Source organism: Panicum hallii, chromosome 8 (assembly GCF_002211085.1).
Source record: "Panicum hallii strain FIL2 chromosome 8, PHallii_v3.1, whole genome shotgun sequence".
Taxonomy (NCBI): domain Eukaryota; kingdom Viridiplantae; phylum Streptophyta; class Magnoliopsida; order Poales; family Poaceae; genus Panicum; species Panicum hallii.
This window is the reverse complement of record NC_038049.1, coordinates 43,960,646-44,068,490: the sequence shown is the minus strand read 5'-3', so window position 1 is coordinate 44,068,490 and position 107,845 is coordinate 43,960,646. Positions and strand designations below refer to the sequence as shown.

General features: G+C 47.2%; 5 protein-coding genes, 2 long non-coding RNA genes and 3 pseudogenes across 17 annotated transcripts; 1 reads left to right on the top strand and 9 right to left on the bottom strand.

The window, feature by feature from the left end:
• Positions 1 to 5,826: 5,826 nt before the first annotated feature.
• LOC112872406 lies at positions 5,827 to 7,844 on the top strand. Its single transcript, XM_025935482.1, has 5 exons — positions 5,827 to 6,185; positions 6,272 to 6,568; positions 6,790 to 6,864; positions 6,964 to 7,027; positions 7,554 to 7,844. The coding sequence occupies exons 1-5, from the start codon at positions 5,839 to 5,841 to the stop codon at positions 7,842 to 7,844; spliced, it is 1,074 nt and encodes a 357-aa protein (XP_025791267.1). The 5' UTR covers positions 5,827 to 5,838.
• Positions 7,845 to 14,136: 6,292 nt separating this feature from the next.
• On the bottom strand, positions 14,137 to 14,855 carry LOC112903392. Of its 2 annotated transcripts, none has more exons than XR_003230799.1 (2): positions 14,717 to 14,855; positions 14,137 to 14,356 (listed from the first exon to the last, which is right to left on the bottom strand). It is a non-coding gene; the product is annotated as an uncharacterized LOC112903392 (long non-coding RNA). The 2 variants fall into 2 exon arrangements; XR_003230798.1 differs by having other exon boundaries at positions 14,629 to 14,747.
• Positions 14,856 to 36,294: 21,439 nt separating this feature from the next.
• Positions 36,295 to 37,270, bottom strand: LOC112872405 (annotated as a pseudogene).
• Positions 37,262 to 42,854, bottom strand: LOC112902363 (annotated as a pseudogene).
• Positions 42,855 to 42,962: 108 nt separating this feature from the next.
• On the bottom strand, positions 42,963 to 48,968 carry LOC112902362 (putative disease resistance protein RGA3). Of its 4 annotated transcripts, XM_025971407.1 has the most exons (7): positions 48,190 to 48,968; positions 47,965 to 48,090; positions 47,591 to 47,765; positions 47,410 to 47,447; positions 47,043 to 47,274; positions 43,282 to 46,427; positions 42,963 to 43,168 (listed from the first exon to the last, which is right to left on the bottom strand). In XM_025971407.1, the coding sequence occupies exon 6, from the start codon at positions 46,383 to 46,385 to the stop codon at positions 43,317 to 43,319; it is 3,069 nt and encodes a 1,022-aa protein (XP_025827192.1). In that variant the 5' UTR covers positions 46,386 to 46,427; positions 47,043 to 47,274; positions 47,410 to 47,447; positions 47,591 to 47,765; positions 47,965 to 48,090; positions 48,190 to 48,968; the 3' UTR covers positions 42,963 to 43,168; positions 43,282 to 43,316. The 4 variants fall into 4 exon arrangements, with proteins under 4 accessions (XP_025827192.1, XP_025827191.1, XP_025827193.1 ...); XM_025971406.1 differs by having other exon boundaries at positions 47,410 to 47,765; positions 47,965 to 48,107; XM_025971408.1 differs by lacking the exon at positions 47,591 to 47,765.
• Positions 48,969 to 53,241: 4,273 nt separating this feature from the next.
• LOC112902090 lies at positions 53,242 to 65,478 on the bottom strand (annotated as a pseudogene).
• On the bottom strand, positions 53,242 to 71,864 carry LOC112902132. 2 transcript variants are annotated; one of them, XR_003230488.1, is made up of 5 exons: positions 71,719 to 71,864; positions 71,574 to 71,634; positions 71,239 to 71,437; positions 69,864 to 70,082; positions 53,242 to 53,595 (listed from the first exon to the last, which is right to left on the bottom strand). It is a non-coding gene; the product is annotated as an uncharacterized LOC112902132 (long non-coding RNA). The 2 variants fall into 2 exon arrangements; XR_003230487.1 differs by having other exon boundaries at positions 53,242 to 53,567.
• Positions 71,865 to 75,379: 3,515 nt separating this feature from the next.
• On the bottom strand, positions 75,380 to 83,165 carry LOC112872404 ((S)-beta-bisabolene synthase-like). Its single transcript, XM_025935481.1, has 11 exons — positions 83,033 to 83,165; positions 82,667 to 82,940; positions 82,156 to 82,528; positions 81,846 to 82,064; positions 81,398 to 81,533; positions 80,995 to 81,243; positions 79,970 to 80,117; positions 79,514 to 79,632; positions 79,286 to 79,431; positions 75,488 to 75,623; positions 75,380 to 75,394 (listed from the first exon to the last, which is right to left on the bottom strand). Exons 1-11 carry the CDS (start codon positions 83,132 to 83,134, stop codon positions 75,380 to 75,382), a joined length of 1,917 nt encoding a protein of 638 aa, XP_025791266.1. The 5' UTR covers positions 83,135 to 83,165.
• Positions 83,166 to 86,823: 3,658 nt separating this feature from the next.
• Positions 86,824 to 93,264, bottom strand: LOC112902105. Of its 4 annotated transcripts, none has more exons than XR_003230483.1 (5): positions 91,730 to 91,971; positions 91,461 to 91,528; positions 89,600 to 91,305; positions 88,788 to 88,949; positions 86,824 to 87,247 (listed from the first exon to the last, which is right to left on the bottom strand). XR_003230483.1 is itself a non-coding variant. In XM_025971028.1 (5 exons), the coding sequence occupies exons 1-5, from the start codon at positions 91,830 to 91,832 to the stop codon at positions 87,241 to 87,243; spliced, it is 1,758 nt and encodes a 585-aa protein (XP_025826813.1). In that variant the 5' UTR covers positions 91,833 to 91,971; the 3' UTR covers positions 86,824 to 87,240. The 4 variants fall into 4 exon arrangements, 3 of the variants coding, with proteins under 3 accessions (XP_025826813.1, XP_025826814.1, XP_025826812.1); XM_025971028.1 differs by lacking the exon at positions 88,788 to 88,949 and having other exon boundaries at positions 89,600 to 90,542; positions 90,669 to 91,305; XM_025971029.1 differs by lacking the exons at positions 88,788 to 88,949; positions 91,461 to 91,528 and adding an exon at positions 93,247 to 93,264.
• A 4,753-nt stretch (positions 93,265 to 98,017) lies between these two features.
• On the bottom strand, positions 98,018 to 99,615 carry LOC112902129 (DNA-directed RNA polymerases II, IV and V subunit 9B-like). 3 transcript variants are annotated; one of them, XR_003230486.1, is made up of 6 exons: positions 99,545 to 99,615; positions 99,375 to 99,449; positions 99,173 to 99,248; positions 98,826 to 98,987; positions 98,596 to 98,735; positions 98,018 to 98,515 (listed from the first exon to the last, which is right to left on the bottom strand). XR_003230486.1 is itself a non-coding variant. In XM_025971061.1 (5 exons), exons 2-5 carry the CDS (start codon positions 99,401 to 99,403, stop codon positions 98,655 to 98,657), a joined length of 348 nt encoding a protein of 115 aa, XP_025826846.1. In that variant the 5' UTR covers positions 99,404 to 99,449; positions 99,545 to 99,615; the 3' UTR covers positions 98,018 to 98,654. The 3 variants fall into 3 exon arrangements, 1 of the variants encoding a protein (XP_025826846.1); XR_003230485.1 differs by having other exon boundaries at positions 98,018 to 98,463; XM_025971061.1 differs by having other exon boundaries at positions 98,018 to 98,735.
• Positions 99,616 to 107,845: the final 8,230 nt, after the last annotated feature.

Here is a 107,845-nt window from a genome sequence, read left to right as displayed (position 1 = left end):
ATCTCGTAAGTACGATGTGGTATGTATGAAGGATGGCTGTCCATGGCGGGTGCATGCCTACAAGAGTAAATGAAAAGATTATTGGGAATGCTCCATTGTCACTCAGCACACTTGTCATTTGCCTGGGGTGCAGAAGAGCCATCGCAACCTCACGTCGCAATACATCGCAAATGAGATGTACGGGACGATAGTACAGAACTTGTCATATGAACCAAAGTCTATTATCAGGTACATTCAGGAAAAGTACAAGTATACCATCTCATACAGTAAGGCGTGGAGTGCAAAACAAAAGGTGTTGGAGATGAGGTTTGGTACGTTCGAGGCTGCATATGATAATGTTCCTCGAATGCTGGCCGTCCTATGTCAGAGAAATCCTGGAAGCTACTATGACCTGAAAACTCTAGACAGAGGAGAAGGTCCGCCCCACATATTGCAGCGGGTCTTTTTCAGCTTGGGTCCATGCATTAACGCATTCCATCACTGCCGGCCTATCCTGTGCATCGACGGGACCTTTCTCACAGGAAAGTATAGATTGCAAATGCTGACAGCTATTGGAGTGGATGGAAACAATCAATTGCTGCCTGTTGCTTTTGCTTTTGTTGAGAGTGAGAACACAGACAGTTGGTACTGGTTTCTGGAACGGATTAAGCTTGCAGTCGTTCGGGATAGGGAAGATGTCTGCCTGATTCATGATCGTCACGCCGGCATACTGAGGGCAATTCTAGATTTGCAGCAGGGGTGTGTGGAGACCGGAGAGCCACCCAAGTGGCATGATGTTCGCAGTAGGTGGTGCATGAGACATATCGGTGCAAACTTTTTCAGGCAATTCAAGAACAAGCAGCTTATGGATATGTTCAAGAGGCTATGCAAGGAAACGAATCAGCAAAAATTTAACAAGCAGTGGCAGAAACTTGATGAACTGACCGGGAAGAAAAGAGCCGAGGACGCATCAAAAAATATAACTGCACAGGATGAAGCAGAGGCTTTGTGCTCTTTGCCAACAGATACTGCACATACTCGCAGAAGGTCTGGGTCAGCGGTGAAAAAATTTTCTGAATGGATTGAGAATGAACCTAAGGAGAAGTGGGCGTTACTTTATGATACCGATGGTGCAAGATACAGTATAATGACCACCAACTTCGCCGAAGTTTACAATTGGGTGCTGCGAGGTGTTCGTGGGCTTCCACTGGTTGCAATTGTTGAATTCATTGTCCGCGGGTGTACCGATTACTTTCGGGAGCGGTTCAATAAAAATCAGGTATTCATGCGAGATCCAGACAGAAATTTTGGATTCAAGGTAACAGAATACATGACTAAGAAGGCAGAAAGCGCCCGGCTACACCATGTACGGCAATGTGGAACACAGGAGCTCAAGTTTGAGGTATCTCCTAAAGATAGGGCGCGACATGGCATGAGACGTCAAACTCCTGTAAAGGAGTGCATTCTCAAGTTCGATGGAACTTGTTGTTGCTCATGCATGAGGCCCAAGTTGCTGCACTTACCTTGTTCTCATGTAATGGCTGCTTGTGCAGATATTGGACATCCTGTCGATATATATGTTTCACATTACTTCAAAAAGGAGACAATTGCTAGCACCTGGCAGTATGAGATCTATGGGTTCCGTTTGGTTGGATCGTTCACTGAGACAGCGAATCCTGTTATCTATATTCCAGACCCAAGATCATCACGGGTTAAGAGAGGACGCCGTCAGTCACGGCGTATTCGTAATGATATGGATGAGTCAGAGCTCCGTCCGAGGATACAACGCTGCAGTGCATGTAATCAGATTGGACACACGTATAAACGTTGTCCAACCAATGATGCTGGCCCCAGTTGTGCTGAAGCTGGCCCTACAGGTGATGCTACAGATGGAAGACCTCCGGTTGCATCAAGAAGTGGGAGACGTCGCCGATCGAGTGCTAGTACGTCATCAGGCATCATTTAGTTGTAATTTTATTTAAACGTTGTTTGCTCATATGTAATATTTGCTGCGTTGAGATTCTATCAGACCTAGATATGTATTTGTAATATTTGCCGCATTGACTGAAGACACAATATTTGGATTCATGTATTTGTAATATTTGTAATGTTCATTATCATATTATTTTATTTTAAATGGCTTCATGTATTGTACTATCGTAATATTTAGATTCTACGTTGCAAACGTTATCGTTTAACTATCTTCGTACGAGTTTTAGATACCGTAATCTTCTTTGGAAAATTGAATTAAAATTTTATGTGCATACATAAGAGTATGGCGAATGAATCTTATATTTGAAAAAATTCTGAATTTCAAATAGTTTCTGAAACAAATAATCTAAGAAAAAATATAACAAAAATGGACCAGGAGCATAAGATTATAGGTTTTAGAACTTTATAGGTTTTAGAACTTTGACTATATATTAGATATTAAATAATATCACATTAGAGAATAACAATAGATTTTAATTAGAAAAGGGTTATAATTAGGTTTAGTTAACATTTCAAATTTGAAAAATTCAAGACAAAAGAAGTTAAATTTACATCAAATTTGAGTTTGAAACTTTGCACAAAGGTACCTAGAGTTTATAGAATAGTCATACCAAACTTCATAAACAACAAAGCATGAAATCCTAAAGTTATGCATAAACTTTTCTTAATCTTAGTTTTAAAATAGGAGTAAAAGTATTTTGTTTTAAACTAAACTCCATTAACAAAAGTTATAGAGTTTGAAATCTACTTTCTAACAAAACTAGTTTTGCTATTTTTGGATTTTTCTGTGAATTGTTACGAATTTTGGAAGCCAGAAAACACATACACATGAAATAACAATGCACCAGGAGGCATCCCGCCCAGTGGCCGGGCGGGAGGCCTCCTTCAGGGACCACTTCGCGAATGAAAAAAGTTTTCTTATTCGCGAAGAGGTCCCTGGAAATTTTTTTTGAGCATCCCGCCCTATGGTTGGGCGGGATGCTCCTTTCCGCCCTCCCAGCGGGCGGGAGGCACCCATTTCCCTAAATTTCTCCAACTGGCACCCCTTTTTCGAATTTTGTTTTTTTTTATCCCTTTTTAAAAAAAACTCGGCATGGCCTGCTCCATCGTGCCGGGCCGTCCCGGGCACGAATGCCATGGTGCCAGGCTTTTTTCAGGCCGGGCTTCGTCCCGCGAATGTGTGGGCTCCCTTAGCGCCTCCGCTGCTGCCTTGCCTGCGCGGTTGCTAGCTAGATGGCCGGCCGGACGAGTTCCCTACGTGCCATACATGTTCGCGGCATTGACGCCTCCAGGTGAGCAGAGCACCGCGCGTCGAGGGAATTAGTCGCCGGCCAGGGCCAGCACATCGGCGACCTTCCCGAGTCCTGAGCTGCTGGCTGGGGTTCCCTAGCCGATCGAGCGGACGACGTGCGCCAAGCTAACACGAGCGGGCGCGGAGCAGTGGGTGCCGGGATGCCGATCCTTCTCAATCGTGACGTCTGAATCACGGGTTCACAACTATGGAGCTGCTGCTCTCGGTGAAGCACGGACAAAACAAATAAGGATATGGAGGCGAGTAATCAGAAAGCCTAACCAGTGGGCCATAATAAAGTAAAATGATGTGTTGGAATCTGTGAAGAGTTGTATGTATGATCTCTATTGTTCGTGTATACTAGATGATATGGCTTGTCAAAGCTTACTGGACTTGCGTAGAGGGCTGCTGCCGCACGTCCTCGATCTGCAACAATCCCAAATTTCTCTTTTTTTTTTGGATTTTTTTCCTCTCGGTAGTTTACCATCCCTACAAAGTTCTAACTTTAACAAATTTTACATATAACTTCTCGTGACAACTTCTCAAGAGGACATTTTCAGAGTAATACGCATTGGCATAACTTTTTAGTACAGCTTCTAAAGTAGAAAACTTTTCTGGTGATCTCTTCGAACAAAGTTGTCCAAAGAATTTTAAATACAACTTTTACAAAAACAAGATTTCTAGAAAATCTTTTGAAGCATATATAATTTATATACACCTCGATATAACGCTTCATGAAGATCTCACAACTTATTATATAAACAAGTTTTTGAGAAAACTTACCAAAGCACAAATTATATCAGCATGTTTTCTCGATGCTTCTTCGAATTAGTTTTCCTAGTGACTTATTCTAAAAAAACCAGGAAAATAAAACTGAAGGGAAAAAAATGAATGAAAGAGCGGAGCAGGGCCCCTACGCAATAACCAAAACCAAACACGAATTCTGACTTATCTTGCAATTTCGTGCCCATGCGCAAACTCGTACCTTGTCATAGCTTTAACTTGCCCTTTTCTTTCACATGCGTTCTCAGAGTACACACTAGGTACACACATGAATGGACCGGCCATCGAAAAACTAACTTTAACTAGTTTAAGACCTTGCCTTGACCCCTTTCGTGGCCCAGCCAGGTCCATCTATAATCCACTCACTAAGCCAGCCTCTTCTATTGTTTACTTATATCGATTCTCCCCTATTATTCCTAAAGTTTTAAATAGCCGGCTGTAGCTACAGCTAAACCTAGCTATAATTGCTAGGAATAGCAGCCGCTATGGCATTTAACCCGCTAAAGACCGGCTATAGCCCACTAAACGTTATAATGGCAGCCCTGCCGCTGAAAGCCTTAACCAGTAATTTCAAACCATGATTATTCCTGGTCGATCAGCTCCTGACCACTTGCTTTCGCCTCTTCTGTTGTTTACTTATATAAATCAACTTTTTGCCTACGCGAACTGCACTCAAGATCAGGAAACCGCGGATCTGCCTGCTCCAACTCGTTTCTTCATCACTTTGTTTTTTTCTCGCTGGATGCATGCATCATCCTCAACCTCTTTTCTTTTGTCTTGCAGCTTCGTGCGCACCAGTTTGTTCTTCTTTCCCCAGTTTCTTAAGGTACACGACGTGCGTTCAAATGCACTTAAAGCTAGCTAGTAGCACTTGGGAACGAGCCTTATCATCCAGGTTATAAATTTTTTTTTATGACCACACCTTTTCACACTTGGGTCCATGGATCGTGCAGTCCGTCAAATTTAATATGAAAGGCATTGCATTATTAGCTGGCGAATAGTCGCCCCTAGAGCCTGACGTCCTCTCCGGCCTCTCTGGTCTACTCCAATTTATTTGCCGCGCAATTTGGTTGGTCACGAAGGAAGCTAATAAAAGAGCTAGCGAATTAGAGAAGAGATGAAAGGTGTGGAAAGGTGGATCGGAAGAAGATAACTCCTCATATAAAAAAATGAATGATTTTCTTTCCTGTGTATTCTTGAGGCCCGTTAATTGCCAACGACAGTTTAGCTAGACAACTATGTATCCTGGTCTCTAAATATAAAAATGTCTCTTTATTTGGTCCGCCAACCCACATCAGGCCCTCCTATTTAAGGTTGCTGGTGCTGTCTTGCTAAGAACCGTACCAGCTCTCCAGTCCAAAGGGTGTGTGGTGTTTTCCTGTCTCTCTACAGAATTTGTCATCACTCTACTAGACCAAGCAAGCTGAGTCATTCTTCAGTCGATGTAAGTACCAGATATCATATCGTATTTAGTTAATTGCTTCCATAAATCTGTGCCAAAACTGTAGCATTATTCAAATATCATAATTATACTGTTCACAGATAGGAATACAAGTGGCAAATTAAGAGAGTTATTGGAGGAAAATTGGATAGTAGACACAGTTATACGTCGGTTCTATATTTTTCTACTCACTCTTGTCTTATTTTTCCATCTTAGTCTACCGTACCTCTCAAGATCCATTCACATCAACGATCAAATTATTAAGTGCATACATTAGGGCCGGTGAGAAGCAAGACAACTAACGGTTGTTCTAGTCCGGTGAAGCCACCCAAGGACAAGTCAACAAAAGCAGATGGCAGTATACAAATACAAGTATAGGCAGCCGATGCTCGTGGGGCAAAATTTGAATGATGCTGAAGGTTATGTTCTTAAACTCCACAAATGGTACTTGGACGAGTCAAAACGGAAAGAGGAGAACGAGTTCAATGTCACCTTCTATTACAGGAGGAAAACTGGTCAATCTAATCTCCACTCCACAACTACTGTTAAGGACAATAAGCTCCGTTTCGTCGTCAATTATTGGGATAAATTGTTCTATTCTCAAGATGGCCTCACATCCATTACAGTGGTGCCCGATGAAATGTCTCGTCTTTTCAACTTTGGTGAAATGGGTTTCAACCTGCTAAGGAGTTATGAACTGTAAGTGCATTCTGTATCATACCTTTCACACATCATTATTGGTACTGCTAAACATAACTTGTGACTCGATCTGTGTTGCATTATAGGTTCTTGATTAATGAATGCGAGAATTCTGGAAAAAATCATGTTGCTTTTCTGGAGCCATTTTTTATTATGGATGGTAAGAAGAATGAGTTAAAATCTATTCCTGATGAAGATGCTGAAGGCTACATAACAGCGGCTATACGAAAATTCAAGGACAATAAGGCCTTCATCATGATACCCTTTTACGAACGTGCACACTGGATTTTGATAGTTATTGTACCTGAATATCGATTCGTCTGGTACCTTAATTCGAAAAGAGACTTTAATACCTCTGCAACAATGTTTGATCTGATCGCGAGGTACATTCATTCTAAGACTGTTTTGTGTAAAAAGTTTCATCTTTTGCACTTGCTTAGACTATGTTTTGGCAACCATGTAGAGCGTATAAGAATGTGGCTGGTATAAAACTGACTCGCATAAACAAAAAGGTATCCCCTAGCACCCTACATTGTTACTGTTTGCCTCTCAGTACATACATTGACTGTCTCCCTAACAAAATTATTTGACTCTATTGTCTCAGTGCCATCTACAGACTGGAAATGAAGAATGTGGCTTTTATGTTTGCTATCATATGTGGTTGCTTTCGGAGCTTCAGGTATATATGCTGTCTATCTGGCACACGGTTCGTTCCTTGAAAAGAAAAAAAGTAAACATGTTTATATGTGCTCTTGACTCTGAATATTCGTTGCGGCAGGAGGCCATTATCGATGATGTTCCGCTTACAAAGGACCGAATGGATACAGTGCGAGCTGGAATCTGTCAAATGATCTATGATGCAGCGAACGTGAAAGCCAAGAAGTGATTGCTACTCTTGTTCATGCTGGTGACTGCCTGTAGTGTGTCTGTGTGGTACGTTACACCAGCAGTTAACAGTACTACAAGCCGGTTTTGGGGTAGTGGCTATTTGTTCATCACAGTTAACTTACATCTCTAGTTATATTATATGTTTGCGTTGTGTGTGGGTTGCCAATATATAATGTATTGTAAGTTTGCTATTAATATATGAAAAAAAATTTAAAAGATCATCATCACTGTCACGATCCAGGCTTCAATTTGGTGGCAACAAGTACAACAATCATGACGATTTTATATGTATCACGTACTATAACTCGTCACTGCATATGCATCGGTTAGCTCAGCTCTAAAATGTCATTCAAACTTATTCCATCTTTTCAGCTGCTCAACATTTTGGTGCCAGGCAACAAAAACCATCAAAGGTTAATAATTAATAATAAAGTGCTCCTAGTGGCTAATGTTAAGCGGTCATGTGCCGACACTGACCAGGCATTCACGGTGCGCGCGCCGGCCTCAATGAGCCAGGCCTCCCCGATCGTTCCCAGCGCCGCCGGCGTCAGGGACCGGGACGGCAAGGCACCTTTCTGGCCGCGCGCGGTCCTTCCGTCGGCAGCACGAGAGCCCATGATCGACGGCGCCGGACATGCCAGAGAAACGGAGCGGCCGGGCGAGTTCACTTCGTGCTCGCGGCATCGACGCCTCCAGGTGAGCACCGTACCGTCGAGGGAATTAGTCGCCGGCCAGCAGGGCCAGCGCGTCGGCGACCTTCCCGACTCCTGATGATGAGCTGCCGGCCGGGGTCCCCTAGCCGCCGATCGAGCGGACGACGTGCGCCTGGGATGGGCTGTGGCGGCGGTCCGGCACACGCCGGGACGCGCCTGGCTCTCCGCCCCGTCGTCCGTCGTCTCCCTTCCCTTGCCTCCACCTCTGGCGGCCTGCCTGCCGCTTCGCAGGTCACCACCCGAGCGGCCAGCGTATTGCTGCGCGAGAGGCGAGACCCGTACCGGACCACCAACCCGGCCGGCACGCCAGCTCGCCCCCGTCGTACTGACGTTCGTGGAGGCGCGGGCGCCGTCGCGAACACGCTGTCCAGGCGTAGGGGTATCGAGCACGCGCCGCGTCACCCGCCCGCCCCGGCCGATGAGTGATCGATGATGACGGTGGCGCATCAGAGAACCACCGCCCAGCAGAGGATCGTTTAGCCATGCCTCTACCGCAACAACAAAAGAAAAAAAAGCCTTGCACTTGCTCGCCGCCGCTGGAGGCGCTGCCGGCCAGGAGATTTGAAAATGGAAACCGCCAGGATGCCTTTTGGGGGGAGGAAGCCTAGGCGCACGGCCTGCTGGGCTGACGGGTCGCGCTACCGAATTTTTTTTAAAAATGGGTTAAAAAGAAATTAAAATTTGAAAAAGGGGTGCCGGTTTGGAATATTTCGAAAAATGGGGGCCTCCCGCCCAATGAATGGGCGGGATGTGGGTTGCCGCCTACCCAACGGGCGGGGGGCCGGCGTGGGGAGGAAAACCCTCTTCGCAGGGGCCTCTTCGCGAAAGTAGCCAGCATCCCGCCGTTCCAACGGGCGGGGGGTCTTCCGAGGGACCTCCCGCCCGCCCAACGGGCGGGACGTTCTGGGCGTCCAGCCGTTCCAACGGGCGGGAGGTCGCCCGACGTTCTAGCGAGGGGCATCCCGCCCGTTCTGGGCGTCCAGCCGTTCCAACGGGCGGGAGGTCGCCCGGCGGGCGGGACGTTCTGGCGAGGGGCATCCCGCCCTCCCAACGGGCGGGAGGTCGCCGGGAGGGGCAACCCGCCCTTCCAACGGGCGGGATGTCTCCCCACCACCTATTTAAGCCTCCCCCACCCCCTAATTCTCATAAAATTCCTCAAAAATCAACAAAAAAGAAAAGGAGGAGAGGAGAGGAGAGGAGAGGAGAGGAGGAGAGAGGAGAGGAAGCGGCAAAGCCCTGTCCACACGTCGGTTTGGAGGTATTATAATCGTATAATTATTAATTATTTTTTACGAATATTTGTTAGAGTAGTTATACGTAGAATTCAGTATTTTCAATATCTTTTAGAAATATTTCTTAGGATAGTTCTGTTATAAATAGTTTTTAGTATTTTCAATTATTTTTAGATATATTTCTTAGGGTAGTTATATTTTGAATAGTTTTTATAATTGCAGTAGTTTTTAGATATATTTCTTAGAGTAGTTATATTTTGAATAGTTTTTATAATTGCAGTAGTTTTTAGATATATTTCTTAGGGTAGTTATATTTCGAATAGATTTCAGTATTTTGAATAGTTTTTATTTTGAATAGTTTTTAGAAATATTTCGTAGGGTAGTTCTGTTATAGTTTTTAGTATCTTCAATTATTTTTAGATATATTTCTTAGGGTAGTTATATTTTGAATAGTTTTTATAATTGCAGTAGTTTTTAGATATATTTCTTAGGGTAGTTATATTTCGAATAGGTTTCAGTATTTTGAATAGTTTTTAGAAATATTTCGTAGTGTAGTTCTGTTATAAATAGTTTTTAGTATCTTCAATTGTTTTTAGATATATTTTTTAGGGTAGTTATATTTCGAATAGGTTTCAGTATTTTGAATAGCTTTTACAAATATTTGTTAGGTTAGTTCTATTATAAATAGTTTATAGTATTTTCAATTGTTTGTAGGAATATGTCTTATGGTACTTATATTTTTCATGTAGATATGGTGCAGACACCAGAGCTTCTTGACGCGCACATCGACGAACAGCACAGGTCGTACCTGGCTGCGGTGGAGGGGCAGGAGCTTCACGAGTTGCGCCCTCGTGTAGCAAAGGAGTTGTTGCACCTGGACGACCGTTGGCTTGACAGGTGATACTTTATATTTTTTTACGAAACTAACGTATAGCGTGTAAGATAATTGTAACCACAATGCAAAATATACAGGTTACGTGAGGCTGGTTTGCTGCCACTCGCACGTATGCTTCAGGCCGGCGACGGCCAAGACGGTGGCGCGAAGAAGCGGATGCAGCTGGACCGCTCTCTACTTGCAGCGTTGGCGGACAGGTGGCGTCCGGAGACGCATACGTTCCACTTGCCGTGCGGGGAGATGGCCCCCACGTTGCAGGACGTGTCGTACCTGCTCGGGCTTCCCATTGAGGGTGAAGCTGTTGGTCCGGTTGCCGTGCCACCTTTCTGGAGGGCGGAGCTGCAGGAGCGGTTTGCTCCAGCGAACCCGCCACTTGTTGTGAACGTACCTGATTTGCCCGGCCCCGCCAAGAGTTGGGTAATACAATTTAGGGTACGTCCAGTTATTTTTTATTTAATTTAATTGAATCATATGTGAGTATCTCTAAGTTTTGAACAAATGTATTACAGGCTCAGGATCTGCATCCTCTGGCTGGGCAGTACGAGGTGTCACGATACCTGGAGGCGTATCTGTTATGGTTGTTCGGCTGGACTCTTTTCTGCAACTCTACCGGCAATTACGTGGACAAGGTGCTCATGCAATACGCGCGCGCGATTGCGGATGCGGTGCCGGGCCAGGTACCTGGGTGGAGCTGGGGATCGGCAGTGCTTGCTGCGACGTACCGAGGTCTTTGCCAGGCCTGTTTGAAGACGGAGAGGACTGCCGTCATCACAGGCTGCCCACTTCTGCTGCAGCTATGGTCGTACGAGCGATTCGCCATAGCACGTCCCCTAATCAGCGAGGAGCCTTATCCACCCGAGATGTACGGGATGTGGGACGAGGATAGCCCCACGATGGGTTCGCTTTGGACCGATCGACGGGTAAGTTCTTTTAAGCTCTTTAATTTACTGTTGTACGTTTCGGTACCGATGCAGTTGTGTAATTTTTTCAGATGAGCTGGGCACATCGGCAGGTCCGAAAAGCATACCCTCAGTTCGTGTCCGAATTTGATCGGATGCGGCCATAGGATGTCATCTGGACACCGTACACCGCTGCGGCTATCCAGACACGTGCGCCGCATGGGTTGTCTTCCCTCTGCACGCGTGACGAGGAGTACTGGCTGACAAAGGCGAACCTAGTGTTCGATATTCTCGTCGAGCCGTACTGCGTCGAGCGTGTGATGAGGCAGTTCGGGCGACGACAGCAGTTTAATCTCCTACCTCGAGCGTTCCAGGCCGTGCCGCGCAACGTACACGAGTAAGTTTGTGATAACTCATTTTGTATTACTTATATATTCGTTATCATAAAGCAATGTTGAATTTCAAATGTTCGCAACAGATATTCGCGCAGGGGATATCATGCCAACGAGGTCAACTGGGTCGTCAAGATGCAGGAGTACGTGCAAGGGTGGCTTCACGCACGTGACGATGTGTTGGACGAGGGGCACCCACACACGGACGCGTCATACGGCGCATACCTCCGCTGGTACCTCCTTCGCACGCGTCCGTACGTCACTCTTTCACGTATTCATGACGCGGAGGATCAGCACCAGCCGACCATTTCGGACACGTATCCCTCGTACCGTGATCAGGACCAGCGTGGCGCGGTACGTGTTTCGCAACTTGAATTATTAAATCTTTTTTCTAAAAGATCGATACCAATAGTAATCTGCATCCCATTACGTATGCAGATCGATCTGATCAACTTCGCGGAGGTCGAAGCTACATCTCAGATCACGTTGATTGAACGTGGAGTGCGTGTACCGGAGGCACAGTACAAGGACAGCTTCCGTAAGATTCAAGACAGCTTGTCGCGAGCGTTACGTGCACTGACGTGTCGCGGCAGAGACGACGTGGGGACCTCCAGTTCATCTCATGCGTCCGCCCACGTGTACACAGCTGGCCCGTCGACCTCTGCAGCACCGCACGCAGCGTCCAGCGGTACTGACGCTAGTTCAAGCTGTAAGTCCTTCATAATTGCCATTTCGATCACCTTTGATTTACACGACTAATTTCGTTTCTTTTTGTAGTCATGCACTCGACGGCAATGGGACCTCCTCCTGCAAGAATGAAGCCTCAGACGTTTGGCGCCTATGCTCCAGGAACGTCTCTCCCGTCAGGCTCGAGGCCAGCTGCACCGTACTCTCATGGCTATGCTCAGCATGCATGGTCGACGGGAGCTCCTGCATACGGTGGTCCATTCGGTACGCCAGACTGGGACGACTGGGAGGGCGGCTCCGCCACTTGGTCGGAGCTGGTGGGCGGCGGCGCCGGCCCTGACATCATTGGTCCATCCCAGATGTATGACGCTCCAGCTGCACAGTCCCAGGATGACCCGTTCACGCCAGCACCTCCTCCGCCTCGTCCTCACCGTGCTCCAGATGCATTTACGTACTCGGAGGACCACATACGCCGACGGCCTAGGACTAGGGGGGGAAGGGCCAAGAGAGCGCGAGGTCCGGGACATGCGGAGTAGATACTCCTGATTTGGTGAACTTGAACTGTTTTTGTATGATACTATTTTCTTTTTAATCGGTTGATCTATCGTACTGTCGTAATATTCGGATTCTACGTTGCAAAACGTTATCGTTTAACCATCTTCATACGAATTTTAGATAGAGCAATCTTCTTCGTAAAATTAAATTAAAATTTTATATTTATACAAAAGAGTATGGCGAATCAATATTGCATTTGAAAACAGTGTGAATTTCAAATACATTGTAAATCATACATTCCAAAGGAAAATATCAAAAAAAAAAAGGCTCTCAAGATCCTGCCCACTGGCCGGGCGGGATGCTTCCCGCCCTCTGGCCGGGCGGGATGCTTCCTCAGGGACCCCTTCACGAATAAGAAAGTTTCTTATTCACGAAGGGGCCCTCGGGAGGGGCCTGCAAAAAACTTTTGGAGCATCCCGCCCTCTGGTTGGGCGGGATGTCCCCGGCCCCACGCCTCCCGCCCGGTGATCGGGCGGGAGGCACCCATTTTTCAAATTTTTCCCAACTGCAACCCCTTTTCCGAATTTTAATTTTTTTAAACCTTTTTTTAAAAAAAACTCTCGCGCTACCCGTCGTTATCTAGATTGACGGCCTGCCTGGGTGCAAGAGAGAGGGAAAAATGTCGTCTACATGGGCCTCTTGTACCTAACCAAGGCCCGCCCAGCCCCAAGCAATTGGCTGAGATTCTTCTTCCTCCTTGCTCTACTGCTGCTTCTCCCGGATCTTATGTATCTACCAACTGCTAACTACATCCAGGCTCGACTCGTTCAGTACAGTATCTTCTTTCGTGGGCACTGATGGGAGCGACGCCAGCGGCTCTGAGAAACAAAGGCCATGACGACATTTATGCATGCAGGTTACATACTGCTACACGTATATGTAACAACAATAGGGAACTAGCACATTGTCACGTACATTCCATGGAGATCATCCTTACAAACATGACAGAACAACATGCCCCAGCCACAGAGAAGCAGCTGAGCTCAGAAGGCACCCGGCCACAGCCCCTCGAGTGCATCTGATCTTTTCTAAGAGTATAGATTCTTGGCAACATCTGATTGATATTAGATGTTTATTTGTCCAGTGAAAAGAAGCCTCCCAGATGCAAGTCAACAAGGAGCGTAAATAAAAACAATTATACATGGACATCACCGTAAACCCAGAAAAAATTCTGGGTGGAAGATGGTATCACTACTTTAACACATTGCATCAATATGTACAGCTCACATAAACCCACACAAAGCCCTCCATTCACCCTGATCTTGCATTCAGTTCAGTGCAGAACAATAAGCAGCCAAAGGAACAGCCAACAAGCATAGATCACAAATCGCTTTATTAAATTGAACCTTACAATACCATAGAACATCTGAGGCACTACATCACTCTACTTTCCAAAATTAACAGAGACTTCATACAAGTTAAATTGCACCTCACAACTTTCCTGCTGCTGAGTCAGCTCTGTACATAATTAACAAGCAGTGTAACTAAAAACAATTATATATGGACATCACTGTAAACCCAGCAAAAATTCTGGGTGGAAGACATGGTATCACTACTTAACACCTTATTAACAAAATGCATTGGCATCAATATGTACAGCTCACATAAACCCCCCACAAAGCCCTCCATTAACCCTGATCTTACATTTAGCTCAGCGCAGAACTATAAGCAACCAAAGGAACAGCCAACAACCATAGATCACATATCGCTTTATTAAATTAAACCTTGCAACACCATAGGACATTTGAGGCGCTACATCATTCTACTTCCAAAATAAACAGAGAGTTTCTACAAGTCCCTAACAACTTCCCCCCTATGGAGTCAGTCAGCTCCGTACATAAGGAATGAACAGAAGGAATGAGGCAGGTATAGACACGACCCATGGTGTAAGGTCTATCGCTCCGCGATGCCTGGAGGTTAAAGAATGAAACAATAGTTAGAGCATAACGATGTATAACGATGCCTGGATCTATTTTCTCATAATCCTAATCCTAACCCTAGACCTAACACCATGTGCAGCAGCTGCAGAAGAGCAAGAACATTGACAATTTCAGTGGAATCGAAGTCTAGTAAACGCCAAAGGCCAACAAAATTAATAAACTTTCTGAAGATAAGACAGCAGGTGGTTGATTAACATAGCCGACCGGTAACGTAGATCAACAGGCCGCACGAGTAGACCTACTATTCCTGGCCCCAATCGAGGGTCAGCTCGCCACTTCGCGCACCTTGACATGCCCTAACCAGTCGAGACCCCAGAGGGGACTGATTACCTCGGTGGGCACGGAGCTGCTGAGGAGGCGCGTGCTTAGGCTCAGGTCCTCGACGATGGCACCCCGGCTGCTCCAGGGGCTGCCGGAGGCGGAGCAGGCGGGCGACGGATCGGAGAATCGCCGCCGACGCCATGACCGGAGGAGACGAATCGATCGAGGTGGAGAAGGGGAACCGCAGCCCAGGTGCAACTGACCCGTGGGTATAAATCAGCCAGCCCAGCGGGCCGGCCTTGTGCGCCTGTAGGGGCCTAAATATATTGGGCTTTTACTGGGTCGTGGACCGAGCCAAGCCAGCGAGTCAGTTTGCCTGCGGACATGCCAAGCTCGAATTGGACAACGTGGAATGGTGGGTTGATCTTTTTGAAATATTAAACACATCCGCTCCCCCCCCCCCTTCAAAATTAGGTAAGGATGGTACTTCTCATAATTACTGCAACGAAAACAATATCATACAGGAATAATATATCTTATTTAAAAATATATAGAAATAAAGTATTAAAATATATAGAAATAAAGTATTGTATTTTGGAGCCTGCTCCACAGAACAATATTGGAGCAATACTGGTATTGTATTTTAGAGATCAAGACATCTCTGATCCCTCCTATATCGGACTTCGATGTGATGTACGCAGGCAGTGCACGCAGTGACCGCGCCGCTCGAGATTGCCGCTACCACTTTCGCCTTCTAAGATCGGCGCCCGCTGTTGCGATGCCACCATCGAAGAATCAAGAACATCATGGTAGCAAACTTGAAGCAATTATTGATACTCGATGGCCAAGCCAAAAGCACCAGCTTGGGGGCTTGGGGCATCAACATTCAGACCAGATCAACAGATTGCACAGGACGAAACCTGTGACTTTTGGGTGACTTCAAAAGAGTAAGCTGCAAAGTGCAAACTGCTTCCAATAAAAGTAGGTCAAACTTTCTTTTTCTTTGAAACAAAACAGTAACTAGCAAACTTATAAACAAAAATAAGTGTTGTTTAGCTAGAATTCCGGGACTCTATTGATACATGAACGGCAGAACTACAAGTTCTTCAACAAAATGGACATCCTTTGGGTGCAACTTGTTTGGGAAAAACATTATAGAAATGGCAAGCTGCCAAATCATGTCAAAAAGGGCTTCTGTTAAGCCTTCAAAGGAATTGCGAAGGTAGACCTGAAAAGTGGTTGTTCTTCTTCTGGTCTGACATGTGGAACGATCACATCCCTAGTTTAACTTACCCTGAGTTGTTCTCCTTCTCCAAGAATAAGGCCATCACATTTCAAAAAGCTCCTTCTCCAAGAATAAGGCCATCATATTTCAAAAGGTAGCCTCTTCAGTTCCTTTACATCAACTATTTCATTTGCCGCCGTCTGAAATAGCCTTTGCTCATCTCTTAAGCCTGGAACAAGTCATTCAAGGTGTGGCTTTAACACATGAGCCTGAAAGTAGGACCTACATTTGGAGCAGTAACTTTTACTCTTCAACAGGGCTTATAAGCAAAGGGCCGCGGGGCGGAGGGGCGCGGGGCGGAGGGCGCGGCGGGCAAAGGGCCGCGGGCGGAGGCGATGGGGCGGAGGAGGGCGGGGCGGAGGGCTGAGGGCGGCGGGGCGGAGGAGGAGGGGCGGAGGGCGGCGGGGCACGGGGGGCAGGGGCGCGCGGGGCGGCGGGGCGCGTGGGGCAGGGGCGGCGGAGGGGCGCGGAGGAGGGGCGCGAGGCGGTGTGCGGAGGAGCGGCGGCGGGGCGGAGGAGGGGCGGAGGAGGGGCGCGCTGCGCGGCGCTGCGGGGCGCGAGGCAGGGGCGGCGGGGCGCGCGGGGCAGGGGCGGCGGGGCGCGGGGCAGGGGCGGAGGAGGAGGGGGCGGCGTGAGGAAAGGGTAGTTGGAAGATAGTATAGAAAATTGAGATTGTGGGGTACAGAGGATGGAAATAGAGGATGTTGTTGGAGTTAAATTTGGTATAGAGAATGAATTTGATATGGAGGATGGATATAGAGGATAAAATTTGGAGAATACCGCTGGAGATAGCCTTATAAGCAACTCACAGGTCATAGTCAAGTCCATCCAGCATTCAAGTGGCTCTGGAATTCTAGTTACCAAAATAAGCACAAGGTCTTTTGTTGGCTCTTACTAAAAGACAGATTGAGCACAAGGAATGTCCTAAGAAGAAAATCAATGATATTGGACACTATGCAAGAAACAAACAAAGAAGACACACTCATAGGTCTCCTTTGATATATAGGAGACGCAAGTTGACAAACCACGTCTCCTATGAGTGCGCTCCCAGCACCAAAGGATGACCCGCTCTCCTACGTGCCCACATAGGAGACGTGGATGGATAACCCGCGTCTTTTATAATGGGGCGGCGGTTATAGGAGACGCGGTGAACAAAACGCGTCTCCAATCAATTCTCTCGGTCCCGATAAATTTACAAAGTTCAGTTAACCGTGACACTCTCGCATCCACCATCCTCCATCTCCGGTATCTCCACCCTGCTGTCCATATGACTCTACCTCGCCTCTCCCCCTCGTCGGCGGCGACTTCACCTCCCTCCTCCCTGCCGTCCCTGCATCACCCACCTCACATCTCGCTCCTCCCATTCTTAATTCCTTCCACTCAACCCCATGTCCCCACCTCACCCTAAGCAGGGGAAGCGTCACGAGCCCTACCCCTACTCCTAGCCATACGTCCTCCAAGTTGTCGACGCCCGGGCTCTCCTCATCGTCCTCGGTACAGGGCGACAAGAGTGGGGACACGTTGCCGTAGCGCCGCCCCGCATGCCGGCTTCTCCGAATCGTGCCAAGTGAGCACCTCCTCTCCTTCCGCATCGTGGATTTGCAGATCCAGGTGCTGCAGGACCCGGACCCTCTCCCACGTCGTGGATACAGGCGGTGTGAGGTGCTCCTCCTCCCTCTCTTAATCAAGCTGCACGACAAGCCTAGGGCAGCGTTCCATCTCAACTCTCCCCTCCGGCCCTCCCACGAGGCAAGGATGGAGGCTGCCGTCTTCAGATGCAGCGCTCCTTTTTAGCTTGAAGAATGTGTGCGCATGTCCTTGGAGATGCGATACCCTTCTTCAGATCAAAATACCCACTCCCCCTTTTTATCTCAAGTAACCAAATCCGCCCTCTCACCACTCAACCGACAAAATTTACTGATGGGGCAAAGAGCAGAACAAAATCCATTATTGTGTCAACTACAAGTTGCTAGCTTAATTTCTGTGTCAACTACTCAATTTTTGATAGGTCCCTTTAGAATTGTTCTGTTCTATTTGAATTGTTCTTGAGGTAATCAGAACTTTCTTATACTTGCAAATATTAAAGTGGTAGTCATTGGTTCTCTTCCCCTTATGTTGCTCATATCTCGATCTCTCCAGGATAATTGAAACTCTTTATTTTAACTGAAAACATCTTGATTTGGTAAAACGATTGTACTAGTTACTTGACCTGTCTAGCAATATTTCTGTGCTTATCCTTTGTACATTGGAGCTCATTCCTTGTAGTTAAATATGACCATATATAAAATACCTATTTGCAAGCTTGAAGCACCTTTTTAATGGGTAGAAGCTACTCCCTCCTTCAGCGAGGTAAATCTCTCCCCCCCCTCTGCCTCTCCCTCCCCCTCTCCCTCTGCCTCTGCCTCTCCCTCTCTCTCCTTTGCAGGGAAATATCACTCACTATTTTTTCCTCTATTTGATTTAGATCCGGATCTATGTTTTGGGCCATGTGAGCTGCTGGCCTCGCTGTCTATCCATTTCACCCTATGCGGCACACTCTTTCACATATAAGTGCTCTAACCTCAAGTGCCAAATTCCTCTGATTCTACATCACAACTGTTTCTTGGGGTCCGTTGATGATAGTTCACTGAAATTGGGACTCATATACTTGAAAATTGGCATGTAAGGCAACTATTCTAGCTAGCTGCGTACTTTTTGGAGCTCAGAAATATGTTTGCTACTCCCTCCGGTGGAGTAAAACATGACGTTTTGGGCATCATTGTGCTTAGCAAGGACTAAGTAATGGGAGGTATATTTTCCAATTTTGCCCATAATAAATACCATCTAATGCCATTACTCACCAGCAATACTTGACGTCTTGAGTGACTAGTGGCGTTGGCGCTGCTTCCTAAACTTGTGCACGCGAGTTCGATGCCTGGCCTGGGTAGGATTATTTTTACCTGAGTACGTACATGCGCAGCCTCCCCGTTTTGCATGGCGCTGTGGATGTGGATTAGCTTACGCGCGCATAATTTTTTTGCTGAGCATGCGCGCGCCTGGCCAGTTTTGCATGGCGTGGTGCGGGTGTTTTTTTTTTTGCCTGAGTATACACGCGCGTATACGGATATTAGCTTATGCGCGCCTTTTTTTTCAATCCCCCGGCGAAGATTTGCTAAAGCGCACCTTGGGCAGCCGCCTCGTCTTCTCGGTTGCTGGTTATTTAACCGTCACTTATCACTCACTGAGCACCAAACATACTCACTTAGCATCTTGCGACGCTGGTTGAAGGTATATGGAGTGAAGCAAAATACTCCTGCTGAAAGTAGCAATTGACTTAAATCTTGAGCCACCGGTTGAAGGTATAGGTACGTGCTACAGTATATTGGTTCTTCTTCACTTTCTAATGCATCTTTTAAAACTTGTTGCATGACGCGGTTACATACATTCTGTCTTGCTTGAACGCATTGCATGCCATGGTTTCTAGTGCACTTTCTAATCATTTCTGTAATAGGTTTGAACTTGAACCAAGATCCACACGTAGAAGATATTGTTCACTTGTTTGACTTGAACCAAGAGCCGCATGTAGAAGATGTTGCTCACTTGCTTGACTTGAATGTGGAGCTGCCATTAGTAGATGATGATGTGATAGTGTAACGCCCTGAAAATTTCTAAATTTAAACTACGCGTCAGAGTGTTCCAACCAAAAACTTATCCGTCGTAAAACCCCGTTTTCCCGCCACACTGACAGCCGACGCGAGCCTGACTGCCGTCCCATCCTGCATCGCTCACGCGCGACCGTTTTTTTTTCCGCGATCAGCGCCGGCGCGATTCTTTTCGTTTCGCGTAGCGCGCGATCGCCGCACGCGCGTGGCCGACCAGCCGCGGTCGCCGCCGCGAATTACGCCGCGCGGTCGCCGCCGCGAATGCCGCCGGCGCGCGATAAATTTTTCCTTTTTCTTTTTCACATCATTTCTTTCCTCTTTTCTTTTCCTTTTTCCTTTTCTTTTTCCCCTCTCTTTTCCTACCCTTCCCTTTTCTTTTCTTTTCCCTTTTTCTTCCTTCCCTCCCTTTTCTTTTCTCCTTCCTTCCTTCCTGCTTCCCCTCCTTTCCCTGCTCCGAGCTCCCGAGCCGCGCCGCCCTGCCTCGCCCCGGCCGCGCCACGACGCGCGCACGCGCCGCGCGTGGCCGCGCGCCGCGCCGCGCCGTCCTCCGCTGCCGCGCCGTCCTCCACTGCCGCGCCCCGCGACGTCGCGCCGCGCGCCGCGCCGCGCGCGCACGCGCGCGCTCGGTCCCGCGACGCCGCGCCGCCCGGCCTCTGGCCCCAGCCACGTCGCCCCGGCCGTGCACGCCGCGTCGTGACCCCGGGCGCCATTAATGGCCGTCCCGGAGCCGCTCCGCCGGCCACCGTCCGCCCGCTCGCTCGGCCGCCTATAAATAGGCCCCGTGCAACCGCCACCTCCCCCACAACCTCGACCACCGCCCCTGCCCTTTCCCCCAGGCCGCTCTCGCCGCCCCACCTGTGCCGCACCGCCCGCCGCCGCCCGCCCCGCCGGCCGGCCGCCTCGCGCCGCCCCCGCCCGAGGTGAGGCTAGGAATGGGCTTCCCTCCTTCCCCTCTCCCTTTTCCCCCAAGCCCTAGCCGCGATTAGGCCCTAGGCCGCCGGATTAGGCCGGCGCCGAGCTCCCCATCCCCTTCTCTGTTCTGAGGAGGGGGAAGGAAGGAGAAGGGGCTTTTTGCCCAAAAGCCCCCCCCCCTTCCCTGTTGTTCCAAGAAGACCCCCCCCTCTCTCTCTAACACCCCTATTCACTCCTTTTTACAAAAGAAACCCCGCTCTTTTTATTATTTCAAACCGAACCCTTCGTCACGTAAACCTAGATACACCCGACACCCTTTAGCATGCCCTGAATGTTTTTAGGGTTCGCAAATAGGTCCCTACCCTTTTCATATAATCTCGAATAAGCCCCTGAACCCCGTTTAACCCATGAAACCATCTTTAACTCGTCATTTTATGTGCGAAATGATCTCCGATCGACCCGAAACTTTACCACGCCCTTTCTAGTATAGTTCTAGCCATGCCATTAAGAAACCACCCAAAAATATTACCCCTACCTCCGTAACTAAATTATTTCCGATTCAAGCTCAACGATAAAAGCTTTTAGTTCTTGTGCTTGATCGTGTGTCTGTTTGTTTGCGTCGTAGGACACGGAGTGAACGAGGAAGGTCCCGACTGTGACCAAGCGAACGAGGACCAGTACTACGACCCCGAACCCGAGGGACAGTGCTTCGATCAGGACCTCCCGCAAGGGTTTGATGATGGCAAGTTCAATTCCGCCCTTTGATGCATGTTTCTGTCCTAGTTTTTATAAACACAACCCAGTGGCCTGTTTTATAAATTGCATGGTTTTGCGTGTTGAAAACATGGTAGGATAGCCACCCCTGTTTGGGATATCCATACTTGACCTCCTGATTTTATAAAGAAAACGTGTGTGTGTGGGAAGGGATAAAATATGGTTTTGAAAGACGCGCCAGACGGGGTGGATGGCATTTCTGTGTGAATTGCCGTCGGTGTGCTCGTACCTGTGTGGTAGGGCAAGGAAGGGAGATATCCATCCTGTCACCCCTAAGGACCGAGTTGATGTGACATCTCACCTAGCTTCTTGTCGTGCGAACCACTTGACCGTTGTATGGGCAACGGCTTAGCCTAACCCCACTAGTTAGCCTGATAGCCATCAGGAGAGCTGGGAGCAACGGGTGATCAAGGAGACGGGATAAGCTCTGTGTGACTTATGCCCCGGTTAAACCTCGGAGATAGGTCGAATGACCCCTTGATGGATCCCGTGGTGGCTAGTTAGGCCTAGCTAAGGTGGGTAATGGCTTTGTTGGGATCTGCACCGGCACTAAGGTGTTCGTGCTGTGGTACCCACCCGTGGGTAAAGTTGCACACCTCTGCAGAGTTAAAATCTATTCGAATAGCTGTGCCCACGGTATTGGGCAAGTTACGGTGTGGTCACATAACTAGTGTTCTCTCTCTGGGAATGGTTGGTCTGGTGTGAGTGGTTTGGAAAGTGTCCGGCAGTTGTGCCTTGAGCTACGGCGGACGGGGAGTCCGGTAGCGGTTTAAAACTTGGATCCTGCATGGATCAACATCATATGCTCTTTGGTACTTGAAAACTTGTTTTGAAAATGTTTTAAACGAACCCTTGCATGCAACCGAGTTTTCCGCAAATAAACCCTAACATCATCCTTGGATTATCCTGTGCATTTAATACTGTTATACCCCCCCTCCGTGGGTGAGATTGGACTTGCTGAGTACATTTGTACTCACCCCATTCTTACTTTTACAGTGGAAGACCCAGACTACGTCCCCGAAGACAACGAGTAGGGTTTCGTCCTGCACCCAGTCTTGCCTGTGGTTAGGGCCACCGTTGGAGTTCCGCATGGCGCAAGACTCTGATGATCCTCTTTTCGTAGTTAGTGTAGCAGTGTGGGTTCTAGTTGTAATCCTTGCGATAGTGGCGCTTCACTGCCCACTACCGCGTAGAGTTGTACGGTGATGTACCATCTGATGTAATAAAAGTGTTATCAGCCTCCTGGGACTGATAAAGCAACACTTTTAAGTCTTCCCTGATGGGGGGACGCTTCAGGTGGTATCAGAGCCGTAAGCTGGCCGTAGGACGTGACCCTAGGAGCAAAACCCCTTTTCAAGCCCTAGGACTTGTTCTGACTTAGATAATTTTCTACACAAACACTCACCACTGGTTTCTACCCTGTTCCAGATGGCTGACAACGGATGGGTCAACGGAATCTGCCACGCAGAGCCTGGCCTTCCTAAGTTATTGTTGCTCAGCCTGGAACGCGTTGGGGTTATGGAGCCACCAGAGTATGCCTACCGAGAATACATCTCCGGAGGCACCCTTCGGTGCGACATGATGGTTTTTGTGGAGAGAAGCACCCGCTACCCTGATATGGACCCTTGGTTCATCTCCACAACTGGCTTCCGTTTCCCCGACACCTACTGAAAGGCCGCCCGTAAAGCCCTGCGACGACTGCGTGTGCTCTACAGGCACCACCTTCAGCGGACTCCTATGGGATTTTTCCCACCCGCTGAAGGAAGAGGACGCACTTGGATTGCCCGTATGAGAGGACTTGGACGAGAAGAAGAAGACCTAGAAGATACGGTCTCCCACCTATCCATCTACCTTACTGGCTTGGATGCACTCTACCGCGAGCAGGCGGCACAACTGAAGAAGCTAATCCATGGGATTGAAAAGATAACCCAGGAGCTGGAGGAGCAACGGACTAGAGCCGCAAACGCCGAGTATTCCTTAGCCGCCCTCCAAGCCCAAATGCAAGAATACGAGAACCGCAACGGAATAGGTGGATGGATAGAGGAAGAAGAAGAAGAAGAACCCATGGAAACCCATTGGGATAAGGGTACTCAGACCGAAGATGAGATGGATCGGTTCCTTCCAATAAAGAAACGCCATATCAGGACCGAGGAGGAATCCCCATGATAGGATTAGCACCCCGAACTAGAACCCTACCCTAATAACCACGTATCCATGAAAACTGTACCACCCTTGTTGTAATAATAAATATCATCTACTCCCTTTTGCACCTGTACCAGATTGTTTACCCTGTTACTGTTTCAGATGGCTGAGGAAGGATGGACCCAGGGCGATTGCCAAGCTGCACCTGGTTTTCCCGGCCTTTTAATCAACACCTTGGAGGACCTTGGCGTTACGGAGCGTCCAAGGTACTACAGCCGAGAGTACGAGCACCATGGTACCCTCCGCTGCAGGGTGATCCTGGTCATCGCCAGGAGCAACCGTCACCCCGACATCCAGCCATGGCGAGTGACTGCCACAGGGTTTAGACACCAGGACACCTACCCCTTGGCCATCAGAAAAGCACTCCGTTATTTGTGCCGAATTTTTGAAGAACACCTCGCCCCCACACCAGCAAAGTTCTTTCCGCCGGCCATCAGAACCCCAGTCTGGTAAGCACGCATGAGAAACCTGGAACGACGTCGCCACGAAGAAGGCCCCCTGTACCAAGTGGCCACTTACCTAGCTGCCCTGGACCAACTCTTTGACGAGCAAGCCAACCTTCTGAGGGAGCAGACCCATCGAGCCGAGCAAGCAGAGCTCGCAGTGAGATTACAGCAGATCCGAGCCGCCCACGCCGAGGCAAGAGCCGCAGCCGCGGTCAGTAGCGAAGCAGTCGCCCAAGAGAGCCTCAGGCAAGCCCGAGACCGGCGTATACAAGATTGGACCCGAAGTGGAACACCGGTCCCGGCAGTTGGAGAGGACCATGTTTTACTCGGGACGCCCATCATAGGATGGGGGACACTCTTCAGAAACACACAAGCCCCACCCGAGAACCCTGAAAGTTCCGCTGCCGCTGCCGAAGGGGATGCTACAGCGCAACCTTTGATCAATGGAAATCCAGAGGACGGCGAGCAAGGATCACTCACGCTTCCCGCCCCAGAAGAAGGCACGCCCCGCGAGTAGAATGACCAACGCCACCCTAGCGATGTACACCCCAGCCCCTTTTGGCTTAAGTCGTGCCCTTAGGCATGACCTTGGACGAGTAGTACGAGACCTGGTCTTACCCTCAAGCTGTACCCCCTTGCAGTAATACGGTTGTTTGTGTTCTTGCTTATGATATTGTGTGCTTTTTATTGTGTGCTGCTTGTTATATAGCTACTGGCAGGAGGTAGATTCTGCCTTATATACGAATTAAACAACTTAAACATCACCTAATCGTAACCCCACTCTACCCGATCAACAGATGGTTCCCCGGAGCATCACGAGGGCCTCCCGTAGCCGAAACCCCGCAGCCGCTGGTGCTGGAGCACAGCCTGCTGGACAAAATCCTCCTCAGGCAGAACAAGAAGTAAGCTAGAACCGAGGAGAAAATCAAGGAGGAGAGCAACTGCAACCACCCCCACCCCTTGGAGACCTGGCACAGATAATCCATAACCAGACCCTCATACTGGAAACACTGGCCAACGCCCTCGTTAACCGGCAGCCACGAGGGCAGAACATGAATGACAAGCTGACAGCTTTTCTGAGGACTAAGCCGCCCACCTTTGCTGGATCCTGCAACCCTTTGGATGTAGACGACTGGTTGCGAGTAATTCAGAGGAAACTCGAACCATTTGAATGCCAGGACCGAGACAAAGTCCTTCTGGCAGCCCACCAACTCACCGGAACAGCATTATCCTGGTGGGAAAATTATTGTGCCACAGCCGAGGATGCCTCTACCATCACCTGGGAGGAATTCGTGAGGGAATTCCGCCGTTATCACATCCCTTCGGCCACCATGAAGTGGAAGGCGGATGAATTCCGTGCACTGCAGCAAGGAAGCATGACAGTGGAAGAATACACCCACCGGTTCATAGAGTTGGCCCGATATGCACCGGAGGAAGTGAACGACGATGACAAGAAACAAGATATGTTAAAGAAGGGGTTAAGCCCAGAACTCCGGACCCTGCTCACCCCTCAGATCTATCCCGACTTCAACACCCTGATGAACAAGGCTATCCTTACGGAGAGGGCCAAAACCGAAGAAAGGAAGGATAATAAACGCAAATTCCTGGAAAGTAAGGCCCGCCAACAGGACCGTTTCCAAAAGCCAAGAAACTCCAGCTATACTGCGCCAAGATCTCAGGCCCCAATGCAGTATAGGACTCAGTCTCAAGTGACAGGATCACAGGCCCCGCTTAGGAGCCAGAACACCACAAGGACCCCGCAGAGCAATGCAAGCCAGGTCGCCCCCGACAACAACAATGTTAGGGCCTGTTTCAACTGCCGTGAGATAGGGCATTACATTGCCAATTGCCCTTATGCCAAGAACAAGCCGGCTACGTCAGCCTTCTCCAACACAGTGAATGGACCTAGACCAGCTCTGACCGGTGCCAACCGAGTGCCTATCCGCAACAACGACAACAGCCAGCAGACGAAGCAGCCCCAGCAATCAATTGGACGAGCCCGCGTCAATCACATCGATGCGCAGGAGGCTCAAGAAGCTCAGGGCGTAGTGCTCGGTGAGTATCTAGTCAACTCAACTCTGGCAACAGTACTATTTGATTCTGGAGCATCGCACTCGTTCATATCCTCAAGCTTTGTGGAAAAACACAAAATACCTACAGTGCTACTAAAAACATCCCTATTAACCCGGACGCCTGGAGGCGACATCAATTGTCAATTAGGCTGTCCACGGGTAAGGATCAATTTAAGTGGGGTAGAATTTCTAGCAGATTTGGTAGTACTTAAGTCTGGGGGAATAGACGTGATCCTTGGAATGGACTGGTTAAGCCGACACAATGGTCTCATAGGCTGTACCGACAAAGTGGTACACCTAACAAACCCCGAAGGAGTACAAGTGATCTGCCATACCCGGGATAGTAAGTTTGACCCAATGGTGTTTAGCATGGAAGCCAAGCCCTTAGAAGGAGTCCCGGTAGTGGGCGAATACCCGGATGTATTCCCCGAAGAGCTTCCCGGTATGCCGTCGGATAGGGAAATAGAGTTCGTCATAGACCTTATCCTCGGAACATCCCCTATAGCCAAGAGACCCTATAGGATGGCGGCCTCTGAGTTAACAGAATTAAAGAAGCAACTAGAAGAACTGCAACGAATTGGCTTCATTAGACCAAGCTCATCGCCATGGGGAGCCCCAGTTCTGTTTGTCAAGAAGAAAGATGGAAGTATGAGGTTGTGTGTAGATTACCGAGCACTGAACGAGGTTACCATTAAGAATAAGTACCCCCTCCCCAGGATTGATGACCTTTTCGATCAGCTAAAAGGAGCCAAGTACTTTTCCAAGATCGATCTAAGGTCAGGATATTTTCAGCTCAAGATTAGGGAAAGTGACATCCCTAAGACTGCTTTTGTCACCCGCTACGGGCAGTTTGAGTTCACTGTAATGTCCTTCGGACCAACCAATGCCCCTGCCTATTTTATGAACCTCATGAACAAAGTATTTATGGACGAGCTGGATAAGTTTGTCGTAGTCTTTATCGACGACATACTTATCTACTCCAAGAGTATTCAGGAACATGAGCAACATCTGCGGGTAGTATTGGAAAAGCTGAGAACACATAGGTTATATGCCAAGTTCAGCAAGTGCGAATTCTGGCTGGAGAGAGTAGCTTTCCTTGGTCACATTCTGACCGCGGAAGGTGTAGCAGTGGACCCAGAAAAGGTCGAAGCAGTTTCCAACTGGCAGCGACCGACTAATGTTAGTGAAATCAGAAGTTTTCTTGGATTAGCTGGGTACTATCGGAGATTTATTGAGGGATTCTCCAGGATAGCCCGACCCATGATGGAACTTCTTAAGAAGGAGAAGAAGTTCGCCTGGACAGAAAGTTGTGAAAGAAGTTTTCAAGAGTTGAAACAAAAGTTGACAACCGCCCCAGTGCTGACCCTACCGGACATTCATCGGGATTTTGTTATTTACTGTGACGCATCCCGACAAGGATTAGGGTGTGTGCTGATGCAAGATGGGAAAGTCGTTGCATACGCTTCCCGCCAACTCAGGACTCATGAGCAGAATTATCCGACCCATGATTTGGAACTTGCAGCCGTAGTGCATGCCCTTAAGATTTGGAGACATTATTTGATCGGAAATAAGTGTGAGATTTACACCGACCATAAGAGTTTGAAATATATCTTCACCCAACCGGATTTGAACTTAAGGCAGAGGAGATGGTTGGAGTTGGTTAAGGACTACAATTTAGAGATCCATTACCACCCCGGAAAGGCGAATGTGGTAGCCGACGCCTTAAGCCGGAAACCCTATGGACCCAAAGATGACCACCTGCGCGAGGAAATGGCACGATTAAATGTGCACATTATTCCTCGAGGTTCCAGCCAAGTGCTAAATGTCCAATCGACACTAGAGGATAGAATTAGAGAGGCCCAAAGCGCGGATCAGGAATTAGTAAAAATCTGCAAACAAACTGGGGAAAATAAAGCACCGGGTTTCCGAGTGGATGACAAAGGAACATTATGGTATGAGGATAGAATTTGTGTACCCCAGGATGGAGACTTCCGGCAGATAATCATGGACGAAGCCCACAACTCGGCCTACTCCATCCACCCAGGATCCACCAAAATGTATATGGACATAAAGCAAAAATATTGGTGGAATGGAATGACAGCGGATATTGCACGATTCGTGGCTCATTGTGATACCTGCCAAAGGATCAAGGCCGAACATCAAAAGCCGGCAGGATTATTGCAACCCTTGCCTATCCCGGTCTGGAAATGGGATGAGATAGGGATGGACTTTGTAGTGGGTCTACCCAGAACACAGAAGGGACACGATTCCATATGGGTAGTAGTGGACCGACTCACTAAATCGGCTCATTTCATACCCGTACGAACCACTTATGGTGGAGAAAAGCTGGCAAAGCTATATGTGGAAAACATAGTAAAGTTACATGGAGTGCCTAGCAGAATTGTCTCAGATAGAGGGACCCAATTTACATCTAGGTTTTGGAAAAGCCTGCATAAAGTCATGGGCACTAAGTTAGATTTTAGCTCCGCATACCACCCACAGACGGATGGTCAAACCGAAAGGATAAACCAGGTCATGGAGGATATGCTGAGAGCATGCGTCCTGACCTATGGAAATGATTGGGAGCAGAGCCTACCTTATGCAGAGTTCTCATACAACAATAGCTACCAAGCCAGCCTGGGCATGTCGCCATTCGAAGCCCTCTATGGAAGGAAGTGCAAAACTCTCCTGATGTGGTCAGAAGTTGGAGAACGTGCCCTAGTAGGACCCGCACTTATAAAAGAAGCAGAAGAGAAAGTAGCGGAGATCCGCGAGAAATTGAAAGCAGCCCAGTCGCGACAAAAGAGCTACGCAGACAAGAAGAGGCGGGAAATAAGTTTCAACCCAGGGGATTTTGTTTATCTCAAGGTCTCACCCATTCGAGGAACGCGGAGATTTCAGGTACAGGGAAAATTGGCCCCTCGGTACATTGGACCGTATCGAGTTCTGAAGAAAGTCGGAGCAGTGGCATACCGACTGGAATTACCAGAAGAAATGTCGGATATACACCCAGTGTTTCATGTCTCGCAATTAAGAAGGTGTTTGAGAGTACCCGAGGGAGAACATGTGCCGGCAGAAACAATAGATCTACAGCCGGATCTGCGATACCAGGAAGTGCCGGTTAAAATTCTGGACACTGTCACTAGAAGGACAAGAAACTCCGAGGTACGGATATGCAGGGTTCAATGGAGCAGACACGGAGTAGAGGAAGCAATCTGGGAACGCGAGGAGGCTCTAAAGAAGGAGTTTCCCCATCTGTTTAGGAGCCAGTCGAATCTCGAGGACGAGATTCATTTAAGTGGGGTAGGTTTGTAACGCCCTGAAAATTTCTAAATTTAAACTACGCGTCAGAGTGTTCCAACCAAAAACTTATCCGTCGTAAAACCCCGTTTTCCCGCCACACTGACAGCCGACGCGAGCCTGACCGCCGTCCCATCCTGCATCGCTCACGCGCGACCGTTTTTTTTTTCCGCGATCAGCGCCGGCGCGATTCTTTTCGTTTCGCGTAGCGCGCGATCGCCGCACGCGCGTGGCCGACCAGCCGCGGTCGCCGCCGCGAATTACGCCGCGCGGTCGCCGCCGCGAATGCCGCCGGCGCGGGATAGATTTTTCCTTTTTCTTTTTCACATCATTTCTTTCCTCTTTTCTTTTCCTTTTTCCTTTTCTTTTTCCCCTCTCTTTTCCTACCCTTCCCTTTTCTTTTCTTTTCTTTTCCCTTTTTCTTCCTTCCCTCCCTTTTCTTTTCTCCTTCCTTCCTTCCTGCTTTCCCCTCCTTTCCCTGCTCCGAGCTCCCGAGCCGCGCCGCCCTGCCTCGCCCCGGCCGCGCCACGACGCGCGCACGCGCCGCGCGTGGCCGTCCTCCGCTGCCGCGCCGTCCTCCGCTGCCGCACCCCGCGACGTCGCGCCGCGCGCCGCGCCGCGCGCGCACGCGCGCGCTCGGTCCCGCGACGCCGCGCCGCCCGGCCTCTGGCCCCAGCCACGTCGCCCCGGCCGTGCACGCCGCCGTACGCGCGCGCACCGCCGAACCGTGCACGCGCACGCATCCAGCCCACGCGCACGCGCCCGGCCGTACCGCGGCACGCACGCGCCGCACGGCTCGCCGTTCCGCCACCACTGGCACCCCACCTCGCCACCCGCGCCGCCCCTGTGCCGCACAGCGCCGGCCCCTCCTCCCCACGTGCTCGACGACGTCCTCGGCGCCTGCACCCTACTGCACGCCGCGTCGTGACCCCGGGCGCCATTAATGGCCGTCCCGGAGCCGCTCCGCCGGCCACCGTCCACCTGCCCGCTCGGCCGCCTATAAATAGGCCCCGTGCAACCGCCACCTCCCCCACAACCTCGACCACCGCCCCTGCCATTTCCCCCAGGCCGCTCTCGCCGCCCCACCTGTGCCGCACCGCCTGCCGCCGCCCGCCCCGCCGGCCGGCCGCCTCGCGCCGCCCCCGCCCGAGGTGAGGCTAGGAATGGGCTTCCCTCCTTCCCCTCTCCCTTTTCCCCCAAGCCCTAGCCGCGATTAGGCCCTAGGCCGCCGGATTAGGCCGGCGCCGAGCTCCCCATCCCCTCCTCTGTTCTGAGCAGGGGGAAGGAAGGAGAAGGGGCTTTTTGCCCAAAAGCCCCCCCCCCTCCCTGTTGTTCCAAGAAGACCCCCCCCTCTCTCTCTAACACCCCTATTCACTCCTTTTTACAAAAGAAACCCCGCTCTTTTTATTATTTCAAACCGAACCCTTCATCACGTAAACCTAGATACACCCGACACCCTTTAGCATGCCCTGAATGTTTTTAGGGGTCGCAAATAGGTCCCTACCCTTTTCGTATAATCTCGAATAAGCCCCTGAACCCCGTTTAACCCATGAAACCATCTTTAACTCGTCATTTTATGTGCGAAACGATCTCCGATCGACCCGAAACTTTACCACGCCCTTTCTAGTATAGTTCTAGCCATGCCATTAAGAAACCACCCAAAAATATTACCCCTACCTCCGTAACTAAATTATTTCCGATTCAAGCTCAACGATAAAAGCTTTTAGTTCTTGTGCTTGATCGTGTGTCTGTTTGTTTGCGTCGTAGGACACGGAGTGAACGAGGAAGGTCCCAACTGTGACCAAGCGAACGAGGACCAGTAGTGCGACCCCGAACCCGAGGGACAGTGCTTCGATCAGGACCTCCCGCAAGGGTTTGATGATGGCAAGTTCAATTCCGCCCTTTGATGCATGTTTCTGTCCTAGTTTTTATAAACACAACCCAGTGGCCTGTTTTATAAATTGCATGGTTTTGCGTGTTGAAAACATGGTAGGATAGCCACCCCTGTTTGGGATATCCATACTTGACCTCCTGATTTTATAAAGAAAACGTGTGTGTGGGGGAAGGGATAAAATGTGGTTTTGAAAGACGCACCAGACGGGGTGGATGGCATTTCTGTGTGAATTGCCGTCGGTGTGCTCGTACCTGTGTGGTAGGGCAAGGAAGGGAGATATCCATCCTATCACCCCTAAGGACCGAGTTGATGTGACATCTCACCTAGCTTCTTGTCGTGCGAACCACTTGACCGTTGTATGGGCAACGGCTTAGCCTAACCCCACTAGTTAGCCTGATAGCCATCAGGAGAGCTGGGAGCAACGGGTGATCAAGGAGACGGGATAAGCTCTGTGTGACTTATGCCCCGGTTAAACCTCGGAGATAGGTCGAATGACCCCTTGATGGATCCCGTGGTGGCTAGTTAGGCCTAGCTAAGGTGGGTAATGGCTTTGTTGGGATCTGCACCGGCACTAAGGTGTTCGTGCTGTGGTACCCCACCTGTGGGTAAAGTTGCACACCTCTGCAGAGTTAAAATCTATTCGAATAGCCGTGCCCACGGTATTGGGCAAGTTACGGTGTGGTCACATAACTAGTGTTCTCGCTCTGGGAATGGTTGGTCTGGTGTGAGTGGTTTGGAAAGTGTCCGGCAGTTGTGCCGTGAGCTACGGCGGACGGGGAGTCCGGTAGCGGTTTAAAACTTGGATCCTGCGTGGATCAACATCATATGCTCTTTGGTACTTGAAAGCTTGTTTTGAAAATGTTTTAAACGAACCCTTGCATGCAACCGAGTTTTCCGCAAATAAACCCTAACATCATCCTTGGATTATCCTGTGCATTTAATACTGTTATACCCCCCCTCCGTGGGTGAGATTGGACTTGCTGAGTACGTTTGTACTCACCCCATTCTTACTTTTACAGTGGAAGACCCAGACTACGTCCCCGAAGACAACGAGTAGGGTTTCGTCCTGCACCCAGTCTTGCCTGTGGTTAGGGCCACCGTTGGAATTCCACATGGCGCAAGACTCTGATGATCCTCTTTTCGTAGTTAGTGTAGCAGTGTGGGTTCTAGTTGTAATCCTTGCGATAGTGGCGCTTCACTGCCCACTACCGCGTAGAGTTGTACAGTGATGTACCATCTGATGTAATAAAAGTGTTATCAGCCTTCTGGGACTGATAAAGCAACACTTTTAAGTCTTCCCTGATGGGGGGACGCTTCAGATAGACTTGACTGGTTTCACATTTCAGGCATTTCATGAATATCCTCCACACATGGCAAATAGAATTTATCTCACACTTCAACAAGTTTGGAAAGAAGCAATGAAAGTTCATGGCTGCAACAAATTTAAGATTCCTCATATGAAGAAGGAAATGATAGAAAGACAAGAGACTCTTCCATTACAAATCGATTGTGAAACAACATTAGTACTAGAAGCAATAACTAAGCTTGCGGCATGGAACATTTAGAATTTTAGATATAAATTTTGTTTCACCGAATGTAACATGTAGGCATGGACTTTGGGTTCAAGAGTTCACCATTGAACTTATTTGTTCGGTCCACCTTCTTGTTCTTTCTTCACAGCGTCTCCATTCTTCATCTTCTCCTCTTCCTTGACCTGCTCTTCTACCTTGGCCGGACCAAGCACTTCGTCTTCATCATCAGAGGGAGTATGCAGCCTGATGCCTCGTTCACGCCGGACAGAGCGGACGTAGGGGTGCTGCCGGACGGGACGACGAACAGGACGGTGCATGCTGAGGTCCGCGAGCAGCACGAGCCGCACGCGCTGCCGGAGTTCGCCATTTGTACGTCGGGTCCGACTCAGAGCTTAAGCCTGACGACCTGCTCCCTGGCGCTGGATCCATGCGCACGGTGAGGTAGAGGCGTGGCTCTGCGTCGAGCTTAGTTGGCGCGGCGTCGGACTCAGCTGCGCACGCCGTGGAGTGGAGGCGGGGTTCAGCTAGGCGGTCACGAGGCAGAGCTTGGCATGAGTAGAGGCGTGGTGTTATGCAGGGCTGGGTGTTAAAGCATGCATGCATGCAGCTCTCGGGAAACAAAGCGACTAAACGCTTCGGGGCCGGGTGTCATTTTCGAGCGCGTGAGCTGGCAAGGGCAAATTTGACCAAAAGATGCTTCGGGTACCAAAACGACATGTTTTTCTCCACTTTCCTTTAAACCTCAGAACGCCATGTTTTACTCCACCGGAGGGAGTACTACGTACTATGCAAATAGCCAAACACAATATCTATCACACCTGCTCTTTATCAGTAGCATTAAGAGTGGGATTTAGGAACATTAGCAGTAGCATAAAGTAGAAGTAGCAGACTATAAACTAGTGGTAGCTAGCATCATATTGTATAAATTAGCTATTGTTCTGAACATGAGTATCTAGTGGTATTGTTCTGGATACGGATATAGCACGCACTGAAAGTGCAGCTAGCGATGTGCTCCTCTTTAGAGGTGCGCAGTAGAAGCTAGGCTAAGTTCTTGTGAAATTATGTACTTCTACATTCAAGATCTTGTGAAGTTTATTAAGAAGTGAACGAAGAGTTTTGGATTGTTGGAATTGTAATAATTGGCTTATTAGGCTATGAATGGAGAAACTGATTGCGTTGATCTACATATGCCCGGTGGTAGACTTCCTTTATGGCTCCATACATGGTTGTTTTGGATAGTGACATGGAGGCTTTGCAGTTTTGTTTAGAACAGGGACATAGACATGGTGATTTTGGTTCAGGAAAAGACACAAAGGAAAGAATTCAGTGATGGTCTCAAAGTAAGTTGCTTTAGTTCAGTTCCAAGTAGCACTTTAGAATTGGCTACGTTCTTCATGCTCAGTTTTCCGATGCAACCTTTATTTTTCCAACTATTTCTGATATGCATTTCTTTGCAATTATGATAGCACTTCAGAATTTGCAGGTTCTTATAGGTCAAAGCAGTTGGAGAGGAAATGGGAATAGAATTTCTTGGGCTTTCAGCTAAAATGGGCATCGAGTGATATATTGTCTTATTTTCGTTTCTGCACAAGATAATAGTGGATTTGTATGAGTTCAATAGATTAGGACTGCATTTGTCATGTATACAGTGGATAAAGCATGTGAATTTGTGATGTAAAGAATGGATAAAATATGTGTATATATGATGTACATAAGGTTATTTGTGATGTAAAGAATGGATAAAATATGTGTATATATGATGTACATAAGGTTATATTCTGTCCTCCTTTTCTTTTTTCTTTTTTTAATTCATCATAGGAGATACTGGTTGGCAACCAGCGTCTACTATAAGAAGTCATAGGAGATGCAGATTAACAACCCATGTCTACTATGTGAAGTCAAAAAAGACGCGGGTTAACAATCCGCGTCTCCTATGTGAGGGTCATTGGAGACGTGGGTTTGTAAAACCACGTCTCCAATGACCCCTCTCATAGGAGATGTAGAAAAACCACGTCATCTATGACCTCACATCAGAGACGTAAATTTGGAGACGCGAAAAAATTCGCGTCTCCTATGAGGCTGTCTTACATAGTGAGACTCATACAACTACGTCCTTTGCAATAACTCTGTCGAAGAAACTGTGGATCATCTCTTCTTTCAGTGCCCGTTCTCACAAAGCTGCTGTAACCTCTTAAACTTACAAATTTCATTACAGGCCTCAACTCTCCAAAGTTTGGATCTATTAAAGTTTGAGCTGCATTCACCACTCTTCAAAAGTATTTTCATTCTCCTTTGTTGGGCAATTTGGACCTCAAGAAACTGATTCATTTTCGAAGGAATTCAGCCAACAGTGGATGGTTGCTGTCGCACCTTCAAGAAGGAACTCGATTTGCTACAGCATCGAGTGAAGATCAAGCACAAACAACACCTTGAAGAATGGCTGAACCGTTTTCCTTAGATTGTGTGCTGTTTTTACTTTTCTTTCTCTTTCTTTATTTCCTGAACTCCTTTTGTTTTACCTTAATATATTTATAACCAGTATGGGATAAACACCCCTCCTGTTTCATAAAAAAAAACTCCCTGTGCCTTTTTTTAAAAAAATATCTGATGGCAAGCATTCCCACGGTGATGACTTACATACGCATCTGCTGCACTAGGGATTCTGCGGATGCCTTTGCTTTCATGTGCACGCGACGACACTCCAATTCTGGCGGGGCCGGGAGATGGGTTTCAGTTGCTGCCGCGAACAGAGTTCCGGCAGATGACAGAGTTCGATTACTGCGCAGCGGATTGTTGGATATTCAAGAACAGAGTTGCTGTTTTTTTAATCAGGAGCAGAGTTGCTGTTACCTTGACCGCCGAGCAGTGGCGTACTTCACTGATGAGTTGCTGTTCCAGTACGCTGGCAAGTCGGGGGTGTTATGATCGATCACCAGAGCGCCAGGGGCACGCGTGCGGCATCCGTGTGTTACGTCTAAGAACGGGTAACCCAGGAATCAGGATGCCATCCGCGGCCGTGGCGTCGGCGGCCTCCCGACGGCCGGCGAGGCCTCGTCGGCAGCCACGCCGGAAGGGTCGTCGCTCGACCGGAACGAGAACCTGTGATGCCATAGGGTACCGACCTCGGGCAGTCGAGGCGCGCGGCGGCGTCTCAGTGGCAACACGAACGGCGCGCCGCGTTTGCGTGGCTGATCGGCGGGGACCAAGCCACCGAGGCGGCGGCGTCTGGAGACCTTGTTCTGGCGCATGCTTTGGTCGGTTGAAGCCGGGGTTTGGGCGCGAACAGGGCGGCCCTCCGAGGCTGCGCGCGGAGCAGAGACAGGCGCTAATGAGGTGGAGCCCCGCCGCCAGCGCGGGGGTGGACGGTATTTGATTTACCATCTACACCTTGGGTCCCTGACTGCCGTCCGATCGGCCGTGGGCGGCCCAGATTTGGCAAGATAGCCATATGACACTGCTGCTTCCTGGTTCGGGCGTGGGGACCGCGCTGCTTCGCCTTCAAGAGCGGCGCGCTGTTGCGACGCCGTGCGCCGCCGAGCAACTCCAGGAGCTCGACAACTCGAGCCGGCGACGGTGTATCTCACCTGGACGTGGCGTCGCCTGGTCCGCGCGTTGGCAAGGCCGCTCGACGGCCACCCACCGTGCTGCCTCGCTGCTCAAGGACGCCGGCGGCCTGGGCGGTGCATGCCTTGGTCGACGCCGCCTTAGCTTGTCAGCGAACGCGCAGAACCGATGGAGTCGTGGTTCTCAAGGGGCCGGTTGGATGGATTGTGATCTGTAGACGACGCGTCCGTGTGACGAGCAGAGCAAGACAAGGAGGGACCCCGTGTATGTGTGCGCAGAACCTGCCGTGGGAGAGCTCTCAGATTGGGGCAGCGGACAAGAAACAACTCCTTCAAACGTGGCAGCAGCTGCATCCTTGGAGGTGGGGCTTCCCCCTTTTGGTTTGCAGCAGCACCATCCTTACCTGCTGCTGCTGCTGTCGCTTCTTCTTCTTCTTCAACAACAACGGTCCACTCCTCCCAGTTGGGCATATCCTTGATGAACAACGTTTCAAGCTTGGGGAAAGCAACTGCCTCTGCAGATCCGGGATTACCCACCCCGTAGCCAACAAATTCGGATCCAATCTTGGTGACTGTAGTGGCTCCCTCGATTTTTAGATATTTCAGGTTGGGGAGCTGCCCGATTGGAGGAAGATGCACACATGATTTGCAATCCACAAGTTTCAAGTACGTCAACGATGGAAAATGTGTAGCAGTATCAAGCCAGGTGGGAAACCTCCGACCAAAGAAATCTATAATAAGTATATCTTCAATGCTCTATGGAGGGATTAGCTTCTCAAATTTCCTCTCTATATTGATTATATCTTTTTCACTATATGGTTCATCTGTACGTTCAGTAGAACGTAAACTGAGTTGTTTGAGAAACTTTTTGTCTAGTAACAATGAATCTGTGCTACAAGGAGATGCTCTCTCCAATTTATACATATCAAGCTTCCTCAGCTCAAAAAGAGGACCCAGCTCTTCTAGGCTCCATCCATCTTGCGTTCTGGCACTATTATCAGTTTATCACTGCCACCACCAATTGGAAATCTGGAATGGCCTGTATACTTGACCTGCTGAGATCCAAAACATGAACATACAAAAGTCTCTTGAACATTGAAGGTTCAACTGTTACTGAATTGTCACAGAAATTTATCAAAGTTCTCACTCTGAGTTGTTGCTATTTCACACTAGCCAAAACAACCATATCCTTGTCTGTTACGACAGACAGACGTCGTACTTCAGATATATTTTTATCCTCTAGCAACCGTGGGTCTGCAAAGAAACACCCTTCTCTCGATAAATGATGAGCAAGTTGTCTTATGAGGTCATGTAGTTTACACCTGTCTTGGTCAAAATGAAGGGGATCTGGTAGGAGGAGGTTCCTTGAAATCAACTCGTAGTAGTAGTCTTCTGCTATATCTTCCATTAGTAAGTTGTCTTGCTTTTCTACAAAACCTTCAGCAATCCATAGCCTGACAAGATCATCACGATACATTACCCAATCTTCAGGATACAAAGCAAGGTAAACGAAACATTGCTTCAAGTTCGGTGGAAACTGATCATAACTCAAGTACAAAGCACCACTCAGTTCTGGAGGGAGTTTACTCATAGACCAAGCATCACTGCTTAGAATCTTTCGCCATTCACGCTCTGTTGTTTCCTTCGTTGCAAGAACACTAGCCATAATCCTAATTGCAAGAGGAAGGCCGCCACAATTTTGAACAATCTCCATTCCTGTGTCACGCAGGTTGTGCACTATTTTTCATCAGAGATGTTCATACTTCTCCAGAGTAGCTCCCATCCTACTTCCTCTGACATCAATTCTACTCGATGCATATGTTCCACCCCAACTTCCTTTGCAACTATATCATGTCGAGTTGTTGCTACAGTTGTTACTTGAGCTGCAGCATCTAGTGGAATTCTTAGCAAATTGGTCCATACATCAGACTCCCACAAGTCATCCAACACAAGGAAGAAGCTATTTCCTTCGATGGCTTCGGCAAGTTTGGCTTGGAGCTCTCCCACACTTTCACCTTGCTCTTGGTTCACTCCGACATTTCGAAGTATTTCTTTCAAAAGACCAACTGGAGAGTACTGTTGGGAAACACAAATCCATGCCTGTTTCTTAAAGCTACCTTTCACTCTGTGATCATTGTATAATTTCTGAGCTAGTGTTGTCTTTCCAACTCCTGTTCCAACAATACCTATCTTGTAAGCCTTCTTCTCCCTGTGGTCTAGCACCATCCCTACCAATGTGCCAGTAGCATGAATAATATCTTTTCCCACAATATTTGGTTCCACGAGGTGGGATGTTTTTCTCATATCCGAAACACTGGCAACAGGTTCTGTTTCAAACTTGAATTTTGTACCAAACTCTGCAATCCTCTCTATTCTTTTATTGAGGCTTTTAATCTGTACAGCAATGCCGCGACGTGTCAAAATAGTAGAAAAGCAAGAGACAAGTGGAAAACCATTGCATGCAGTTAATTTTCTTGATGGCGATGAAGGCTGTTCTCCTAGTAGCTTGCTCCCTTTAAACCAGGCCAGGTCAATGATATTATCAGCATCATACATTGCATCTTTCAGCTCACCAAGCCAATTGCTAACAGCTAAGTCTTCAATCCTCCTCCGATCAGCATCTTTGAGAAAACACTGTATTTGCATCATTGTTTGCTGCAAATCACTGAGCTCTTGTTTAACATGTAGTATCTGTATTGCTTCCTCTGTAATGATTTCTTGGAGCTTCTGGATGCATGATCCGGCAAAGGAAAATAGTATGGTTGCCATTAGTTGAATCCTAGAAACAGACCCACCACCAAGAAGAGGAAGTTGGTAGTGAGATTTATTGAACCAGTTTGCACAGTGTCAATCCGTAAACGAATGAACCTAGATCTGAAAGTGACAGTTTAAAACAGTAAGTCTGGTCTGAATATGCAATTGAATGATGTAATAATTTATATGCTCCGGTGAGTACTCATACATGTAAACTACCACTTGGATATGTAAATGATGACAGCACCTAGAGGAAATTCATACGATGCACAAGCCGGAAGACACACACAATAAAATATTGGGTGGACTTAGGTGCATCCATCCATGAGTTTTAGCCTCCCCTAAACATTAGAGATCCAAATTATACCCTTGTTTATAATAAAGACTGACTGCTAATATCAAGTTTATTTACACTTTCCTCCTGCTAGAAGACTGCGCCATGCTTGAATCTTTGGCTAGGCTCAGAACCAGTTAAAAGTAAAAATGAGCTGAGCATAACCCTAACCAGCCTGATCTCAGTCTTCTGCATGGATATAGTTGACTTTACTTATATGTACTTTTCACATGATCATACCTGTATGTGTAAAATATGCTACTGTTTTTCAAATTTACTCTTTTTTAAAAAAAGAACCAGGCAGGAAAGCTGCCGATTATATTATAAAGAAGGAACCATACTGGATTTTTTTCAAATTTTCTTGATACCTTCATTTGTGACTTGACATACTAAGTGCCTGTCAGCTTAAATGAAAGATAAAAGAATATTATATCGTCATTTGTGACTTGACATACTAAGTGCCTGTCAGCTTAAATGAAAGATAAATGGAGAAGTAATAATAGACTCTGTTTTTTATTATTATCTTCTTATATGTGCTTGTTTCCCCTTTTATTCATGATTAGCATTTGTGCTGAGATTTATGTAAGAAGTTGGCTGGGTGAACATGCATAAGCTGGAAACTGAGTGTTGTGCATATTCCAGGCTCCAGCTTGGTTTTCTTTCTAGCGATCTAGCTGGTAAAGCTGACTGATGCCTAGATTTCATGCTTAACATTTTCAGGCCTACCTTTCCATCAACTTTTTTCTCAAACGCACATAACTGTGTGTCTTTGTATCCATAATGTGAAAACACGTAATAAAAAAAAGGATGCACATCCACATACATTTTCTGCATACCCATCGGCTCCTGCACGTGTTTCTCTTATCCCAAAAATAACAATTTCCCATGTGCTAGTAACATAACATGACATAAATGTTTAAAGATTTAAGAGGCCGCCAGAACCGACTTCCCCGTAAATGGTAATGCTGGTTTACTCATAGCAACACTTGGAATAAGTTAAAAAGATTCCTGTGTGCACAAACCTTACCTTGAATCAAAGATCTCTTTAACAATACAAGTCAAGGATGTTAGATCATCCGCCCCCCAGTACCAGTAGTTTGCTTCCGAAGATCAATCCATTATGTAAAGGAGGGGAATGAAGACGAAACACTCATCAAGCAATAGTATCCCACAATGAACTGAATAGATATAAGCAAAACCTTCCTGTCACCATGAGAGAGCCACGGTTACTTTGCCTGAAAAGGAAAGAGAAATAAATGGATAAAACTAAGATGGGTAGTTCAATCTAAATATCAAATATCTACAGATAAGAGGTGCCGTGGTCAACTGCTCATACCAGAGTAGAAAAACGCACCCTCTTCTCTACTCTGCAGATGACCTGCCTTCTTCTTGCTTTGCTGGAGAAGAAGACAGAGCATTACATCAAGCAGCAGCCTGAGGCTGTAAATGAGACAGAATTTGCACTGATATCCCTCATAAAAATTATGTCAATTGACAGAGATACAGGCCTGCAAATTCAATGCAATGTAGTATGTGAGACTACTTGACATGGAATGAATGGAACATATTGTGCTAACCAATTAGGCAGATATGGAATGAAGGAAATGTACCCTCTTGTTACAACGGTGGAAGAGACAGTATTATCTCCCAAACCACATTGCCTCGCCTCATCCTCTTTGTTGTGTTTTCTTCAGTAGGGGAAATGATTAGCAAAACTTTTGTGTGAGCTCAAGCTCTACGAATCCCAGGATAACAAGCAAAGGTGCTCAACGTTGCACCCTTCTTCAGATGCAGCTCTGGGAGGTAGAGTTGGTTCCATCTTCAACAGAGAAAAGTGAACACGCATTCATGCACGTATGCGGCTCATTACAGAGGCAGGGGGTGGAGATTAATCACTTGCTTGAAGCAGTTTACCGTAATGAACTGGAAACAGGTAGTCCATAACTGCGGTAGAAGCATAGGGACCAAGAACTCTGCTGTAAAGGAGAAAATGGATAAAGATTAGAAGAGGATGTTCAGCCTCAAGATAATAAAACTGCATCTGTCTCAATGGCCTGTTTGGGTGAAGTAAATTTGATAGCCTTATGTGTGTACAGTGAGATGTGGATTACCTTGTTCTTCCTTGGATGCAGAGTAAAATTTACTTCAGGCAGCAGTCAGAGCCAACAGATCAGAGAGAATTTGCCCTGATCACCACAAAAATATTCCCACTGACAACCTGCGGCAAATTCAGTGCAGCATAGTGTGACACATCAGAATGAACTGCATCCTACCTAATAACCAGCGAACTAAGTGGACGAAGGTGTGCACCTCTTCTCGTGCAGCCAAGATGACCCGAGCGAGCACTCCAATGTGACTGTATCTGCTGCTCTGTTTGTGTTGGCTTTCTTCAGTTGGGGAAAAGAAAAGAACGGAGGAGGGCCGTCTTTCGTATGGAAAGCATAAGGTTTCGCAAGAGCAAAGAATCGCTGGATGACACGCAAAGCTGTTCAGAGCATAAGGTTTGAGTAGAGCAAAGTCTGGAAAGCATAAGCTTTAGCAAAACAAAGCAGAAGGAAGAGGAAATCGCCAACCCATGCTTCCGGCGGCGAGAAGCTTGCTCTTTGCTGTTTGCTTCGCTTTGACATCTGAGTGAGCCAGTCGATCAATTCCGTGAACAAGTTTATGCATTTTTTCTGCGGCTGCCTCTGCTGTACAGAAACAGTGGAGATGTTCAGAGCAAATTAAACCATGCATGCATCCATTGGACGGCTGACTTCCAGACCATCAGTGAGTGGATCACATCGACCCAGCGCTCGCGGTGGTCGTCGCTCGATCGGAATGAGGACTTGTCGGGCCGTGGAGGCGCGCGGCGACGGCGTCCGAGTGGCAACACGACCGGCGTCGCACAGAGCAGAGGACGCCGCCCAGTGCAGGGGGTGGACGGTATTTCATTTTCCGTCCACCGCTTTGTTCCCTGGCGGCTGTCCAAATTCCAATCGGCCATGGGCGGTCAAGAGTTGGCACGACCGCGGTCTGACTTGGCTACCTCCTGACCATATGCTCGCGAGAGCCGGCCGCAGTGTCCGCGAACGCCCGTCGAGGGCTGGCCGGAGCGCCCGGCGAGCCAGCGAGGCCTCGTCCCTGGTACCCGGCGCGTCGGGATGCTCGTCGGCTTGCGGCAAACAACCATGCCAACGCAGCGTTCAGCAGGATCAGGAGAGATAAACTGGCAGAAACTGAAGCCGGATGCTTCGGCGACGTGGGAACTGACCGGTAGTCCATTCTCTCTCGGTATTCCAAACTACGGCCGCTCGCCATGCCAGAACTCTGTCGAGCGGCGGCGCAGGTTGCTGATGACCGGTAGTCCATTTTCGTTCCCGCAGTGTAAAAATCCATTCCAAGTGCCGTTCCCCGTTCCTCGTTCCTCGAGCAATCAATCATCATTCACGGCCGCGACGTCGAGGGCATCGGACGGAGGCGCTGGACCAAACCTCATCGGCAAGCAGCCAGCACGCACGGCAACGACGGCGCCAGCCAGCCTCGGCCACGATACTCACTTGGTGGAGACAGGGGAGCGGGTGGCCGGGCAGTAGCGGCGCTCTGGAGTAGTGGTACAGAAACTCATGATATATATAAACCTCCTCATAACTCAAGCGGCATACTGCTGCCTTTTATTCATACAACACACAAGGATAGTTAAACATACAAATGTAGAACAAAAGCCTTCCGGCAGGCAGCAGATCCATATCAGGTTTTTCCTTCTCCTTGTGTTCCCGCATCAGCTCATCATCTTCAGCCCTCATCCATTGCTTCCTCTAGAAGACGAAGTACTATCGAATGAAGAAAAAGAGAGCGTTAGATGGACAACCCAACAAAGGAGCAGGCTCTCTATACTGACAATGCAACAACTAATAAACTAATGCTCAACAAGTTTTGTTCATACCTTGTCGCTCTGACGCCCATCAAACCGGGTGTGTCTCATGTTTGAGGCCATGTGTAAATGTCCAGTGTTTCCCCAGGAAGTTTTTGGCGCTGCTCTTTGAGCCCAGGCACCCAATATGAGGAGAGGGACTCCATACCCTCGTCCAGCCACAGCTGCTCCAAATTGCAAAGCTCCTCAACACGCCTTAAATTTGGGCAGCAACTTACCCGCAGCTCCCTCATTTTCGGAATATTGGAGACCCTCACTAGGCCTTCACATCTAATAATCAAAAGACTCTCAGAGAGGAACGGGAGGTTCTCCACCACCTTAATGCTATCCACATCTTCTAACCGGAGCTTCTTCAAGCTGGTGGCCTGCTGTCCAAGCTGCCGTGGGAGAGCTCTCAGCTTGGGGCACCACACAAGAAACAAATTCTTCAAACGTGGTAGCAGCTGCATCCTTGGAGGTGGGGCTTCCCCCTTTTGGTTTGCAGCAGCACCATCCTTACCTGCTGCTGCTGCTGCTGTCGCTTCTTCTTCTTCTTCAACAACAAAGGTCCACTCCTCCCAGTTGGGCATATCCTCGATGAACAACGTTTCAAGCTTGGGGAAAGCAACTGCCGGTGCAGATCCGGGATTACCCACCCCGTAGCCAACAAATTCGGGTCCAATCTTGGTGACTGCAGTGTCTCCCTCGATTTTCAGATATTTCAGGTTGGGGAGCTGCCCGATTGGAGGAAGATGCACACATGATTTGCAATCCACAAGTTGCAAGTACATCAATGATGGAAAATGTGTAGCAGTATCAAGCCAGGTGGGAAACCTGCGACCAAAGAAATCTAGAATATGTATATTTTCAATGCTCTGTGGAGGGATTAGCTTCTCAAACGCCCTCTCTATATTGATTATATCCCTTTCACTATATGGTTCATCTGTACGTTCAGTACAACTTAAATTGAGTTGTTTGAGAAACTTTTTGTCTAGTAACAATGAATCTGTGCTACAAGGAGATGCTCTCTCCAATTTATCCAATTCAAGCTTCCTCAGCTCAAAAAGAGGACCCAGCTCTTCTAGGCTCCATCCATCTTGCGTTCTGGCACTATTATCGCTGCCACCACCAACCGGAAATCCTTCAAGATCATTCAGGAGCTTCAATTTAGCAATCCCTTTTGGAACCTGGTTTATTGGTGTTTCAGAAAGACCAAGGCGTCTCAAGTTACATAACCGAGTTATACCTAATGGGAGACTATGCAAAGCATGGCACCACTGCAAGTTCAATGTCTGAAGGTTTTCTAGTGAACCAATAGACTCAGGAAGACAAGATATGTCAGTTCTATCAAGATCAAGTAACCGTAGATGGATCAATCTTCCAACACAATTTGGAATACTTTGTATAACTGACCCAGTTAGATCCAAAACTCGAATATATGGAAGTCTTCTAAATATTGTATTATCAACTCTCAGTGACTTTTCATAAGATGTTCTCCAAGTTCTAACTTTATATTGATCCTTATCCATGCTAGGTAGCACCACTATATCCTTCTCAGTGACTACTGAAATACGTCTAAATTTACTCATGACATTAACTCTTATTGATTCTGGATCACCAACAAAACATTCTTCTCTAGATAAATGACAAGCAAGCTGCCTTAATAGGTCATGCATTGTGCATCTATTAAGGTCAGCCGCTAAATAATTTGGTTGGAGGAGATTCCGATATATCAACTCATAATAGTATTCTTCAGCTGTATCTTCCAATAGTTGGCCACCTAGCTCATCAATGAAGCCTTCAGCCACCCACATCCTAATAATATCATCACGGTAAATAACAGCGTCTTCAGGAAACATGGCACAATAGAGGAAACACGGCTTCAAACAGAGTGGTAGCTCTTCATAACTTATGTATAAAGCACTTGGTATTTCAAGTTTGCTCACGGACCAAGCATCTTTTCTTGAAAACTTGTTCCATTCATTCTCAGTTTGTTCTTTCCTGGCTAAAACCCTTGCAACAACCTTAATTGCAAGAGGAAGACAGCCACATCTGCGAACAATGTCTATTCCTAAGTCTCGCAGATTTTGCACTTCTTTTTCTTGGTTGATTCCCATGCTCTTCCAAAGCAACTCCCATCCTACGTCCACCGACATTAAGTCAACTCGGTGTGTATGGTCCACTCCAATTTCTACAGCAACAGTGTCGAGTCGAGATGTCAACAGAATTATCCCTGTGGCTGCAACATGCAATGGGGTGCTCAGTAAATTTTCCCAAATGTCAGACTGCCACGCATCATCCAACACAAGAAAGAAGCTCTTCTCTTGGATGGCTAATTTTAGCCTGCTTTGGAGCTCATCAATCGATTCATCTTGCATGTACTGTACTTCAAATTTTCGAAGAATCTCCTTCAGAATAGTAACCTCGGAGTAATCTTTGGAGACACAAACCCATGCTTGTTTGTCAAAGCACCCGTTTATTTTTTGGTCATTGTAAATTTTCTGTGCTAGTGTTGTCTTACCAACTCCTCCTGTTCCAACAATGGCAATCTTGTAAGACCTCTTATCCTTATGTTCAAGTAGCAAATCTACTAGTTTTCTGCAAGCATGTATGACCTCCTTACCCACAAGGTTGGGTTCAACAAGGTTGGAACTTCTTATGTGTTTCGGTGCTGAAACTTTTTCAATAGATTGTCTACTTGCCAGTGATGAAAATACTTTATCCTTTGAAATATTATCTATTCTTTTGTTCAGGCTTCGAATCTTAACAGCAACCTCATGACGTGTCTGGATATTAGAAAAGCAAGAGGAAAGGGAAAGGCCGGTGCATGTATTTGATTTGCTTGATAATGACAGAGAATGATCTGGCAATAGTTTGCTTCCTTTAGATCTAGCCAAGTCAATAACATCATCAGCGTCATACATGGCATCTCTTAGCTGATTGAGCCAATTATTAACAGCTGATTCTTTTGTGCTCCTTTGCTCTGCATCATTAACAAAGTGTCGTATTTGCTCCATTCTTCTTTGCAGTTCTGTGAGCTCTTCATTTACACCTAAAATTAGTATGGCCTCCTCTGAAATGACATCTTGCAACTTCTTAGCACACGATCCAACTAAAGATTCTAGTATGGTTGCCATGAGACGAAGTTGCTGAGAGAGATTCACCGGAGGAGTTGCAGGCTGGGAAATAAATGTGCAAATGTGTTAACTTGGTCTAAAAATTTGAAAGGGCTCACAAAATTGAAATGCGTATTGAAAGATATTAACATATGCTAGTACTGATTTGTGGTGTAATATTTACATGGCATGTAGGCTACTAGACATCCAAGAGACCAAGACGCTGGGGCACCTTGTTATTAAGCTAAATATCACTAAATCCTTCTTTATATCTTGAGTAAACATTACATAATGGCATAATGCTACTCCATATGGGTTAGGAACTAATAGATTTGGACAAGATTTTTTTTGGCAAATTGAGTAGTACGGTGAGGTATTGAGGTATAAACTCCTGAGTTAGCTTGTACCTTTTTGTTTGAATTGCTAAATGTTGTAAGCGAACATGGACTGGATTGGATGTTATCAATTGGGAAAATATTTGCCATCATGCACAGAAAACCTAAAGAAATTCTGCCGGTAGTATATTTTTTATATGCTAGAGCGCAATGATTGTTTGATTCACCATTTCAACTTTAACACTAAAAGATTTCTTGTTTTCTACATGCTACTAGAGAAGTCACAATTACAGTAACTTAAAGGAAATGAAGATGCAATATAGCAGTAGCCTTGGAAGCTTACCTGTTAACAAGAGAATGACTTATGACCAGATTCAATGTTAGTTATTTATTTGTAGAAAGAGAATAATCAGATGATATCATGATAACCCATCAAGACTTCAAACAGCCAGCAGACTGCGCCCAAGCTAGGAAGATGAAAAGTAATGGATTCTAAAAACCACTTTATAATGTGGATAGCAGAAGTTATCAGCCAATCACCAATGTAGAATCACAAATAACAGAGCTCATTAAACCTGCAAAAGTTGAAGAAAGAATGAATAGGTTAAGTTTGCTCATCGAAAGAAAGGTTGTTTAATCACAGGCTACAGCTAGAATGGTTCAGCGGAAGAATTATCACTGAATTAAAGCCATGCTGGTGCATTAAGTACCTGCTTACAGGTGCATTGGTAAGCCTCTGATCAGATCACTACATAAGAAGATCAGTACGTGTCAATGCAATTATTTTTTTCTCGCAACACTCTCTCTTTAATAAGAATTTTCTTGATAAACTTAATGAGAGATTGAGAGGTCCACAGAAATTGGTCCACAGAGCATCAAGCTTCTGCTTACCAGTACATGAAAAATCTGAAGCACAACTCGAACCAATCTTCCAAGAAGCATAATAGTCTCATAACAACCAATAGTAATCTTCTTGAACAAGCAGTTTGTTCATCAGATCATTACCCATGAGTACTATCACTTTATCGCTAGGAGAAACGAGAACCAGCAGATCCTACAGCAACTACTGCAAAAAGCGGGGACAACTAGAACAGCTTAGCAGGTAATATAATTAGCAAGAAAAATTACTGCCCAAACTCAGTATTTCCATATCTATTAGAACTAGAAAGGGTACCTGAATACTAGAACAGCTTAGCAGGTAATATAATTAACAAGAATTACTGCTCATCTCAGAATTTTCAGATCTATTAGACTAGAAAGGGTACCTGAAAAAAGGTCAGCTGATAAGGCACTGATTAGAGTGCTGCATATGGAGATTTGTATGTCTCAAGGCATATTATTTTGCTCCCAATAGGATCTCTTGAATCAATGATCCACCAGAAATTTGCACACTGCCAGCATAGGATCTCTTGAATCAATGATCCACCAGAAATCAGAACGTCTTCTTGATTAACCTGAGGCCATGAAGCTTTCCATATCCAAAAACATACCTTCAGCAGAGCAGGGCCGCCCCGTGCCGCGCGGGCGCGGCCGCACTCGGCGCTGCCGCGCCGGGCGGCAGGAAACGTGGGCTGCGGTCGCGACGCCTTGGCGGAGGGAGGACGCTGGCGGCCGGCCGGCGGGAGGAACAGCGAAAGGGGGCGGTGGCGCACAAGGACTAGGGGAGGAGCTTGTCGACGATGATGGGGACGGCGGCGCCAAGCCCGAGCGGCACAGGGAGGAGGGGGAAGGACCGAGGCGGCACACAGGCCGGAGGAGGAGGAGAGGGGCGGCGGGCGGCGGCGCGCAGGAAGGGGAGAGGAGGACGAAGACTGGAGAGGGGTGGTGGGCAGCGGCGCATGCGGGGAAGAGCGGGCGCTCGGGTGAGGCAGCTGGGTGCTGGAGAAGGAAAGGAATGAGGAGATGAGGTGGGTGTGTGTTTGGTTGGTAGGATGGATGGAGATGAAATGGAGCGGCAGCAAGCGAATATACCGTATGAGTTCGTCCCGAAAAAAGAAGCGGACGAGCTCATCCCAGTTGAACGGCGTCAGCTCCCGTCTCCTTCCTCCGCGCCTCCTTCGTTCCGCGCTCGGTGCTCCACACGCGGGGGTGGCCCCCCTATGCTAGCGTCTCCCCGGTTCAGCTCACTTGGAGGGGTTGGGCCACGAGCAGGGCGGACGGCAAGCCGGAGGACAGCGAAGCTCTCCGCTCGTCCGGCGCCGCAGAAATGGAGCGTCCCTTTATTGCTGTCACCGGCGGCGCAGGTGACTTGACTTGGATTCTGCTAATTGCTTCGGTAGAGAGAGGAACAGAGAGAGTGAATCAGCAATGGTGACTTGACTTGGATGCTAGGTCGCTCTGAAGATTAAATAGTCTCTATGTAGGTATCGACGGTCGGAACGCATATGGGCGTGAATCTCGTCGTGCAAATTAAGAGCATCATCATCTGTCACTGTCAGGGAGGGTCGCCACGCTGGCTGAGCAGAGGAAATACCAAATCGCCATCTGCGTGGTTGCTCGGCGCCGGCGGGTTCCAACGCCATCGTGACGGCGCATCCTATGGTCCCTGCAAGCGGGGGATGGGCGGCACCACAGGGGGTGCCGGTGGACGGACCGTCCACCCCTTGGGTCCCCTTGCGGCCGTCCGATCGGCCACGGGCGGTCCGGATCGATTGGATCGATTGTGATCGGTAGACGTCTAGACGATGCGTCGCAAGTAACGCCAGCTTTTATTTCACAGAAATGTCAGTGGTAGTTACAAAATAAAAGCTCACTTTTTTCATGTATAATTGTATATCCATAATAGTGACAGAAGGCATGCAACAGCAGATGCGGTTTCTTCGCATTACATGTTCACAAACTACTAAAAATCCAAGCTCACCATAGAGTTATTCCAGAAACTTAAGTAGCACATGTTTTATTCAGACATGCACACTAGCCAAACACTTAAACAAACATTAAAAACGAGCCTTCCCATACATGATCTCGTGTTGTGGTTCTTGATCAGCCATCCTTGATCCATCGACGGCTCGAGACAGACATCCAGGTCCATGAGCAGGCACTTCCGTCGTCTTCAAGAGATGTAGCACCCTTTATGCAAGCAAAAGAGGAAATAGCTTGCCAGCGGCTCATGACAATTAAGAAAACAGAGCACCAACGAAAACCAGGGGAGAGATAAATATGTAACGATATTCAAATGTTGTAGACATCCAGATCTTCTCGGTGCAGCTGCTGGCGCCGCTCTTGCAGTCCAGGCAGCCACTGCGAGGAGACATCTTGCATGTCCTCATCCAGAAACAGCTGGTGCAAGCTGTCCAACCTCTCCGCATCCGTCTCACTTGGGACCCTCTCTAGGCCTTCACATGCAGCAATTATAAGCACCTCAGAGAGGAACGGGAGGTTCTCCGCCACCTTAATGCTATCCACATATCTTAAATGGAGCGCCTTCAACAAAAAGTTCTCCAAATTTCATAACCGAGTTATACCTAATGGGAGACTATGCAAAGCATCGCACCGCTGCAGGTTTAATATCTGAAGGTTTATGAGACAACAAATGGACTCAGCAAGACAAGATATGTCAGTTCCATCAAGACCAAGTAACCGTAGATGTATCCATCTTCCAACAAAATTTGAAATACTTTGTATAACAGACCAAGTTAGATCCAAAACTCGATTATGTGGAAGTCTTCTAAATATTGTATTATCAACTCTCAGTGACTTTTCATAAGATGTTCTCCAAGTTCTAACTTTATTTGTCAAAGCACCCTTTTATTTTCTGATCATTGTATATTTTCTGTGCTAGTGTTGTCTTCCCAACTACTCCTGTTCCAACAATAGCAATCTTGTAAGACCTCTTGTCCTTATGTTCAAGTAGCAAATCTACTAGTTTTCTACAATCATGTATGACCTCCTTATCCACAAGGTTGGGTTCAACAAGGTTGGAGCTTCTTCTATGTCTCGGTGTTGAAACCTTTTTAGTAGATTGTGTGCTTGTCAGTGATGAAAATACTTTATCCTTTAAAATATTATCTATTCTTTTGTTCAGGCTTCGAATCTTAACAGCAATGTCATGATGTGTCTGGATATTAGAAAAGCAAGAGGAAAGGGAAAGGCCGGTGCATGTACTTGAATTGCTTGATATTAACAAAGAATGATCCGGCAATAGTTTTCTTTCTTTAGATCTAGCCAAGTTAATAATATTATCAGCGTCATACATGGCATCTCTAAGCTGACTAAGCCAATTGTCATAGGAGATGCAGGTTAACAACCCACGTCTACTATGTGAAGTCAAAGAAGACGTGGGTTAACAATCCGCGTCTCCTATGTGAGGGTCATTGGAGACGTGGGTTTGTAAAATCACGTCTCCAATGACCCCTTTCATAGGAGACGCGGAAAAATCACGTCATCTATGACCTCACATCAGAGACGTAAATTTGAAGATCCGAAAAAAACGCGTCTCCTATGAGGCTGTCTTACATAGTGAGACTTATGTAACTGCGTCCTTTGCAATACCTCTATCGAAGAAACTGTGGATCATCTCTTCTTTCAGTGCCCGTTCTCACAAAGCTGCTGGAACCTCTTAAACTTACAAATTCCATTACAGGCCTCAACTCTCCAAAGTTTGGATCTATTAAAGTTTGAGCTGCGTTCACCACTCTTCAAAAGTATTTTCATTCTCCTTTGTTGGGCAATTTGGACCTCAAGAAACGGATTCATTTTCAAAGGAATTCAACCAACAGTGGATGGTTGCTGTCGCACCTTCAAGAAGGAACTCGATTTGCTACAGCATCGAGTGAAGATCAAGCACAAACAACACCTTGAAGAATGGCTGAACCATTTTCCTTAGACTCTGTGCTGTTTTACTTTTCTTTCTTTTTCTTTATTTCCTGAACTCTTCTTGTTTTACCTTAATATATTTATAACCAGTATGCGATAAACACCCCTCCTGTTTCATAAAAAAAACTCCCTGTGCCTTTTCAAAAAAAATGTCTGATGGCAAGCATTCCCACGGTGATGACTACATACGCATCTGCTGCACTAGGGATTCTGCGGATGCCTTTGCCTTCATGTGCACGCGACGACACTCCAATTTGACTATGACTGCTCTGGCGGGGGCGGGAGATGGGTTTCAGTTGTTGCCGCGAACAGAGTTCCGGCAGATGATAGAGTTCGATTACTGCATGGCGGATTGTTGGATATTCAAGAACAGAGTTGCTGTTTTTTTAATCAGGAGCAGAGTTGCTGTTACCTTGACCGCCGAGCAGTGGCGTACTTCACTGATGAGTTGCTGTTCCAGTATGCCGGCGAGTCGAGGGTGTTATGATCGATCGCCAGAGCGCCAGGGGCACGCGTGCGGCATCCGTGTGTTACGTCTGCGAACGCGTAACCTAGGAATCAGGATGGCATCCGCGGCCACGGCGTCGGCGGCCTCTCGGCGGCCGGCGGGGCCTCGTCGGCAGCCACGCCGGAAAGGGTTGTCGCTCGACCGGAACGAGAACCTGTGATGCCATAGGGTAACGACCTCGGGCCGTCGAGGCGCGCGGCAGCGTCTCAGTGGCAACATGACCGGCGCGCCACGTTTGCGTGGCTGATCGGCGGGGACCAAGCCACCGAGGCGGCGGCGTCTGGGGACCTTTTTCTGGCGCATGCTTTGGTCGGTTGAAGCCGGGGTCTGGCCGCGAACGCGGCGGTCCTTCGAGGCGGGGGTGGACGGTATTTGATTTACCGTGTACACCTTGGGTCCCTGACTGCCGTCCGATCGGCCGTGGGCGCCCCGGATTTGGCAAGATAGCCATGTGACTTTGCTGCTTCGTGGTTCGGGCGTGGTGACCGCGCTGCTTCGCCTTCAAGAGCCGAGCAACTCCAGGAGCTCGACAACTCGAGCCGGCGACGGTGTATCTCACCTGGAAGCGGCGTCGCCTGGTCCGCGCGTTGGCAAGGCCGCTCGACGGCCACCCACTGTGCTGCCTCGCTGCTCAAGGACGCCGGCGCCCTGGGCGGTGCATGCCTTGGTCGACGCCGCCTTAGCTTGTCAGCGAACGCGCAGAGCCGATGGAGTCGTGGTTCTCAAGGGGCCGGTTGGATGGATTGTGATCTGTAGACGACGCGTCCGTGTGACGAGCAGAGCAAGACAAGGAGGGACCCCGTGTATGTGTGTTGGTTCCTTTCGAAATGCAGACGCGCGTGCGACTCTGAAGAAGCAACCGCTCTGCACTGTCCTCAGTCCTGTCCTGCTGGCCTTCATTTGCTGCATTATTTATCAGATCGGGTTTGATCTGTAGAAGATGCATCAGTGCAAGGAGCAGATGAAGACAAGGACCCTGATGAGTGTGGTTCCTCTGGACGAAGCAGACGCGCATGCTGCTCTCAAGATATTGCAAATACGAATTCTTCTTTGTTTTTGGTCACTGATGTTGCACTGACTACCTATGTGGCAATGGCAACCGGCAACTAACACTGACAAACCAACTGCAGGGTAACTTCATTAACATGTACACTCAAGAGACCTGATAAACTGACAAGCAGGAGAAAGGACCTGCATTGGCTAGTTCACAGAAGCTGAATGGCTGGAACGAGAAGGGAGCTTTATTTCACAGAAATGTTAGTGGCAATTACAAAACAAGAGCTCACTTTTCATGTATATCGATAATTGCGACAGAAGGCATGCAACAGCAGATGCGGTTTCTTCACATTACATGTTCACAGACTATTAAAAGTCCAAGCTCACCACAGAGTTATTCCAGAAACTCAAGTAGCACACATTTTATTCAGACATGCATACTAGCCAAACACTTAAACAAACATTAAAAACGAGTCTTCCCATACATCAGCTCGTGTTGTGGTTCTTGATCAGCCATCCTTAGTCCATCGACGGCTCGAGACAGACATCCTGGTCCACGAGCAGGCAATTACGTCATCTTCAAGAGATGTAGCACCCTTTATGAAAGCAAAAATAGGAAAATAAATTGAAAGGAAATAGCTTGTAACTGGCTCATGACAAGAACGATGGTGTAGAATTTATTCTTTCTTCACCGATTGTTGTTGTAGTGATTTATAGGTCAATTTTATATAATTATAATCTAGAATTTAGAGTATTTTTTTCAAAATTAAGTTATTTTATTAATTGCATTTTCTATGGGCTCTTTATTATTTAACTATTTTCTTTCTAGATCACATAGAAATCAACTACTAATTTCTTTATTTTTTAATTTCGAATTTTTATATATATATTAATAGTAGTTGGTGTGGACTCTTTAGGTTAGCCCAGACCGTTAGATCTTCCTAAAAATCCAACGGTGTATATCGTTCCCTTTTTTCGATTAATGTGGGAATTTCTAGATTCTCTCGGCGAACGTGGTAGATTCTTTTAACACTATTGTATTAAGATAATAGATAAGAGCACGAATGGAAAACAGAGAAGAGATAAGTATATATCATATTCAATATCCAGTGAGCGGTCATACCTCGCATACTTATCACCACCAGGTGTAGACATCCATGTCTTCCTCGTGCAGCCGCTGGTGCTTCTCTTGGAGTCCAGGCAGCCACCGTGAGGAGACATCTTGCATGTCCTCATCCAGAAACAGCTGGTGCAAGCTGTCCAACCTCTCTAAATACCTCAAGTTTGGACACAGCTGTGCACGCAGCTCTCTCACCTGGGGAATATTTGAGACCCTCGCTAGGCCTTCACATCCAACAATTACAAGCGTCTCAGAGAGGAACGGGAGGTTCTCCACCACCATAATGCTATCCACATCTCTTAACTGGAGCTCCTTCAAGCTCGTGGCCTCCAGTCCAAGCTGCCGTGGGAGAGCTCTCAGCTTGGGGCAGCACTGAAGAAACAACTCCTTCAAACGTGGCAGCAGCTGCAGCCTTGGAGGTGGGGCTTCCCACTTTTGCTCTGCAGCAGCTCCATCCTCTCCCCCTTCCTTACCTGCTGCTGCTGCTGTCGCTTCTTCTTCTTGACTTCCACTCCTCCCAGTTGGGCATATCCTTGATGAACAACGTTTCAAGCTTGGGGAAAGCAACTGCCTCTGCAGATCCGGGATTACCCACCCCGTAGCCCACAAATTCGGGTCCAATCTTGGTGACTGCAGTGGCTCCCACGACTTTCAGATATTTCAGGTTGGGGAGCTGCCCGATTGGAGGAAGATGCACACATGATTTGCAATCCACAAGATTCAAATACATCAATGATGGAAAATGTGTAGCGGTATCAAGCCAGGTGGGAAACCTCCGACCAAAGAAATCTGCAATACCTATATCTTCAATGCTCTGTGGAGGGATTAGCTTCTCAAACGCCCTCTCTATATTGATTATATCCCTTTCACTATATGATTCATCTGTACGTTCAGTACAACGTAAACCGAGTTGTTTGAGAAACTTTTTGTCTAGTAACAATGAATCTGTGCTACAAAGAGATGCTCTCTCCAATTTATCCAAATCAAGCTTCCTCAGCTCAAAAAGAGGACCCAGCTCTTCTAGGCTCCATCCATCTTGCGTTCTGGCACTATTATCGCTGCCACCACCAACCGGAAATCCTTCAAGATCATTCAGGAGCTTCAATTTAGCAATCCCTTTTGGAACGTGGTTTATTGGTGTTTGAGCAAGACCAAGGCGTCTTAAGTTACATAACCGAGTTATACCTAATGGGAGACTATGCAAAGCATGGCACCACTGCAAGTTCAATGTCTGAAGGTTTTCTAGTGAACCAATAGACTCAGGAAGACAAGATATGTCAGTTCTATCAAGATCAAGTAACCGTAGATGGATCAATCTTCCAACACAATTTGGAATACTTTGTATAACTGACCCAGTTAGATCCAAAACTCGAATATATGGAAGTCTTCTAAATATTGTATTATCAACTCTTAGTGACTTTTCAGAAGAAGTTATCCATGTTCTAACTTTATATTGATCCTTATCCATGCTAGGTAGCACCACTATATCCTTCTCAGTGACTGCTGAAATACGTCTAAATTTACTCATGACACTAACTCTTATTGATCCTGGATCACCAACAAAACATTCTTCTCTAGATAAATGACAAGCAAGCTGCCTTAATAGGTCATGCACTGTGCATCGACTAAGATCAGCCGCTACATCAATTGGTTGGAGGAGATTCCGACATATCAACTCATAATAGTATTCTTCAGCTGTATCTTCCAGTAGTTGGCCACCTAGCTCATCAATGAAGCCTTCAGCCACCCACATCCTAATAATATCATCACGGTAAATAACTGAATCTTCAGGAAACATGGCACAATAGAGAAAACACGGCTTCAAACAGAGTGGTAGGTCTTCATAACTTATATATAAAGCACTTGGTACTTCAAGTTTGCTCACAGACCAAGCATCTTTTCTTGAAAACTTGTTCCATTCATTCTCAGTTTGTTCTTTCCTGGCTAAAACCCTTGCAACAACCTTAATTATTGCAAGAGGAAGACAGCCACATCTGCGAACAATATCTATTCCTAAGTCTCGCAGATTTTGCACTTCTTTTTCTTGGTTGATTCCCATGCTCTTCCAAAGCAACTCCCATCCTACGTCCACTGACATTAAGTCAACTCGGTGTGTATGGTCCACTCCAATTTCTACAGCAACAGTGTCGAGTCGAGATGTCAACAGAATTATCCCTGTGGCTGCAGCATGCAATGGGGTGCTCAGTAAATTTTGCCATATGTCAGACTGCCACGCATCATCCAACGCAAGAAAGAAGCTCTTCTCTTGGATGGCTAATTTTAGCCTGCTTTGGAGCTCATCAATTGATTCATCCTGCATGTACTGTACTTCAAATTTTCGAAGAATCTCCTTCAGAATAGTAACCTCGGAGTAATCTTTGGAGACACAAACCCATGCTTGTTTGTCAAAGCACCTGTTTATTTTCTGGTCATTGTAAATTTTCTGTGCTAGTGTTGTCTTACCAACTCCTCCTGTTCCAACAATGGCAATCTTGTAAGACCTCTTATCCTTATGTTCAAGTAGCAAATCTACTAGTTTTCTGCAAGCATGTATGACCTCCTTACCCACAAGGTTGGGTTCAACAAGGTTGGAACTTCTTATATGTTTCGGTGCTGAAACTTTTTCAGTCGATTGTCTACTTGCCAGTGATGAAAATACTTCATCCTTTGAAATATTATCTATTCTTTTGTTCAGGCTTGGAATCTTAACAGCAACCTCATGACGTATCTGGATATTAGAAAAGCAAGAGGAAAGGGAAAGGCCGGTGCATGTACTTGATTTGCTTGATAATGACAAAGAATGATCCGGCAATAGTTTGCTTCCTTTAGATCTAGCCAAGTCAATAACATCATCAGCGTCATACATGGCATCTCTTAGCTGATTGAACCAATTATTAACAGCTGATTCTTTTGTGCTCCTTTGCTCTGCATCATTAACAAAGTGTCGTATTTGCTCCATTCTTCTCTGCAGTTCTGTGAGCTCTTCTTTTACCCCTAAAATTAGTATGGCCTCCTCTGAAATGACATCTTGCAACTTCTTAGCACACGATCCAACTAAAGATTCTAGTATGGTTGCCATCAGACAAAGATGCTGAGAGAGATTCACCAAAGGAGTTGCAGGCTGGGAAATAAATGTGCAAATGTGTTAACTTGGGCTAAAAATTTGAAAGGGCTCACAAAATTGAAATGCGTTTTTAAAGAGATTAACATATACTAGTGTCAGACCCGGGGCCACCAGGCTGGGCATGTTACGAAGTTTAAGAGATTAAGCTCGTCTTATCTCTTATTCATTTTGTTTATCTCTTGTTTATCCCGTTTAAATAGGAGATAGAGCTAACCAACACGGAGAGGATCTACTCGAGATCAGTTCTGGTGTGATCCCTCGGAGGGGGTTGGTTAGCATCTTTGTAACTCTGACCTCTCGGATATATAAGGGAGGTCAGGGACCCCCCTAAAAACAGAAGATCATTAGGTCAATCTACACCAAAGAGAATACAAACCACCATACAGGACGTAGGGTGTTACGCTCCGTACGGCCCGAACCTGTCTAAAGTCTTGTGTTCTTTGCACCTTCGAGTTCCTGATCTCGGCGTCCCCTCACCCAAAACTTACCACCTTGGGTATATCCCTCAGTGGGCAGCCGGTTAAACACCGACAGCTGGCGCGCCAGGTAGGGGTGCGCGTCGAAGATCCACCGGCGAGCTCGATGGCATCGTTCAAATTTATTAGGTCAGTTCCCTCTCAGGGTACGACGTTCGTCTTTGGTTCATGGGTCTGCATCGCAGATGGTGTAGGCAATTTCCGGCGATTCCTCGTCGACATGAAGCCAAAGACCTCCGTTGCGGATCTCCGCAGCAATCTCGACAAGTTCGTCGACGGGCTCGACAACTTGCCGCTCCATGCTTCCGCAGCGCAGATCGAGAAGGAGTCCGCTCCAGTCTCGACTTCATCTCATGTTGCGACAACTTCCCCTGGTTTGGACTTGCTCCAATCTAGGGGTCCGCACAACCGATCTCAACTCGGATTGTGCGAACCGGCCACTGATTTTCAGGAGGCCAACGCCTCTGGGTCCCTCTCCATGCTAGAGAAGGACCTGGATTTGCTGCTCCAGGATGGAAAGCCTGAAGCCACTGCGTGTCGGGGGGCTTCGGGTTATTCCGGTATCGGTGATCTGGTGGTCACCTCTTTGCCGGAAGGGCGCGTTGTGCACTGGAGGGGCATGACGCTCTCCAATCTACTCGAAGCGGAGGGTCGACTTGTGGCTCACCTCGAGCCATTGCCTTTCCAAGAGGGCAGGCCATTGGCCACCGCGGCGGAGGGGTCGACGGAACTAGTCGATAAAAGTTCTCACGAGCTTTCCTCACGCCAGGTGCTAATGGCCGAAGAAGGCGATGACGGTGGGGATCTTCCCATCGATAATTCCGACGTGATCTCCGAAGATGAGATCACGGCAAACGTCGGCGACGAGAACGACGCCGATCGTGAGGCGCGGAGGGCCAGGAACAGGGCCCGAACAATCCGGCGGCGGAGGGCCAATGAGCGAAGGCGATCTATGCATCGCGAGCTCGACCCCGAGGTTGCTGCTGTAAGCGAGCGGGGCTTCAGGACTCCGGTGGCCAACATCGCCAGGGTCACGGCCATCCTCGAGCGCAGCAATGATCCGGAGGTGCGTCAAGCTCTCCTCTATGCGCAAAGGGCTTGGATCTAGTTGGATCAACACAATCCGGCGTCCATCATCCGGGAAGAGCGCGTGGACGAGAGCCGGAGCCAGGCCCGCAGTCGAACGGCTGGTGGTCGTCCTCAACACCAGATCAGCAACGACAACGCACGCGGGAGCCAGGCCCCTGGCGGGAGGCAACAGCCACCGCAAGGGGGTCATCCGCGACAGGCCAGTCGCCGACCTCCTCTGGAGGACTTGCGCCAGCACATCAATGACGGTCGCAACGCGCGCACCGTGATCTCCTCCTGGCGCAAGACCCGGGAAGAAGTCGAAGCTGAAGGTACTGATTGTAGCGATCGATTTCCCACTTTCTCTGCTCGTTTCAGCAGCTACAAGTACCCGGAGGGCTTCAAGCCGATCGGCATCACCAAGTACGACGGCAAGCAGGCTCCCCAGCAGTGGCTCTGCTGCTACTCCACGGCCATTGATGTCGTGGGGGGCTCAAACATCACCAAAGTCATCTACTTCCCGATGGCCTTGGACCCTGCGCCGCTCACTTGGCTGGAGAGCCTCGGCAGCAACTCCATCGACTCCTGGGAACGACTTAAGAAGGTCTTCATCGACAATTTCCAGGGAGCGATTACTCGTGCAGGTACTCGACACGATCTTGCCCAGTGCAAGCAAGAACATAACGAGCTTCTACGGTCCTACACGCGCCGCTTCTTCGACGTCCGCGCCACCATCGCGAACATCTTGGAGGAGGACATCATCAACTGCTTCTACAACGGCATCACCGACCCGAGCATATACAGAGATTTCGGGCGGAACAGGCCGAAAACTGTTGCAGGCCTTCGTGATATGATGCACGATTGGTCCGAGCAGGAGGAGAAGATGCGGGAGCGGTTCCCGCGGCGCCAAGATAGCAATCTGCGGCGCCCAAACGACAACCGCAGCGACAAAGGCCAGCGGACTTTTCGGGGCCACCCCGGAAACGAAAGCCAGATGATGTCATCGCGGCTATCGATCGTCCTTCGCGGGGCAAGAAGTTGACAACTCAGGAGGAGTTTGAGAAGCTCCTGCAGAAGAAGTGCCCATGGCACCCGGGCGCCAACCATGCCGCCATCGACTGCTACCACTTTCGGAGGACGTTCAGCAACTCTGGTGGCGGCAAGAAGAACAAGAAGCCTGCTGACAAAGAACCCGAGGATGAGGATCAGGAGGATCACGGGCGCAACTCGAAATTTCAGGATGCGTCCAAGGTGGTCAATGTCATCTTCGGGGGGGGGGGGACGAGGATTTCTGCTCCAGGCGAGATCAGAAGCTGCTCCTCCGAGAGATTTTATCATCGAGCCGACGGTACCACGACCACTCCGTTGGTCGGAGGTCCCCATCTCGTTCTCTCGTGATGACCAGTGGATGAGCTTTTCCAAGCCTGGTAAGTTCCCCTTGGTCTTGGACCCTGTGGTCGCGGAGGTCAAGCTTACCAAGGTCCTGATAGATGGCGGGAGTGGGCTCAATCTCATCTTCGTCAGCACTTTGAAGAAGATGGGTCTGGATTTCAAGGATATGCTGGTTCCCAGCAAGTCTTCCTTCTACGGCATCGTCCCAGGTAATGCGGCGCATCCGCTCGGTACGGTGGTCCTCCCAGTCACCTTCGGCACGCGGGAGAATTATCATACTGAATTTATCAAGTTCGAAGTGGCTACTTTTGACTCTTCTTGCCATGCAATACTGGGTCGACCGGCACTTGCCAAGTTCATGGCAGTGCCGCATTATGTCTATCTGCTTCTCAAGATGCCAGGACTCGGTGGAGTGCTCACCCTCCGTGGCGACTTGAAGAAATCATACGACTGCAATCAGGAGGCGATCCAGTACGCTTCGACTACTCGCGTGCCAGATGCTTCGGGAGAAGTACTCGCGGCCGCGCAGCAGCTCTCCCAGACCGGGCTGGAGATTCCTTCCAAGAAGGCCAACAAGTCGAGCATCCAGTCGACTGATGATGTGGCCCTCAAGACGATCCAGCTCCAGGAGGGAGATTCATCCAAGACCGCCATCATCGGTGCGGGCTTGGGTGACAAATAGGAACTCGCGCTCGTCAGCTTTCTTCGGGCTAACCGAGACATATTCGCGTGGAAACCAGTGGATATGCCAGGGGTGCCCAGGGAGTTGATCGAGCATGCTTTGAATGTACACCCGAAGGCTACGCCTAAGAAGCAACGCCTGCGGAGGTTTGCCCACGACAAGCGTGAGGCCATTAAACGGGAGATCGCTAAACTTCTCGCGGCTGGATTCATTAAAAAAGTAATCCATCCAGAGTGGGTAGCGAATCCCGTCCTTGTAAAGAAAAAGAACAATGAATGGAGAATGTGTGTCGACTACACCGATCTCAACAAGCATTGCCCAAAAGATCATTTTGGGCTGCCGCGCATTGACCAAGTCGTCAATTCGACGGCCGGATGTGTCCTTCTTTGTTTTCTTGATTGTTACTCAGGGTATCATCAGATTGCACTCAAGGAGGAGGACCAAATCAAGACTGCATTCATCACCCTGTACGGGACCTACGCCTACAAAACAATGTCCTTCGGGTTGAAGAATGCAGGTGTGACATATCAGCGTGCGATCTAGATGTGTTTCACGGATCAGCTGCATCGGAATGTCGAGGCCTATGTGGATGATGTGGTCATCAAGACTAGGGAGTCCGATAATTTGATCACGGATTTGGAGGAAACATTCAGCAGTCTGCGCAGATTCCGGTGGAAACTCAATCCCACCAAGTGCGTCTTTGGCGTACCATCAGGGAAATTGCTCGGGTTCATCGTCAGCAACCGGGGCATTGAAGCCAACCCTGTGAAGATCATGGCCATCACTGATACAGAGGCTCCGGCCACAATCAAAGATGTGCAAAAGTTAACAGGTTGTCTGGCGGCTCTGAACAGGTTCATCTCCCGGCTCGGGGAGAGAGGACTACCCTTCTTCAAGCTCCTGAAACGACAGGATAAGTTTCAATGGACGGAGGAGGCTGAGCGGGCTTTACAAGATCTGAAACATCATCTGCAGTCACCACCAATCCTCACAGCACCGTTGCCAGGGGAGGATCTACTACTTTACATCGTGGCAACAACTCATGTCGTCAGCAGTGCTATTGTAGTCGAGCGAGGCGAAGAAGGCCGTGCGTTTGGAGTGCAGAGGCCTGTCTACTTCGTCAGCGAGGTCCTCTCTGAATCCAAGGTACGGTATCCCGCTGTTCAAAAGCTTTTGTATGCTATCTTGATCACATCCAGAAAGCTGCGCCATTACTTCGACGAGTACAAGATCACTGTGATCACGGACTTCCCGCTGGCGGATATTCTTCATAATCAAGATGCCATGGGGCGCATATCCAAGTGGGCAGTGGAACTGGGGGCTTTGTCAATAGACTTCAAGCCACGCACTGCAATCAAGTCACAGGCTCTAGTCGACTTCATGGCTGAATGGAGGGAGAATCAAGTCCCAACTCCAGTGGACAAGCCAGAGCATTGGACCATGTATTTCGATGGGTCCCTCAAGCTCGACGGCGGTGGCGCTGGGGTTCTACTTATTTCCCCATGAGGTGAGCAGTTGAAATATGTCCTTCAGATCCTGTGGGCGGTATCCAACAATGAAGCCGAGTATGAAGCTTTGCTTCACGGGCTTCATTTGGCGATATCACTAGGGATCAAGCGACTACTCGTATATGGCGACTCTCTTCTTGTTGTTCAGCAGGTCAACAAGGAATGGGATTGCAACAAGGAGACAATGGACGCTTATGTGCAGGAAGTGCGCAAGTTGGAAGGCAAGTTCTCCGGCCTGGAGGTTCATCATGTATTGCGGGAGCACAACATTGGCGCGGACACCCTATCCAAACTAGGGTCCACGCGTGCCCAAGTCCCGCCGGGAGTCTTCGTCCAGGAGCTCAAACAACCATCCATCATGTCTTCTCCGCAGGTAGCCATCGATGCGGGTCCCCAACAACCCGATCGAGAGGTTATGATGCTGGAGGAAGACTGGCGAGGGGCTTTTATCGACTTCATACGAGATCAACGGTTGCCAGCGGGAATCGACGCCAGGAGCGCTGATGCAGCTTGCATCGTGCGAAGAAGCAAAGGTTTCGTCCTAGTCAACGGCAAGCTCTATCGACGAGGCGCTCGGTCAGGGGTTCTCATGAAGTGCGTCACAAAGGGAGATGGTTACGACATACTGCGAGAGATCCACGACGACGTCTGTGGCAACCATGCGGCTTCAAGAACGCTTGTGGGGAAAGCCTACAGAGCCGGCTTCTGGTGGCCCACCACGGTGACCGACGCGGAGGATCTCGTGCGCAGGTGCCAAAACTGTCAATTCTTCGGCAAACAGACGCACGTTCCAGCTCACAGCCTCATCACCATACCGCCGTCTTGGCCTTTCGCCTGTTGGAGTCTTGACATGATCGGGCCCTTCACGATGGCACCAGGCGGCTTTACCCATGTTCTGGTGGCTATCGACAAGTTTACTAAGTGGATCGAGTACAAGCCGATAGCCAAGCTCACACCAGATCGGGTCGTCGACTTCATCTCAGATATTCTGCACTGTTTCGGCTTCCCCAACTCCATCATCACGGACTTGGGGTCAAACTTCACGGCGAACCAATTTTGGGAGTTCTGCGAGAATGCTTGCATTGAAGTCAAATATGTCTCGGTTGCACACCCCAGGGCTAACGGACAAGTCGAACGGGCGAACAGCTTGATCATCGACGGCCTCAAGAAGAGACTTTATGATGAGAACAGCAAGAAGGGAGGAAAATGGGTGCATGAGCTACCACATGTCGTCTGGGGGCTTCAGACTCAGCCATCCAAAGCCACAGGATAAACACCTTTCTTCCTCATGTATGGATCCGAAGCTATCCTACTAGCCGATATCATGTGGAGGTCTCCAAGGGTCGAAATGTACAATGAAGGCGAGGTGGACGAGGCGCGGCAGCTAGAGCTCGATTCTGTGGAAGAAGCTCGCTGTACCGCCCTTGTTCAGTCAGCCCGGTACCTGTAGGGGATCCGGCGATTCCATGATCGCAACATCAGGGAACGGTCATTTAGCGTCGGTGATTTGGTCTTGCGCCGTATTCAGGACGAGTCCGGCCTCCACAAGCTCAATTCAAGGTGGGAAGGCCCATTCGTCATCAAGTAGGTCACAAGACCAGGGTCTTATCGACTACAATTCCCCGATGGTCGCGAGGTCCCGAACTCCTGGAACGTCCAAAACTTGCGCAAGTTCTACCCTTAAGTCGAGACCCGGTGATCGCTAATTCCCCGGGGGCTCAAAAGATTTTCTTTCCCTGAATCAATTTGGAGGCCGTGAGCCACATAACTCGGGTTGTACATGCCGTCTCACTTCCACGATGGCAGGTGTCACGTGCAAACATATATACATACAAATCGACTTCTTGTCGCACATGACGCGGGGGCCACGGCCACGGTCATCTCCTTTCGACTTCCGTTTCTGACGGAGCCCTCGGCTCCGGCTAACTCCTCGGCATATCGAGTTCCGCCGCGAGCTTCGATGGTCGCACGCGATAGCGGTCGCACTTTTTCCAACACAGTCGATCCGTTCGACTGGCCTACACCTAGTACGTTGGAACGGCTCACATAAAAGAGCTACATCGACTACATCCTGAGTGGCTGCACTCAGGACAGTTTTGTTTTTGCCAAAAAAGAATGGCAAGCTCGCGGCACTGCCCGCACCTGCTCCTTGCAAGTTTGATCCGTCTGTCCGGGTCTTACCTAGCTTGCGGAGCACGCTCACAGAAGGAGCGCTCCTCGACTACACTCCGAGGCCTCGTACTCGGGGTAGTCCCCTCTTTGCCCTATGCACGGCAACCCCGCGATGATGCTCGCGTTCTTTCCTAACAAGTCTAGACCCGCTCGATCGAGTTGTGGCTACTCTGTTAGACGAATTCTAGCTGCCCTTCAGGTCATTGCACCCAGGGACATGTCTACTACTTGGGTCTCGTAAGCCTGGACCGCCATTCAGCTGTGACACGCAAACACAGTAGAGATGTCGAGGGAAGCATTTCAATAAGAGAATAATTAAGTGTTTCATACACCCTAATCCTGCAGTACATTATGTACAATTTATTCTGCTATAGGTTGGGCCTCTAGTAAGTACTCTTCGAACCGCTCGTCTGTGCAGTCCGCCGCCATCCCTTGCGCGAAGATGCTCAGCTGCGCGTTCGGCACGAAGGACTTGACATAGGCGAGCGCATTGCTCACGCACGCGACCGGAGCCTCGGATAGGAACTTGAGCACCTTCTTCGGGGCTTCGCGGAGTCACTCCAGCAGGGGCCGCGGGCCTGCTTCGCCTTCGTCTGGCGGATCCACCATGTCCACCAGCTCCTGGGCGGCCCCCCGGAGGTCCTCTAGCTCCTTGCGCTGCTGCTCGTCCTTCTCGCCAAGCGCTTTGACTTGCTGAAGGCAGTCGACGAACTGGCGTTCAGTGTCGCCGATCACCTTCTGCAGCCTTTCGACATCATCTGTACGTCGATACAGCATATTCTTCATGTCAGTAAGCAACTCCTCTTTGTGTTTTGTTATTTTCCTAAACTCTGTGATAAGGGTACTTCAGCATCTAATGGGGAGTTACTGAGGGAAAGTACTCGAGGGGAGCGAGGGCCTACCTTGGTGCGCCTTCTTCTCTGCCTTGAGCTGCTCCTGGTACTCTGCTTGTTGCTCCTTGAGCTGTTGTCGGAGCTCGGAGTTGGCCTCCTCCATGTTTTTCAGGTCATTCTTGAGCAGCCAGGTCTCTCGAGTCCTTTCTTGCTTCAGCATATCAAGCTCTCGCTGCAGATAGCAATTCTTCGTCTTCTCCTCGGAGATGCGCTTGTTTAGGGCAGCCAATTCCCGCGCGTCACTCACGACCGCGCGGAGTTTCTCCGACTTCTTCTGAGATTTGGTGATTACATGCTGCGCAAAAGGGGGAGAATGAGTCCTAAACAACTCGCCAATGCGCACATCGGAAACATTACCCGAGTATTACCATGGAGAAGTCGTATAGCTCCTTGAAGGTGCTCTTGAAGGTCTTCAGGTTCTCCGCCGACAGCAGGAGGTCATCCACCAGGTCGGTGGTGATGACGTTCTGGTGCCCCGACCCGGCCCTCAACACCTCACGGGGACTCCTCAAGTGCCCGGCGGCATCCCCGGGCGGCGGCGGCTGGACACCTGCAGGCATACGAAGTGGTCAACACATTACGCCCAGACCCCGGCAGCCAGTCGCGGGCGGGTAAGCGCATACTTGTGCCATCAGTATGAGCGGCATCAGGGGTCTCGACTTGTTCCCCGCCACTGGGTCCGGCTCCCTCTTGTCGGGGCTCGGGAGGCGGCAAGTCGGGGAGTGCCGCAACCGCTTCAGGGGCCACCTCTGCGGGTACTGGCCCCTCAGGCGCCGGGGGCTCGGGGGCTGCAGCAGCCGAGGCAGGCGCCGCAGCCGCGCCTGGTTCCAGCAGGAGTTGCACGGCGCTCGTAGCCCTGGTGACATCGACAACATTCGGCAAGTCGGGGAGCGCCGCATCCGCTTCAGGGGCCACCTCTGCGGGTACTGGCCCCTCAGGCGCTGGGGGCTCGGGGGCTGCAGCAGCCGAGGCAGGCGCCGTAGCCGTGCCTGGTTCCAGCTGGAGTTGTACGGTGCTCGCAGCCCTGGTGACATCGACAACATTGTTATCCAATTGGGCACGAGCAAGATCTTCAAGCGAGTGAAAGAAAACTTACAGTGTCGACTTCTTCTTGGCAGCCTTCTTCACCCGCCAGGCCCATCGGGGAATGCCCGTTGCCGACGGTGAGGCTTGGTCGGCCGATGGAGGGGTCCCCGCCACGACAATCGTCACCGTCGCGGCGGCGGAGGGGTCTGTCTCCACCCCTTCGGGTTCAGTCCCGGGTGGCGGAGCAGGGAGACTGCAAGGGGACGCTGTCAGTACTCAGCATCATGGAAACTTTGCAACTGGCCAAAACAGCAACTCAGTACCTGGAGGACTCGACTTCTTGGGCCTTGCGTTTGCGCGTCTGTCGCTGGCCCTTCGGCACTGGTGGTAGAGCGCCGGTCAACTCCACGCTCTGGTCGGAGGAGTTGTCCCGGCACGGTTCCTTCACTCGCCGGCGAGTCCACGCATTCGGTGGACTCGCTGCTGCCTTGAATCGCAGCAAGGCGAGCCGTTTTGGAGGCAACGGCGGCAGCAGGGCGTAGTCCTCCTTCGGCTTCTTCTCCCGCCCGCGAGTCCACGCATTCGGCGGACTCGTTGCGGCTTTGAGCCGCAGCAAGGCGAGCCCTCTTGGTCGCCGTGGCAGCAGAAGGGAGGAGGTGATAGGCTCGGGGGATGTCAGGTTGCGGCGGGTAGCTGCAGTACAGCTCCGTGTGCCCCTGCAGAAAGTTTCTTCAGTTCAGTTCCGGTGCAGTAGCAGATGTCTTCAGTGGAAGAAGTCGAATACTTACCGGCTTGGGCGGATGTTGCGCGGAGTACAAGGTGGGCACGTACGGCACGGCGTTCACGTCCAGCAGCACCCGCTGAACTCGCTGGAGCGCGACTTCGTCTGGCACCTCCTCTGTGCACATGCGGGAAGGGTCAACAGGGCCGGTGTACTCGAAGCCCAGGCAACATCGCTGTTGGATGGGCTGGACGCGGCGCTTGTAAAATGAGAACATGACGGAGGCGCCGGTCACTCCTTTCTTCTTCTGTGCCTCGATGGCCTCCAGCAGCTCTCGGACTTGGATCATCTCCATGCCATGGGGTTCCAGGTTCCATTCCCCCCTCACCACTGGTGGTCTGCTCGACTTCATTGGAAGTTGGGGAGCATGGTTTTCGATGTAAAACCATTGGTTTTTCCACCTAGGAAGGTTTGAGGGGAATTTATATGAAAGGTATTTTTCGCCGGCCTGCTGTCGCAGTTGGATGCCGGCGCCCCCCACCACGGCAAGTTTCTTTGTGGTCGGCTGGGGTTTGACACGGAAGAGGAAGCGGAATAGATCCCAGTGGGGTTCAATTCCGAGAAATGCTTCACAGAAGTGGATGAAAATGGAAATGTGGCAAATGGAATTCGGGTTGAGGTGATGGAGCTCAAGCCCGTAGTAGTAAAGAAGGCCGCGAAAGAAAGAACAAGTGGGGAGGGCCAATCCCCGTTCGGCAAAATGGTAGAATGTGACGATTTCGTCGACATTCTCCATGGGGAAAGGTTCACGGAAAGAGGGGCGCCAGTTGACAAGATTTTTCTCTTGTAGCAACCCCTCAGAAATAAGTTTTTTCAGATTGTTGAGGGAGCACTTACTGTGTGTCCACTTCGCGGTCGCTGGCTCCGCATCCTTCTTCATTTCCTCGATCTCTGATTTCTTGGACGCCATCTCCGATGCGCCGGCCACGAGATGCTCGGGGGCTGCGGGGAGAGGGGCGGGGAGGTTGGAGCGGGAGGTTTCTCTTGGGGGAAGGCGGCGGTGCTTGGCTCGGATTAGGGATTTCGGCGGCTTTTGGCGGAATGCAGATTGAAAGCATGGTTTTTTCCTACTGTCATCGCGGGGTTAAATAACCAGCGGGTGGGGAAAAGTTACTGTTCTGAAGTTCAAGAGTCGTCTTTGGGAATATTTCGAAGGTGAGGGGTCACTTGGTGGTTTGATTGGATTAAATATTCGATTAATCATTTTTTCAGGGCCCTTAGCCCGAAAAAAGCGGTTTTCGAATTTTTGGTCTAATTTCACCATTTGCATCATCACTTTGGTTTATCCTTAAGGTATTATTGTTTAGCCTGTAAGACACGGTTTTTGGATCCTTATCTCCAATTTTGTGGGATTTGGATTCAAGACTCGGGGGCTGCGGGGTACGTGGCATCGACCACTTATTTTTTGAATTTCTTTGAAGAATATGGAGGATGGCAGATTAATGCGACCCTCAGCCTGATTCTCCGATTCAACCTAAGGCTCGGGGGCTACTCCATATGGAGTGCGATTTTGCAATCGCACACCATAGCAGAAATAAAATTCGGGGCATGAGCACCTCATAGCTTCGATGCAGCCAGACAAGTACTCGAAGAAGGACTTCAGGACGAATCATCAGAAGAAGTCGAAGACTGCTTCGAAAGTACTCGATAAGCCTGCAGAACTTAGCTACGAAGAGCTCGGGGGCTTGTCAGACCCGGGGCCACCGGGCTGGGCATGTTACGAAGTTTAAGAGATTAAGCTCGTCTTATCTCTTATTCATTTTGTTTATCTCTTGTTTATCCCGTTTAAATAGGAGATAGAGCTAACCAACACGGAGAGGATCTACTCGAGATCAGTTCTGGTGTGATCCCTCGGAGGGGGTTGGTTAGCATCTTTGTAACTCTGACCTCTCGGATATATAAGGGAGGTCAGGGACCCCCCTAAAAACAGAAGATCATTAGGTCAATCTACACCAAAGAGAATACAAACCACCATACAGGACGTAGGGTGTTACGCTCCGTGCGGCCCGAACCTGTCTAAAGTCTTGTGTTCTTTGCACCTTCGAGTTCCTGATCTCGGCGTCCCCTCACCCAAAACTTACCACCTTGGGTATATCCCTTGGTGGGCAGCCGGTTAAACACCAACAACTAGTACTGATTTGTGGTGTAATATTTACATGGCATGTAGGCTACTAGATATCCAAGAGACCAAGACCCTGGGGCACCTTTTTATTAAGCTAAATATCACTAAATTCTTCTTTATATCTTCAGTAAATCAGACATAATGCCATTCCATATGGGTCAGGAACTAATACCTTAGGTACATGATGTTTTTTAGGAAAATTAGTAGTATGGTGAAGTATAAACTCGAGTTAGCATGTTGCTTTTTTTGTTGGTGCTGCTAAATGTTGTAAGCGAATATGGACTGGATTGGTTGTCATCATGAACAGAAAACCTAGAAATTCTCCTATTTGTCAATTTTTGATCTGCTAGAGCACAATGATTGTTTGATTCACCATTTGAACTGTAACACTAACAGATTTCTACAGGCTAGTATAGAAGTCACCAGTTACAGTAACTTATGGAAATGAAGATGAAATATAGAGGTAGCCTTGGAAGCTTACCTGGTAATAACAGGAGAATGACTTACAACAAATTATTTATTTGAAGAAAAAGTTTTCTCAGATGATAACTCATCAAGACTTCAAGCATCCAGCTAGCAGACTGCGCCCAAGATAGGCCGATGTAAAGTAACTGATTTGAAAAACCAATTTATAATGTTAATAGCAGAAGTTATCAGCCAATCACCAATGGGGAACCACAAATCACAGAGCTAATTAAACCTGAAAAGTTGAAGAAAGAATGAAAAGGTGAAGTGCTTGCTCATCGAAAGAAAGGTTGTTCAATCACAGGCTAAAGCTAGAATGGTTCAGCTAGAATGCATTTGTAAGCCACTGATCAGAACACTACAGAAGGAGATCAGTATGTGGCAATGCAATTAGTTTTTCTCCCAATCTCTCTCTTTAATGAGAGTTTTTTTTTAGAAACTTAATGAGAGATTGAAATGTCCATAGAAATTGGTGCACAGAGCACCAAGCTTCTGCTACCTCTGCAATGCCAGCATATGCAAATCTGAAGCACAACTCGAACCATCTTTCAAGAAGGATAAGAGTCTCATAACAACCAGTATTAATCTTCTTGAACAAGCAGTTTGTTCCTCTCATCATTACCCATGAGTACTTTTAAGGCCTTCACGAGTGAGGGAAAGCAATTTATGGGATCAGATTGTATTATTTATGGTTTGCTTGGGAGATCAATATGCTTCTCATTTCCTTGTGATCACCATGTTTATAAGAAAAGCACTAGAAGCTTTATAAGAAAAAATAACCACCGGAAACCACATAAGATTTTCCCAGTCGACCCGACTCAAAGCAAGGTCCAGTCAGCACATTATAGGCCTGTCCACGAGGAAGGAGGGGAGCTATGTGATGAGATGGCATAGCAGCCCATTTGTGTGGGAAAGAGTCATCCCTGTCCATTGTTTATTGTGGCTGTTTTTCTTTCCCCTTTTCTTCTTCGTAATCCTTATGATTAGGCTATTGTATAGTTGTTTTTTTATTCATTTGACAAATTTCATAACAATTTCGTAAATATTGCAGCAACAGTTTTTCTTCTCTTTTATAGCTTCAGTATACACCTTAAATTTTTTATTAGGTCCGCTTAACAAAAGAATGTTCCGAATTGTGGAGGGAGTATCTGGTGGCTCATCGGTTGCGTCCGAGGATGTGTCTAGTGTTGTGTGGAGGTGGAAATTAGTGTTATAGGGCCTCATCATTTGACATGATAGGTCCAATAAACTTTGTTCTGATAGATACTCATATAGTACAGTGATGCTATTAAATACTCACAGATGTCTATAAACACTCTAAAGCCTGTTATCACCCCGTGGTTAAAAACATGGAAAAAAACTGAAGTAAAATTAGAGCCTAGAAATCTCACCTTCAAATCTAGCTTCTTTTACTTCAAAAAAAAATCTAGCTTGATAACAGGCTCTGTAATCTGTTTGCTCTGACGGTCAACCCATCACCACTTTGATAAGATCATAGCGGACTGAAGCCAATAGAGATGGTAGAACCAGTATGAAGCACCAACACGTAAAATTGATACCAAAAGATTACCAGTGAATCATCAAAAACTGCTGCAGATATGAAAAGACGAAGTGGAGAAAAAATATAGTTGTGAGGTGAAAAAAGAAAAAAAAAGAAAGAATGGATGCTGGCTTATTCAATGGATGGAATCACTAGAATTGCACGACGAAAGACAAGAATAATTACCACTGAATCAGGCTATCAGAAAGTAGAGAGTTCACTAGAAGGTGTTGATGGGGAATAATCACTAAGAGCAAACAGAAACGATGAACGATTAGCAGGTGTGTCAGTAGAGAAGAAAGAGGAACAGATCTGGACCCTTTAAACTCACCGTAGCCAACAGCATATATATCATAAACTGAAAGGATGCAGACACAGAGGAACCAGTTGAAAACCCAAAGTGCAGTTCCTACTGAAGTCTCGTCTCTGTTGCCCCTCTTTTTTGGCGTCACTTCAGCAGCAGGAAATGAAAGCTTGCAGAGAACATATGTTTATGGATGGATCAGTCTAAATATTTTCCGATATTTTCCCCAGGCAGTAGTGTCGGTCCACATCAGGAAATAGAAAATATGTGGCATCTTGATCACAGCTTGACTAGCACTTTGTTCTGTCGCCGTGGGTGGGTGGGTGGCCACGCGGGTCAAGGTCAATCACTACTCACTCTTTTTATTGGACCGGTCAGTTATAAAAACTCGACATGCGAGGGGCTACCCGCCCCCCGAGCATTAGTGCAAGAAGAAGAATTTCTCGTACAGGCTGAAAAAACCTCCGAACCCCTACCCCACCCTTACACAGAGCGCTGTTACCCGGACGTCACCTATGTGAGAGCGAGCTGTCGCTTCCATGTGCTTTGGCGTGATGGTAGGCGAGGGGTTTTTTAACCTTATTCTAAAATTCGTTCCCGCAGAAAGTTAAACTAAGGACTTGAGGAGTGCTACTGAGGCCACCTAACCATCTCAGGCATGCACCCGTTCACGGACCGATTAGTTCACTTGATGATGGCCCTAGGATTAGATGAACAAGACGTGCAAGAAAACTCTTCTTCTTTTTGTTTCCCCACAATTTTTTGTCAGATGAAACGGGTCCAAATTCTGTGAAATGAAAGAGCGCTAGCTACTGACTGAGTTTAGTTTTAATCCATACTGATCTCTGTCAGATGAAATGAACTTGTGTGTTGACAGCAGCAGCTACCGGCTCCACCAATGTGTAGATGTATTGACAGGCATGCTGCAGAGATTAGGCCGTGCTAATCATGTAAGCAAGTTGCACACGATTGGAAAAAGCACATGCCGGACTACAAGCAGATGATGATATTTTAGAGCAATAGTACGTCTACGAAAGCCAACAAAAAAGTTAGCTGGGACTTTTTTGAAAAACTAAAGTTAGGTTGGACTTGGTAGTGCATCTTAATCAAACGTGATCAAGATGTCTCGGCAATTGGAAGGGTGAAAACTTGGATGAGGGTAAACGAGTCCTCACCACGGTGGAAGTAACATGCTTCGGAGTACTGACTCCCTGGAATTTCATGTTCAGGAAACAACCTTATTATTAGATAAAACTTGGCAATGGAAAGATTGTGATGGGCACATTCTCATCAAGTTGGGCTTAATTTGCGTTATTACACGTCTTATTGTGCGATGGTTTTTGCATTATTGTGCGACGCTCATTCTCCATTACAAAAACAACAAATTACTGAATTAGTGAGTGGTAACTGCCTAATTGGAAAAGAAGTGAGGGGACCCTGCCAGCCAAATGGGTTCCTGAATTAGTGTGTCGCTCATTCTCACACTAGATTCATGTCCCTATGTTCCTGAACTTCTTGGTTAACTTCTGATCTTCAAATCAAGAGCTAATTCTGCTCTGCTGGTCCATCTGGTGTTCAAGGAATGATCTCATTTTCCAGAATCAGGGAGCCTCTTTGTCCAGCTGCAGAGCATTATTCAAGAAGGAACTCACAGTGCTTTTGCATCGTGTGAAACCCAAACTTAAAGAGCGTTTGTTAGAATGGATAAACAATTTTAGATAAGCTTTTTGCTCAGTTTTATTTTCTTTATCACATTCTTTGTTTCTTGAGGCCTCCTTGTAAAGACTCTCTTTTAAATATTTATATATACAAATATTCAGTAGGGGATAACCATCCCCTCCTGTTGCTTCAAAAAAAATCAAGAGCTAGACACACATTAAGTCTGACAGTAAACATCATCAAATCAAATAATTATATATGGAAAAGATTAAATTCAGCAAAGAGGCTCATGGTGCACTGTGGGCTTAAACCAAGTGAAGAGGCTCAACCGCTAGCTAGGTTGAGACCATTTTTATTGGCTGCCTTTTTATTTTTCACGACACGGAATTTAACCATTACAAATAAAGTACTATAGTATGTCGTCCAGATGCAAATAGCAAACTTAGACATGGACTTCCTTCAAGAAGTACAGGGTGATAAGTTCCTTGACATCACTGCCGTAGGTGACACCGTCCTTGTTGCCATGAAGGTAGAAAGTCTCAAACGACCTTCCCAAGTTCAGCAAACATTGTGCCGCTAGCTTTATTGTGCCTTTCATCTCTATATAATCTCTGTTCATCCTCCTCCACGCTTGCTCCACCATCTCGGCGACTGCTACCATCGCCTCTTCCTCAGTCGTGCCTTATTCCTTCATATAGCACTCCACGACGCTGGGCGCATCATTCTTGCACTTTCCTAGCTGCGTGCATCGGTACATGTATTTATGATATACATAGAGATCCATCCAGGTACAGATGAAATGTCATTTTTTTCCAATACAAGAAGGTCATAGATTCTTTTGATATTTAGGATGTCAAAGTGGTTTTGAGTGTACATATTTGTCCATTTTTGCTAATTATTTGTTATCAGAAAAAAAAATAATGACAGCGTGATACCTTGATGATCGAAGTACCTTATAACGTGGCATCTATTTATATTAAATCTATATTCTACATCTGAAGCCTTAGGGAGTCTCCACGTGCGGGAAAGTGTTCAAGAACAAGCGGCTTGCTTTTTCTCTAATCTAGGCTGAATCAGTTGGTGTATGCAACTCATTCAATACAATGCAAAATTTCCTCAAACATAACCTTTTAATTTTCACCATCCATTTCAATACCTTTATAATTTAGATCCCTCAATGTTTGCTATTGATACCCATTCCAAATTAGTGGTTTTGTGTAATGATCAGTTACAGAAGGCATGAATTGATGAACAATATTGAAGCTGCATGTTAAAGTTAAACCAATACAATTATCTACGGGAGTACATCTCCTTTTTACCTAAAAATGCAATAATACATCTTAGATTCACCGCCTGATGAAATATCACTAGATTATTGCATCCGGTGTTACCTCTGTTTTCAAATATTTGACGCCATTCATTTTTTTCAAACTTTGACCAAGATAAAATTAGTCCCACGAGTGCATGCAGCATGCTTCAATTCTTTCTTTATTGGATTTTATCCATGCGTGGGACTTGCATAAGTTGAAAGCCCCTTTTTTCGATAGGGTTCCATCAACCCTGCTGCATACCTTTAAGATCCTAAGCTACTCCACGGCTAAATCAACCAACGTTATTCAGTTAATTAGTTAAGTAATCTGAAATAAGCACAGTAGATCTATAATCAATACTACTTTAAGTGGCCTTGTATGTTTATCTATTTGTTACAAATGTTTATAAAAAAGATGAATAGTCAAATGAAAGAGTCAGTGTCAAATATTTAAAAAAGGATGGAGTATTAGTGAAATTGGATGCAGTACCTTGTAAGCAGCAATGTCATTGATGAAACAATTTCTGCAGTGGCATGGGACATGTCAGGCATGTTATGTGTCCACTCGAATGCCTCATTGTTTACCACTTGGCCTGCGCCCGTTAGTGCTGTTAAGAACATCAACTGAAAGCCTGTCACCATAACCGCCACGTCTATTTGTTCTTTGAAGCTTGGCGTGCAGTTTTCATTTAACCATTTAGTCTGTTGGATGGAAATTTTTTATTGCAACTGTACCTGCACAATTAGAAAATATTGTTATTAAGCATAAAAAGATACCAAGCATGCTGGTTGGCTTCGTGACTATAACTCCGTAAGATAACTACGTACCTGTCTTTTTACATAAGCTATGCGGTACTTAACGGACGGTTCCAAAATATCCTCAATGTCATTGAAGGTACTTAATAATTTGATGTAGTACATGCGCAGGTATTCTGGTAGAAGGGAAACTGCGCCCTCATCCCATCTACAGATAATTATGATAAAGAAGTAAATTAATTAGTTTGATGACTGTTTAAATCAACCTCTAGCGAACAACTGAACCACACAGAACCATTTCATACAACTTCCTTGTAATCGTAATTTTATTAGTCTTCTATTCATGCAATATGCAAGTCACAACTGAAGTTACTTTGAGTCCCTTAGCTTGTTCTTTTTAATAAGAGAGATGTACGTTTTAAAATGATTGTACACTTACAATAAGCATATAATTGAGGTGCTGCACAAAATAGAGGGATCACAAGTAAGCTAGGAAGTGGAAGAGATAGTTTTAGAGCCCGCACTAAAATCAGGAGGAGGAGGAGGAGGAGGAGGAGGAGGAGGAGGAAGAAGAGGAGAAGATGACGATGATGAAGACGAAGAAGAAAAAGCAGCAGCAACAAAAGAAGAAGAAGAAGAAGAAGAAGAAGAAGAAGAAGAAGAAGAAGAAGAAGAAGAAGAAGAAGAAGAATATCACACCCGGTTTTAGAAAGGAAACTGAATACATCTTATATGTGCGCCAGAATCAAGTTCCACACATATGATAGACAATACAAGTGTATATGTGAAACAATATCATAACGAAAGAGAGTACCATAGTACTTTATTATATAACTAAAAGTCTTAATCTTAAGCGAATAAATAAATATTTATAACTAGCAGCGGACTTCAACTTCAAAGGCAGATGACTGGGAGACATACGCCTTGAACTCCTCGAAATCTTCAGGAAACTCCGAACAATTATCTTGTTCTGAGCAGCATTGGTTTTAAATAAGCAAACGTGAGTACACGTATAGTTGGTACTCAGCAAGTGGAGTAAATTATATGACATGTAAGGCCAAAATTAAGGAAAAGCTGATATGGTTTGATTGCGATAAGTATTTTAGTTGATCAAGTTTTACTTAGCAAACACTAACTAAATATAAGTATATACCAACCCTTAAACAAATAAAAGAGATAAGTAACAACAATAAATAAAAAATATCAATTTTGATCATCTTTAAGTTCAATTATCATGTGAGGGTAGAAGCCGCTCTTAACCGTGAGTACGGCTGATATATCAATTTTCACTCTGCAGAGGTTGTACACTTTACCCACAACTCGTGTTTCCCTTAATGTCCGGGTTTGCAAGGCCCTTAAATACTTTCGAGGTGAGTGGCAGGGATTTACTACGAGGCATTTACAAAGATTTCCTAACTTGCAACGGTCCGCTAAGATTTCAAACCGCAGTGATCATAACCCTCCCTAACGAGTCGGTACCTTAGCTAAGGACCATAAACAAAGCCTCCAAGAGGACCAAGCTATACCCCATCAACGCACTCCCCACTTGCCCTTTCGGTAAGACCATTACAAGCTAAAATTTCTAATTAACTAGCCAAGACCAGAGCCATGTAGTATTGTGGTTGCACTGTTTTTCTGGATGGGTCTCCATGTTCCAATTAATGCAATGATCTTAATTATCACTATAAAAGTATTCCAGAACATGAGTAAAACCTGTGTAGCATGATTTTCAAGTTATCCAACCAAAGTCTAAGTAAAAGCAACTAGCGTAGCTACAACATAAATATAACAACCCAGGTTTAATCAAGGAAGTTCAAAAGAAACTCGGCACATCCTTAATTGGGATCCATCATATTATAGACACATGCATGCATATAAATTAAATGTGTGTATTTAGAATGTTATTAGGATCGGAATATGATCAAGGACCACTTGCCTTCGTCAAATAACTGCTGCTGCTCGGGAACATCTTCAAAGCCTTGCTCTTGCGGATCCTCGAACTGCGCACCGTCTATCGTAACACGCAAGTACATACAAATAAATAAATGTGATAAATAAGAAACAGTACACTAAATAATATAAACAGAGTAAAACAATATTATAAAGCTATTGTATACGTTGCAAGGGTCGCGTGAGCGTGAGAATCGATGAAAACGGAGTTAAAACAGAGAAGTTATGGCTATAACATGATTCCAGGGGATATTTGTAGAAGATTTGAAACTAGAAGTGCTCCGAACAAAGAAACCAAGGGTTAGAATGTAATTAAATCTTAGATCTAGGGTTTAGATTGCAAAACAAAGGGGCTAGGGATGGCGGGTTCTATTTTATAAAAGGACAGGGGCTTAAACAGAAGAAAAAGGTTCTATTTGTGAATACTTTTGAACTGCTATGGACTGCGGGTTGATTTCTATAGAACTCAGGGGCTAAAGTGCAAAATACCCTAGGATTGACCGGTATCGGGTTATTTAACCCCGGTCTAGATCTAAGCTAGACCGTCGGATCTGGATCGGGCGGCTGAGAAGCGGCTTGCGGCTGCAGGGCGGCGGCGCTGGCGCCGGCGGTGACGACAGACGGTGGCAGGCTCGCTGGAGAATCGCGTAAACATGATTCCGGCCACGGTTTTGATCGCGGGCTGCACGGGAAGGACGCGGGTGCTACAGGGAACACATCTAGGGGGCTAGGTTGGCGAGACAGAGCCGAGGGAAAGGCGGACGGTGGTGGCGTGCGAGAAGGCAGGGAAACAAGGGGAAAAAGGGCCGGAGACGATGTCCACCTCCACGCGGAGCTTCTGCAGAGGACGGGGGCGACAGAGCGGCGGCGGAGCGGCGAGACGGCGGCGTCCCAAGCTTGGCGGCGAAGGCGGCGGCGCGGCTAGGGTTGCGAAGCAAAAGGCGGCGGCTGCGAGATGTGAGGAGCCTAGGGCACAGGCGGCGGCTTTATAGGGCGGCCGCGGAACCTTGGCATGCGGGCCCGGGATGCCGCACGCGGGTGGAGGCTGTGAGCCCGAGTCCGGCTCGAGGTCGGGGACGATCCCGACAAGCGGGCTCCGCCTGTCCGCGAGAGAGAGAAGGGAAAGGAGAGGGCTGGAGCGCGGGTGGGCCGTTGGGCCGGGGAATGGAGGCGCGGGGCCGGCTGCTGGACTGGGCCGCGGGGTGGAGGGAAGAAAAGAAAGAAAGGCCAGCTAGGCTGGGCTGAGAGGGAAAGTGAAAGAGAGAGTGGGCCGGGCCAAAAAAAAAGAGAAAGAAAAAGAATTGCATTCAAATGCATTTGAATTTAAATTTAAAATTTAAATTCAAATAGAAGACAAACAGTAAAACAATGCGATGCGGCATGAAATGCATAAAATTTATATTTTCTTATATTTCTTTTTATGGTTAATGGTTAAGTAAATTACTATTAATTCACGGTAAATGCTCTAAAATCAAAATGATGGAATAAAACCTTATGGATCCTAAAGGAATCTAGCAAAATATCCTTTAGCGAAATTTATTTAGGTTCCTAATTTGAAAATTAGGGTGTTACAAAGGAGAGGAGGAGGAGGAGGAGGAGGAGAAAGAGGAGGAGGAAGAAGAAGAAAATGGTGGTACCTCTGTAATGCCTCATCCAACATTTGGGACTCCTCAAAGGTGGCACGCAAACAACGCAAACAACTTGGCAAGTATGATTCGTGCAACAGAGCTTTCCTCCCCATGGAACACTGTGATGCTGTAGAAGTAGCACTCCACCATTCGGTTCCAAGTGTAGGTTAGCTTCACATTATCATAGAGATCCCTCCACCATCTTCACAAGAAATTGGTTAAACCATGTTGTTGTTATAAAAGAACACAAGTAACGAATAAACAGGGTGGAAGAACTAATATTTCAACTTACAGTGAGAGGGAGAGCCCCTGTGCTGCTGCCTCCTCCTCGCGCCCAGCTCCAGCAGCTGCGTCCGACGCGGTCGCTGATGCTCGGCGCGGGAGCAGAGGAGCGCGCGTGCAGGAGGCCGGCGCAGCAACAGCGGCTCGGCCGGCAGCCTGAGGTGCGGCATGGCGTCGTCAAGGTCTACCTCCAGCACGTCGCGTGTCTCCTCTCGCGGCTCGACGACGTCGAGCGCACAGCGCCGAGCATCAGCGACCGCGTCGGACGCAGCTGCTGGAGCTGCACGCGAGGAGGAGGCAGCAGCACAGGGGCACAGGACGCGGCATGCGGCTGCTGCTCGCGAGGAGGAGCGGGCACTGCGGAAAAGATTAAATTCAGAAAAGAGGATAATGGTGCACTGCGGGCTTGAACTAAGTGAAGCGGCTCAACCTGCTAGCTAAGTTGAGACCATTTTTTATTGCTGCCTTTTTATTTCTTCGTGACATGGCATTTAACCATTACAAATAAAGTACTACAGTGTGTCGCACTGATGCAAATGACAAACTTAGACATGGACTTCCTTCAGGAAGTACAGGATGATGAGATCCTTGACGTCACCGCCATAGGTGAGACCGTCCTTGCTTCCATGAAGGTAGAAAGTCTCAAAAGACCTTCCCAAGTTCAGCAGACATTGTGCCGCCAGCTTTATTGTACCTTTCATCTCTATATAATCTCTGTTCATCCTCCTCCACGCTTGCTCCATCATCTCGGTGACCGCTGCCATCGCCTCTTCCCCCATCGTGCCGTATTCCTTCATATAGCACTCCACGGCGCTGGGCGCATCATTCTTGCACTTTCCTAGCTGCATGCATTGGTACATGTATTTATGATATACACAGAGATCCATCCAGGTACTGAAATGTCATTTTTTAAATACAAGAAGGTCGTAGATTCTTTTGATATTTTAGGATGTCAAAGTGGTTTTGAATGTACATAATTGTTCATTTTTTCTAATTATTTGTTATCAGGAAAAATTAATGACAGTGTGAAACCTCGATGATCGAAGTACCTTTAAGGTGGCATATATTTATATTAAGTTCCTATTCTATGTTTGAATCCTTATGGAGTCTCCATGGGCGGGAGAGTGCTCAAGAATGGCTTGCTTTTTCTCCAATCTAGGATGAATCAGTTGGTGTATGCAACTCAATACAACGCAAAATTCCCTCAAACATAACTTTTTAATTTTCACCATCCATTTCAACACCTTTATTACATCCCTCAATGTTTGCTATTAATACCCATTCCAAAATAGTGGTTTTAAGTAATGATCAGTTATCCGAGGCGTGAATTGATGAACAATATTGAAGCTACATGTTAAAGTTAAACCAATACAATTACCTAGGGAAGTACATCTCCTTTTTACCTACAAATGCAATAACGCATCTTAGATTCACCACCCGATGAAATACCACTAGATGATTGCATCTGGTGTTACCTGTATTTTTAAATATTTAACACCATTCATTTTTTTAAAACTTTAACCAACAATATTTATTCAGTTAATAAGTTGAGTAAAGTGAAATAAGTACCAGTAGATCTATCATCAATCGTACTTTAAGTGGTCTTGTATGTTTATCTATTTGTTACAATTTGTTATAAAAATGATGAATAGTCGAATGAAAGAGTCAGTGTCAAATATTTAAAAATGGATGGAGTATTAGTGAAATTGGATGTAGTACCTTGTAAGCAGCAATGTCATTGATGAAACGACCAATTTCTGCAGTGGCATGGGACATGTCAGGCATGTTATGTGCCCACTCAAACGCCTCATTGTTTACCATTTGGCCTGCGCCCATCAGTACCACTAAGAACATCCATTGTAAGCCTGTCGCCATAACCCCCACATCTATTTGTTCTTTGAAGCTCGGCATGCAGTTTTCATTTAACCATTTAGCCTGTTGGATGGCAAATTTTGATTGCAATTGTAACTGCACAATTAGAAAATATTGTTATTAAGCATACTAAGATACCAAGCATGGGACAAAAAGCTACTCAAACAAGTTGATATAGATTAATAAAATTGAGAAATTTCATAGCTGTTGGTTGTGTTCGTGACTATAACTCCGTGAGATAACTAGGTACCTGTCTTTTTACGTAAGCCATGCGGTACTTAACTGACGGTTCCAAAATATCCTCAATGTCATTGAAGTTACTCAATAATTTGATGTAGTACATGCGCAAGTATTCTGGTAGAAGAGAAACTGCGCTCTCATCCCATCTACAAATAGTTATGATAAAGGAATAAATTAATTAGTTTGACTGTTTAAATCAACCTATAGCGAACAACTGAACCCCACACAACCATTTTTTACAACTTCCTTGTAATCATAATTTTATTTGATTCTTTTATTCATACAATATGCGAGTCACAATTGAAGTTACTTTGAGTCCCTTGCTTGTTCTTTTTAATACGAGAGATATACATTTTAAAATGATTGTGCATTTACAATAAGCATATAAGCAAGTGGTGGAAGAGACAGTTTTACAGCCTGCACTAAAATCAGGAAGAAGAAGAAGGGAATAATCGTACCTCTGTAATGCCTCATCCAACATTTGGGACTCCTCAAAGGTGGCACGGACATCGAAGGTGTCATCGAACAGGACAAACAACCCGTACAACTTGGCAAGTATGATTCGCGCAACAGAGCTTTCCTCCCCGTGGAACACTGTGATGCTGTAGAAGTAGCACTCCACGATCCGATCCCGAGTGTAGGTTAGCTTCACATTGTCATAGAGATCCCTCCACCATCTTCACAAGAAATTGGTTAAACCATGTTGTTGGTAAAAAACAAAAATGAATAATGAATAAACAGGGTGGAATAACTAATATTTCAACTTACAGTGAGAGGGACTTGAGCTCCTTGAGATGGACACTCCTAAGAAGGTTGAGGTTCAGCCTCGCAAGCTCGAGAATCATGGCATCGTGTTCATCTTCTTTCTCATACTCAGTGATATAATGCACGGCCTCTATTTGCCACATCAATCGAGGGAGCGGAATCTCAAGGCTGCGGGAAACCTGTTCCTCCATGGGAGACCTAAGCTTGCCTTTTGCAACCTCAAGGTGGCGCCTAGTGAAGGTGATAGCATCATCTAGGACCATCTCACGAGGGACCGCCATGTGAGCAGCATTGTACAAGCTAAGCAGGCCCCTTGGGTCATTGCTTAAATTCATGTTGAAACTACCGGTGCCATCTCTGAATTTGTCAAATACATCTACATGATGCATATATTCATCAATATGTCAATGACCTTTTATATAACTTTTATTGTATAATAGTATAGGCGCATTCAAATGTTATAAGAAGACTATATGATGATAAACACTTTTGTTAGCTTCTGACAACTATTTACCTGCAGATACCCAAAATCCATGTTGCCTAAGGAGACGAAACCGGAGGGCAACCACATGCAGGTCATTGGAGTTGCCAAAGTCCAACTCCTCATCGTGGACACGACATAAGGCCTCGTCGATCTCCTTGACGAAATGGTTATCTATACCAAGGCGTTCAAGCGTGTCCACCAACTTCACCGTGTCGGCCATGCTCATGGCCTTTGCAGCCTCAAACATCCGCTGTACTTCCCCATTAAGTTGATCCCTCCTCTCTCGCATCCACTCCTCCGACCTCTGCTTGTGCACACACATACTTATATAATAAATTATTTAAAGAGATAAAAACATATAGCATGCTGGCAGCTAATAAAATTATAAATGCATGCCTGTAAGGGAGAAGTATAGGTCGCAAAGAAATCGCCCCACAAACTGGGTTCAAAGGCACTGATGGCCTCCTTGTTAGCAACAATATCGTTGCTCGCAGCCATATGAGCTGTGTGCACGTTACCGTGACTAGCTGCAATGCTTAATCAACTACTTGCACAGTACAGCTTGCATTGCTCTGTGCCCCTGTATTGATCTCCACTTATAGGGCCTGCTGCTGGTTAACCGAGTACGCTAGCTCGCAACGGAGCACGTCTTAAATGCCTGAAAGTATTTTAAAATACACAGAAAACAAACCAAGGAACCTAGCTAATAAGCATCGGTTAAGGCTTCGTCATGTAACGGCGTCAGCGAGATCGAGCTACCATTTTGTTAGTGGAATAGATCTACTTTTTCACCTCAACTTTTTTGTTTTTCTAGTACTGATCCTCAACTCTAATACCGTTTGATCTTGGAACAGGCCATGTACTAGAACAGAATGGAGCGAGATAGCATCATATTGTTGCTTTCTTGGGCCTCTGGACAATCAGTTGCTATGTGTTTATTTCTATGAAAATGGATCTAAAATGTGAATCTAGTTTCCTAATTTTCGATATCGAGCGCACGTTGTACGTATGCCTGTATTCAGCATTATGATGCTACTTGCTGTCTAAGAACTCCACAGCAGTGCGGGCATTGAATGGGAAGCAGTGGCCAGGGAAGGACGACGACATGCAAGGGATGGGGCAGATTGGACGAAATTAAGACACTGTTATCCTTATCTATAGTATCCATAACCATGTTGAAAACATTCTTTTTCTAGCAAGGGCATATCTGCTCTATGAACTATGAAGAATGCACAGTCCTGTTCTGATGCTCTATGTTTGCAGCTTTCTTTTAACTTGCACCCAATTATTTGCATAGGTTTCTTATCTTAATTCTTTTCCTTGGTTGCTTACGTTATCTTTCTTTCTAAACAGATGCTAATTGTACAGCAAGAAAATCAAATACTGCGTCATGAATCCATATCTAGACACCATTTTATAGGTGGGTTACTACTGACAGGGGTCATGCGCGCCAGCGACCATCACGGAAGGAGAGTGAGGTGCAGTGGAGCTGCATATGTGTTGTCAGGATCTTCTTGCTACCTTCTTGCCACCATTCAGAAAGTGTTTGCGTGATCTGTTCTTCGACGAGCATTCCGTCTGAACTAGTATGGCAGTGAAGGAAGTCTTTATGCGATTTTTCTGAACTGGTTATGACAGCAGACTGCTTCTCTGTAGTACAGGCACTCTGCCACGGCGGCGCCTGTGATCCATGAGATGAGAGGACGTGGCAACCGTGTGATTTGACTGTTCTAATCGTCGTGTTTCCTCCTAACTTGGAACACGTTGCTGCATTTTACTTGCTGCTGCTGCTAGAAGTACAGCATTAGCAGATGCAGAGAAGTGCCCGGCCCCTTTATGTATGTCGTCAGGACCTTCATGCTATCATTTATCGATTTCGGACTGAACTTGTGCTTCCTAATAGGTTATGACGAGAAATTCACATCAAGACTTGGGCTTGATTTGCAGCTCCAAGGCAAGGAACAAACAGCGTTAGTTTGCCTCAAAAAAACGAAAGCTCCAGTCACAGTCAGGTCTGAAAGGGGACGAGTATGATGATGATCAGGGTCATTCAGCGATCGATTAACTCAACATAGCAGATTAGAAAAATTAGAAAAAAGGAGATGAGATGCATCATTCATGGGTGCATGTAACACAAGAAGCCTAGTTCTTCCACTCTGATCTTCCACTCTGATCAGTTCTTCAAGGCGATCTTTTTCTCCTGGATTGTGGTACCATTGATCTCTCTATTAGTACTCCCTCATTTTCCTATACTCTCAGTTTGTGCCTTCTCATTAGGAAATCAGTTATTGTCCAATGCTCCAGGCGCATGTATTTATATTGCTAGCTTATTTTATATTTGAGCAAGATTTACTTTACTTTTCTTTCTTGAAAAAAGGTTTACTTTTCTAGATGAGCATTAACAAACAACACATGGGTCATTGCTTAGTTCAGTTGATAGAGTTAGTCAGTTCAGACGCTGAATTAAGAGCACAACAAACATATGGAAAAGTTGTAAACTATCCTCTTAACAAGAAACTAAATATGATGTACAAATTCAAAAGTTGTAAGACTTTCTCCAAGTAAGGAAGACAATAACAAACAGTATTTTTGTCTACAGGATACAGAAAACGTGGTTGGATCTCTAAGACACCGCACCTGTCAATTTTGCATGGTAGACATGGTGAATAAGTGATTTTGTTTTCAACATACCACAGGATGTCCCAGAGACAAAATCAGGCTTTCTCAAACTGTCTATAGGACACCACACAGTGTCCTGCAGGCAAAATCACATATTCACGCTGTCCACCATGCAAAATCAATGGGTACAGTATTCTAGAGAGCGAACCATTAATTTTTCAGTGTCATGTAAAAAATTCTCACTCTTTGCTAGGATTTGGATTGGATAATCTACTTAAAAAGAGTATAAACACTTCTCTTTTAGTAAGTAAGGCTTTCTTAAATTAAAGCTTCTAGAGTGGATTTTTTATTAAAAAATAAAGAAACTTTCTAGAGTGGACTATTGCATCAACTCTCTTTTAGTGAGAATATTTGTTTTTAGAAATGACTGCTAGCATGCACTTTGGGTTTAGATTTATGGCATGCTTATTCAAGAAGTATGTAGTAGCAATGAGTTTTTTTTTATAAAAATGATAGGTACTGTGCCTATACATTTAGAAGGGTTAAAAGACCAAGAACTGTACACCAAGCTGGAAGTTCATACCAGCAGAGAACAAACTAAAAGAAAGAATAAAAAAAAGGAAAGGAAAATGGAAAGGAGGACACATTAGCCAATTCCAGTGGCAGAGTTTCGACGTGATACATCTGAGAAGTAGATCGTCTCTATTCAGTGCATCCACTATATCAGACTATATATTGTTTTCATCCACACAAGTCCCAGATAATCAAACAACACTCATATTTCCATTTCTGCTCCAATCCAAAATCAAGATTCTGACAACATTGTGTCCCATAGATGAAATTACCTGCGGTTTTATGCTTATTATATTTCCATTGCAGTATTAATTCCAGCACACATTCTTTTAGATAATTCTGTAATATATGATGCAATTAATTTAGAGAGGTGTTCCAGACCTTTTTTCTTCTAATTATGTTAGCATTTTCTGGTATGGGTCATAGGTGACATATCAAGCTGAAAACCGTACAGCAATATGGGCTTCTGGTGGGAGCGGAGTTGTGCTTCGCATCAACCTTGGCATGGTCATCCAGAAGAACTCCAGAAGACAACAGCAGCAGAATTCTGATCAGAGCATTGAAGGAAATCTGCTGAAAAATATTGTCTGAACTTCACTTGTGAACCCAGGATGCGGCAGATTTACTTGAACTTTACCTACAAAAAGTAAATGCTCTGGAAAACCAAATAGTGGCTGCCATGTGGGTCTAGGTAATTTCCATCTACCGGTACCGGGGCATGCAAAAAGTGGGCAACACGCAAAACAGAGCACGAGAATAAATGAATGATCAATGGTGACGACTGAAGGATATCCGATGCCAGCAAACCTGAGTGGGCTTCTTCAGTTTCTACAGCGTAAGCACTTGCATCAGCGCGTTGCAAGTTTCTTTGCAAGAACTCACAGTGCTGTATGTAATACAGAGATTTACCAAATATCTACCAGTGCAAATCAGTTGCCAGAAAATCCTAGAAGGAATTGAAGTTCATGAACAGAATCAGGTTGCGCATAAATTGATACAGCAATAAGCCGATGAGTACATTCCAGCTAAATATAGATTGTTTTAAGTTGCATCAAGCTCGATAAGTCAGCCATGATGAGCAAGTGAGCATCTTATACCATGGTCTTGAATGACCATAGTATGAAGTTCATCAGAAATTGAAATTATACCTTAGATAACCTCAGGAACTACACCATTGGATCATGAGTTTAGAGGGGCACATGCTATTGAGTTTATTGGTGACCATGCTACACGTACAACCATTTGAATACAACTGGGGTACAACTCAGGTTCCAACTGTTACTTGATGAAACGCTCACAAATGCATTGGTTCAGATGCATGGTTGTACTCAAAGCATTTGCCATTTTCTCTCAATTGTCCTCGGCTTTCTCAGCAACATGTTCTTGTGCAAAATCATCCAGGTGAGATAATATTAACACCTGCAGAAACAAGAAAAGTAATTAAATATTCCGTTGTCTTGGATGCGAATCAAAGATACAACATGTAAGTAGAGTCAGCAAGCTGAGCCCATTCCTCCACTTCCTGAACCCTAAAAGAACGGCTGAAACATGAATGCATTGCAAGTCAGCAAGCGGGCATTCTCCCTATCACATCAATTTTCCATTTCCAAATTTTATACACGACATCTCATTTCAAGTGATGTATGGCCATATGTATGACTACACAAAATTGACAAACACCTCAAGCATTTAAGCCAAAGAAACTAAGCTTCAGCAAAGGCCTTTTGATTTTTTTGTAGCTGCTGAAGGATAATGCTACTATACATGTAAACCTTCCTGACGCACAAGTATCTACATTTATTTGCAATACAGTTCCGTTTGCTTGTCTGGCAGTTTCCTAGTGTTGTCAAGGTACTCTGTTTTGTGCACAAAGTAGCCAAAGGGTAATTTGGCAACAAAAACTCAAGGTTTGATTACACTATTCCACACACCTTAGCTAAGAATTTCAATAGATTCCTCAATGTACGATTCCCTTTCTTCTGTCCCAGCTTTCATTACGCGTCTTACGAACGTTAGCTATCACCACCACAGTCATGAAACAGGCAAAGGAGTGGCTGGAGACCACCAAGGATTACCCCACGCGGTCACTTGCCCACAGACATGATAAACCCCTAGTCCACAATATCTCCAAATCTGCAAATAACCTCCCAGTCCTCATATAACCTTTAGAGCTCCCTCATTTTCCTTTACTCTTTTCCTGAAATTGTAACCCCTCTGTGAATTATCAATGACCATCGGATCTTGGTCAGAATTCATAACCCACCCCCTGTTCAATGAATTATCAATTTTCCTGAAATTGCAACCCCTCTGTTAATTATCAATATTTCATCAGCGTTTATAACAGATTTTACTCAACAGCACCTCCCTCTTGGGGGAAGTTCACATTATAAATGACGCGGTATTTTCTAAAAAACTACTACCAGCAGTTACAAACAGTGAAGAATTTACAGAAGCAAAACAGATTTTAACTGGTACTTTAGGGTTCTGTACTTCTGTTCAATATATGAATGCTTTTTGTCCAATACTTTAGGGTTCTGTTCAATATACTTTAGGATTCACAGAAGCCTTTGTTAGTGATGCATGAGGTAGATCTGACTGCCACCTATTTTTTTCTCGAATACAGTCTGACATGCATTGCTTATTCAACTTATGTACCACCTTTCTTGTTGCATTTGTTAGACCATGCCTTATAAGCATATGTACTGCTAGCCCCATAAACAGAATTTCTTTAGTATTACTACTAACGTTTAGGGACAAAAGGGTACTTTTAGTTGCAAAAGGACAACCCTACTATACATGTAAATCTTCCTTCCCAACACAGAAGTTCTTGAAAATGCAGTTTCACTTGCTTGTCTAAGTGTTCTCAAAGGGCTAATTTGGTAATTCAGTATGTGCCCAAACTAGCCTACCCAACTTGCCAGCAAAAATATCATTAAGGTTTCATTACAGCATTTCATACACATTTATTAGGGCAGCAGATCAGTAATGGTGGTGGTGGTGTATTGGTGGAACATAATGGCACCAGTCGCCCTCGCCCTCATCAACAGGGCTTGTCGCTACGGCAGGAGGCTCTGACCATGCTAGTCCTTCAGAGAACTTTGATCGAATCTTGCTTCATCCCCTGACAAAGAATAGGCTACCTTTATCTAAGAGGTTTCATCTAGCTAAATTAAGAAACTAGGAAATAGACAACCAACTAGGATTATACAAACTGACTAGATAACTTGCTAAACTAACTTATCACTTTGCATAATACATTAGCTAAGAATTTCAATGAATTCCTAACCATACCATCGCTACCTCATTCGAACTTTTTGAACACTTAGTTTAACACAGAATTTATTCACGGTTTTACTTCAAAGTTCAAACAGTTATATATTGCTTATAGCATGGCTAGTTTATTAAACTAGTAATTCCACTTGGAACTAAGCTTTAAACCACTGTGGTCCAAATAGGGCTATCAAAACATAATCAGTTCACATAAATCAACATGAAGCCAACATATGATGAAATTTGAAGCATTCGAGGACTTCCAGATGGGAGAAAGACGCCTAAACCATAATTTTGTATGTACATGAATAGAATTGACTCTGGTTGCATGCTCAACATTAAAGTGCAAGCACTTTTCACGATAATTTGAAAAATATATTGCTCTCTTTTAAGATCATTTATGGGGCGAGCAGAAACAAAAGATATTCTAACTCCTTAATGTAATAAACAATTGGTGTACAGCCATAAGCATATTATATCTCAAGGAAAGAGCAGATTTACCTGAAATAATATATCTTCATTGCCTTGCTTATAGGCACTTTGCGCACAACAATCCGCTTGTGTCTTCTTCTGAAACAAATCCGTTCTTTGCTAAGATTTGATATGGCCCCTTCATTTTTCCCTTTGTCGAGATAACGGCTATTGGAAGCTGGCCTCTTGATGTCTTCTTTCATGGACTTAACACAATGTAGATCATCTGTTCTTCTGCAGCTGCTTTCACCAGCACATCCAGCTATCTGTGGTTCCTCGTCACCTCTCTTTATCTGCACTTCTCTGTCTGAAGACTTTCCTCTTTCCATGGACTCAACACCAAGTGGGATATCTGCTTCATTGTTGCTGCTTTCAACATTATGCACACCAGATGTCGAGGTCTCCTTCTGGCCACCAGAGGGATTTTCCCCCAAATCATGTGAATGGTCTTTCAAATCATATGGCAGGGGGACACTGTTCAATTTTGCTTGCTCAGTCACACAGCTCTTTTTCTCAGACGATTCAGCATTACAAGTGGAGCTAGCAAGAGAGGAAAGATCATCACCACAGTTTACAATGATGCTTTCATTGGTTTTATCTTCCTCCCTAAAACGTTTCTTCCCTCTTGGTTCTGCGATGATGTCCTTTTGTTGACCCCCAACAGGACCATTCCCTCTGCATGCTGCTGCACCAAAGTCTGAACTTTCTTGAAGCATGGTAGGCTTATCTTCACTCTGAACAGAGGCATGCTCAACACCATCATGAGATTTGTCCTGCTGGTTCATTGGTGGGCCATCATTGGCGCCTGCTAATAAGTCAAAATCTGAAGTTTTTTGAGGCATGATGATTTCATCTTCGAGCTGACCAGAGGCATGCTCAGTACTGTCGCCTGCGGCTAAATCACTATCTGAACTTTCTTGAGGCATGGTAATTCCATCTTCGAGCTGACCAGAGGCATGCTCAGTACTGTCGCCTGCGGCCAAATCAATATCTGAAATTTCTTGAGGCATGGTAATTCCATCCTCGAGCTGACCAGAGGCATGCTCAGCACATTCCTGAAGTTTTTCCTCCTGGTTTGCCAATGGGGTGCCACTGTCGCCTGCGGCCAAATCAATATCTGAACTTTCTTGAGGCATGGTAATTCCATCCTCCAGCTGACCAGAGGCATGCTCAGCACATTCCTGAGGTTTGTCCTCCTGGTTTGCCAGTGAGGTGCCACTGTCGCCTGCGGCCATATCAATATCTGAACTTTCTTGAGGCATGGTAATTCCATCCTCGACCTGACCAGAGGCATGCTCAACACATTCCTGAGGTTTGTCCTCCTGGTCCAGCAGCAGGGTGTCACTGTCGCCTGGAGCTAAATAAAGATCTGAACTTTTCTGTGGCATGGTAGTTCCATCTTTGCCCTGACCCGAGGCATGCTCATCACCTTCCTGAGGTTTATCCTGCTGATTTATCTGTGGGGTGTCACTGACGCCATCACCAGAGGCAAGACTCCCACCTCCCTGAGACCCTGCAGGAGGCAACAAGTAGTGTGTGGAGTTCTCGGAGATGACAGGACGGCCGGCACTTGGTTCAGCATCACTAGTTCCACACTTTGCATCCTTGCGAGCAAGCGGATGAGAGTGAAGCTCATGAGCCTCAGCCAGGAGGCGCCAGGGCCCCTTGACCCACTCGAAAGCAGCTCGCACAGCCATGGAATCGGTGAGCTGAAACCAGGAGTCATCGAGCTTAACCTGCAAAACGAAGCAGTGGCCAATGGATGAAACCAAAGGAAACGAAATTTCCCGCAACGGAATTCACCCAAATTTCATGAACAAGGCAGCCGAAACGAAATTGGCTGCCAAAGATTGAGCCTTTGCACATCCGCATTGTCATTCCGGCGCCATACCTGCAAGGATGTGACGGCGATTGGCCCGGTGCGGGGGAAACAGGCCGCGTGCTCCGCACTCACTCGGCCTGCGCGTTCAATTTGGGGTTTTCAGTTCTTGATTCTTCCAACCACGCCGCACAAAATTAGAAGGAAATTCGTGGGGGAAAAGAGATCGTTTGCAATAGAATCGCAGCAAACAAGAAGCAAAGAAAGAAAAATGCAGATTTTTTTTCTAGCTGGGAGAGCGAGGAGAATGGGGAGGAGATGGAGACTGGAGAGGCACGCACCCTTGAGGTCGGCGACGGTGGTGGCGCCGGCGGGGAAGGAGACGACGAGGCGGGTGCCGAGGGTCGTCTCCAGGAAGACCGTCGCTGCGTCGCCGGCGGCCATCCGCCGACCGGAGGCGGGGGCGGGGGTTGATTTCTCCTCTGCGCCTGCGCGGCTTCGATCGGCCCTTCCCCTTCCGGCGGAGAAAACCCAAGCCACCTGCGGAGCCGTGGGCAGAGTCCGTTTCACCGTCTGTCGCTCGCTATTACAGTTTAGGAATTAACAGGTAACTGCCCGTGCGTTGCAACAGCCAATAGAGAATATTTTGTGCTCCCTCCGTTTAAAAAATAAGTTATTTTAGATTCAAAATTTATTCAAAAATAAATCATCTTACCCTATTTAGAAATTTAGAAAGTGCATATGCATGCAAAAATTAATTAGTGTCAAATATGGTAATTTTATCTTCTTGTTAATTTATTCTAGAGTTTCTAGAATGACTTATGTTTTGGGACGGATGAAGTATGATTGCTGCGAGGCTCATCATTAAAAATTTTAAAATTTAATATAATTTATACTGAACTTCAAGTCACCTAGCATCAAAGCTCTAAAACTCTAGTGCAAGCTATACTGAGCTCCAAGTCACCTAGCATCGCTGTGTTGTGAAAACCATATTCTGCAACCATGATCCTTTGCTTAGTTGTTATATCTACCATGCTTACCAACAGAAAATATAAGCATTACGAGGAGGAAAATTATAGAGAAATTGTATCCTGTCAAAAATACTTGACACATATAAGAACTCAGGGCCAACAAAATGCAAGAGAACAATTTTACTAGGAGGAAAAATCTATTTCAACAACATTTTTGTACCAACAGTGGCGTAATCTAGATGGCTTCTTCTAGCAAAGAGGTAACAGAAAGCCTAAGGACCTAATTTTCAAATCTATTGATATAATGATAAACTCTTTGTACTCAAAACATATTTACTGGAAGTCATAGCATAAATGCTATCAGCTATTTACGAGAGAGGTAAACTCAACTTCGTTCTTTTTATTGTGGTATAGATTAATTGTACAGCAGGTGGTGGTACTCTTTTTTTTTGAAAAACTAATGGTACTCATTTTTCATTTTCAGCTGATGAGTACAAAAAATGGTACACTTATTATGGTAAAATATAATATCATTATTATGAATGGCATCTATTTTCGTACAAAAATTAAGGCATAGTTTAAGCTACAACTAGAGCTGGCAATTCGTACATGCAATTTTTGGACACGCATCACAATCTTTGGGAACGGCACGAAAAAATTTAGATCGTGGCACATCACAATCACTATTGCTCGCTCGACCAAGCATGTGGTCCATGGATTGTGAAGATGGCACAGAGCTTGCTTGAGCTTGTCAAGAGGCATTCAGATTGTATTGTACTACTGTAGTTCTCAAGAGGCAAATAGGCAATCAGTTAAAAACTTTGTATTTTACTGTACTACTGTGGTCTTTCTGAGGCATTCAGTTAAAATTATTTTCTGAACCTCACCTGAACTTGCCAACGCCACACTTCACTGATGTATTATGAGCTTTCTAACTAGCGAATCCAATCGAAGAACTAGAAGAAATTAATTTCGAGATGAGAAGTTATAAATTTCAAGATCAACCAAACATGAACATCTGAAACATGAACTACTGTACTCATGGTACTGCCTGCTTCTTGTCAATCGCAGTCAACAACTCAAAATCTTGCAAAAAAATTCAGGAACTATGCCCGTATCCACACATGCATACTTATTCTCTGAAGGTACAACTTTTCCATGCTTGTGATCAGTGACGAATCCAGCAGCCAAGTGAAAAGGGGCTCATCCCCCTTATCTTCTTCTTCCTCCCATTCTCTTCTTCTCCCTCCCATCTTCTTCTTCATTCCTTATTCCCAAAAATAAAGTAGGATTTAGGGGATATCCATTGATTTTAGGAAGGTAGGGGGGCTTGATCCCTCTAGCCCCCTTAGATCCGCCCCTGTTTGTGATCTCTTTCACAAATCAGAAGCGGAACACAACTTTTAGAATTGGACCCAGCCATTGTGGCCGGTTCATCTTCAGCGTCACTACACAATAACGCCCTATCGGATTTATCTTGTACAACCCACCACTGAACCGCTCTGATTGGGATCAGCTCACCCTCACCACTGTATGTTGCTTTGACCACAGATCACCCTGCAGATTCTGAACCTCCCAATGTTTAAGATGCATGTTCTCTATCTCCCCTTGATTGGCTGTTTACCTTGCTGAATCAGGAGCGAGCAACCCGACCACTAGGGATGCAAATAGTATCTCATGGTGTTTTATGGGACAACTAAATAATTACGATGTCATACCATCCTAGTTTATTTCTTCTCCTAAATTAATTACATACAATACTGACGGTGGGTGAGAACCGCGAGCGGGGTTTCGTTGAACCCCCGTTTAAAAATTTGGCTAGGGGCTAAACGCGATGATCCCCTTGGGCAGCACGTATGGTGAGCACAAAGAGATTTTTACCTAGGTTCGGGCCTCCCGGAAGATAATAGCCCTAAGCGGGCTTTAGGGCGATTGAAGTCGGCTTTGGTTAGGAATTTAGAATTGACTCTTCACTTAAGCTGCAACTTACAACGTATGGTCGTCGCCATCGTGTTGCGTTTCCTTTGCTTGGCATCGCCGTTGCAAACGGTCGAGCGTCGTTGTTGCCATTGCCATCGTTGCGCAAGGTCATGTTGCTATGCGAGCCCGGAAGCTCTCATGGGGCCGATCAGGTGAAGTCTGATCACCGAGGATGTGCCACCGCGCGGCTCTGAGGCCTTGGTCCCGTGCTACCCCGGGCAGTCGCAGTCGTCCTAAGCTGCTCTGAACGCGTGGACTGAGCTTAGGCAGTGCAGCATTGAGCTGACAACCGCGTGCGTGGGCATGAGCCCCTGCGAGAAAAACATGGGACAGCGGTGAGCTCGCGTCGTACTTACATGAGTGCGCTCATGGATGCGCATGCTCACGCCAAAAGATTCAAGCAAACAGGAGATGGATGATTGAGTAATTAATAAATGATTAATTACTTAGCTTCTGGACTTTGGGTCATCAGCAACGTGCAACCTTGAGGACAGCTTGCGTGGTCGGCGCATCCTGTAGCCCGTCAACTCTTGTTCGGTGACTTGGGTTTGCGCCAATACTGCTGCTCGGGGGACTGCGCGTGGCCAAGAACCTGGGCCGTAGTTCGGCTCATGGAGGCCATTGCGGCCGCCCATAACTTGGCGTCGTCCGCGCATGTGTCGCTGCCACTGATACCTCAGCATGCCAGGAGCCCTCATCATCGACCTTGGCGTCGCCGCTACTCCGCCTTGACTCGCTTGTCGCGGTGCCGTCTGTGGCCGCAGCGGCGACGTCGTTGCACGAGATTAAGTGTGGCCACCGGTAACTCGAGGTCGCAACCCGGGGTAGTCGCCGGCTTGCTTGGAGTCGTTTCTGTCCCAAGCTCGATCAGCATCTCGGGGTGGCGACCGCACGTCGTCGGGCCCTTCCTGGCAGCCCGGGGCCACAGCCGGCATGGCGCTTGCTCCCCGGAGGAGGTGCATGGTCGCGTTGGTCGGTCGACTCCGGGACGTGGCTTGCTGGGATAACTTGCATGGTCTATGGCAACGAGAGCTCCCGCGAGTAGCCCCCAGGCCCGGGGTCGTGTGGGCAAAGCGGCCGCGTACGTGTTCTTAGGGTGGCAGCGGTACGTGCCCTAGGGCCCGAGGGGGACACGCCCGAACACCCCAGGAGCCACGGCATGCTAGCACCACGTTCGGCCCTCACATGTGCTGGTGTTACCCTCCTGCTTTCATCATAACAGCCAGGAAAGCTTCGAGGAACAAAATGAAAGGAAGATAGATCATAGTCTTAGTTCATTAAATACTTAGCTTTTTGTCGTGTGTGTTGGTAATGCACGAGCAGCTTGCGCGGTCACCGAACCTCGGGGTCCGCACGCTCGGATTCGGCGACCCGAGGTCGCGTCAACCCGACTGCTCTAGAAAGTTGCTCGAGGCCAAGAACCCGGTACGCAGCTTCGTCTGAGGATATTGCCATCACCGTGTGGCACTCGGCATCATCTGTGCATTGCCATCGTCGTGTCTATCTCAACATCGCCACCTGTGTTGGGGTTGCGGTCCTGGCACCGTCCTCGTGGCATGGGGTCATCACTGTATCGTGCCAGGTGCTGTCGCCAATGACTACTACGACGTTGTTGTCGTCACGCAAAATCAAGCGCGGTCGACAGCAACTCGGGGTAGTTGCCCATGGTGGCCATTGTCATCACGGAGTCGTTGCCGCCCCGAGCAGGGTCGTTGTCGGTGGCTCGGGACCAGCAGGCTACCATCAGAGCACCAGTGCACCGCGACGTGCTCAGCGGCAGCGCCACACGCCGTGTACATCCCGGGATAGCGTCCCGAGGGAGCTCAGGGAGCCGCGTGGGGGATCGCAAGAGGTCAACCCCCGGGCTCTCGCGAGCGGGACAGGCACGCTAGCTAGCGGTATCCAAGCATACGTCGCTTCCACCGGAGCACACACGAGCAGCTCGGCACACGGTCGCCCGGAGCAATAAGCTGACATGCAGCCAACTCAGCTTGTGGGTCGGATGCTCGTCCGGCCCGAGGCCTTTAGTTGCTTCGCCGGGATGCGGCGCAGCAAAGGTCATCGGAAATGCTGGGAAAGAAGAAACAACGCCATAGCCCCCTACCTGGCACACCAACTGGCGGTGGGTGAGAACTGCGAGCGGGGATTTGTGGAACCCCGTTTAGAGATTCGGCCGGGGGCTAAACGCGTTGATCCCATTGGACAGCACGTATGGTCAGCACAAAAAGATTTTTACCTAGGTTCGGGCCTACCGGAGGATAATAGCCCTACGTCTTGCTTTTCTGTATATTTTGTGGGTGTGCATGAACTAGAGAGTACACAAGAGCCGAGCTCGTTCTCTACCTCTCGAATCTTTTTGGAGCTAGCCGCCCCCTTCCCTGCCCTAGGGTCTCCTCTTTTATAATCAAAGAGGCATCCCTATAACGAGCTGTACACAGAGAACCAATGAGGTGTTGCCTCTACGAGTGACATGCCCTTCATGCATGGACCTTCTTTTTTAATGCGTACAGGTGCATATACGTGGGCACACGCTTTCATGCGGCTCATGTATTCCTGTGGAGGAGTTCTCTTTGATTCTGTCTTGTCATATCTTGGTGCATGCATGTATGCAGAGGGGGCTATTTAGTGCCGCCTGCCCTGCCGGCTGTCGAGCGCTTTGGAGCGACGGCAGCTTCGTGTTCCCTCGGCGTCCTTTCGTAGTAGCATCCCGGGGTTCTTGGCCTCTCGGAACCTGAGAGTCAGGTGGGCCTATCTTGTGGCCTAGCATCCGGGATCCTTTCGTAGTAGTATCCCGAGATCCTCCGGACTCCCAAGACCCGAGAGTCATGCGGACCTACCTGTGGCCCAGCCTCATGTGGCGGGCGAGCGTCTCCATCACTTGCGCCGGGAACCCCCGTTCTCTTAGCACTGATAAATATCATTCTAGTTTATTTTATCAAATTTTTTGATGGATCCGATCAGCCAAAAATAAATATAACTTGGCGGCGGGTCGCTGCCGGCGACGGTGGCAATTAATGGCTATCCTGCTGACGAGTATATCACCATTATGTTGCTTTGACCGCAGACCACCCTGCAGATGCTGGACCTCGCAACGCTCCGGACGAATGATCTCTATCTCGCCATGAGAGATTGGTTGTTTACCTCGCCGGATCAGTAGCGAACAACCCGACGACGGTGGCAGCGGCTAGTCCTGCTGACGAGTGAGCTCCAAATCTTCCTAGACACCAAGCCGGACCCAGACATGTTGACATGACAGCAGGAGCACTCAGCCGTTCTGCGCCACTCGCTTCCAGGCGACGTATGGCGGACCAGCTCGGTCAGAGTCCGAGCTGAACAATTACGTCTCGGACCCGCCACCACCCCGCCGTCGGATCGGAGCTCGCCATGCCCGGCCGGTGCAAGCTCAGTCACGCCGCGAATGGCGCACGCCACTGGCGTTCGGTGCTACGTCTCCAGAAGATGTTGGATGCGCAGGGTGCGGATTTGAGGCTCTGGATGGCGCGGCCGTGCGGGGACGGCGGCGGCGGCGGCCCGGCGACGGGCGGCGCTGGACGGGTGGGGAGCAGAAATTCCGAAACAGGGTGTTTTCGCAAATAATCGGATCGTGATTAATAATCGCGATCCGAATTAGGGGGCGATTTGCAATTGGTAGGGGGTATTTTCTAAATATTTGGATCGATATCTATAATCTCGATCCAAATTAGGGGGTTATTTGAAAATATGCAGGGGTATTTTTAAGAACAAATCCTGGATCGCTATCCAATCCTCCACAGCAGCTCGCCGGAGGGCCGCCTGATGCCGGCCGTCCCTTGGGTACCTCATCTTCCTCCTTTCCGTCTCGTATCCGTCCCATATCGCGTGGATCGACGGTGTTCGGAGCCTGAAGAGGCGGCCAATGTCTGTTCTGACAAGAAACACCGCATCGCCTCATGCCGCGCGCGGCTCGCCGGAGCGGCACCGCTATCCGGCCGCCCCTCGCTTCCATTCCCTTACTCCTGGAGGCCTCAGCGCCGCACCTGCTTGCATCTAGCCATGGCCACGCCCCACGGCCGTGCAGCTGCCCGGTTCCGGACCCCAGAGGCGAAGGGACCGGCCGAGTGATGGCCGGGCACAAAGCTCTGCGACTAAACAAATTGCCAGACATGGCGCATCGATCCCAGAACATTAGCACGAATTCTGGATTCCCTTAACTCGTTACCATTTCCTGAGCAGCAACGCAAGAAGTAAACCATGAATCTCTTGCTGTTACAACTTACAATGCATCGATGAAGTTTCTTCTCTCTTGCAGCAACCAGCTGAAGCATCGGATCACCATTCAGTCTCTCCATCGGTGGCCGCAGCTGGGGTTGCAGCAGACGAAGAAGAGCGTCATGCCTTCCTCGCCCCTCGCCGTCGCCTGCGCCAACGATCCAAACATGGTGGCTGTCAAGTCAGGCCTTGACTCTGAACCAACTGAACGAAGACAGGCATCAGGCATGGTGTTGACCTGGAAGAAGACAGCCTCGCCGTGGCCGCAGGCGGCGCAGCGGACGGACTTGGTGCGCGGTAGTGTGGGCTCGGAAGCGACGTCCTCGAAGAGCACCTGCGTGAACTCGCCGGCGGCGTGGTCCACCACGTTCCGGTACACGCAGTTGCTGTCGGACACCTCCTGCGGAGAGCAGAAGTTTCAGACAGGGTACTTGCAAGGCCATGACAAGTTCAGAGTGACTGCTCTTAAATTCAGATGCTCTGGACCTAAAACAGTATAGTTCTGCAGAATCTGAAAGATAATTTCAAATCTTTGAGCAGATAATGGATTAGAGGAAGGTAAATATGGATGGGGAATCAGGTAACCTGGTGGTCACAGTTCCTGCAGGCATAGAGAAGCACCTTGTTATCCCTGTCCTCCTTGGGGTACAGTATGTTGTTGCTGCATGCATGCACCCATTAAAAAAAGCAGAGAGCTTGTTCATGAGCCAATCCCCTCTTGGGAAAAACAATCAAGAAAGGAGTAAACTGGCTGAGCATATGAATCAATCACCGTCAATCAGCTCACCATTCCCGGCAGAACTTCATGGTGCTCATGGTTGCTCCTGCTGCACCCTATCCGCCCTCTCCTGCTCTGCTCTGACTGTATCAGTGATCCGAGACGGCTGACAAGTAAATTCAGATGCTATTTGTAAGAGACCATTGAAGTATACAAAGAAAATATTTGCAGAATCTCACCTGACTTGCTGCTGCTGGTCGAGGCTGATGCCAAGTCGTGTAGTCTGGAGGAACCTGGTGGAAGAAGTGAGCAGTTGGCTGGAGATGCAGTGTGTCGTAGCATCAGGTGATTTTGTGGGGGGCGTTTTGGTCTTTCGCTTTCAAGGATCGGTCGAGCTGTCTGGTCGTCTACTGATCCACTAACTACTAGAAGCAGCTCCGTCTCGCTTGAAGCTTTGATTTGATTTTTTTTTTCTTTTTTGGCGAAAGCTCGAATACATGCTCTAGTGTAACTTTAATGATTGTACTTTAACAGTTTTAGTTGTGTTTGGTATCAATTGGATGGCTATCACAGCACCAGCACCTACAGAACGAGCATGTAAGCAAATGCAAGCAGTAAAGGGCATGGCTTCAACTTAAATTTAAACCAGTAGGCGGTAGTACGTATTAGACTTTGTAGTACTAATTAGTGTAATTACCTATATGCAGGCCACGACCATATTTTATTTTCTTATTCTTGCAATAGAAAAACATCAGTAAACCTCATTTGCCTATGGTAGTTTGACTATGACATGCATTCATTTTTAATCGGTAAAGTGTGTCGTATCAGTAAAAGTCAGGGCTCTTTCTTTCTTTCTTTCTTTCTTTATTTCTTTCTTTTTTGAATTGGAAAACCAAGTTCTGTGCTCGGGATGTGGTTAGATTTGGCTTGGGCCGAATATGCGGCTAGCCTAACATCACTGGGCTTTACCTTTTAACAACGCCCACCATCTTGGTTGGGCTGGGCCTGATATCCGTCAGCATGAAACGCACATCAAATCAATTATTTGCGGTGTATTTTCCAGCTAGGCTTATTTGGGCCGGAGTGTATTTGCGGTGGCTCCCCCAAAGACTTCAAAACGGGAAAGTTGGTCGAACATCTACTAGTCATGCGGTCAACATCTACTACTGATGCTGCTGAAGAGTTCTCTGTCCAAGCTTCAAGGGGGCCTAGTTGGTGAGATGATCTATTTTTTATCTCAGGAGTCAGGACCTAGTTGATCATGTTGTGTAACTTCGTCCTGTTGGACCTGACCTTGAGCCACGCGATTCCTATCTTTGTTCAGGTACAGCTGCTTTTTCAGATATGACGACTGAATCAGCAATCAGTTCATGCTGAGCACCCAGGGAGAGCTTCGATCTCATCGATGGACCACGCAAGCGCGCCGGTCATGTGCCGACAGTGATGACCAGGCATTCACGGCCGGCCCCCGATGAGGCCTCCCCGATCGTTCCCAGCGCCGCGGATCGTTCCGTCGGCAGCACGAGAGGCCCTGGTCGACGGCGCCGATCACCAGGCACGTTAGTTTAGCTAGCGGCGCGCGAGGTCGTGCCAGCACGCGTTCCGCCGTGGCAGAGAACGGAACGGCGGCGAGAGCGAGACTGACGGGAGCCTTTCAGCAGCGCGCGCGGTCGCCGCTCGCTTCGCCATGCTTGTGTCCGATCTGACACGGCTGCCAGGGACAAAGGGGTGGTTGGTAAATAAAATACCCCCAACCCTGGGTGTGGGTATAGTTGGTCAAATAGGCCGCCCGGCACGATCCGGTCCTAGCCCTGCTCGGCCCAAGCATGATACAGCCCGGCCCTATCCGACACGATCAGTTAGTCGAGCCATGCCGGACCACCCGACGTGCCATGGCTCCGGCACGACCCTAAGCCCTCATAACAGGGCCGGGCCGGGCCGCTCGGCACGCCGGGCCCTACGTGCCCATGCCGGCCAGGCACGATACCACAAATCACCACCTATTCAACTCCTGCTCTATGTACCAAGTTGAAAACATAAATCATTCAAGCAGTACCAAATTAAAAAATTTTATAATTCAGAAGAAAAAGAAAGAAAGACAAGCATAGAGACAAAAGATGATACAAATACTGAATATTATTGAGCTTTAGTGCAATGGCTGCCTCATTAAAAATCAATCTACATAAAACCTTACACTGGTGAGAAAACCCTAGATAGGAAAAGAGTACAGCCCAGCTCAAGTCAAATAGTTCAAGTTCTTCAACCACATTATAGTGCAGTTACAACACCAGCATTAATATTACATTTACACATTGAGACCATCAAGATAAAGATCTTTGAATGCAGCTTCAAATTCCTTATCCTCCACTGAGTGTTGGGGTCTTGCTTGACCAGCTTTCCAATCCTTGATGCAGGAGAGCATCTCCACCATCTTCGGGGTCAGTCGACGCCGCCTTTCTTTAATGATCCTGCTAGTAAGATTAAATGCAGATTCTGAAGAGATAGTAGAAATAGGAACAGTCAAAACATCCTTAGCTAAGATCGAAAGCACTGGATAGGTTAGTTTGTGCTCATGCCACCAGGTTAAGATGTTGAAATCGTCATCATCATATTGGTCCACATTGTCGCTATCTAAATATGAAGACAATTCAGATCCAGTATCAAGACCAGCAGTAGTGCTTGCTGCATTCAGCAAGGCACTTGCTGAGCTTCTTCTAGATAGCGAGGGGATGGAGGAAGTACCGGTACCAAAACCAACAGATAAACTTGAAGCACCACCACCATCAGATGCAAAAATCTTACCCCAAGCTATTTTCTTCTTACCAGAAGAGGGTTGCTGTGCAGGCTTCTACAATCTCACTATACCAAACTTAATATCATACTTGTTAAACATGGTTGCAAACTCATCTCTTACCTTAGTGAAGTAAGTATAATAATAAGTACCAGTGAGTTTAGCTAACAGCTGTAATATAATGTTGAAACCCCTTAATTTAGCTCTAAGATCCAATACGAATGCAACAGAATAAAGTATGGGAATATCTCTCTAGTACTTCAGATATTTATCTTTCATAGGGACTACAATATTTCTAAGCAAGTTATCATTCTCATAAAAATTTAGGTGGCCAGTAATCTTAATTATATGAAGCAGTATTAGTGGACATGTAGAATAGTAAACACTAGAGAGTGCAATAGTTGAATCATAAAAAGTTCAAGATATTCTAAGATCTTCTCACCAAAATACCAACGTGCTTCAATCAAAAGTATAGGGTCACAATGTCCCCTAGGATAGTGAGTTTGGACGAACACACTGAATGTGTCCTTATAAGGGATAAAATGCTTAAGCATAAGGTAGGTAGAGTTCCACCTCACCTCCATGTCCAAACCAAACTTTCTAGACCTTTTACCAGTAGCAACGCAATAGCTTTTGTATGCAGCAATGTGCCGGTTAGAAGAGTTTAAGAACGAAATTGCAGTTCTAAAAGCCTCTAGGTTGAAGCCAGACTTAACAATCAGATTAATAATGTGACAGGCACAACGTTGATGCAAGAAGAGTTCACCAACATAAGTAGACAATCTAGGTCTCAGTCTTTCCACAGCATTAGAATTAGCAGAGGCATTATCCAAAGTTACAGCAAACACCTTGTCAGTCAGAGCATACTCCTCAAGCACAGTCAGCAAATGCGTAGCAATATTCCCAACATAGTGGGACACATCAATGAGCCTAAGACCAATTATTGTTTTTTCTAATTGCCAATCAAAGTTAACAAAATGGGCAACCACACTAAGTTAGTCCTCCTTAGCATTTCCAGACCAAATATCAGATGTAAGAGCAACAGAAGAAACCCCATAACTCAAAGCCTCAACAAGCTTAGCACGACAATCAGCATAATACTTCACAAGATCTCTAGTCGTGGTCTGCCTAGACATAGGAACAAACCTAGGGGTTGTGAGAAATCTTAATGTACTCCTCAAAAGCATCAGTCTCACCCAAAAAATAGGAAGATCAAGTCTAGCAAGCAAACGACAGATCTGGACACGAGCAACCTCGGCATTATACTCCCAATGACGCACACTACCATCAAGATTAAACTGGATCATGGTTTGAGACATACGAGACTCACAAGACTTAGCATTTCTAACTTCACATCTCTCTATGCCGTTGCAAATGACCGGTACCATTGGAAGACACACCAGAGTAGATAGTTTTGCAATGCTTGCACACAGCTTGGAAGCGAATGTTCTTACCATCCACAATTTTGTAGACCTTGTCGAAATCATTCCAGACATCAGAGGTGCAGGAGTGCTTCCTCTTGGCGCCGGTGGCCATGGTCACGGGCTCGGCACAAGCACCAGCCGTAGCTCCAGCCTCATCACCAGCTGCAGCACTCGCGCCATCGGCTGGTCTAATCCCTCAACAGCCTACAAAAGAACAAGAACAGAAGAACAAGACTAAGGAAATGGGGTTTACCTGCCGCGGGACCGAAGAACCAGAGCAGTCGATGAGGTCAACAACCAAACGGCCCTCTAGTTCCTCACGACTTCATAGATCGACAACCGATCTGCGCAGCCGGAGCACCATAGCGGCCACTAGATGAAGCAAAAAGATCAGGGCACCAGGATCTATGAGACCACGAGAAGAAGCGCTAGAGCGAGAACACAAGAACAAGACCAAGGAAATGGGTCTGACTTCTACCTGCTGTGAGACCGGAGCACTAGAGCGATCGGCGAGGTCAACGAACGAACCTTGGAGCCTCTGGTTCCTTACGGCTTCACAGATTGGTAACAGTTCTGTGAGACCGGATCACTGGAGCACCATGGCGGCCGCCGAGTCGACGAGAGGTTGAGAGAGCTGCAGATCTAGAACACAAGCGAGCTCGAGATCCAGTGGTAGGAGCGGAATGGAGAGAGCGAGGTGAGAGCTGGAGGCGAGGAGTCGGTCAGGGTGTGGAAGAGAGGCCGCCGGTGGCCGCTGCCGGCCGCTGGAGAGCTGGAAGAAGAGCAGCTAGGGTTTCGAGAGAGCGAGGTGTTGGGAGGCTAGGAGGCGAGCTAGGCTTTGGGGTGCTAGGATAGGCTTTGGGGTGCTGGGGCGGTCGGCGTGCGGGGCATATATATGCCCTCCTCCCAACGGCCAGTGGGCTGGGCCAACAGCTAGCAGACGGGACGGGGAAGGGGGGTGGTAATGGCTAGTAGGCCGCCATCAGGCCTAGCCCTTAGTCGGGCCATGCCCGGTCCAACATTATGGCCCGGGGTGGCAGCCTAGGCACGGCCTGCTCCATCGTGCCGGGCCGTCCCAGGCACGAATGCCATTGTGCTAGGCTTTTTTCAGACCGGGCTTCGTCCCGCAAACGTGTGGGCTCCCTTAGCGCCTCCGCTGCTGCCATGCCTGCGCGGTTGCTAGCTAGATGGCCGGCCGGACGAGTTCCCTACGCACCGTACATGTTCGCGGCATTGACGCCTCCAGGTGAGCAGAGCACCGCGCGTCGAGGGAATTAGTCGCCGGCCAGGGCCAGCACATCGGCGACCTTCCCGAGTCCTGAGCTGCTGGCTGGGGTTCCCTAGCCGATCGAGCGGACAACGTGCGCCAAGCTAACACGAGCGGGCGCGGAGCAGTGGGTGCCGGGATGCTGATCCTTCTCAACTGTGACATCTGAATCACGGGTTCACAACTATGGAGCTGCTGCTCTCGGTGAAGCACGGACAAAACAAATAAGGATATGGAGGCGAGTAATCAGAAAGCCTGACCAGTGGGCCATAATAAAGTAAAATGATGTGTTGGAATCTGTGAAGAGTTGTATGTATGATCTCTATTGTTTGTGTATACTAGATGATATGGCTTGACAAAGCTTACTGGACTTGCGTAGAGGGCTGCTGCCGCACGTCCTCGATCTGCAACAATCCCAAATTTCTCTCTTTTTTTTGGATTTTTTTCCTCTCGGTAGTTTACCATCCCTACGAAGTTCTAACTTTACACAAATTTTACATGTAACTTCTCGTGACAACTTCTCAAGAGGACATTTTCAGAGTAATACGCATTGGCATAACTTTTTAGTACAACTTCTATAGTAGAAAACTTTTCTGGTGATCTCTTCGAACAAAATTGTCCAAAAAATTTTAAATACAACTTTTACAAAAACAAGAATTCTAGAAAATCTTTTGAAGCATAACTTATATACACCCTGATATAACGTTTCGTGAAGATCTCACAACTTATTATATAAATAAGTTTTTGAGAAAACTTACCAAAGCACAAATTATATCAGCATGTTTTCTCGATGCTTCCTCGAATTAGTTTCCCAAGTGACTTATTCTAAAAAAACTAGGAAAATAAAACTGAAGGGAAAAAATGAAAGAAAGAGCAGAGCAGGGCCCCTACGCAATAACCAAAACCAAACATGAATTCCAACTTAGGGCCTGTTTAGTTCGGCGTCTGTAAAGGCAAAAAAAAATTTTGCGCAAAGGAATCTTACCAATTTGAAGTACTAAATGAAGTCTATTTACAAAACTTTTTGCATGGATGGGTTGTAAATCGCGAGACGAATCTAATGATGCTAATTAATCCATAATTAAACAATAATTAGCGGATGGTTACTGTAGCATCACTGTTGCAAAACATGGATTAAGTAGGCTCATTAGATTCGTCTCGCAATTTACAGCCCATCCATGCAAAAAGTTTTGTAAATAAACTTCATTTAGTACTTCAAATTAGCAAGATTCTTTTGGCATCTTTGCGTTTACGGCTTTTTTGCGTTTTTACGCTGGGAACTAAACAGGCCCTTATCTTGCAATTTCGTGACCATGCGCAAACTCGTAGGTTGTGTAGCTTTAACTTGCCCTTTTCTTTCACACGTGTTCTCAAGAGTACACACTAGGTACACACATGAATGGACCGACCGTCGAAAAACTAACTTTTTGGTTTAAGACCTTGCCTTGACCCCTTTCGTGGCCCAGCTAGGTCCGTCTATAATCCACTCACTAAGCCAGCCTCTTCTGTTGTTTACTTATATCTATATCCTCCCTTATTATTCCTAAGATTTTAAATAGCCGGTTATAACTGCCGCTGAACCCATCTATAACTGATAGGAATAGCAGCCGCTATGTCATTTAACCCGCTAAATTCAGCTATAGCCCACTAAATACCGGCTATAGCCCTCTAAACGCCATAGTGGCAGTCCTGCCGCTAAATGTCATCTACATGGGCCTCACGTACCTAACCAAGGCCCGCCCAGCCCCAAGCAATTGGCTGAGATTCTTCTTCCCCCTTGCTCTACTGCTGCTTCTCCCGGATCTTATAGAATCTCTGTATCTACCATCTGCTAACTACATCCAGGTGACGCAGGGCACGAAGAATTAAGGCTCGACTCGTTCAGAACAGTATCTTCTTTCGTGGGCACTGATGGGAGCAATGCCAGCGGCTCTGAGAAACAAAGGCCATGACCGGAAGGCCTTGACGACATTTATGCATGGAGGTTACATACTGCTACACGTATATGTAACAACAATATGGAAACTAGCACGTATATGTTACATACCTGCGTGCCGCCGCCGGGCACGCCTGCTGTATCATGGGAGAGGAGATGGGGAAGAAGACCGAAGAGATAAGGAAGAGAGAGCCCTGTGTACAGTGGGGAGAAGACAGAAGAGATAAGGAAGAGGGAGAAGGTTTGCGTGTGCTGTTGTCAGTGAGATGCTTGCAAGTATCCCACGCTTCGCGTGCCACTTTTTTTTTAATTTTTTTCATTTCTAGGGAAGAGAGAGAAGTCCTGCATGTGCTGCTGTCAAAGAGAGATCAGCAAGTATCCCATGCTCCACGCGCCACTGCATTTTAAAAAATTTTCCATTTCTAGAGACGGGTTAACTGCTACATTAGCCTCGCTTTCTTTCGTAGGAAGAGGTTATCTTTGACCCGTACTGTAAAAGAATAAAACGTTCCTACAAATTATTTTTTATAGCGTCCGTCCCTCTGACCTACTTGGTGAGTACCTGCGTCTCCCTAAGCATGTCAACAGATTGTCTCGAGAAATAAGCCAAAGAGCATAGCTAGAATATGTATATATGGCATCAATGTATCCCCTAAGCATTTTTTTCGTCGCAAACAAAATAAATGAGTTGCTGCAAACCTGCAACAATTCAAATACACACTGAATAAGTAAACAAAAGACATCACACGGTAAAAAAAACTTGACCAACAGGAGGTACGATGACCCCAGACATTGACTAAGAACAAGAACAAGATCTTCTCATGCAGATCAAGAAAATATCCGAATTCCTACTCCACCCTTACACAGAGGTGCTGTTGCTGGTACCGTATCCCATGCGAGAGCAGGCTGGGATTTATTTCTCATGTGCTTTGACGTGTAGGCAGACGAGGGGGTACCGTATCCCATGCGAGAGCAGGCTGGGATCTATTTTTCATGTGCTTTGACGTGTAGGCAGACGAGGGGATTCTTTTAAACCAAGTCTAAAATTCATTTCCACCGGAAGTCGAATGCAGGATCCGAGGAGTGCTACTCAGACCACCACCCGAGCGGCCAGCGTATTGC

Coding starts and splice junctions, on each gene's coding strand:
- LOC112902362 (XM_025971406.1), bottom strand. CDS start 46,385: ATGGCAACCATACTAGAATCTTTAGTTGGATCGTGTGCTAAGAAGTTG.
- LOC112902105 (XM_025971027.1), bottom strand. CDS start 91,832: ATGGCCGCCGGCGACGCAGCGACGGTCTTCCTGGAGACGACCCTCGGC. Junction 91,529..91,729: donor CACCGTCGCCGACCTCAAGG/GTGCGTGCCTCT, acceptor TTGAACGCGCAG/GCCGAGTGAGTGCGGAGCAC. Junction 91,306..91,460: donor TCGCCGTCACATCCTTGCAG/GTATGGCGCCGG, acceptor TTCGTTTTGCAG/GTTAAGCTCGATGACTCCTG.
- LOC112902129 (XM_025971061.1), bottom strand. CDS start 99,403: ATGAGCACCATGAAGTTCTGCCGGGAATG. Junction 99,249..99,374: donor ATGAAGTTCTGCCGGGAATG/GTGAGCTGATTG, acceptor GCATGCATGCAG/CAACAACATACTGTACCCCA. Junction 98,988..99,172: donor GCAGGAACTGTGACCACCAG/GTTACCTGATTC, acceptor TGCTCTCCGCAG/GAGGTGTCCGACAGCAACTG.
- LOC112872406 (XM_025935482.1), top strand. CDS start 5,839: ATGGCAGTATACAAATACAAGTATAGGCAGCCGATGCTCGTGGGGCAA. Junction 6,186..6,271: donor CTGCTAAGGAGTTATGAACT/GTAAGTGCATTC, acceptor GTTGCATTATAG/GTTCTTGATTAATGAATGCG. Junction 6,569..6,789: donor ATGTTTGATCTGATCGCGAG/GTACATTCATTC, acceptor CTATTGTCTCAG/TGCCATCTACAGACTGGAAA.
- LOC112872404 (XM_025935481.1), bottom strand. CDS start 83,134: ATGGCTGCGAGCAACGATATTGTTGCTAACAAGGAGGCCATCAGTGCC. Junction 79,633..79,969: donor AGATTATATAGAGATGAAAG/GTACAATAAAGC, acceptor TCTTTTCCGCAG/TGCCCGCTCCTCCTCGCGAG. Junction 79,432..79,513: donor GGTCGCTGATGCTCGGCGCT/GTGCGCTCGACG, acceptor GCCGCACCTCAG/GCTGCCGGCCGAGCCGCTGT.